General features: G+C 43.1%; 1 protein-coding gene and 1 long non-coding RNA gene across 5 annotated transcripts; both read right to left on the bottom strand.

Annotated features, from left to right (window-relative positions):
- Positions 1-61392: 61392 nt before the first annotated feature.
- LOC116960682 lies at positions 61393-103552 on the bottom strand. 2 transcript variants are annotated; one of them, XR_004406507.2, is made up of 9 exons: positions 100957-103552; positions 99378-99619; positions 96930-97037; positions 92667-92739; positions 77953-78075; positions 77749-77852; positions 65922-66054; positions 61732-61835; positions 61393-61450 (listed from the first exon to the last, which is right to left on the bottom strand). It is a non-coding gene; the product is annotated as an uncharacterized LOC116960682 (long non-coding RNA). The 2 variants fall into 2 exon arrangements; XR_004406508.2 differs by lacking the exons at positions 61393-61450; positions 61732-61835 and adding an exon at positions 65523-65610.
- A 2382-nt stretch (positions 103553-105934) lies between these two features.
- On the bottom strand, positions 105935-137987 carry XPNPEP1 (X-prolyl aminopeptidase 1). Of its 3 annotated transcripts, XM_042797879.1 has the most exons (21): positions 137919-137987; positions 136651-136746; positions 133796-133926; positions 128300-128363; positions 126451-126555; positions 126022-126114; positions 124943-125086; positions 124459-124554; positions 122173-122254; positions 121005-121215; positions 117376-117465; positions 115992-116042; positions 114786-114844; positions 114016-114093; positions 113418-113489; positions 111563-111623; positions 110671-110740; positions 109297-109470; positions 108357-108433; positions 107547-107645; positions 105935-106493 (listed from the first exon to the last, which is right to left on the bottom strand). In XM_042797879.1, the coding sequence occupies exons 3-21, from the start codon at positions 133910-133912 to the stop codon at positions 106365-106367; spliced, it is 1872 nt and encodes a 623-aa protein (XP_042653813.1). In that variant the 5' UTR covers positions 133913-133926; positions 136651-136746; positions 137919-137987; the 3' UTR covers positions 105935-106364. The 3 variants fall into 3 exon arrangements, with proteins under 3 accessions (XP_042653813.1, XP_042654318.1, XP_009963245.1); XM_042798384.1 differs by lacking the exon at positions 136651-136746 and having other exon boundaries at positions 137919-137978; XM_009964943.3 differs by lacking the exon at positions 137919-137987 and having other exon boundaries at positions 136651-136880.
- Between the last annotated feature and the right edge of the window lie 6192 nt (positions 137988-144179).

Genomic DNA, 144179 nt, shown 5'->3' with positions numbered 1-144179 from the left:
AGGCATCAAATGACAAATTGATGATATACAATGTGTTGGGAGGAGGGAGGGACAGATTTGATTTTTCCACAGAACTCTACATGCCAACTCCCCATTGTGCCTTACTTTATTCCCAGTAGTCACCAGATCTCCCTCACCAAGAGATCCCTTTCATCCTCTCCTGCTTCCAGGGCTTGCTGATAAGTCAGTGTGGCTCCCCATGGCATGTGATGTGTCCACACCATCTATTTTCTCCTGCTCCACACATTTTTACTTGTTTTAATTTGTAGATAGTTGGACATTCATCGATTCAAGGTCATTAATAGAACAGTGATCAAATAAAAAGACACCAGGCATAAACATGACAAGAGAAAAAAGGAAAAAAAGAAAAAAAAAAAAAAAAAAAGAAGAAAGAAAAAAGGCCGTACAGAAATTTTCTAAAATCATATTATTCCAGTGGTACTGTACAATTTTTGACCTTAAGCAAAGGGAAGTTGATGGCTTTAATGGTTTCCCCATAAAGCTTTGTCTTTCTCTTTACTCCTGAAAAAAAAATCCAATCCTGATAATATGTTTTTTCATTCTTTCTTTTTAAGCAAGACACTCTCTCCTAACCTATTAGAGCAATCAAACCTGTGATTCACAGGGCTGGTTTCAAGCTACTAGCCTGGACACTGAACAGCACTTAAAGGAAATGAATCTGAATTTTCCTTCATAGAAAGGGCATATTTTCACTTTATTTTTAAATTAAAGAAGGAAAAGTAGAAAGAAGGTGGAACAGAGAAGGGTGAAGAAGGGTGGGGCTCATTATGAAACTGCAGGGCAAAATTGGTTCACATTAGAAATGCTTCAGAGCTCAACATTAACTTTGTTCCTTCACAGTAAATAAGCTATTGAGCAATAAGAAATGTGTAAGTACTGCCAGGGGGGTTGTAGATTGGTAGACACAGGGGTTTGTTTAATGTCTCCCTCTATGTGCATATTGTAGTTGATATTAAAAATTTGATATTAGAGTTTGCCTTGGTCTATTCTATTTATTATTTTTGCTGTGATGGAAAATGAAATTCTGCATCCTGTGTTTTATAGATGGTTAAGCTAGATAATCTAATTATCCCTCCTGGCCCTACACCCTACACAGCTGGAGGTTGCAATAAGGATTGGAAGGTTCCATGTTATTAAATACCAGAGCAAACTCACCATTATTATTTCTTGCTTTGTAAGAATACATCAAGAGGAGGGCCCCATTGAGTAAGATGATCTACAAACATGAAGTCAAGGTATGGTGTCTGCTAAGAAGTGTTTACAGATTAGCGTGGGAGAAACAGTCCAGGGGGGAGGAAGGGGACAAATTAATATCCTTTCTGATGTTAGTCAGTATGATAAGCCTGGATCCTGGCTTCATAAAAGTCTTTTGTCTGAAGTTGTAGTCATTCACCAGGCACTTAAACTCTTCAATAGACCCAGGATGACTATCCTGAGCCACAAGGGCTACACCTGGACTTCCAAACACTGCCAGACTCTTAATTTGGGAATACCAGATGCTCATTCACAGTCTGTGTCCCTTATTCCATTTGGCACCTGTGATGGACCACTGAGAGCCATGATATCTGCCTCCTGTGCTGTAGCTTTACCTTCAGCCCTTCCCAGACTTTATTTCAGTTCTACTACCTAGGAAAATCACATCATTTGTTGTGCACTGTGCTATTCACATCTAAGTGGTGACCTTTCAGAGGAGTTAACAATTTTACTGAAGGAGAAAAAAAAAAAAAAAAAGAAAGGAAAAATGATTTCTTTAATCAGATTCTATCCTTTTTAAAAATTTCACAAATGGAGATCCTATGTGCCTTTTTATTAACACACAGGAAGATGGAGAGGGCTGATACTTGACCAGGTTTTTGCTCTTTTTTCTACAATGGCAATGAACCCAAATTTGAGATTTTCATGTGGCTAAAGGTCAACCAACTTGAGCAAAAAAACACGGGAATTGCCATATTGTCTGACGCCATCTAGTACACAAGCTCTTAGGGAAAAGTAAAATTGCGCAATTATATATGATGTTTCCCCTAAGCCTCCCATGGCCTGCCTGTTGAATAAGTCCAAAAAGCTCTCTTTTCCAAGTATTTCTCTAACCTTCCTTTGAAGTCTTACTTCCATGTAAGTCTGCATCCAGAATATCCCCAGGAAATCAATTACACAGGTCTACCACAAATTTTGTGAAGAACCAGCTTCTCTTGCTTATTTTAAATCTGACTCCCACTGCTCTGGGGAGCTTGCGCTCTCTGTCTCTGGCACCTTGCTCTTATTTCAAAGTAGATGGTGAACACTAGATCCCTCTCCACACTTTCTGGATATTTATACTCACTTCTGCTACTACTTTTTCTTAACATACGTCTTAGCATTTTAGTTTTGGAAACTTCTGCTCTGTCCTCTCCTCCTTAACTGCTTGCTAAGCTATGCTTTACAAGATTTCAGGCAGCTTTGATTCTGTCATTTCTCTCAGATATTGCCTCCCTCCCTTAAGGGTTGACTGTATGCTCATAACTTATTTTCTTTCCTTTTTTTTTTTTTTTTTTTAAATTGTAATTATATTTTCCATAGGACAGCTGTTGTGTTTTATATACGCAAAAACATCCTGAAAATTTAATGTCAGCATAACAACAGGGGATTCAGAATCTAAATGCAACCATGCATTCATTTCCCTTCCACTGTTCGTAAATTCTTACAATAATAAAAGCTTCCAGGTAAGTTGACTACCTTCAAGTCACCTTCTCTCAACTCTTCCTTTATTTTGCCATCAGTCAGGAATCATGTTCTAGATTTCAGGGAAGGGAAAAGTCTTTTGTGGAGGGGGAAGGAAAGGGGCTTCTGGCTAGATTTTCTCTTCTATTTTGTTTTAAATGTCCTTTATATTTGTGTGGCAGAAAGCAGGCCTGCTTTATACAACAGGCCAGGACAAACTATGCAGTGCTATTCCTTTCCCTTTTCTCATTTGTGCAAAACCAGGAGGGTGCTACATTATCTGAAAGGCAGAACAGACTTATCTGTCACTCACAGAGCTTGGCTAATATATGTTGCAGTTGTCCCAGGAATAGTGCCTTGGTGATATAAATGTTATAGAGGCAGTACAAATGCATGGCATTAAATCAAATGTCAACTCTGACCTTTAGAGGTCAAACAATCAAAAGCAGGGAATTGCAGGTGCCCTTTCTGAAGCTCCCTGGAGATTCTCTATACCACACCCAAGAAAAGCTCATGATACTTCAAGCATATTTACAGACTGCAGGGTGCTGAGGGCTTATCCTTGCTGGCTCTCAAGGGAGCTGCAGGATCCCACTCAACCCAGGGAAACAGCACCCCTCTCCCAAGAGACCCCCTTTGCTGACCCTTTGAGTAGTGAGAAGTTTGTATTTGCTGCAAAAGGGAGGAAGAAGGCTCTGGTTGCTGTGTTTTAGCGATAGAAGTCACACATCTTTTGCTGGACCCTGAGGAGCAAACTGGTGTTTTCAGAGCACACACTGGAAAAGGAACTAATTTAGAGACAGGGCGGGGGAATCTTCAATTTGAGCAAATCCCTGGAAGAAACAAGGATTGAAAGCCCTGAGCTTGCTTTAGCCACAGTATCAATCTGTCTCCTGAAACAACATACGATCCATGGACAGCAGCAAATCTTAAGTACACGAATATTGCCTCAGCAGATCTGAAACAATGAAGAGAAATGGAACAACACCATCCAGGAAAGATTCTCCAAACCAGAGGAGATCTTGGGACTAAGTTGAAGCTTAACTGAGGAAAGATCAGTCATCTCACCAGCACATCAAGACACACCCCTGCTCTGTCCTACAGTGCTACCAAATATCAATCTCAGGGGCCAAACAATGTATGTCATCTCCTGCCTGGAGAGAAATCAAGAGATCAGCAGAGGTGGACCCAGGGGTGACATGGCAGAGGATCAGCCTTGTCACTGCAGAGCCACCCCTGTGAGGACACAGCCATACCCAGATGTTGTATTTATTTCTTAGTTCCTCCACTACCAGTTTTCTGTCAGATCAAGAAGCTGAACTGGTGACACCCAGGACTGCTACAAGGGAAGCATGGAAAGATGTCACTGGAGACTGCTGATGACTGTTGGCATTGGCCCATATCATTATAATCAGCCATGAAACAGGCATGACAGATATATCAGAATAAACTGAAATGTGAGATTTCCCATGAAGTTTTCTCATCCAAGTGCAACATTAATTAAGTCTGACCCTTCTTAGCTTGCTGAAATAAGAGATTTTGCTCCTGGAGGTGTCACACTTTTAAGCTAAACAGATTAACAGACAAGTAAGTTATAAAATATTTCATGGCCCAGAAGAACTAATAGTCAGTTTGATGTTGACAGTGACTTTCCAAAGTAGGTTAAAGTAATAGTTTCGTTTTCTCCTTTTTATATACATTTGTTCAAAGAAAATTATTACTTTGAATATTTCCCTGTGTTTTCGTTGATTATGCAACTTATTACAACAAGGAACTAATTAGGAAATATATCTGGGTTTGGAAACAAACTGCATCAATGCATTTTCACAAAGGGTTTTCATCTTCTTGAGACAAAGATCGCTTTCAGCTATAATTAAGGCTGATAAACCTGGTAAAGAGAAAATTAACAAAAATTGCAGCATGCTCAGCATCTCAAAGGGCTTATGAAAATATAATTCTGAAAATTAAAAAAAATAATAATACACAAGTGAATACTCCTCATGACATTCTTAATTATACCAGAAAGTCACAGATATTTTATCAAATTGAGCATTCCCTCTTACTTTCTACAGTTTGATGTTTCATGTCATTTAATTGCTGCTGAGTAAGAGTGGAAGTTGCTTTTCCATACACATTAAGGGAAGCAGCAATCAGCAATAAAATCCTAGAAAATGGCTTTTACAAATTGTTTCCTTAATCAAGAGAACTCGGAAGCATTGCTTGATTTACTGTTCCTTTTTAAAATGCATGTTTGTCTTTTGGGAATATGTGTCAGCACCCCAGGGTCTGTCCCAGGTTCTGCCTTTGATTTATTCTCAAACTGTGGACTAATCACTTAACCTCTTTCAAACTCACTTTGTCTTCTTATAAAATGGACATATTAATTTCTTCATTTAAGTCCTGAGTTGACTCTGTCTATAGCAAATGTTCTCTGAGAATCTAGTACAAAAGGTGGGCTACCATACAAATGACAAATATTGAAATGTGAGGATGTTTCAAAAGCCAGCCAGGTTCCCATGGGAACCTCCCTGTTCAGTGCCCCTAAATAGTGAAGGATCTTGTGCCATATTTAGCAAACTGTCCAGAAAGTGGAATCACCTAATTTTAGCCTGTAAACCTACAAGGTAGTTTCTTATTGAAAAGTCTTTTAAAACTAGGAAAAAAAAAAAAAAAAAAAAAAAAAAAAGAGATTACAATACTATCAGACCAGATGTTATCAGCCTTAGACATGTCATATTCAGCATACCAACAAGAGGGATTCTGTTCCAGCTGATGACAAAGTGAGAACCCACCAGCTATTTTCAACTTTCAGGTGAGCACTTTCTAGAAGTCCATGAATCTTCCTTATAAGATCGTTAGCCTCCACTCTACAAGAACTTACATACTGAAATTAAAATGTTGCAGTCTTCATATTGACAATCCTTCCAGAGTACTGGATGTGACACATTGGGGTAAGCAAAGAGATCCTGTAAAGAAGCAAGCCTGATGGAATGCAGAATTAATGGAATGATGTCAAGGCCAATATGCTTAACAGGCGCCTCACCTACACTCCTACAGGGCCTCAGGGCCTCATTCCCCTAGCTCCACAAGCCTGGAGAATATACACATCTATCCCAAATTTGATAAAAAGGATAAATGCAAGGATCACCTTACTCATGATTGAGTTTGAAATTGATATTGGCCTGACCCAGGAAATGTTGCTGTCTGTCCAAAAAGATAAGAGCAGATGGCTTCTCTGCTGATGTTATAGAGAAGATGGATTCACTGCTATTTCCTTAAATAGTAACTGTTGTTGTTGAGAGGAAGATGTAGTCATGCTGCCCTGGGAGCAATATGTTGAAAATCAAAATAACATTGAGCTTCCCTGTTCCCCAGTTTGCTCTGTGGAAGCTGTACCTTTAGACGAACTGGTCAACCCAAGGGGCCATGAAACACTGTTAGCTTCTCAGGGGGAAGATATGATTGTGAAAAGTGCACCCTGCCAGGTCACCTAGAGACTGCTTCTGCCACTCAATACTAGGGCAGGGGTTAGTGGCTTTGTGCAGCATAGGTCAGAGACCAGAACTACACCCATTGTTGGTTGTGTCACAGCTTTCCAAGTCCACAAGAAATACTGTCTGGAAATATCAAGGGATTTAGGAGACAAAGAAATGACAGTGCTTTCCATCCTGAAAAGAACAGGCCAGAAAATAGTAGGGTTTTTGCTTTTCTAATAATGTGTATTAGTCGACAAGAAGGTTATTAACCACCCCATTGAAATTCTTTGTCTATATTTAAAAGCTATATGTGTTGATCAAAGGATGACATAATTAAATGTTCTTCAAATGTTCAAGACACATTATCTGAAAGCCGCATTTTGTTCTTGTTGTTTTTGCATTGTATTTCAAACAAATCATGAGCTGATTAATTATTTAGCAAGTACTAACCTCCCAACCATCCCCTATACACAAAGTGAATCTGATTCAAGCAAATGTCTTTTTGACAAATGTCTTCAGCCTGCTTGATTTATAGGCATAATGTAAAAGGGGTACTTTGACAATGTGGCATTGGTTACAGACTCCTCTTTGTGTTGATGGTGTTATATTCCTGCCTCCTCCCTGGAAGTGTTCAAGACCAGGTTGGATGAGGCTTTGAGCAACCTGGTCTAGTGGAAGGTGTCCCTGCCCATGTCAGAGGGGTTGGAACTAGATGAGCTTTAAGGTCTCTTCCAACCCAAACTGTTCTATGGTTCTGTGATAGCATGAAAGTATGTTAAATTCCACAAACAAATCCTTTCTTCTTCTTGTGCAAATGGAGAGAGGCGGTCCCACTGTAGGAAGTCACTTCCTACAGCAAGAACCTGTCCTTTTCACACTTGTTCCTGGGTTTTGCAATACTATCACCTCAGCTGAGACGAAGACCCTTTGTCCATGGGACATAGCTTTCTCTGCTGTGGGTGGGGTGTGGTATGTCAGACAGACAGCCACAAAGCTATTCTGACTCAAGCCTCAGGAAGGAGATCATGATTGTGTCCTCCTCACAAATCTTGGACTACAGCCAAGGCATATGGCATTACATCTGCGGCAAAAGCCAGAGCTTCCTTCCTGTCCTTCAGCCTCTCCAACATCACCAACACCAGCTAAAACCATTATACTCAGAGACTGGGAGCTTCCCAGTAAGAAAGAGACACCAGCCTTGTGGAAGACAAGGTCCCTGGCTATGGCAGTACAACTCCCTGTCACGAGATCTAATGGACTAGAATTACTCTACCTCTTGAGGTATCTCACACAAGGTGGTCTTGGAATGGGAGTGACAAGTCTTAGGGCGTATTCATCTACAAGTTCATGTCCATGTTGAACAAGGTAGGAAAATTGTACAGCACAGTTGTGACTGTTGTATCAACATCAACTTACTTGGCAAGAAGGACGTGAACCACCTGGAGCAGCCTTCAGACCACATTACTCCTTCCTTGCTGTGTCCTGTCGATCTTCCTTAGCAACTGAGGGGTGAATTTAGGATTATGTTGTCTGAACAAAAATAACAGGGCAAACCTTTGCAAACAGGAACAAAAAAGAACTTTTCTGTTCTGAAGAGGGGAGAGATGAGCAACCTGGGGCTACCAATCACTTAGGGTGAATAGTTGAACCATTGTGTGTTTAGTAACATGCTTTCTATACCTTCCAAATACCCCCTGTGTAGACAGGTGTCTGTTTTGCATACATAATGCAGAAAAAAAGATCAATCCGTGAGAAACTGAATAACCTGAATAGTTTATCTCATTCCAGTGGCCCCTGAGCATGTGGCAGTGGGAACTTTTTAACTGTCTCTAAATGAATCTGGTTTTAATTGAGTCTCAAATTCAATTCAAGTCAAGGGAAATTCTGTTTCTTCTTAATCAGCTCTATTTGCTCTGCTTTTTTTCTTCTTTCTGACTCACTGCTATCTTTGCACAGGTATCCACTAATTTCTTGAAAGAGAAACTTAAAAAGTATAACCATCAGTCAGCACTTACACAGCCTGTATCTCAGCCATTCCTTCTCTCCTATCTGGCTGTTAGTACAAGTTCAAACACAGGTTAAAGCAGAGCTCACCTTTTGCCCACTCCTCTTTCTCAGTTACTGCGAACCTCACTGTTGTGCTGCCCATAGCTCCAACCAAGGACTTGAGCGTTTTCTCACAAACCTTAGATTCCAGCAATGTCTAAATATTGCAAGTTGCTTCCTCATTCCTTCCTCAAAGCTTTTGCCTTTCTCAGACAAAACTGAGTAAAGTCCATCTTTCCCTGTTTACATCAGCATTTGCCCCCCAAAAATACAACCTTTTCCTGCATATTCAGAAGACTTCCAGAAGGAACTGCTCCAGCTGTGGCACGGAAAGCCAAGCACAGACCTTAGGAGGCTGGCTTGATACCTAAGTTCAACATGTTTTTAAGCAATTCCTTTTGCTGCCTAATGGAGAATGTCTGTCTTTATGCAACAAGAAGTGGGCCATGCTCCAACTCCATACCACATGTACATAACTGAAACACTCCAGGTTCTGCTCTTCACCAACTACACAAGGAGGCAGGTCCAAGCAGCCTTGTGAAGGAGGAACTCCTGACTGCAGGAACCATAGGAACAGCCACAGATGAAAGACTGAATATGTGTCCATTCTGATCTCAGCTGAGATTTCCTCCCTTGGTTTAGAGCCCTTTGCCTCTTGAGGGCAAGGAAATCTGATTTGGATGTGCCCTGTAGGAAAGCTGTTTATTTTGTTTTTACTGTAACCCAGTGTAGACCTCTTCTTCCAGCTGAACTAGCAGCTGCAATTAGAAAAATAAAATAAAAAGAATGTATTTGATTTCCCAGAAAAGAAAATATTTTAAAATTCTCTTACTTTGTCTTAAATATACAACCATGGGACTCTGAACTTCTATCCTCTCTGTTCCCATCTGGAGCATCAGATCATAGAATAAATGCAAAAGGAAAATAAAAGTCTCTCTTAACCTCTCAGAACCCTGAATTTTTTAAAAGTACAAAAGACTGGAAAGGGACTGGGCTTACTGTTTTCAAGGTACCAGTATTTTACAAGAATTATTGCTCATATTCATCCTGAGAACTGTGACTAAAAACACAGAATCTCATTCATACCCATAGGTGAAAAGATTTCAAGATTTAACAAGAAGCATCTCAGTAGCATGGAAACAAATTTGCTATCCTTTCACAAAGGATTTTATTTTTATCAGTTACAGTTGCCTCAGGATCTCACCATGCAAGGTACTTGACAATCAAGGAGCAGATTTCTGCTAGAAAAGATTATGTTAAAGCAGACTCTAAAAGGTAAAGTGTCAAAGGAAGGTAATAAGAGGGAAACTGAGGCACAGGGAAGGGTGATTAGATGTCCAAAAAGGAATCTTCAGCAAATAGTCTGCACCTTGACTCCAGAGTTCCTAGGAAGCACCTGAGGACCAACAACATGAAAACATCCTTCCTCTGTCAGTCAGACAGGGCAAGGGTGAGAAAGCCTGTACCAGATTTCCCTTCTCCACGAGACAGGTTTGGCCATTGTTCTGTTCGTCAGTTCAGAGCTAAAGACATGAAAGATCAGACGACTGGGAATGGCAGTCCAACCCATTGTGTGGAGGCTGGAGGGAGGCTGGGCAGCTTCTCCTGGGGGGACTGCCGGGGATAAATGTGAAAGCTTTTTCCCACGGACAGAAAGTTGTCAAATTATACCTCAACAAGGCACTTTACTGGACCAAGACTCTCTCCAGTTAGTGAAGATATGCTCATTTTCTGCCTCTGGCCTTGAGATCACCCGGGGATACCTACATTACTTGTTTAGGTAATTTGATGACTGCTGGTGAAAATTGTTCTATAAGATACAGGTAGCATTATTCTTGAAAACATGCTTTTAAAGTATCGAAAGGGGTTCATAAATGGAGGGTGATCTTGTTCAGGTGGACACACAAGGGATGAGGATTTTCTTAAATTCATCCAGTGGTACACTGGTAAAATAGGAATAAAGCACCATTTTCACTGCAACACATGAATTCAGCTGGTAAAGGCAGAAAAAGACACAGAGCTGTCAGTGCATTTGAATCACAGATTTTCATTCAGGCCTATCTTTATAAATAGGATGGGCTATTCTCTTCCTTAATGGTTTAAACTTATCCAATGCAGCATTTGGAGATGCAAACATCTTCTGGAGAGTAATTGCTCCATAAACAACCCCCCATTCCATATCATTTACATCTGAGAATCACATACTATTAGGTCAGAACAAAAAAAAACATAGAGAACAAGCTCAAAATGTACTGCTAGTTCTGAGATATATGCTCATGTTCTTCCTAATTATTCTTCTAGTTGCAAACATCATTAGTTGCAAATGTCTCTTTCCCTGGAATACAGATATGAGAAGAAAGTCTATTTTGAATAAAAACTACAAAACTCCCAACAGCTACTATATATGAGTGACTCTTTTTTTCTTGAATTCCATCTGCATGTATTGGCAGCGTTTCCATAAGCACTTTTTTTTTTTTTTTTTTTTAATTTCCCTAATTTTCCATTGGGAAAACAATACAACTGAATGGGCCTGAATGCATTAATGGGATTGAAGACAATTCTTCATATATTCCTGTCAGATAGAAATACCGAGGGAAAGATAAGCAAGTGCAGTTCTGTTCCACAGGTTGAGACAATAATAGCTTGATTGAATTTAAAATGCATTTCTTGTTTCTGTACAGGCTCAGCTCTAAAGATGTCATGTTTAGGGGCATAGGAACATCTAATCATCTCCAAATATAGACTCCAGCTGTTGACTTTTATTCTTGTTCTTATTTTCTACTGGTCACTGTCTTGTTAGAATGGCATACAAGATACTTTACCAAGAAGGCACCTGCAATTTGGGCTACTAATGACAATTCTGGAAGCTTCTATTTTAGAATCAAAAAGGTTAACCTACCAGAGAAAACATCTGTTCAACCTGGAGAGAGGTCACAACATGTTTTGAGGACTGCTTCTATTTCAGATAGACTGTGTACAGTGGTCTGAACCTTTATAATCTTTCCTTGAAATAATTTATGCTGTTAAAATCCTGATGTAAGACTTGAGGACTTCTGTCACTGTCTCTCTACTTACAGAATATGAAGGTGCTGTTCCTTGTTCTTTAAAGAAAAGCATCATTAAACTGTTCTAACATCTTGCAGACTGTACTGCAATTCTTTCACTCCTTGAATTAATGGCAAAATGAACAAGGGCAATTAACAAAAAAAAAGCTAGGATTATGCAGCACAAGATGCATTTTATTTCTTTGACAAGCATAGTTTATTTTTAATTATTCCTTTTGCTTTACAGTACATTAATAAATGCTCTGGAGTATATTTAGTGTAAGTAATGAAATCTTAGTAATACAAGGCTTCACTACAAGCTTCTGCTGCTTGCTGACAAAGAGGCAGGGACCTTGAGGGAGATTTTGTTCACAGAAGATACTTCCACGGAAATTAGCAGCCCATAAATTAATGAGGTTCTCCCAGAAGGGGGGATGCTGCTGAGCTAATATGAGCTCTCTGAATTTGGGAACCCTTTTAAGCTAGTATACAGACTTCTTTGAAATTCAGCAGAGAAAGAGACTGACTCATCCTCATCCCTTCCTGAAAGAGGAAGTAAGACTGCGGATGAAGCAGAAAATACCTCCAACCTGATTACAGACAGCCCCAGAGTGATGTCATGAGCTAAAACACCAGCCTCTAGAGTGCTAGCATTAGTGACAGTCAGTGCCCATCAAGGTCTGATTATAACGATAGCAGCAAAATCCCCACACCTTTCCTACAGGGATCCCAGCACAGCAAACATGCTGTTAGATGAGAAGAAGCTCCAGGGTCGCACAGTCCCGGGACCTGGAATATCACTACTCTAAGGTGACCTCTAGAAAAGAAGCCTCCAGGATTTCAGCAGGTTTCACTGCCATATCCCCTGTACCACATCATACACCTTCAGTCACTGTTGGCTGGACATGCCAAGTGCTGTAAAACCACTATGACTCGAAACAACCACCTTCTGTCCCCTGCAGCCTTCCTGGCCTCTACCCAGCAGAGGTGGAAGAAGGGGAGAGAGGACTGTCAAAAGCAGGGGGAACACACAGAGGTGAGTGTTGGCAGTAATTTGGAGAGCCCATCCATGCAATTGCATGTCAATTTGTTTTCCTTCAATAGCAATCATGGGATGCCCCAGGGTGGGATGAAGGGAGGGAGATTGAAGTAATAAAAGGAAAATGAAAAGGAGATGGAGAACAAGTGTGAGAACAACTCTGCAGTTGAATTTCTAGTCGCAAGGGACATAAATTACAGCCTTCTGCTTAATGCAGACAGCAAGGCACTGGAGTCAAAATGGATACTGAAGCTGGACAAAGACAGCAATAGGCATACCAACCTCCTTATCTTCCAGCTGACATGATTCGATTTTCACCGGTGTGATGGAGAACTTTGACTCATCTCTGTGGGGGATGGATGCACCTGCAGCTTAACAGCCATTTCTTCAACTGCATGACTCCCTCTGCATCAACCTGCTCTCAGCTCCACTTGCATGGGTTAGTTCTTGTGCTGAGGTGAATCAGACTTGTATTTCAGCGTGGAAGTGACCATCTGAAATCCTTTCAGGTTATATTTCACGATCCATGGGAATGTATTTAATTATAAACTTATCCACTGAAGGCTGGTGTTTGTACAGCACCTAGCATGTTAAGGTTGTCATCCATAAGTAGATATCCTAGAAATTACTATGTGCCAGGAGCAGCAGTAACAGTACAAGCTAGTAATTCTGGTATGAGTTTCTGAAGAGTTCAGAGTAAAAATGCAGTTGATGGAATAAACTTCTGTTAAAATACCTTCTACTGGCCTTCCTACAAGAAATGCAGAGGCTTTCTATCACCCTCCTTCATTCCCCTCTGACAAGTCTGTGAAGGGGATAGTACAGTCAAGTATCTAACTGAAGAGTATCCATCCTCCATCTCCCTTACCATCAAATTCAGACTGATTTCTTGAAATGTATAAGCATGATCCCTCACTAATTGCAGTTAAAATCATTCACAAAGGGAAGGCAATCACTCAAGACAAACTCGGGACAAAGACTTTCCCACATTTCTTATCTTTCAATGAAGGAAAAAAATCACTTAAAAAAAAATAAAAATAAAGAAGCCCTCTTAACTGCAGGATGTTTCAGAGCAATCACATTAGAAAATAATTTTTGACGTCTGGCAGCTGCCAGTTTTCTACCAGTCAAAAATTAGGAGATGCAGAATTAGTTCTATAATGCCTGCTGTTAAATTATTTCAATCCACTATTTCTCATACCAGCAAGAAGTCTCCTCTGCTCTCAGTTTATTTCACTGAGGCATGAACCTGACCTAACATCTCTAGCAAGTGTTGTGGCATTGAATAGACTAAAGTTTGGGGAGGGCTTTGGAGTGAGGTGATGGCAGGGAAAATAGATACTTTGCCCTCAGCTTTTGGAGAGAAAATGTGTGTGTGAAACAGCAAATTCTACATATCACTTTGTTGTGCAAAATTCCCTACCTAATTGCAACTTTTAACAAGATTTATTTGACCTGCAACACATTTATAGGAGACAAAACGCTTTTTCTTCTGATTTTGAGGTAATTATGTTTAAATAGGAAAGGTTTTTACTGTCTTTTTTTTTTTTTTTAAACTTATAGAAACAAACATATTGTATAACAAAAGAATCTTAAATAAAGATGAGAAAAAAAAAGTCAAACAAGCAGCAGACTAAGGGACATCTGCATGGAAGGTTATGATATCCAAGGGCCAGATTCACAAAATCTGAGGGACCAAAAGGGCCAAATTCTGCTCCTTTTGTGTCACTGTAGCAGCCCTAAGGGGTCTGCTAAATGCTGTTGAATATCAGGTATGGACTTCCCTCACATGGAAAACAACCAGAAAAGCTCCCAACCTCCTCTTCCCTACACTTACCCCTCTCTGAGGTGCAGCTGTGGAGGAGGAAGTGGCACTGCAACAGATGCAAGTCTGTGAGACATTGTGTACTAATTAAAATAGTCCTGAAGGACTATTTATTTAATATGTCTGACAACCACTCATGTCATTAATGCCTATCTCTTTTCCAAACAGCATCCTTCCCAACACAGCCTTTTCTGTCACCTACCTAGTATGAACAAGCTCCTCCAGCTTTTGTTTTCCCGTCCTCAGACCACAAACCATCTCCAAGGTCTGAGGTCAGACTGTGCAGAAACAAGTTTATGTGGGAGGAGTATTAAACACAAAGCATTGTTTTCCACATTAAAGTACATCTAGGCATACCCAGAAATGGACTCAGAGGAACCTGAAGCACCGTGACAGAGAAATACAGTGATGTTTGGTAACTCACAAACAGAGGATCAGATTAGCACAGGTTAGACACACAGGTTTCTGACACTGAAATTCAGAAAAAGTAAAGCCACTTTGCTTTAACTGGTGCTTGAATTCTGTGTCACATATCTATAACCCAGGAAGGCTTTGGAAACAGGCGATGATGCTGTGATAAGCATTTCCAAGTTCCAGGCACAGATAGTCACACTGCAATCCTATCTAACAGAGTCACCACTCCAAGTTTCCTACCACTTCATTCCTCAGATCTTGGCTTCTGGAGAGCTGTGAGAGACTTCTTCATGATGGCATGCAGTTAGCTCTAAAGTCCTGTCCCAGTTCTCTTTCTGCTGGAAAAAAAGATGAACCCAGGATGATACTGGTTGAATGATACTTGGTGACTCTCATATTCAGTGAAATTTAGCATCATGGTGAGAAATTTCATTGATTCCCACTGGACTAGCAATGTGTCCAATATAACCACAGTTTTAAACCCTGCTGTGACTTTCTGAATAATGATACATCAAATACTCTTTTTGTTTTTAAACAGTATTTAATCCATCCTCTATTTGGTTTTAAAAGCAAGCAAGAAGCTGACTAAAATGCAGAGGCTTTCAAATCCCTGATTTAAATTCAGTAAAGAAATGAAAGAGTAAAGATCATGTGTAGACCATACAGTTAGGCTTAAAAGCTTTGCATAAAAACAATAGCACAGTATCACATTGTTGTATTATATAGTAGTAGATAGGTACGGTCTTCCAGTCAGGAAAACTGAAGAATGTTCCTTGTCATAACTTGGTCTATTGTTGATACCTATATGATAAAAGAAATGGCATGCGTTGTGCATACACATGATTTGAAGGGAGCAATTAGTTCCCTTCTGGATCTGCTGGAAACAGGTTGTACCCACATCTGCATCAATCACAGTCTTACATTTGTATCTTGCAGCTGTTGTTCTTAGTCCTTATCTCAGATAGAAAAAAAAAAAAAAAAAACAGGTCTGAATAAATCCTCTCCAGTTCATAATTTAGAAATAAATTACATGTTTATCACACACTAAGTAAGAAGATTCCAGCATAGTCTGATTGCTCTTGCCATCATTTGAGAAACAGGTCAAGGATTAAGTATTCCAGATCTCAGACTTTTTACTTTCTAATTCTGCCACTGATTTATTTTACACCATAATCTCATTTCTCTGCTGCAAAGAGAGGTTGTCCCTGACTAAATTCTTCCTTCTAAAGCCTTTTTCAGTTCCCACATCCCAGACTGTAAAGCAGACATGAGCATGTGTGTGTGTCTACAATAATCCAAGTGTGTCATTCAAAGATAACATTTCATGGTAGATCTCTGGCCTTGCTAGCATCCTTGATTTAGCTCACTGTGCAAAAAATGGCCTGTGCTGTCTCTAGAGAAGATCTGTGTTTACAGTATTTTAAATCCAGCCACTGGATAACAATGAGCATGAAATTCGTATCAACCAAGATGTAACAATAAAAAACAGGGTGTCTTATGCAAGTGTGATTTTTCTGCCCAGCTTTCACAGAGATGTCTGATGGATTGGGGTTTTATTTCTTTTTTTCCTATACAAATACGTAGGCACAGATATCCAGGAGCAATTTGAATCCCTCAAGTTCCTGAGCACAGTCGGATACTTAAACATTTGAATGACCTCCAGTGGAGAAGTGATCAAATTTCCCAAAGGAAAGTATACCTTGTTATGCCAGGTAAAGAGACAATATGATTGGAAAGTTGACACCAAATTCCAAGCTCCTTGGTTGCCATGATACCTGACTGATAATGCTGTCGTTTTCCCTGTTTAAATCTAAGGCTTGTTGCTCACCTTCATCAGTACTGGTATAATTTTTGTTTTCTTCATTTCACTTAGGAAACAACTTCAGCATTTATCACATCTTTCATTGCACATGGTTGTAGACCTTGAAAATCCTTCTGCACACAGAGGATCTAAATGTGTTTTGAACAGCAACTCAGTGCCATTCAGCCTGAAAGGCAGGCGGAAATTATAGGCACCAGGAACATATGGAACACTAGCATTTTGCATGTGTATGGGCATCCTCATTCAAAGAATGATCATTGATTACCATAATCTTACTGCCCACCCTTCAACAACTGGGGGTGTAACATGGCCTTTTCAAAGAAAGAGAAACTAAACCACAGAAACTGATTTATGGCATATGAAAAATCTGAATCACTGCTGTGACTGAAATATAAATTTCTATGTTTTAGTCCATAGTTATATCTTTTTTAATCAAAAATTAAATAATATTGAGAAACTGAGATCACTAGTATGCAGTTTATAATGTCTTAATATAAAAACTGACAATGTTCAAGTGAAATATTTCCAGAAAGACCATTATCAAAAAACAGCATGGGAAAGAAGAAAGGAGGAAATGAGTGTTTTTTTTTTTCAAATGTGTATCATTTCCTAGTGTATTGGCAAGACAGAGATGCAAGAAGAATGTTTCACATCAGAGCTGAAAGAAGGAAGATGCTGATTGCAGAGCAAGGGGGCAGATAACCGAGTCACTGGGCAGCCTAAAGACTGTAAGACCATCCATTGGTCAGAAGCAAGAAACGGTGTCTGTGGTCTTTCCTGCAATGAGCCTGGGTAGATAATAAGATTATCTCAGGCAGCAGCTGCCAGTGTGAACCTTTGACAGCAGAGAAAAGACAGCAGTGGACAGAGTTGCATGTAAACTCAAACTACAACACCTTCCTTTGGGAGTCCCTAGACTTCTCTCCAATAGTCCTCAAAACTGTGACTAACAAGTGCCAATGCTCATTTTGCTGCCATGGCTTCTGAGTGATAGGAAGATTAAATGATTTGTGCAAGATGGAGTAGAGTATTTTAGCTCACCTCTGAAGACTTTTATTCATGTGATTGCAGCTCCAAGAGTTTCTGCTCCGACATTCTTGGCTCCTGGATCCCTCCTGCCCTATCCTTACTTCATGTGAGACTCTATCCTTCACTAAAGACCAAAGTCAGGAGGACACGAAGACCCTTGGAGAGGAGATCTGTAAGCAAGCCAATCATATTAGTTATCTTCAAACACAGAATCAATGAGCAGATCTCAGGAGTTCCTGCCAGACATTCACTCCATCAACTGCTCCCTCCCTCCATGTAGGCAGGGCTGGCAGCAACTGAGCTGTAACAAGATGAAATGTTACATGACTTCCATGTCTATGCACCAGCGGAGCGGTCATGCTGGACAATGAGGTCTCCTAGCTGAGTCAGGGGAAAGATTCATCTCCTACACAGGTGAAAATGAAGGAATATGAGCTGGAGCAAAAAATACCCTGCATGACTCCACATTTCAGAGCTCTTCAGAATCAAATACACTAGCCTCCCTACTCATTTCCCTCTTTCTCTTTTTTCTTACCCAATTAGCACCTCATTAACTATCTACCTACAGTGCCTCTAGTCTCAGCCATATTTAGCCCCTCATTACATGACACACAGCTTCCTAATCATCACTGCAGGGGGATCTGCAGATGTTCTGCAGAAAAATCCAGCTCCTCCAACCATGACCCTGAGCTCTCCTGGAGATGATCTCTTTGTTATGATTTTGTACACATGTAAACAGCCGTGGGCAACATAATCCATTTTTGGGTTGTATTTCCTTGACTACAGAAGTGCAGCTACTTCTGCTGCAGGAGGAAGGAGGATATGACTGGGGATACTGGAATACCTTTCCATTTCTCAGTACTCATGTTTCCCAATTCATCATTTTTCTACCTCATCTACTTAAACTGGTGCTAGCAGCACATATTTATGGTCCTTCCCTTAGTTTCTACCAGAGCAGCTAAGTGCTATCTTTTAGAAGCATAAAATCAAGCAGTTCTGCAGGTTGAAGACCGTGGTGATACAGGCCACATTCCATCATTGTACAGCACCTCAGGGTAGGAAACAGGACAAGTTCTGGAGAATTTTTTGGCCTAAAGTGTGTCAAAAGTGTTTGCCTTTTTTTTTTTTTTTTTAATAGAAACAAAATACAGGGTATAGTCCTTGAAATAAACATCCTGAAATCTGTCCCAGCTGTTTGCTCAGAGATCTTCTACAGATATTGGTCATCCATTCCAGCAATCATACAGGTAGAAAGAGAATATGAGAAAGCCTAAAGCCCACAGTTTAGCAAGAGCTGTAAACATTTTCAAGACCTTATGTCAGAATATGATCATTTATCACCACACATGTGAATCACATATATATCACTCTTAAAATGAAGCCTGCTTCATGGAGAGAGGAGAATGATGCTTCATGCATAAGTAGAAGGACACCTCAGTTTCCTAGGAAGACCCCAGTTTATGTGCATATAGCGTTGGCACTCACTATGAACTGCTACTCAGTGAGAGGTTTCCTGGAGAAACATTAGGCATAATTGCTCTCTGACATGTACACCTAAACAGACAGTAAAACACAGTGCGATACAAAGATGGCTCTTCACTCACTTCCAGGCTGAATCCGAAGACCTCGCCTCCTGCATACATAATAAGAAACCATCACACCTTCAGGGTTCATCCTTGCCCACCAAGTTACTGAACTCTGGACCTCCAGAGATTTGTCTCATGCAAACTTAGCCGTGTCCAGGGGGGAATACAAGATCTGTCTTTTTCTATTGCTGCTGTCTGTATGTAGCAGCTGTTTTCCAAGGCAATGTATCAAGGGGAAAAAGGAATACAAACCAAAAAAAAAAGGAAATAGCTATATAGGGAACAAAGGAAAAAGAAGATAATAGTTAATAGATCATTATTTAATCAACAGAAAGATGACTATGTTACAGCCATAGAGTTGTTGCATTGCACAATTGTTTTTTAGGGTTCTTAGAATCACAAAAAAAATAAAATATGATACCATAGCCACCTGAAAAAACATCATTAGGACAAATACTGGTGTAAATACATGTGAAATATCCAATTTACACTAGCTAATCTGCTTTACAATACTCAGAATCACAGGGGTAAGGAAAATCCTTGAGAATGTAAAACAGGGATTAGCCTCCAATAGCAAACATTTCTGTCCTGCCCTCACACACAGGGCAGCTAACTTGAGAGTCAATTGCCACAACTCCAGCAACTCATGAATAATGTATTATGGTATAAAATATTCAGCAGAATATGGGTTAATAATGCCAGTACAAACCAGGAAAGACAGCTCCTCATTCATCATTTGCTAATGTTCAGCCTTGAGCCAGACCAGAGTGGGAGACACAAGATAAATGACAAAGAGCCAGACAGGTTCGTAGTTAAAAACATCATAACTTACCACAGTCTTCCACCGGTGCTGAGCTGGAAAGGAGGGAAGATGATTTATTGACTTTATCTTGGTTTATTTTTGTTTAAAAGCTTGGCAATGGAGAGTGAAGTGATACTGAAAAAGACTGTGCACGGTCCTCGTAGGAGACTTGATATATCCTTCTAAAATAGAGTTAGCAAACGTCTCTGTACAGTCTTTCAAGCAAAAGAGTGAGCAAGTGGGGAAATGATCTTTAACTGAACAGTCTTTTACTGATGCTCTCACCTCTATGGAGTATGTAAAAGTGGAGGGAAGAGAAAACCAGTGAAGTGGGTTAGTGTGAGGGCACTCTAGAGTCAAACTTTTCTTCAGTGTACCAAGTTGGAGATGCTGTATCATGGCATCCATGATTTTTACAGTCCCCATCAACTGTTGTGGTGAAATCTGTGTCCCTCAGCATCCAGGCAGAGATTATATTTGACAGGCTATTGAAGGAAAACCAAAGGGAAATGAAGTCAGCTTGGCATCAGGCAGACCTATCCACTGGCAAAAAGTTTTAAAGTTCATTTTTGCTTCCCTGAGACTGAACTCCTGGTTTTCTTTAAAGCTAGTCCATATAAACTTTTAGACTCCAGACTTACCTTAGAACAAGCTCAAAAAAATGACACAGGTCCTAGGCATTATTTTGTAAAAGGAGGTGAACATACATGAGTGAAAATGACGTGAAATGGCTAAGCAAAAGGCCTTAGCCTCTGTCACAAAGGCAGAGTATGAGGAGATAGTCTGAGGTGGAAAAACCTCCTTTGACTCAATGCTTTCTTGGTAAGCCATTTGCCAGTGCCAGGTACTGGGGGCAAACACAGGTTAGGAAGGCAAGACAAAATCAGGAGACAAATTAGTGGGGAAGAAGATGTAATACATTATGTCCCAAGATGACTTGATATAGACTAACACAATAAAAAAAAGCTTTTTCTGAAGTTGAAGCCTTTTGGGTATTTTATTGTTATTATTTTTTAGAAAAGAAAAAAAAATATCTGAGTTAAACCCCCTCAATTTATCTTATTCTGTTCAAATACAGCAAAAGGTTTATGTAAATTTGTTATTTTGTCTAGAAGTGTCATCTGGCTTTGCTTTTTATTAAATATTCATACATTCCTCTAGGGAAAAACATTAAACTCCTTCCTTGGCAAATCCTCCGGAAGTAGAAAGTTAAACTGGAGGAATTATAGCTAGTATTGTCTTCTGGGGAATCTCATCAGGGCAGATCCTTTTCCTGGGCTAACTTTCATTACATAAAAGATTTTCTGTACTTTCCAAAGCCACGGCAGGGAACAGGCAAAACAGTAAAGTTAGTACAGACACTGACCATGGAATACAGCTAATCCTCTCTCTGCACTGAGAAAGGGGGAGGGAGTTCAAGCTGCAGTTTTTTAGTCACTTGCTCTGTCATTTTAGTTTGAGTGATAACCTGGAACTTTCTGCTTTGAAAAATGTGGAAATATCAGCTTACTCCCACTTTTTCTTTCCTTCTCCTCTCCATGACCAAATAGAAAATGTCCATGTCTCTGTGGACTCCTTTCCTTCACTGTCCCTTGATATCCCTTGGCACCATACTTGATGGACATTTGGAGGAGTAGATCCCTCCCCATGTATTGGCCAGTGGACCTTCAGGTTTTGCCCAGCTGCCCTCAACAACACTGGGGTTGGACCCCTCCATCTATGCATGGGGACACTCAACAGCACTCCCACATGCCAGGGCTCCTGCTTTCCTTCCCCAAGCCAGGCTCCACCTTGCTCCTGGACGTTGTTTCTCAACACCACGCTCACCTTCATGTACCATCCTCTAGGTCATCCTGCTCCTTCCTGGCCTTTGGCCAACACTAGGACAGAGGTCATGGCCAAAGAAACTTAATGGTCTCAATGAGCTGTCTTGTCACAATCCAGAACCAGAGCATTTGTGGAAAACCTTTGTTCTGTGTCACTTACAGCTGGTAACTGTATTGAGAAGAAAATCAGGATTTCCTCAAATATGAATTCAAATTTAATTTATTTTTTAAGTTCAAAACTGTGCATTTTCAAAGTATGCATCCAAGATTTGCTAATATCCTTTTGCAAAAAAAAAAAAAATAAAAAAAATAAAAATTCATAAGAAGTTGTAGATGAAGGCAATTTCATTCCTGCAATGACTCTTCAAGAACAAAAAAACAATTTCGCAGCCATTTTAAGCCTCTGACCCGGATCCCCCAGACCACAAACATACAGCTATTTGATTCTCCATAAGGACCATTCCTGTGTAACCCACAGAAACCCAGCCATCCCCATCCTATTCAGCTTTGTGGCTCCACACTCTCAGTGTCCCTTCAACTTAACCATTTTGCAAGCTTCTCCCATTTCAGCTCTTGTTTCTTTGCATGATTGGTTCTCTTTCCATTTTTGGCTAAGTTGTCTCACATTCTTTCCCCCAACATACATACACCTCTTTCCACAGCCAGCTGGCCATATTCTGGACCAACAATTAGTTCTGTGAGGTTTCCATACAGATGATCTCCCTCCTTTGTCTGTCACGTATCACTACAATAGTGTCTGCATTGTCAAAATAACCTCCACATCTCATGCCTGACCTTTCTCTTTGTTCTGATGAGAGGGGCAGAAAAAAATTAAAGGGCAATAAAAGATATATCTTCTTCTGCCTTTCTTGCACAGTGGATGCCTTCTTTTCTATTCCTGAATCCTTTCTGCATTAGAAAGTCTGTATTGTTGTGATCTACAATAAAAGATCCATTTTCAGCTCCTGTGATGTGACTCTATTTCAGTCTCTCTTCCTTTTCAGCTCACACGTTTTGTCCCCTTTCTTCTTGCCATTTTTGCAACAAAAGGAACTCTCTGTGTTATATCAAAGCAAGATCTTCCTAGGGAACCATTCAATTGACTTCCTTAAAGCCTCACGTTGTGAGTGCTGTATGTAGAGGCTATTCAAAATGTACTGACACTAATATTTTAAAAGAGTTCCCTCTCGTATTCTCTCCCACTAGTTCTGGTCAGAGAATCTGGACAGTGTAAGGACTTGGATATTTTCCCTCTTTTCTTTGTAAACAGTTAATAGGGAATAGAGCTCAGGTGTGCAAACCTGTAATAGGCACTGAACAGAAATGAGACACAAGTCGGGATCTAAATATCAGCAATATCTGTAGAAGACTGGATCAAAACCAAGTCTCAGTGAGAATTTTCTCTTGCTTTAATTGTCAGGAAATGCACATGCTGGCCCTGTTTACCAGTCAGGCAGTAAAGTATCAGTCTTTCTTCCATTTTGCTTCCTTAATGCAATAAAACTACTCTCCCACTTGGTTCTCTGACACTGGAGTAGAAATTAGATGGTTTACAAGGATGGTTCACAGGCTGAGAGAGTTGGGGTTGTTCAATCTGGAGAGAGAAAGCTCTGGGGAGACATTCTAGAAGCCTTCCAGTGCTTAAAGGGGACTATAGGAAAGATGGGGAGGGACTCTTCATCAGGGGTGTGGGGTTAGGGTGGGTAAGGCCTTTAAACTGAAAGAGAGTATATTTAGATTAGATGTAAGGAAGGAATCCTTCACTATGAGGGTGGTGAGACACTGGCACAGGTTGCCCAGAGAAGTTGTGGCTGCCCCCTCCCTGGAAGTGTTCAAGGCCAGGTTGGACGGGGCTTTGAGCAACCTGGTCTGGTGGAAGCTGTCCCTGCCCCTGGAAGGGGGATTGGAACTAGATGATCTTTAAGGTCCCTTCCAACCCAAAACATTATATGATTCTATGATTCTGTGACTAGGAGAAACAGGACTTTGGGCTAAACTCAGATTGCCATTTTTATAAGTCTTGATGTAACTAATGATTCCCTCACACTGGCACATATTCAGCAGTGTGAATATGCCCTATCTGCTGAAGGTCTCATTTTCAAAAGTTGATTCTTTTGGATGGGTGGATGAATGCACTCTCCTGAGCTCTGGCTGACAAGACAACAGTCATGGCCTTCACCCATACAGGAGACCCTGAGGCAGACAAGGTAACCCTCCCTTCTCTTTCTGAGGTTACCAGTGCACGAGGTCACTTCTGGCTGTAGTCAGCAAGTAGCAAAATAAGACTTCCTCTTACTCTAAAGAGAGAGAAGATGCCATATACAGAAGTGTGTGTGTATGTGTGTTTTAATATCAAAAGAAATTAAAATAACAATGCAAAATGAATATGAAAATTAACAACAGAACAATTTGATTGTTCTGGGAAAACACATCTCCCATTTTTAATCATGGTAATTAATTTCAAAGATTAAGAGGATTCATAGATTAATATAAAGCATTAAGATTAGAAGAAGGGTATGCATTTTACTGGGCATTTAGGTATTCATAGGATTTTTTCATATTAATTTCAAAAGCATAGATGAAGATATAAATGCTTATTATTTATATATTGTAGTGCTTTTCATCCTCAAAACATTTTGCAATCGTTACCTCAGGTGCAGAAGACTTGAGAAGAAATGGATTTCGCTTTATAAAAGGAAATGATTCAGTTGCCTCCATATTAAACTGCAGAAAAGACATCTTTGCCATTCATATCAAGTTATTGGTAAGTATTAAACTAGAAACAGATGTACATCAAGGAAAGTTACTATTGAAAAAGAAATATCTAAGTAACAAACTGTGAAAATGAAGTCTTAAGGAAAGGGAGATAAGTATTCACACATCTTCATGGGTCAGACAAGGTGAAATTAATTCCCATGCACAAAGGTTTGAGTGGGATGTAATTGGTGCATAGATCCTATCTGGCCTTCTGACGAATTTCACCTGCAGTCTCCAAATAAATGGATGCACATTAGCTACTGCACAGTTCATTGCAAACCAACCCATATTTCTCCTTGGCTCATCTCAGGCCAGCCATGAAAGTGCACAACATAAACCATTCTTCCCTATTGTCCCTCCTAAAAAGGGCATGAAGACCACTTCATGAACAACTGAGTTTCTGCTCAGCGCATCCTAACTGGCTGTCCTGGTTGGGGCTGGACTAGAGTTCCTGTTTGTTTTAGTAGCAGGAGCAGTGCTGCAGCACCCTGAGACCCCAGGGGCTGCCCAGGTCCCAGTGCCCTCACCTGTGTGCGGGGGCGGGGGGAGCACAGCTGGAGGGCTGGGCCCCGATTGGCTGATAGTCCGTGTCACGTGACATTGTGCTCACTATATAAAGGCAGGAGAGGCTGCCACTTCTGGGAGTGTGGCTGTGGGGCCTTTGTGTTTGGGATCATCAGCTGGGAGCAGGTGGGTGTCGGTCAGTGGGTGGGTGGTGAGCAGCTGTATTGTACATTACCTGCTGATACTGCTGTCAGTGTGTTATTCTGTTACTATTATTAAACTGTTTTTATCTCAACCCGCGAGTCTCCCTTTGCCCCTCCGATTCCCTCCCTGTTCCCAAGTGGGGGGAGGGTAGGTGAGCAACTGCGTGGCATTTAACTGCTGAGTAGGCTCAAACCACAACACTGGCACAATTTGGTAACCTACATTCAAGATCATCTCCAAATATTTTCATTCCTGGCTGTGACTTGTTGTAAAGATCAGTGTCAAACTGCTGTTTGTGCCGTTCACAAAGCAAACTGTAGACATGTTCCTGCCATACCTCAGCAACACTGGGCTCCCCTTCCTGTTTTGTTGTCATGATGTAACATCGCTGATTATCGGAATTTTGTGAATAGAGCAATGGAGCCAAGATGTTGCCCTCAAAGTGACCCTTTCACTTTCTATGAGTCCCTTGATACCTAAACTTCCTCATAACCAGTGCTGACTATGGTATCATTTTACTCATCATCTTTGACCTGAAAGTACCACATTCTTTAACCCAGACTTAAACTCATCCCTGAGTTCTCCACTGAAGCAGCTCCTGTTGGTCTCTCTAGAATGCCCTTGCTCAGTTTGAGAATAGCACTCCAGTACATTGAAATAATCTATTTGCTCCCTCCAAACACAAATTGCACGTCAAACAACCTGTGATAACTACAAATCACTTGGGGTGCTCTGCCTGGGCAGTTCCCGAGCCATGACCTTGGTCAACCACTGTGGTCCATCAGAACAGCACAGCTCACAGCCCTTCATGCTGTGCAGCCACAGGCTCTTGCAGCACCACCTGATTCACAACCACAAATCCTGGAGAACTGTGAAAATAGCATCTTGCAAAATTTACAAGCATGTAGTTTAAAAAAAAACAAACAAAAAAAAAGAAAGACAAAAAAATGTACCCAAACCTTCTAATTACTTCAGTCTCTAAAGCACAAGGAAGAAAAAGGGAGAAAGAAACAGCATTCTGAAATGCTTGCTTACAGATATGGATACATTTAACTTATTGCGTACACTAGTCTCTGCTTTCTAAAATCTCTCCTTATTAAGAACTCAAGCAAATTACCACTGAAGAGCTCTTATCTACACTGTATTATAAGAAGTCAGCAAAAGACTGATTCAGCCCTGATGGAGAAGTGCCTTCCAGCTCTGCCTGAGTGTGTGAGTGGAAGACATGTTCAAACAGCCTGGAATAATTATGAGTTGTTTGCAGTTCTGCTTGGCTGGGAGGTGTTTGTTGTGCTTTTTTAATTGCTAAGTCCTTCTGTAGTACAATTTACTTTCGTATGATCATTACAGTCACCAATGACATTTAGAAAGAAAGAGTTTTTGTGAGATATGGTGACTACTGGAACAGTTATTATCTACTGAGCAGAATAATATGCTGTGAAAAAAGGAAAATTCTAAAGGGGTTGCATCTATGAGAAGCAAATATCAAACCTCATTGTAACAGTTAAAGACAAACCCCTCAAGCACCTGAAAGTTAGCTAGTGACACAATGCAGTAACTCTAATTTGATCACACTTACCATATGCAGAGGAAATACACAACCCAAACCAAGACTCCACCTACCTGCTGCTTTAAAAGGTAGTGTAATAAATTGCTCTGCACTGAAATGGTTATGTGCCAAATGAGCTAGAAGTGAGTATCTAAATTGGGGGTCAGTGGAAAATGGAGATTTGGAATCATTTAAGAACATTTCATGATAAAACCTAAAAGCCACACTCCTACTATCAGAAAGTTTACGGACTAAAAACAACAACATCATAACTGAAAAGTGAGATCAGCTAAAGGGTATGCGAGCATGCATGCGCATAAATCACCTATACATATCCACTCAAAGGTAGTGTGCATACATGGATATGTATTATAGATATATTGCATATACATACACATTTACTAGACCAGAAAAAAGGTGGTAATGATAAACACATAGATCAGACTTATTTAAGAAAACTGCTAAGAGAAGGAAAATAAAAAACTGTACCAGCAGTTTATGATGTTTCCTGCTCTTTTCTGTGATGCAGAGTTTTTGAGGATTTTAGTCTAATGTTTTTTAAAGGTCTTAAGCTTGTCGTGGGATGCTGACAAGCATTTTCTGGACTGTGTTAGACTGGAGACACAGGATGTTTGCTCTTGTGGGTGGTTCTGACTTCAGTCTTTGCTCCATGGTTTCCTGAGATTGAGGGGAACTGGGATGAATTATCAGATTACCCTCTCTAGTTTGTCTAGTCCAGCAAAAAGAATTCTAACCACAGTTTTAATTCATTATTGCAGAACAATACTGTCACAAATGATCCTGGAAGAGCAGAATTGTTTGATACATTTTTTTTTTCAACGTTCAGGGCAATAAGTCAGGGACATCTTTCTAGTCTAATATTAATGTTCTGGGACATTAAACAACAGTGATTTAAAGTTTAGCCTTTTCAAATCAATAACAAAAGATCACTTTCACTCAAGAGTTTTCACTCCAAATAAGAAATGTACCCTAGAATGAGACAACAGACACAGAGCATCAAGACACAAGAGCGGAGCCAGGAGTGGTGATTCAGCCTTGTCCACAGCACAGCGCCCAAATTCTGACTCCCTGGAGAGGGGCCACAAATACCATCAGGGTCAGGGCAAATCCCCTGTTTGGTGAAAGGCACAGGGGAGCAATGTTTCCTCCTTCAGAAAGAAATCTCAGGCCTGACTTGATTTTTGTTGACAAGGACAGGATTCCTCTCTCTGCATGTTATCTGTCTAATATTTACATACCTCAGCCCAGCTGATCCCAGGGGGTCTCCAAACAGCAGAGAGGGAGAGGCCAGTTCATGCGACCTGGGGCTGTGGTTGAAGGCAGGCATCCTCAGGTGTGAGACCCTCACTGCTCCCAGCCAGCCCCAGGGAGGACCCGAGGTGCCTGCTAGGGGACAGGGGTCTCACAACACTCGGGTTGCCTTTCTCCTGCATAGATCCTTCAGCAGTTACCATGGGTGAGCTCTGCAGACCCTGCTCCTCTGCTCAGCTACCTGCCTCCCTGGAAAACGTGAAAGCTTGATATCCTTATCCCCCCCTGAAATCTGGCTGAGATAAACCTAAATAAATAGTACAGATCTTTTTTTGGAAATGTGACAGTAGTGGGGTAGGAACTATAGATAACTGAAACAGAAGATAAACTTATTTAAAGAGGAATTTTTTTTTAATGACATTTTTATTCCAGAACAACAGAAAGGGATATCCTAGATCTTCCATTTCCATAATTAACTTTGCTGTACAGCCTGCATTGAGTCAGAATGACATCTGATGTCTCGCTAAATGGGCTACAAACCAAGCCTTGCTTTCCTTATACAGGTTCCCTATATAAGGAAAAGAGGGAAAGAATTATTTTTTTTATTAGATATACTGATTAAGATGAAAAACACCAAACATGCCTTGGTGGGTGAGGGGTTAAAAGCTTCTCTGTTTCTCCAGTCATATCAGTTAACTTACCAGAAGTTAAGGCCTGCCCTTGTAATCCTTGTCATGATCATAGTAGCTCCAAAAGTTTATGAATGCTGATATCAATATCCACTGCAAACCTAACAGTTTGAAAGGGAGGGAAGTCACAAGACTAAGGTGGGCTTAAAGCAAAAAATATACCCACATCTGTTTCAAAGTGTGAATGATGAGTTCACATGCATCCCAACTGGAAAGAAAAGCTTGGCAGCACAGTGACCACATTATTTCACTTCTTGTACAAACACAAAATAAATAGGTATGTGAAATCGCATTGAAAACTGAATAACTGGAGAGCAAAGATATAAGAACCCTCAATGTTAATCACAAGTCCTGTTGAAGTTTTTACCTCAGAAAACTCATTCCTATCTTAGTCTAAATTTTCTGGAGAAAAATAATTTTGAAATAATTTCATATAAAGAAAAGGAAAATGTTTAATTGGACCAAGTCAACTTAAAACTCTGGATCTGTCTGAGTGATCAGAGTAAGCCCCATTACTTTTTCCTCATTCGTTACAGCTTATTAGCCCTCATTGAACTACAAGCCCCATGAGGCACTGACAACCAGCTCCACATAACTGGAGTATGGACTCACACCCTAAAATGTTATGGTGCCAACACAGGCACAGAGATTACTAGTAACCAAATTCTAAAGTGTCAATGCAGTCAAACAAATTCCATCAGTTAGAGACAGTCAAAACATCTTAGAATAAAACATGCTGAAACAAAGCAACTTGACATTTATAGATCAATATGTGTTTGAAGTTTGTTTTCCAAGAGTTTTGATCTTCTAATTTTTCATCCCAATTTGTAATGAAAACAAGTATCTAAATATCAGAATTCCTCAAGGGAAACTCCATTTTTCAGTCTTTTCTAAAAATAAGTCAAAAATTTTCTTCTTGAACCACAGAAAGCTGTAGATATGTAGATGGGATCCAAATTTATTTCCTATTGCTTATCTAGAAAGCTGATTCTAGATCACAGAAGACTCACAGATTTACAACCATTCCCAGATTTGTCCTACCCAACAAAGCTTGAACCCAGTCCAGGTTAAAACTGGGTCTCAGATGCAGGAGTAGCAGAATTTTCCAAACACTTGGCTTCTTGCCTCTTACAAATCCAAACACTGCTGCAGAAAGAGTTGTTGTCTGTAGGCACGGCTCAGGTGCCAAGGTCTCCAGAATCATCTGGGTGTTGCACCACAACCAAATCCATCTTGCTCTCTCTACCTTCAACTGGACTAAGGGCTGGTTTCCTCAGCAATCTCCATGTGTTAGAGGAAAGCCTTCCACTTTCAAACTAGATTAGTTCTGCTTTACTGAACATCCAAAGCTTATGATATTTAATATGCTGAAACTTTATTGCCTTTAACCATCATATTATAAGCTTGTGAAGTTTCAGCAAAATTAAGGGAAAACTGTTTATTCTAAGAAATGCTTGGGTTGGCAATCCAATAAACTCTCTAATAAGTTGCAAATTTAAGTCATCGTTGGACAATGACCAACAAGATAATTAGCCTAGTGTACACCTTAGCTCTTAATCATTGCACAAAGACCCTGTGAAGCATAGCTGAGTCTAACCGTTCAAAGGACAGGACTTCAAGGCAAGTGAAAAAAATTAAAGTTTTGAGCCTTCAGTGCTGTAGTCCTAAATTTTTATCATTCTCCATTTCTGCCCTGCATTATTATTGTTGTTCATTGAAGTTCATATATTGTAGCAAAAATCCCAGCAGAGATGACCCCATTAATGCCCCATGCAGACACACAGCCATGAACAGCTCCTGTTCCCAAAAAGCAAGAGCAAACAAAAAAAGGATGAGAGGGGAAAGAAAAGCAATGAGAGAAGTTATGACTTAACCATCCTGACTTGGTGGATCACTGACTTTCACCTTGACATTGGTGTTTTCTCAGGTTTGCAGGCAAACTATTCCCTCACAAAGACAGAGCAGATTCACTAATTCATTTCACTATACTCTTCACAGTTAGGGAACAGAATGCTTGAAGTGTCATGACTTGTGTCATACATATTCACCATCATCACTTGTTAAGGGCAAGGTGCTGTGACATTCCAAAGTCTTTGTTCTCTGGCCAATTTGTAATTACTTCTAGTATTCCTGGGCAGTTGGCGTTTCCTATTCAAGCCCGCTGTGTGATGAGTGCGACCCACTTACTCCACGTAGCGTCAGTTGCATGATGTGTTGAGGGGACCTTCCCTTTGAACATCCAGCCCAGTACCGGCAGTCGGGGTGCCAAGAGGAGCTGTGCTTCTGTACCAATCACTTCTGAAGCAGCTCAGACCCCTTCATATGCTGCCAGTATCTCTTTTTCAGTTGGAGTATAATGGGCTTCAGATCTTCTATATCCTCGACTCCAGAATCCCAGGGGTCGACCCCGGGTCTCCCCTGGTGCCCTCTGCCAAAGACTCCAGGTAGGGCCATTCTCCCCGGCCGCAGTGTAGAGCACATTTTTAACATCATGTCCTGCCCAAACTGGCCCAAGGGCTACAGCATGAACGATTTCTTGTTTAATTTGTTCAAAAGCTTGCTTTTGTTCAGGGCCCCATAAAAAGTCATTTTTCTTTCGGGTCACTTGATAAAGAGGGCTTACGATCTGACTATAATTTGGAATATGCATTCTCCAGAAGCCTATCACACCTAAGAAAGCTTGTACTTCCTTTCTGCTGGTTGGTGGAGACATAGCCGTTATTTTATTAATCACATCCATTAGAATCTGACGACATCCATCTTGCCATTTGATTCCTAAAAACTGAATCTCCTGTGCAGGGCCCTTGACTTTACCCTGTTTTATGGCAAAGCCAGCTCTCAAAAGAATTTTAACTATTTTCTCTTCCTTCTCAAAAACCTCTTCTGCTGTATTCCCCCATATAATGATGTCATCAATGTATTGTAAATGTTCTGGAGCTTCACCCTGTTCCAGCGCAGTATGGATCAGTCCATGGCAAATAGAGGGACTGTGTTTCCACCCCTGGGGCAGTCTGTTCCAGGTGTATTGGACACCCCTCCAGGTGAAAGCAAACTGTGGCCTGCATTCTGCTGCCAGAGGGATGGAGAAAAAGGCATTGGTGATATCAGTGGTGGCATACCACTTGGCTGCCTTTGACTCCAATTCATACTGAAGCTGCAGCATGTCTGGCACAGCAGCACTTAACAGTAGTGTGACTTCATTCAGGCCCAGATAATCCACTGTCAGTCTCCACTCTCCATTAGACTTCCGCACTGGCCATATAGGGCTGTTGAAGGGTGAGCGAGTCTTGCTGATCCCCCCTTGGCTCTCTAGTTGACAAATCAGTTGGTGGATGGGAACTACAGAGTCTCTGTTGGTGCGATATTGCCATCAGTGCACAGTCGTGGTAGCGATCAGCACCTGTTGCTCTTCAACCTTCAGTAGTCCCAAGCAGAAGGATCCTCTGAGAGCCCTGGCAGAGTGGACAGCTGTTTAATTTCTTCTGTCTCCAAAGCAGCTATGCCAAAAGCCCACCGGTACCCTTTTGGGTCCTTAAAATACCCTCTCCGGAGATAATCTATTCCAAGAATACAGGGAGCTTCCGGGCCAGTTACAACAGGGTGCTTTTGCCACTCATTTCCAGTTAGGATCACCTCAGCCTCCACCACAGTCAGCTGTTGAGAACCTCCTGTCACTCCTGAGATACAGATAGCCTCTGTTCCTTGGAAATTCGATGGCATCAGGGTGCACTGGGCACCAGTGTCCACCAAAGCCTTATACTCCTGGGGATACTATGTGCCAGGCCATCGAATCCACACAGTCCAGTAAACACGATTGTCCCTCTCCTCCACCTGGCTGGAGGCAGGGCCTCTCTAATGCTGCTCATAGTATCCATTGTTGATGAAGGGGTTAGTGCGGTCTGTGCGAACCTCGGTCTCATCCTGGTTACTCACTTCTTGTAAGTACGACTCAGAAGTTCTCCTCATAGGATCAGGAGCAAAGTCAATTCTTCTACACTGTTTGGGTAACTGATTAGCTGAGACTGGAGCAGCACTTATCCTGGAAGAACCTTGATTTGTAGCCATTCTTCCTTCCAACTCTCGGACCCGCTCTCTTAGAACGTAGGGGGGTTTCCCGTCCCATTTCCTCATATCTTCTCCATGGTCACGCAGGTAATACCATAGGTACCCCCGTGGTGTATACCCTCTCGCTTGAGTAGGGAGTCATTTGCTCCTGATAGCTGAGACCTTAGTCTGTGGAGGTGGAGAGTAGGACATGTCCTCTTTGAGTTGTCAGACTTCTTGTGACAGTTTCTCCACAGCCACGACGATGGAAGAAGAGACTTTCTTCGTAGTGCTAGAGTCGGCAAGCCAAGTCATCCATAGTTGGTCCCTCTTAGTCTCTCCAGTCAAATACTGCTAGTGCATTCAAATGTGATGATGGAGCACTCCGTATAAACTTCCGCCACATGGGTCGGCTGCATTGGACTTCATCTGGGTCTGTGGGTAGCCGCGCATTGTCTGGATCATAATAAACCATCTCCCACACAGCCAGTTCCCTCAGGTATTGGATACCTCTCTCCATGGCAGTCCACTTACTTAGATGACATGTAAGATCTTACTTGCAGGGATATCTGTCCCTCACGCCTGACAGTAGTCATCTCCAAAGGCTGAGCGTGTGTCTTTCTTCCAATAATCTTGTCAATGTCTGCGTCCCTGGACAGGGATCCCAGTTGCCTGGCTTCTCTACCTTCTAATTCCACACTGTTGGCCCCACTATCCCAGCATCGGAGCAGCCAGGTAAGGAGGAGTTCACCTGGATGGCAGCTGAAATCCTTTCTCATGTCTCGTAGTTCACTCAGGGATAGAGATCGGGTGATTACCACTGGCTCTGCCTCCTCCTCCTGTTCTTGTGAGGGCCCTGGTTCACCATCATCTTTTACAATGCAAGGGGATTTTTTAGTGTATTTCTTCTTCTGTATGGGAGCAACTGATACTGTTGTGGATTGATGCTCCAGTTCACCCACAGTACTTATCGTAGGGGTCGGATTGGCTGCAGCGTCGGTCACCTGAGTTGGAGTGGCTGCAGTGCCTGGTGGGGGTGTCAGAGTGGTTGCAGTGCCGGTTGTTTTGCTCACAGATGCCGAGACATCTTCCTTTTGAGGATACTGCATAGTGGCAAGCAGGGTTCGGTAGGCATGGGCCAGGCCCCAGGATGTTACAATGATCTGCATCTCTCTTGAGGTGTCAGGATGACAGCACACCTTTTCTAAATATTTTACTAATTTCTCAGGATCCCGCACTTGTTCAGGGGTGAAATTCCAAAACATTGGAGGTCCCCACTGTCCTAGGTACTTGCCCATGCTACCCCCACACTCCCAAACACTCATAACTCTGCAACCCTGGGGTAGACCTCTGGGTGGTATTCAGAAACAATTGCTTAACCCGAAACAGAACCTGAACCACATTCAGGAACACTACAGCTTCCAGAAACAAGACAACAATGTTAATATGAACATTCCATGGATATTCAGAGTTCTCAGCATTCTCAAGTATACTTGCAAGTAGCTTGGAGAAGGGGAAGATGGAAAAAGGTATCTCCCCCTTGGGTGGGCTTTCCGAGGAGAAAAGGTGGAGGGTATAGTTACTAACCCACTCCAGTAGGTTCCCTATAACTCCCAGGACCAAAGATTTTATCATGCCATAAATTAGAGTTACATAATACAGCAAGGCAAAAATCTTAATCCAATTCCCACAGGTAATAAGCAACAACATGGGGACTACATATGGTAGGTAAGGTGATGTATAACACAACTGCAGCAACAAAACTCACAAATTTAGGAGCCAAGCAAATGACATTATAACAGGATGGGCAGTCAGCATTGTAACAAACTTGATAGTACCCACAGATCAAATCTGTTATTATCTCAACCCTTCATGCCCCATGTTGGGCGCCAAAAAGGACTGTTGTGGTTTGAGCCTACTCAGCTGCTAAATGCCACGCAGCCGCTCACCCACCCTCCCCCCACTTAGGAATGGGGAGGGAATTGGAAGGACAAAGGGAGACTCGCGGGTTGAGATAAAAACAGTTCAATAACAGTAACAGAACAACACACTGACAGCAGCATCAACGGGTAACGTACAGTACAGCTGCTCACCACCCACCCACCCACCGACCGACCGACCAACACCCACCTGCTCCCAGCTGATGATCCCAAACACCAAGGCCCCACAGCCACACTCCCAGAAGTGGCAGCCTCTCCAGGCCCTCTCCTGCCTTTATATAGTGAGCACAATGTCACGTGACACGGACTATCGGCCAATCCGGGCCCAGCCCTCCAGCTGTGCTCCCCCCGCCCCCGCGCACAGGTGAGGGCACTGGGACCTGGGCAGCCCCTGGGGTCTCAGGGTGCTGCAGCACTCCTCCAACTACTAAAACAAACAGGAACTCTAGTCCAGCCCCAACCAGGACAAGAAGGTATCTTGTCACTTTTCTCCATCTCATGTTAACAGGTTGAAAAGTTTTAGGAGTGGTACAGTGTCCTATTGTTTTCTTCTCAACCCTCTCTTAAAGCAAGAACCTCAGCTTCTTGTTGGAAAAAAAAAAAAAAAAGCCCTAGTCCATATGGTATCAGAAAATTATGTAGTTGCACTGCATATACCATGCAGTGTATGGTAAGAGATGAGAACAAAACCCGCCACGAACTCCAAATATTTCTATATACAAAACGAACTCGAGTGTTAGCTGGAAACAATTATTAGCTGTAGACTGCAAAGGTATCTGGATGATTTGTCTTTTTGTGTTTAACACCTTCCAGGCCTGCACTCAGACATTCTTTATACCATGTGTACAGTGAACATAAAAGAACTCCCTTGTCTTCTACCAGCTTTAAACTAGATAAAATCTGTTGGCTTTAATGAAGATGCACCTTTTTTCATATCTGTGTAAGTAAAAAGAGAACCAGATCCTCTCAGTGAAAATGTCAGATTGCTAATGGTGTTCATTTTTAGTGTAGAAATAATGAGGAGGAATACCTGCCACAGAGTTTCCCTGGCATAAGGAATAATACATAAAGATGATATTTGTCTCAGACAATTCTACCCATTCAAAAGACATGTCCCAGCACCTTACATAGTAGATACAGAGAGGGATGTCCATGAAGGATCCAACCTCTTTTAGGTATTTGTTTTGGGATGAGATAAATCTTCCCTGGAAATGTTTCTCCCTCCCTCCATTAACTGTAAAGGAAATCTATATTAGTAGCTGAGGCTAGAAAACTAAATTGACATGAATCTTGCTGCTGATCTCTATGTTTGTTAAGGACCTGCAAGGCTGCAAATATTCAACTTCACTATGAGACAGTGCTTCAGCCATTCAACATCCACGGTGAACCCAACTCAGGGAGCCTGCACCAATACACCAGCTAAGGAGATGAGGGAGAGTCCCTGTCTTTCAGAAACACCCTCTAAAGACCCAGCACCCACAGCTTTGTGAGCAAATGTTTTTAATGATAACCATACTGAAAAATCAAATCACAATATTCCTTTGGTTGATCGTAGTTGTTGTTTTGTTTCACAAGGTCTCTGGTGAAGTACAATATTTTGTTTACCCAGAAAATGAATAATTTGTTTCATGTTATTTGCTTTACTTTTATTTTTTATTTAAGCAAGGGTTGTTCCTATCAAATTGAAAATTTGATGCCTTCTGTGCATAATAAAACAAATATTTTTGTTCTTTTCTCCAAAAAAAAATCCTCAGCCAAATAGGAGTAATTCAGTTAACATGAAGTTTCAGTTTTCAACAAGGAAATTATTCATCCAAAGAGACTTGAAACATTAGGATCGTTAACTAATTACAGCTTGTGGTACCCCCAGTGCAGTGGTAAGAAGACATTTTCCATGTTATTAAATTCCAGCCAGGCTGGAATCAATGTATTTGCAAAGACTGATGAAGCATCAGATCTTTTGAACATGACTCTGTGCAACATATTCCAAGGCAGCAATTTAATGAAAAGAGCAGGTGCTTTCTTTTTACCTTTATTACAACCACTGTGTGTTGGCTGCTGCATGTATTTAATCATGGTACATGCAGTGACATTTGGTCACACAAAAGCTCTGAGGTCATGGAAATTGTGCTGCTTCATGTCACTGAGAGAAGCTACCCATTTATCCATCAAACATCCTATGATGTTCTTGAAGGCATCTGGCATGGTCCTGTCTGTGTTTGACATGCAGCATCCAACTTCATGTAGCTTAAAGCGTCATTATGCAAACTGCTTCCCAATATGCTCTATAGAGATAAATACAATCGCAGGTTAAAACAGAAATCTATCAGGTGACAGACAAAGTGATTTGGGAGAGGAGAAAAGATACTTTCAGCTTGAAAATCAGTGTGAGTGGCATTCTTCACATCAGAGGGAGCTCATGGAAAGGTTCTTTCACCATTAAGAGGAAAGTGCTTATCAGAAGAAAAGGGATTATGTAGTGCCACCATACATCACATCAATTTACAATAGTGTGAAGCCTCACAGGGAGCCTTTTTGCTGGTGAGGGTTAGGGCAACACACAAGCCTCTTTTCCAGACAGATATAAACCATAAATCACAAACAGGTATCAACCCTGTGGTCCCTTAGGGATCAGTATGGTCTCCTTCACCCTGAGCAGTTTCTCACATGTTTTTAAATTCTGATCAAGTATTAACAGTCTTTGAGTTTGATCCCCAAACCTCTGTCTGCTCATCTGTCTTCGAAATCTGCCAGTTCTTACTGCTCACTAGAGAGTTTTCTTCTAGAATAAGGAAATCAAGACCTTAAATCAAATTTCTCTGAGCTTTGTTTTTGCACGTTCTGTTATATGCTTGAATAATTCTGAGCAAAACATTTAGTGCTGAGGTCTGCACCATATAACTTGACTGTTGAAGTAGTGATGCAGAAGACAGAGAAAAAGATATACTGGGTTAATGAACCATACCCACATCTATGCTTTCTGCAAAAGACCTTCCAAGTGGAAATTATTGAGGTTTCCTTTGTGTCACTCTATTTATCAGAAGACCTTAATCCTTCCAAATGTTACACCACTGGGGTTTAATGTTATAATGATATCACAGGAAAGGGTTTGGAGTGTGAGATTTCAAGAGGTTCTGAACATTGTAAGATGATGTTCTGTTTTCCCTCAAAAATCTCTTCTGTGCTGAAGAACAGCTCTTCTGACTTCTGTGCTGAATAAGCACTCAGCATTTGAAAAAAAAAAAGCCTAAGAAATATCATATGCAGAGACAGTTCTATCCAACCTGTCATGATCTTCACATTTTAAATTTATCTTAAAACTTTTTTTTTTCTAATTGAGTAATTTGTACTTTAACAGTTTATAAAATTGATATGTAAAAACATATTAGTTTATATTTCACATTAGTCAACTCTTTGTATTCCTGATAATGATTATTTTCTGTTTGTTTTACTCCGTTAACATGATCAAAGGCTACCAGACAGATAGCTCAGATGGTAGAATAGGTGTATGTTCACAGATATTTTTAGCTATAGCAGAAACATATGACATGATATTGAATGTTTTCCATTTATTTGACGAGAAATCAGAAGGCATTACCAGCTAGCTGCTTTCCATTATAATCTGTATTGTAAACACTTGAAGTTGCCAGCCTGAGAATTAGGTCCTGCTACTCTAAGAATCCTACTAAGAAGCACAATAGTTTGCCCTGACCTGATGAACTGAAAGTAAAAATATATGTTTTGTCAGAAAGAAGTACACTGCAGTAATAAAACTGAAGGACATAAATACTTCTGTGAAGTGTTTTACTGAATATAAGGCAGGCTTGGTTTGGATGGGAGGCTCAAAGGAGGGCTAAATAGTAGGAAGGCATGTGTCATTGGTACCCCAAAATCATTGCTGTATGGGAGGAAGGAAGCAACCCTGGCTGTACCTGCATCTCATTTCATTGCCCAATTTGGACAATCAGAAAAAAAAAAAAAACTTATGATAGTTTTTCAATGTATCAGGTGTTTCAGTTATTTGGGTGCAAACTAGTCTCCATATGAGACTATCCACTCCATGGCTGCTCCACTACTCCTGCCAGCAAGAATGACAACAGAGTTGGTGGGTTTGCAATATGTCCATGCTAGTGCCTGGACAATAATCTCAGACTCACTTATCTGCCAGCAGCTAATGGGTTTTTCAGTCATCACCATCCACATAGGCCAGTCAGACAACACTGAACCAGATGCTCAATGCTTTTTTATTGCATTGCCACTCTCTAAACCATCTACACTTGATTTTTTGCCAATTTTTCTTTCAATAAAAAATCTCTTTCTTCCTGTTTGTAGAGAAATCCGTCACGGAAAACAATATTATTTACAGTATACTCTGGCTACTGGCTATACCCAAAAATAGTGCTTAACAACAGGAGGTAAAGATCTGCCACTAGTACCTCTGCAGAAAGTGCTACATCTAATGCCAGCCATATAATTACTGCTCTTTCCACCTCCAGTAAAATTTATAGGCAGTACTGTCATTTAGGGTTTCATGAGGATGGACTTTCATGCTTTATAGTGAGTACATTAATAGCTTCTAACTACTGAAGTTTCTAATAATCCATATTGAAAAAAGAAATTTATTACCACCCTATTAGAGCCATTTTAATGTTCTACAAGCATATTATTTGCACATTTGAGTATAAGTCATCAATAAGTTCTTTCTAAGGAGATTACTTTAATGTACCTAAATAACATAATGATTCTGCAGACTATGTATAAATGTCAACCCCCTGCTAACAACCAGAAGAAGTTCTGGAGGAGGGAGACTCAGGTGGTGTTTTTGTGGTGGATGCTGTCTTGGTTAACTCGGCAAAGATTGAGTTGGTGATATCTGGAACAGAATCACCAAGAAGCTACAAATTAAGCCAATGATTAAGGCAATGAAGGAAGATTATAACCTCTATAGAATGAAAACCAAAAGTCTGCATGTGGAGCCTGTCCTGGTCTCTCCAGAAAAAATGTATAGAATTTCTTCACAAAGGAAATGCAGAGGAGGGAAAAGGGTCTTTGCTTCACCTGAGCTGTGACAGTTTAGGAGCTTAATATTGTTCTCCATGATGGTGGTAGAGCTTTGAGGTCTCCAGTCCAAAATTCCATAGAGGACAGGGCCAGCTCAGAGCTGGTTGCTTAGGGCTGTGTCTAGTCAAGGTTTGAATATCTCTCAGGATGGAGACTTCACAATCTCCTTGGGCTCTTGTTCCCATGTTTCACTGGCAAAAAAAAATATCTGAGTATCTCCCTTTCTGTAGCTTGTATCCACAGCCTCTCTCGTTGTGTAGTTCTGAGAAGAGTCTAGTTCCACCTTCTCTACATCCTCCATCAAGCAGCTCAAGCCAGCAGTGAAGTCTTCCTTGAAAGTGAGTTTCTTCGCTGGAAACACTGTTTCCCCAGAGCTTCCAGGAAGCACACAGGAGTCCACCGGAGACTCCAGAAGGACCATTTCTTTGGGCTGTCACCCCAACTACTCTTCCCACACCATGCAGGAAAAACAGGTGGCAGTTGCCATGGCCTCCTTACTTCAGGTGTGTGAACAACAGCAGGTGAAAAACTTAAAGATCCTTACTGCTATTGTCCCATCATTTCCCTCAAGTAAATGCAGCCTGTCTGTAAAGTTGTGATAACATGCTGAACATCAGTGATAAGAGATTTCCAGGTGAGACATCTGCTTCAACAGCTGTGCAGCACCTCAATGCTGCTGGCATCTAATTATATATCTGGGGACTTTCATCTGATACCCATGCATGGCGCAGCTGGAGGCATCTCTGTGACCTCGCACAGCTTTAGGTGTTTCTGTGATGTACTCAGAAAATGCTGCCTTAGTCCCTGTGGCAGGACCAGGGCCCCACGGTATGAGCAGAAGAGCACGGAGAAGGGCAAGCACCCAGCAGTGGTGGATCCCTGCACATCCCCTCCCCTCCCCTTCACTCCGCTGGGCTCTGTAGTCAGACGCTGTGGCTGGATGGGAGCAGAGATGTTGATGGATGCTGCCAAAGCCAACATCCCCCAAGAACTGTCCCTCCTCCCCACTGACATTTTCTGATCTCACGTGCCTTCAACCGCAGTGGAGGCATGTTGTACTGAGCCACTGCTCAAACCAACCGGTCTCCTTGTATTTGAATATCTCTTTGAGTTCCCTTCTGATTATCTGTCTGAAAACAAAACTCTGTAGCTAAGCACTACTTCTTTTTTATGTTGCTGCTGCTACTGCTGTGTCAGGGCAGTGGTATTAATTTTGGACACTTCCTCAAAAAAATCTCCTTTTGCATTTCCTTCTTGCAGTCTCAAGTCAAGCAAAACAAACAATGAAACTATTGGGACTGAGGAAAGGAACAAGGTATTAGGCTTTTTATTAGTTACAAAATTTATTTCACTGCTGTTTCAGCGTCCTCCCATCCTTGCCACAAGGCAAACGTCTGGATATGTTTTATGGAAGAAAATTCTGGGGATGCTGTTGCCACATCGCAGTGCTGTGCAGCAAGGGGCCTTAAAAGTCTGCAGCACTTTTGCATGCATTTCAAAAGTACAAATAAGGAACAGAAGGATTTGTACATGGTACAACATGGTTCATGTACAACACCATCGCTTCTATAAATACACTCATTCATGCATGTGGAGCTCAGTACACCTGGTGAATTTTTCAAAATTGCAAATGATGTCAGGAAAAGGCCATTTGCAGTCCAACTCTGATTCAGTGATATTTGTGATAATTTCACAGCCCCAATTTTGCTGTGAGGGTTTTTTTCTTCCACTTGGAAGGCGTTAAAAAACTGTTCCTTTATAAATGTAACTACTTGTGGGGGGCAGAAATCTAAAAGAAAAAATTGTTGAAAAATGAAATTTTCCAATTGCCTTGAAGCAATAATTGATTTTAGCAGTTCACTAAAATGCTCAAGACTTTACCTCTTTATCCGAAATTACTCTGAGAAATTGTTTCAATCTCAAAAATTAGTCTGGGATGGGAAAACCAGGCTGTCTGCAATCTCAAGCACATCTCATGTTCCCCTTCCCTGTTATTTGAAGGAAGATCTGAGTCAACACTTGTTATCTCCTAATGGAGTTACTCCATGTAGACACTGTTTTATTTGAATAGCTACTTGCACTAGCAGAGGACTGGGATTTAGACCTGGACTAACTCCCAGTGAGGGAATTGTCATGCAAAAAAACATGTGTGCATACATATTTTTTTCACATGTTAAATGTATACTGTGGGGTTTAAAAGCATGAAAAGTATAAGGTTCAAAAATCTTACATTGCTTCTGCATGTGGGCAGAGTGGATTTTTATTATCTAGGAACCTGCAATAAGGGAAATGAAATAAACAGAAAAGAACTCTTTAAAGGAAAGATATACATGGAAGATACAAGAAAAAAAATTCATCTTTATTCAGAAGCTCTATGTACACCTACCCACTTCCACACAGTCAACTTGCTTTTAAGCCAGTAACATATAGAAAAATATATACATATTTCTGAAAGTTTGAAGGCTATGTTTCATTGTGCTGGCTGCAGTCAAACTAGTCCGATTGTGCTGATCTTTAGAAAAGACTCACATCAACATCAAATAGAAACTTTTTTGTGTTGTTCAGAATGTTTAAGGATAATCCATTTCCCCTAGCCAAACATATTGATTACTTCTTTCTGAGCAAACAAGTGCCCTGTGTTTTTACAAAATACACATTGACCTTTCTCTTCCATGTGTGTATGAACATAAATAGAAGCATAAAGACAAATTTTATGTTCATATATGCGTATATGTGCCCATGTATGTGTAAACGTATGTATATGTATATGTGTACATATATGAAATACCTGTTTAGATTAGTAAAATTACATGCCACCAAAAGAAGATGACTGATCCTTTGAGAAATGGTAACTATTTTATCTGCAGTGCAAACTGCGGTGACACTCAGAGCCAGGGGAGGAAGGAGGAACCTTGTGAGCAGAAGTTGCTCGCAATCATCTTTGCTGGTCCACCCCTCACAAGTAACTGTCTTCTATTCAGACCATTTGCCTTCTCCAGAAAGATGGTCAGGAGAGGGGTCGGTCCCTGTCCTTATGTGACAAAGGGGCACAAGCCAGGGGTTGCTTACAGCTTCCAGGAAATTCTGTCTGGAGGGGGAGCTGCTATGGCAAACCAGCAACTGCCACCAGCGCCGCTTTTCCTGTCAGCGGCTCCACCAGCGTGATCAGAAATGGGTTTGCATCAGCATTTCACATCGTTGTGCCAGGATGGCTCGGCCACAGGATCCTGATTGACATTTACAGATAGTAGAATGAAATTAAACCCACCCCATGCAAACCACCATTGCTGCTCTCTGTCTGCTTTTTAAGTCCAAGGTTGCTAATTAACATCTCCTTATTAACAGAGCTGGGCAGGAAGCCCACAACAAAAGGTAATTTGAAGAATTGGGGGAAAGGGAGAAGGAATAAAGTTTTATTTTGTTGAAAATTCTAGTTTAGAGAGATTAAAGGTTGGAAAATGTCAAGAGCTCAAAATGAAGTGTTTGAAACTGTCCTTTTATGTATTTATTTACAGCTCATTGGTTTGATGGGGAAAAAAACACATCAAGATTTTGATTTTTTCATTCCATCTTAGAGCAGGGAAAAAATTTTTCTAATCTCAGAAATTCTTCAAGGATGAAAAAACATTTTTTTCTGATCTTTGGCTGAACAGGGTCAGTAATTGCTGAATTTCCATGCTACTTTCCATGGATTCTTTCCATTAATATATCTCACATCCATCCGCTGCTATGGATGGCATAGCAAGCTCTTGAAAGTACAGGTCATCTTAGTGTTTTACGTTAATAGCGTTAATGTATCCAGTCAGCACAGAGTAAGCTTTTGTAAATCAAGATCTGTTATTGACACCTTAGTACAAGGAATTTTATTCTACAGCAGCTTTACAAGCTTTGATCTCACTTTCATTAGATGATCAAAGCTGGACACCAGTTCCACCTCTGGTACCCAGACCAAATCGTTGTAATAGGACTAGAGTGTGGCAAGTGTCCACCTAAGTCCTGAAGTCCCCATAAAGAGCCAGATGTTTTGTCACAATGTGTGGCACCATGTAGCCCTCCCTCCCCCTCCTGATCTCCCCCTCTCCTGCACACTCTAACAAGCTTAAAGTTCTTCATCAGAAAAACTGGAAGCTGTAAATGATATTGTGTCATACAAATACAACAGGATAAGTCAAGGACATTTTTAATGTCCAACGGATTCTTGTAGTGATACAGTAGGGATTTTTTCAGTCACCCAGTTCTTAGAAGTGCACAGAACAAATAATTTTTCCAGTACTATTAATATCCTCTTTATAAGCATAAAATTTTCAGAAGTTGGTGCCTCAAAAGCTGCTCTCTATCACATATTCAGATATCTTCTCAGGTGCAACAAAACTACCTCTTTTCCAGGGACACCCCCTCACAGTACCGAAAAGATTCTGTATAGTTGTAAAATTAGTCAAGAGCAAACAGTGAGAGCATCGGTGGTTGATGATACAGGGAGATACAGTCCTCTTATCTCAGAGTTTGCAAACCTTTCCCAGCTATCAACAAAGTATTTACCAGTCTCAATGATAAAGAAAAAAAACAGCTTTGGAATGTGTCTCACAAATATTGTTACAGGAATCCTGGAAGGCTCTGGTAGTATTCTGGGCTGAATCTACCAGATGTACATACTATTTAACTCTCTAAGCTAATGCAATGAAAAGCTCTGTTACATCTCTGGCCTCCAGAAAGCAGCTACCCAGTAAGACAGCTGATGGTAAAAAAATAATTTGTCACTTACCATTACACTGATCGATAATCTATCAACTCTACAGTGGGCTGTACTACAATTTATGGTCAATCATTTGAACTTTCATTCCTCCAGAGTTAAAGCCATGATTAAAAAAATAGGTAGATTATCAGTGGACAGAAATTAAACATTTAACCTTTACACAGAGGCTTAATATTAAACTTCATCCAACACATTTATGTTTTCTCTTCCATGTCACAGCCTGATGGCATTCGTTGCTTGAGTTTTAAAAATTATTGACTCATTTTTCATTTTGTTCAGTATTGAGTAGGGGGGATGGCAGGAAATGACAAAGAAACAAGAGGTCATTGGTACAAACAACTCCTAGGAAACAACTCCTACTTTCTGTTGTAAAAGCCATTCATCCTTAAGGTCCATTCCTGCCATGCTTAGGCGTTGTCTGAACAATAAGAAAGCCAAAGTATCTTATGCTGCATCCAAGAAGGGCAATGTCAAGTCACTAAGAAGTATCTTATACCATTACAGTTTAATATCATGTTATTATTTGAAAATAGGAGCTGCATTGCAATAAGCCTCCTCTGTCCTGGAGTAGTACCTCCACGCTGAGAGGAGGCTTGCTAACTATATTGAATAGCAGGATGTGGACTGGTGCTTTGTGTTGGCCAGGTTGTTGTCCTGCTGAGTACCTTCCTGTGGGATTCATTATATCATTGTACAGTGGATAACAGGGGTAGTGATGTTAGTCTTGGACTTTTCATGGACTCTTGAAAACACAGTCCACAGTCCATCCTTTGCTTTGCTTTCACTACAAGAAACAAGTTGCTTGCCCCCAGTCTACACCACAGGCAGGTCATTTCCTGATCTGTTCCCTTTAGTGACTATCTATTAGGCCTGCAACTTTCAGGGACAGTGAAAATCCTGCTATCTGACCTGTCTGTTGGCAGGTGCAAAAAGAATTACTCTAGTGTGCCAAAAGCTGAACTGCAGCAAGTGTCATCAAGATTAATGACTGTATCATGGCAAGCTGGACAAATCAATCAGAGTCCTTGATGGCCGTGAGAAAGACCAGTCCCCATTACCCATCCAACCTATTTGTCACCATGAGCTCCAGACACTGCTCAGCACTTGCTGGGCAGGATGCACCCCCACACCTCACTGCTGCCCTCGGCTCCTGAGACACCCTGCAAAGGCTACTGTCCCTGCACACATTACTTCCTGCACCAGGTACTCTGCACAGCTCATGGGGGACATTCCAGTCAGCTCTGCAGAGTCATCCCATCAGTGCTGAGGAAGAGCTGGGCAACAGTGCTTGTCATAATCATGGTCATGTGAACTGCCCCTACTGCAATTAAACTTTTTAGGAAGCTTCTACTCAGATTTAGATAGTTCTCAACTCATCCCATCTACTTTCCTTCACCTGGAAATCAGCCAGAGAGGCATGGTTTTGCAAGCACTTAAAGGGTGCAATACCTTCTGTTAGCAAAGTGGAAAGGAAAGATAAAACAGGGAAAAAAGAAAAAAAGAAGACAAGCACTGGTAAAACTTTTTAATGCAAAATTAGACAGGGTTTATCTGACCCACCAGAGAAACTAAGAAGGAGGGAGTCTATAAAGAAAGTCAATGCATCCTCTCTTCCCTATTCCTCTGATATTCTGTCTATGATGATGCTTGATTCTCCAGGCAAGGAAGGAACACCCTCACCTCTACTGGTCATCGTGTCCTTGAAAGAAAGGAGTGTGCGCAGGTGTATGACTCATTCCTTCGGTTAGGCATAGACTGAAGAACACTTTTGCTCTCCAAAGCAGCCCACTCCACAGAGAGACATCTGGTGAATCCTGAGTGAATTAACCTCACGCCACAATCTCTCAAACACACACAAATGAAACCAGCTTCCTCCTGCTGGCAGCTTCTCTACATGGGAGGGAATGACAAGCCTTGTCCTTGAAAGGTGATTACTCTGTGGGACGTGGAATAGAGCTCCCTGTAGGACAGGGACTTGTCCCCATGTAGAGTGGTGCTGCAGTGACTGCGAATGAGCCTTTTAATGATGGACAAACAAAATCTGACCTGGTGTATTTGTACCTGATGGAAATCACAGAGCTCTGGGCCAAAGCAAGAAAGCTTGCTGGAGGTTAAGGTGATCCAGAAAGATACTGTTCTTCTGCTCCACCATCTTCCAGAGACCTATGGAGGACCCACTCTGCTTTGGAGATGTTGGAGCTCCCCATCACCCACCTTGCCCACTCTCAGCTGCTCTCTGAAAGAGTGACTCCCTCAGGGTATACACAACCATAGGTGCCCAGCCTGAGTGCTGCTAATACTCTTAACAGCCCTGTGTCTCACGTCCTTAAAGAAAAATGAAAAGAAGATCACAGCACTTCCTGAGTTCAATATCAACAGATCTGGGCTTGTCATTGCAGGAGGGACAGTAGACCCTTAAAGACATTTAAGTTTTTACCCTTTAGATGCCAACTTCTGGCATTACCTATTAAAATGTCCTTGAGGATCTAAGCTTTCTCTGGAAACTTCTTGCTTGTGATTTAATGGGATCCACAGCTGGTCCTATGGGATGTGCCCAGAGCAAATTCCCAGGGATTCAACATTTTAACAGATCAATTAGTTTAAGACATTTTTCTACCATTCACATCTCAAACTTGTCACACTTTGCTAGTAGGATGCTGAAAGTCAGACATGCAGAAGGTTTGGGAATTGCACTCTAATACAGACCATCATTTATACACACACTGCTTTTTCCACAGAGAGAGAAGTGTCTGAACTGAACCACTTCTTGCAGCCCAGCAAGAAAGAGAACTAGGTCTTGTGAGTTGCCTCCATACAGGTCAGGGTTAAACTGATGGCATTGATGAAATGTAAATAGAATATATTACGTAAAAATAATTGCATAATGTTCCCAGATGTTTTCAATTTTCTGAGTACTGCTAAAAATAAAATGAACTTTTAATACTTAATCAACAGAGTTATTCATTCTCTTTTACCCAAGATGAAATTTCCCATGAATTTTTTATGGATATATGTTAGTTATTATTGCCTTTGGCCTTCCAGTTCACACACAGTTCTGCCCTCTGTTCCACTGATGGTACAAATTACCCCCCACTGCCTAGGCTGGGTACATTCTTAGGTCCATAAGAAAGCTCTTCAATTGATTTTATAAGTCTGTTCAGGTTTGGCTAGACTTTTACTTCAGAAGAGGAAGATTTGCAAGGATTGCAGTAGCTACCCAATGGTGACAGAGTTCATGCTTTAGTACCACCTGGTCACAGACCCATGTAACCTCCTTACTTGAGAGTGTCATCCATTTCATGCAGAGCCTGGAGCAGCCTTGGCAGCATGGTCAGGGTGTGATGTGGCTTATCATGGGAGCCCATCCAGTATTTATTTCCTTTCATATCATCCTGCACTCAAGGATGCTGGTGGTAGAGATGCTTTGAGCATGGCAAAACAAAGACTTAATCGGATGGTGCCAGGCTGGATTTTTCTTTGCATTTATTGCGAATAAGAAAATTCACTGCAGGGAGTGGAGGCCTTTAGATCGATTAAATCAGTGGGAATTCTTTTTATTTTGAACTTAAACGACTCTGTGATTTTTATTCCTATGTTTATTGCATAGCATTCAACAACACAAGTCCTTAAAGACAAGAATGTGTTTTCCTGATATATCAGAGATTAAACCCCAGCCTATTTGTGCCTAAAGTTCTTGTGCAAATGCATTGGATGCATCTTGGTGAATAAATGATTCAAAAGGAAAAGGAGCACAGAGAAAGCATGAGTGACCACCGAGTGGCCAATTTGATTGTCTGAACAAATAAGAATGTTTGCATGATGATGTCCTAAAAGCAAAATGCTGCAAACAGCCAGGGAAAATGACCAGGGCGATACTGAACTGTCAGCCAGAGACAACAGAGAGGACACTCAAGTGGCATGTCAGCTCCATGTAAAAATAAAAGCTTGCATCTTCCAAATGTTTTTGTGAATGCTTTAGCTTGTCATGCCATCTCACACCTCTAAGGAAATTATAAACCATCAGCAGGGAGGACTTCACATCAGGGACAGGTGAAAGGCAGGAAAATGCAGGATTGGTATCAATCCAAGCACAGCTACTGCTTGGCTTAATATCAGCACCAGCCTCTGCTCAGCATGTCCCACTCATAAAGCAGGAGATTTCCCAACACCACTGTGTAGCCACAATTACAAAGCTGAAAGGCAATAGCCCATTATGTTGTTTTCAGCACCATTGGTATACACTCATATGGCATTTAGCAAAGGCATGTTTAGTGCTTTGTACATCTTTTTCTGCCAACGTTGGGAATCCATTTAGAACAAGCCATTGAGCTTTATTTTTATTTTACGTAATTTTTTTCCAAATGCACTAAGATAAATACGTATATTAACAGCCACTAGGGCAAACAGAAAATATTCATTTGCGTTTATCGCAGACAGTTAGAATCCTACCACACTTTACCTCTCATAGAGGAAATTTCTCCTGTGATGAATTAATCTTTATGAGCTAGTTCTCATTTCCTTCTTTTCTTCACAGCTACCATTTTTTTTTTTAAGAAAATGAGAGTTAATTTTCTTTTGTTATGTGAATTACATTTTCTGCTAACCGCTATTTATAAAAGGGGTGCCTGATCCTCAGCTAAAGTACTCCAACTCAGAAATCTAAAGAGACCAGAATACTTACCTCTGTCATGTACTCAGCCCTAAATATTTCCACTGAGTTTCCAGAAGCCCTTGAAGGGTAAACATCTTCATAATGACCCAGTGCAGTCACCTGGAGCTATTACATTCTGAAATTAGCAACATGCTTTCTCCAGATTGCTCCATTTTTTATTAGTTCATGGAAACCACCAAATGAGTTGATCTGATCTGCCATCATGTTCATTATAAAGCATCGTGGGAAGAACAGGAGAGCAAACACAAGCTCCAAGAGGTTTTCGTGGGGTGTGCAGCCTCTGTGCTGCAAGAACTGCAGTCACCAAACAGCCTTTCCAAACATGCACTGAACCCCACTGCCTCCCTCTTTTCTCTTATCCTCTCTCAATTATCACATAGAGAGACTTTTCATTTCCAACCCTTATACATCTTCAGTTTTCTGGATTTTAGGGAGGGTCCCCTCTCTCCATGTCACCATTATGCTGGTGCCAAAGCCACAAGGATAAGCTGCAGGGACCACTGAGGACAGCACAAGGCATTAGAGATCAGCCCTGGATATCTCTTAGGACCACCACCAGGACAATGCGGGTTGACCCTTGGCAGGGGGCAATGAGTCAGTAGTGGAGAGCCATGACTTCCATTCCTCTTCTGCCTATCAGTTGAAAAACTCATGGTCTGAAAAGCCAACAAATTGACATTATTAAAGACTGCTTTTCAAGAGAGTCCTTTGTTGGAAGAACTGAATCTCAACTCTGTGCTAAATTATGCACAGGAGTTAAGGGAGGTGAGAGCAAGAAATCCACTGGGTAATCATAATCACTGTGCAATTAGGTTTGATATCATAATAGAAGGTTACTCTCCTAGGGATAATGCAGGGAGGGTGAACTTTAAAAGGCCAGATTTTAAAACCATGAGAAAAATGATTAACAGAAGGCTCAAGGGCATAGTGAAACTCTTTAACAACTTATAGCAAATTTGTTCCTAGAGTAAGCCCCAGGAGTTGTACCAAGGGTGAGTTTGGTTAATGTAATCAGTCCGGAGGCTATTTAAGAACCTGTGCTAGAGAAGCAGATGGTGGTTGGACCTTTGAGCTGAAAATAAGAACAGAAAGGATAAAATCTGCATGGCTGAACAGAGTTGTCATGGTTTAACCCCAGTCAGCAACTGAGCCAAACGCATTCACTCACTCACTACCCCCCTGTGGGATGGGGGACAGAATCAGAAGAGTAAAAGTGAGAAAACTCATGGGGTGAGATAAAGACAGTTTAACAAGTAAAGCAAAAGCCATGCACTCAAGCAAAGCAAAACAAGGAGATCATTCACCACTTCCCACGGGCAGGCAGGTGCTCAGCCATCTACAGGACAGAGGGGCTCCATCACACATAATGGTCACTTGGGAAGACAAACACCATCACTCTAAAATCCCACCTCTTCCTTCTTCTCCCCCCAGCTTTATACACTGAGCATGACGCCACATGGCATGGGATATCCCTTAGGTCAGTTGGGGTCAGTTGTCCCGGCTGTGTCCTCTCCCAGCTCCTTGTGCACCCCCGGCCTCCTCACTGGTGGGGTGGGGTGAGGAGCAGAAAAGGCCTGGACTCTGTGTAAGCTCTGCTCAACAATAATGAAAACACACCTGCGTTATCAACACTATTTTCAACACAAATCCAAACATAGCCCCATGTGAGATACTATGAAGAAAATGATCTCTATTCCAGTCAAAACCAGAACAAGAGTTTATTGAAAATAAACATCCTTTTAAAAATTAAAAGGGATGTCTGACTAAAGGGCAGAACAGAGGCTAGAGTAAACGCAGACAAGCTAGAAAGGAAACAGACATAGATACATAGGACTATTAAAAAAATTTAAAAATGCTACTTCTGATACAGTAGAGAAGAAAAAAATTAAACCCCCAAACAGGCATGTAAGAAGTGAAACCTAGAAAGTGCTGTCGTTATGTGACAGTTTTATTGCACCTAATTAACTCAAATATATGTATCTGCTGGAAGACACCACTCTTTGTAGTTAATTGATATCAGATGTACAAAAGCAGGCTTTTCTTTTGCAGAACCCTGTATCTTTGTGGGGAGAGGAGCAGGCTGAAAATCAGAGGGTGCAGAAGCAAGGAAAAAAAAAAAAACCTTGGCCTGAGTTATTTGTACGGATGTAACTAAAGAGATTCCTTGTCTGTGCTGCTTTCTGTGGGAAATTAGAGACTGACTTCAGCAGTGATTTACTTTAACTGTAGAAGGTGAACAGGACCTGAGGAAGGAGTTATGTGGCCTCCAGTTCGCCAGGGCAGTAAATCACCGGGACTAGCTAGTACCTAGCCCAGGCTGTAGAGAAAACAAACTATACAATAGTGAACCTGTCAAACCAGCTGCCCTGCTCACCTTACAGAGTGAAATGCCCCCTTGAAAATGAAGGAAGGGATTCAGTGCTGACTCCTCTTGCTCAGCAGCATCAAAGGAAAACTCACTGTGAGGTAATGCAGGAGCGGTACGCTGCAATTCCTACTGAAATACTGTCCATCCAGGCAGCAACGCAGGCAGTGCACCAACCACAGCCAGAACCAGCACTGTGGGGAAGGGCACGGGGTCTCTGGGGGTGGCTCACAACCCAAAAATGGTAGACACCCTGGCTGGGGGATGATCTCCCATCCCTGGGAGCAACCACTGTGTAGCTGGTGCCATGAGGACATGAGGGCATGGATCTCAGCACGGATGAAACCAGCAAGTTTATTTAAATTTTAAGTTTTCCAAAATGTCACCAGTATCTCCTTTCACGTTTGTGCAGCCTTAGCCACAACGGGGCCTCAACCTTTGTTGTAGCCCATAATGTCACCACAATGGAGGCAAATAAATTACAACAGGGAATAAACCCACTTCAGTATCCATAAGGCAATATCATTCTTTCAAAGCAATTCCTCATCCGAAAAGTTAATAAAATAGTATATAAAGGTGACCTGGAGGATATAATTTACCTGGGTTTTCAAAATGCTTTTGATAAGGTCCCTCATAAAAGAATATTAATGATAATGAGAATGATCTTACATTTACAGTGGTGCCTCTCATTCAGATGAATCCCAAAGTGCTTTACAAAGTTTTTACTAACTGATTGTACAAATCATGTCATATATATCCCCAAAGTGCTGCTAGGTCTGGGAGAAGGCCTGACAGCTATTTAATTGCCTAGCATGCTGCTGTTCAATATTTTAGGGCAGGGTGTAAAAGCAAAAGCTACAACCATGTGCAATTAGAGTGAATTTAGGCAGATAAAAGCTACTTTCCAAAGCTGTAATTTGGCTGACAACCAAGCCCATCTTCTCCCCCTGACCTCACCCAAATGTTGAGGGATGCCTTAGGCTGAATAGACGAATGGCTCAGCTGGAAAAAAGGCATCTTTTGGGGATTGCTCCCAAACATGCAGTGGACAGTTTATGGGCACCTATACTTGGCCATCTAATTCCAGAGAACCACTGTCATTTAAATTTTCTTCTCCAAATTTTCCATAGGATTTAACCTATGTCCTTCAGCTTCATAAGCAGCTTCCAGTGCTGACAGCCACCAGCAGAACATCTTCAGCTCTCATTAGTGTTTGTGAAGCAATTTCTGCCTCTGTTCTGCAGTCAGTTTTGCTTTGAGGTGCACATCTGAAGCACAACTAATCTGGACTATTATAATCTTGAAGACAGCTCCAACCACAAGCGTATTCTGTTCAGAGTGTATCAGAACACTTAATTTAAAGGCAGAAAATGTCTTGTTTAATTGCCTGAAATCAAAGGTTTCATTTTTTAATTAAGCTTTTAAGAGGACTTATTTCAATGCTCTTATTTTTTTAAGTTTTTTTCCTCCCAAAAATGAAGGTCATTAGAGAATAACTTTACTGAATAAGCAATAGTAACAACAATTTCACCAAATGTCTTGCACAGTGAGGATACTATCCCAGACCTGAGCTTCACATGTTATCAATGATCAGAAGATGAACATCACTCACTTACTATGCCTGGGTCAGTGCAAAGAACAGCCTGAACTTACATGTCCTATATTTCTTGTTATTTTCAAAGAAAGAAGATGCCAAGAAAGCTGAATCATAGCTTCTCCCTACATAGAAATTCCTCCATGGTTAGGCTGGCTTTGCAGCTTTTCTACTATCTCTTAAATGAGCAGCCTAAAACCAGACACCTGACCTGTGTAAAATCAAAGCAAGAAGCTTACAGATGGGGCTGAAAAGGACCTTGGAGGTACCAAGGTGTCCTAGTTGTGTAGTGAGAAAGGTTTCAGCTCAGCTGTAATACCCTTGGGCACACCTTTGAAATGCTCCATCTAGCCTCCTGCCCAAGGCAGCATACATCTCGTGTTTATCATCATCCCGCCCAAGTGTGCTGCATATTTTTCCAGAGCTGAACAAAGGACAGGGTCCCTTCCTCCACTGTGTCAACTTGTCAGACTTTGCAGTACAATCCATATTTCATATCAAAAGAGTCCCCCTCAAATTCAAGTTATATAAATTATATATTGCTAGGTAAATATGACCTTCCTCTGCCAATTCTTTCAGGACAGAACTAGAAGTGAAAACAACAAAAATCTTGTGAGAACAGGTATCTAGGGCCAAGCTGTCAAAAATCTCCAACAAGGAGCTGATCCATCAACAGAAGTCATCATTTCACAGGGAGCTTGATTCCTGCTTCAGTGCTCTTCTGGCCAAATTGCTGACAGATTTTTTCTGAGTGATACCATGCCCTCACATTATAGCCTTTTATTTCCCACGTAACCCTCATAGAGTAAGAAGGTCTCATTTTTAGCACAGTCCTTTGGGAACAAGAGGGAAGAGCAATGCTTATGTGAAAACATGGCCCCACAGCCTGCCCCACAGTGCAGCAGGAGCATCCCCAGCCTCCTGACAATAAATTCACATTCCCTTGGAGAAGCTTTGTCTCACCCTGTACTTCCCACAGGCTCTGGAAAGCAAAACTCTTACTGTTAGGCGGTTTAATTTCGGCTATGAATAAGCATTCATGCACTTGTGGCCTATTCAAGGAGGCTCTTTAGGCAAAATAATGGTCTTAAACTTCCTTCTGCTGCCAGGGTGACATAAAGAGGCCTGAGCATGCTGCAAGGCTGTTGTATATGTAACATATTAGTTTAAACTTTTGTCTCCAGTAAGCACTTTTTTTATGTGGTGTACACCTGGATGCCCTAACCTGATCAACATTTATTGCTTTGTTTCTTTACAATGGGTTTTAGTCCCCTCAGTAAAGTCATTCTTAATGCAATGAGCCTGCAAGAGGCCCTCAAAACCCATAGAAATAAGGAATGGGAAGTTTGCCAAAAACACATTAAGCTAGCCACTTTCCCACACCCTCTGGGTGCACACATGCCAGGGAGACACAGGTGCAGGCTGGTAGAAATGGGAAAATAAGAAGGGGAGAGAAGGCAGATTGGTCCCCAATCCCCCCTACACTGATAGAAGGCACACTTACACATCAGGTTTCAAGGTATAGATCTCATCTCAGACATCCTCTTGCTTTTGGAAGCCAGTGACACCACAGGCAACAGGGGAACATTTTTCCTGGGTACACAGTTGCTTGAAATACCGCCAGCCAGGCATTGATTGCTACTGGCATTTGTCTTTCAGCAGCTGTCACAGCAGGTTTCTTGGGAGGTGTGGGAAATGTCTTGCAATTATGTGCTTTATGACGCACCCCAGAGACACATTTGGCCATATGTATTTGCACAAGGATGCACATACCCCGTGCTCAAGAGGGTCCATGCTGGGTGCTATCAACGTAACATAATTACTCTCTTCTTCACCTCTGTGCCTGCTTCTGATGCACCTGACCACTCCCTGAAAAAGATGAAGGGTGTGGAAATGCTAGTCTTAAGCAAGAAGGTCTTTAAGTCTGTCTGATTTTGCCTTGCTTTGCATCTTGATACATCCTGCCTTGTGTCATTCTTACAGACAGCTGAATCTCCCTTTTCCTAGGGGCTGTATATCAGCTCTTCTCAGGCTTTTGCAGCGGCTGAGAACTGGGCTCCCTGCCCATGTCCTGTACCTGTGACTGACTTTTAGACACTGAGTGCAAGTGTGTTAGATGCAGTGTTAAATCACTGGCTGTCCTGGAAGCTCACTGAGGTCTGGAGTCTGTGGGACAGTCCTCAGGGAAGACTTTATTTGTCTTTGTCACTCTGTCCCCTTTTTAAGAGCATCATCAAAAGGGACATGGGGATAAGTTTCCAGCATTCCTTGATGAAAGTATTTGTAGTTTAAAAATTATTTTTGATCCCTAATATTTTTTTTTTTTTAATTGAGGTGGACTAGTATCCCAAAAGGCTTTTAAATCTTTTTCAAATTTTGCCCTTGATGATGGATTCTGGACATATGGAAACCCAGTTCTGAGCTATTACCAAAACTTCCCACATCAGGGTTGACAGAAAGCCCAACAGGGCAAGGGCTAATACCATCACCTCTCCACAAATGCTTGTACCATTTCTGCTTAACCATTTGACTCTTTCTTTCACAAGCCTATTTGTTTGAGTAAAACCCACTTTATAACACTAAGAGTTACCCAACTGTGCTCACTGTAAGTTGGTACAAAAGCAGGCTGAGCAAGCCAACCAGAATTGCTTAGTCTTGATCCCCTAAATGTGTCATTTTACAATAAAACTTTATTTTTTTCTTTTTAACATCCCAGAGGAAAGCAAAGGAATGTCTGAATGTGTCACAAGAACTTTTAAATACCTGGACTCATCAAACAAGCACAACTCTCTTGCTGGACCAGTGATATAACCTGCAATAGTCCTGCAGGAAATCCTGATGGGTAGACAGGGAGAATCGATAGAGTTCAGGCATCTCATGAAAGCTGAACAAATTACTCCCCCACCTGCAGTACACTGTGGTATTTTCTCTACATTAATCCAAGTTAATTTAATTTCTTTTTTTCAGGTGTGTTTTTTTCCTTTTGCTCCCTTTGAAGCACCTCCCGTGGCTTTCACAAAACAGCTCAGAGGGTCACAGTATGGGACCTGGGTGGTTTCTACGAATCCCCCAATTAAAATGGCAAGCAGCTTCACAGTGTTGTTACAAAGTTAGACAAATCTGCCTGGCATGTACAAAACTTCTAGTTTTGGGAACCAAATGGACAGAAGTTTAAGCTTTATAACCTTCTCAGCTTTCCACCCACCCTCCCAACCGGCTGGTGTTGAGTGGTATATATTTTGTTTTACAAGAAAAATAGAGAAGTTGTTTCACTTCAAAAGTCTTTCAGACTTACTTAGGGAACCATTGTTACTCATTTTAGAGGAGTTTTATAGCAGCCCAAGTCCTGGAGAATAACAATGTTTAACTGATCTTAGCAATACATTACTGGTACCACTAATTCCACAGCCACTGGGTTTTTTTTTTCTCAGGACAAGGAAGGTAATTTTCCTAAAATTAGGTTGTTTTCTAAAATAGCTCTATTCAATGCTATACATCTACCTTCTGGCAGCATAGTTTAATTTGCATTTAAATAATTTCCTGATATCATTGCAAAAGTAATTATACATAACACTAAACAATTTTCAAGCCTCAGTTTTTAATTGGTCCACAACCAAATCCCTCTCCTAAGTTCTAAAACAACCTCCCTAAAATGTAAAATTCTCAAATACCAGAACCTGTCTCCTTTTCTTAAGGTCCCTCCATTTGATCATTCATCACATGCAGTGAATTCAAATCAGTAGAAAATCATGTTGGTATTCTATCCTTGGCATCTCTTTAGGGTTGTACCACTTTTTGCTGTCTTTTTTCTAGTAGAAAGGTTCAGTTCTGTCTGCTATCTGAGCAGAAGGTCTTACAAAGATCGCATGCTCATGACACTAAAAGCACCACAATGCACCAACCTTTTATAGTAGTTACGAGTGTTGAATCATGGCCTGATTCTGAGATTTTTATCACAGATGAGGCAGGGAATTGATGTAGTTTGAGCCAAGGCAATAGCAGGACATCCATTTTTGATCAGGAGTGTCCTGGACCTTAGGTTTTTGTTTGGTTCTAAAGGTCATTTGTCACACTTAGATCCAGATACACCTGTTCCTGAATTTTCTAGGCTTTTGATTCAGGTTAATTATACAACCAAAAAACCAGTCCACTGGAGATGCAGATCACTCTTAACGAGACTCTGTATCATATTAAGAGAGACTAAAAGCTGTTTTACATGACACAGTCCTTTTCCTTCAGAAAGATAATACCTATAGAAGATGAGCTGTATTTTTCAGTGCTCTGATTATCTGCTCATGAGCCATGTGAAGAGAAATACAATCCCCTATACTAAAAGTGCCAACTCAAAAGTGTTAAGCCATTAACTGTAGAATAAGTCCGATGCGAAAGAGAGAATGACGAATCATAGGGGCCATCATATGGCCCATAAAGTCAATATTGAAGCCATGAAATTCAGATGTGAGGGCAGTTTTCCCCAAGGTTTAGGATCAGCCTTGACCTAACTTGTTAGCCAAGACCCCTCTCTACCATTAAAAGTGATTCAACCATTGAGATAATTCAAGACTGAAATTGCTAATGACATGCTGTGGATCTGCCTTATAATCAACTCTTATCTGGTGCTTGAAGAATCTTCTGTGCAGGTAAGGAGTCCTAAGGATTTTACTGCAGGAAATGTCTGTCTAAAAGAGGCAGCATACTGTACAATTAATAATAGCAAATCAGATGTTTTGCAAGGCTGTACACTGAGACTAGAATGATATTGAAAAGGATCGCTTGGCACCAACCCTTTAGTATCATACACTGGATTTCATCAGTGAGGTGATACTGAGACAACAGGAGAATTTTCAGATTAAACTTCCACAGGTTGTCAGACTTGAAGGTGAGTGACAGTGATGACCTCTGCTATTTTCACTTCCCAATGTGTTTTTAATTTGTTCTCAGGCTTGCAACCATTTCACAGATGCCTGCAGCAGATCACTCTGGGATGATTCCTCATCTGGATGATGGTGGGAAGTGAAAGGTCTCCACTGTCAGAACACAGAAACACTAGAGAATCAATTTTCACTAAGATCTGAACTAGAACGTGGAAACAAATGAAGAGATCAGTGTGTCAGCCCAGTTCAAGTGTACAAAAAATTTGTCAGCCTGGGAAGATTGTCAATAAAATAACTCCGGACCACTATTTGAAGGCAATGGCTCTGGACTGGGATGAGAGCTGGGAAGCATCAGATCCACAGCCCAAAAAAGCAAATAAGTTAAACCACATTCTGAACTCATGAAAGGCATTGTTGCAACAGTGTCTTGGTATGATGTCCCCCTGTGGCTTTTTCTGTCCTACTGATTTTGATTTGGATCATGAAGAAAAATTTCCTGAGAAGAAAAGTGTTTCAACGTGACTCACACCTGGCTCTGTAGCAATAGATCTTTTGCCTCTCTCCCCACCCAAACCAGCACACTCATAATAACATTAGTCATTCCAAACTGACTTTAAAGTTTCTTAGTGTCTTTTTTTTTTTTTTTTTTTTTGCCGTTTGCTAAATTAAAAAATAAAAACAGTGGAAAACAACAACATGAACAATGATATGAGAAAAAAGGCACAGCCTGGTACTAGAGATAGGCCTATTTCTAAGAATAGGCGCATCACAACAGATGTCAGCTCTGTAACGGCACTGCACAAAGCGTCTAAGCGGCGGCCAGAGAATGATGATAATGAAAAAAGAGGAAGGGAGTTGTTTTGAGATAGGAATTGCTGTAAAATGGAGGATATTTTTTAATTGTGATTTAATTTAATATATTTGTGAGCATATATATATAAATAAAATCTTTTTCACTTTCTGTGCAATATAAAGATTTAACAGTAACTCAAACTCTTAGTGAGCTGATCAGTGTATAAATTCAATCAAATTTCTCACTTTCGATTATTCCAACAATTTATCTTCATTGTGTCTATCCCTGTCCTCCCAGTACTCTCCAGTTAAGGAGCTGATAGCTGTCTCTGCTTGAGCATGTCTTCCCTCCAGAGAAAGAGGTGACCAATCTTCTAAAATAGCAGACAATTCTGAAAACTTGGAGATAAATCATGGGCATCCTACAGACACTCTGTCTACCTTCTAATACATCACTGTCCTACTCATGTCTCCCAATTTGAAAAAATGTGAGAGAAATCTCTCTTTTTTCTATCCAAATAGTAGAGGATTTTTAGGACAGGACTCATGCTTTATTATATTTTTGCCCACCATTTAAATTTCTGATACTCCCACTTCCTGCTCCTGCTTCCTCTGCCTACTTCCATACTACAAAATATTGCTATTGATAGCTTTGTGCTATCGTTGCTTTCATGCTAGTTATGTTTTTGTCCTGTAAGGTACCTTAATTAATAAAGGTAATTAATTTATTCCTTTTTCTTGTTCTAACAGAGCTCCAAAGTTGAGCACCTATTTAGTGTTTTACTATAGGAAGGGCTGGGCTCCAGACCTCCTTTGGACTTTCCACCAGCTGCAGAAGAATTATACTGGCTTGAACCTGACCTGATGTTTTATAGAGTTTTAATTTTTTAACTATACCCTCTGTAAAAGCAGTGAACACACACATACTTCCAAACAGCTCTGGCCCTCACTGGATTGATGGAAAGGAGGTTAATAACAAATCTGGATAAAACAAATAGCTCAATGGATAGCACACATTGATTAATATCTGCTGCAGTGCCAGCAAAGCTGGGGGAACTACACATCGTAATTCTGTTATAACTGAAGATGTGTTGCCAATGGAAGGAGAAAGGAGATTATCACACTGCTTTGTTTTCTAGCTGCATCTGGCAGCTCAGTGTAATGCACAGATATAGGGTTAATGTCTACCCTCTGCTCCTGATTTCAGGGACTGCGAAAGATCTGGACCACAAAGTTGAAGAGAACTTGAAGCTCAAGACATTTACTACATTTAACTGTGCATTGCAAGTAAATCCCTTCTAGGATGTGCCTGAAGAGGGGAGGGGGGCAGATTAAAGGCCAGACAACACATTTGAAAAATATGAAGCCGATGTCTTGCATACAAGCAGGAGGATCCCTGCATTGCAGGGCACTGGCAGCTCACACAGAACCCTCCATGGTGCTCAGCCCTGGGCTGGCGAACGTGGACCAGAAGGAGGGGGAGATGCTGTACATGAGAGGCTGAATTTCCTCACCTCCACTCACACCACCAAGGTGTCACTGCTAGCGCACACTCGCTTTTTTGTCTGGCAGTAAGTAATTCATGTCTCTGATGTAGGAGGGATACATTTCAGGCAGAAAGGGAGGATGCCAATGAGCAGCTCTTTAAATATACATCGCCTCCTGTTTGCAGGCACAGTGTGTGGGAGCAACTGTAAACTGAAATGGTCTTGTGTTTGCTGGCACCTCCAAATACAAAATTACCACTGTGGCTATTTATGGGGTGGAGGGGGAGGGAGGCTTCAAAAAAAAAAAAAAAATCAGGCTTTTTAAATCTGATACCTTTTTTTAAACTGAAACACTTGGCATTTCTGTGGTGGCATTTTATCCCCAGTGGGGGAAAGAGTTACAGGTATTTTAATTATATATTAGTACAACATTAAGCTAGTTTTATTTGCTGAACATTCTGTCAATTACTGTTGTTACTTGAGAAGCATGACTGCTCCCAGGTTGATCATGTATTTAACTAGCCAGTCAATGCTATTAATCACCAAGTATTTTCAGCCAAGGATATTAACATTGAAACCTATCCAGGAGGGCTTATAAATAGGTACTGGCATTATTCAGTGGGAAACGCTGTTTTCCAATGCAAGGGAGGCTCTCCCAAGACTTTTTTTTTTTTTTTTTTCTTTTTTTAAATTGCAATCTAAATCCAAAAGGGAAATGAATAATTGCCCTTAATGAAATAACTGCCATCCCAGAAAATTAGTAAATATGTGATCATCTCATTACCATATGAACAGAGGGCAGGAGGTCTGTTTCTGCATTGCAGCTGCTGTAAAAACCAGTGAAGTATAAGAAAGTAGACATGAAAAAGAAACAGGGACATCCTCCTTTCTGGGGATTGGAGCAGGGAGAGAAAGAATCCAGGTAAGGTTGAAAAATGGTTAGTGTTTAGGGATTGGAAATTGAACTCTGCAGTCTTACTCTTCATGATGATACCCTAGTCTTTTGGGCAGAAAAGACATGGGCCTTTCCCAGCCTCCTGCCCATAGAAGCAGGGGACAAGAAGATGACCTGAAGCCAGAGGCTTTGATACAACACACACCACTTGGAATGAAATGCTCCAGATAACATGCTTTGCATTCTGCATTGCACTTAGCTGACACACAGAATATATTTATTTCCACATTGTGAATAATCAACTGAAAACTCACTTTCATTAGCTTCATCTCCCCATTGTTGGCTCACATCCTGAAGTTTTCATACAACATCTGCAAAAGTAATAAACTAATTATAGAAGCCATCTGGAACAAGAACAGTGTGGAATAATTATTTTCTTTTTTTTTTTTAAAAAAAAAAAGCCCTCGCTAAATAAATGGTGCCATAATAGATGGGATGTCAGAAGAACAATGATCGTAACAAACTCAGTATCATTAAGGAGGCATGCAAGGAGATTTACATCAAGAAACTCATGATTGCTCATTAGTAGAGGCACAGCAGAGAGGCATTGTGATCCATCGATGACAGTCTCCATACTGGAGGGAAGTCTTACCAGAGACCAGAGGCTACTTCATGGATAGCCCAGCTGGCAAAGGAGAGCAGGAGCAATTGTTGCTTCATCCTTGTGTTCCCCTTTCAGGACCAGGAGACAGACTCCTGAGGAGGGAAAGGTGAATCAGTCATGGACAGTCACTTCTCTGTCATCCTCCTCTGATGCTGATACTGCTGTTTAATGGTATTGCACAACAGTGGTGTGTGGAGCCGATAGGCTACTAGAGTGAGTGAGCAGTGACACTTAGAAGAAAACACATAACATCTTGTCACATATACCGCTGTGAGGTAGTCCTCTCTTTTTTCAGGACATGTCCCTTGCTATTAGGCCTTTCCTGATGAACTGTGAAGATCTGTCTGCCAGGGAAGGTACCTTTTCATTGCCTTTGGGCTGCTCTTGGTCCCCTGAAATCATTCTCTTTCAGAAAACTCACGGTGACTGCTGAAGCAAATCATTTCAGCACTGACTGCTTTTGAACCATGAACCTCTTCTTCATCCTTTCCAGCACTGATCAACCCAGCAAGTACCATCCTTGCAAAATGACCCATATCCACCAGATCCTAGTCTCTGTCATTGAGAGGGGCTCCCAGTGCGGGAGGCAGCAAGCCCCTGAGCAAAGGGGTGACTGCAGCCACCAGCACAGGGACCTGGTACATACACCACAGAAATGGAGAATAGAGCACTGCCTAGACAGAGCCCTGCAGCAAGCCATTAGCAATAGGATTCCTAGATCAGCCACAGGTACTGGCCTGTGGGCCCCCACTAACAACCAGCTATCCAAAGGGAGTAAGAACCAAGAGTCCTTCTGACCTCACTAATGTCCCCAGGAGTCACCAGCTTGGGAAGACACCTCACAGGAGCAGTTTTTCTAGAAGACGTGAAGATGGAGCTGCACTCTTTTTTGTATGAGGACAGAGGAGATGGTAGACCATTCTTCCCAAATAGAGATGAAATGTACATTTTCACAAAATACTGGAGATTTTAGAACAAGGAAAAAGCTTCTTTTATCTCCCTAGCCTTGTATTAAGTGATGAGCTGTAGGTCAGCTTGTGGTAAAATAGGGATTTGTATTTATTACTACCATTTTTGCTGATTAGAGGTGATTGCTTTGACATAGAAGATCCTGACTGTTATCTGTTTAGTGCATGATTGTTAGCAGCACTTTCAGAGCAACCTGTATTTTAGTGTTTTAAGAGGATGGTGACAGTGGTAACATGCCTAAACATTTCGTGCTTGATATATGCACACAAATTCAGAAAAATGGCACATATATTAGGATCTTCCAATGGCCCTAACAGCAAATAATGTATTCACATGTCCATTCTAACACTCAAATAAAAGATAGATAGATAGATTAGAGAGATAGGCAGGCATACAAATAGATAAATGTTTCCCCTCAAAGGAAAATGCAGCATTAAAGAATTTCCTTATCTATATTCTAACTAATTATCTTTGCCCTGAACTTACTTAGAGAAAGGTTTGAGATTCTGTTAGATACTCAGCTGCTGAATCAACGGCATCCTGCTATAACATATTTCAACACACATCATTAATTCTGATTAAAAAGTATCACCCAGTTGTGATTCTTATTAGAACTCTATTAGTGTCTCTGCTAATAGATGCCATCTCCGTTATTATCATAATTATTGTTATTTATCACTTACGTTACTGCAGCAGTGCCTTGAGGGCTCATTTATAAGCCATGCCCTTATTGGATCATTTGCAAACACAGAATCAAAAAATGTTCCTTTAAGAGAACAATAGAAGATAGAGGAATTTAAGGAGACAAAAGCACCACCTGGGTCAGCACGGAGACATTGCTTTCAACACATCTGGAGCCTAAGTACTACTGTTCTTCCACCAAACAAAACCAAAGAATGGTGCCCAGAGTTCAGTGATTGCATCCTGATTTTGGTATTGTCTGTGTCTTCAGATGCTGAGGGTGCCACTGCCAGTGGCTCCTGGAGAGGAGACACATTTCCAGCAGACATGAGCATAAGAATTCAGAAGACATGAACCACATAACATCGCTGCCACCCACCAGCTGAGTGTGTGTGTCCAAGTAAACTGTAGCTCCTACATATCTGGGGCTCACAGGATACATTCAAGCAATGCCTAAGACTGTAAAACCCATTTATAGCAGTGTTAATATAAGCAACATGTTTCTATTTTTGGTCTTATAAATAAGCAATCTGTTTTTTAAAGTGCCACATCCTGAAGTCCCAACACCCTGAGGAGCAGACTTTATATTTGATGTCCCAGCTGTGGGCAGCCATGCAGGGGCCGTAGTCCCAGAATACCCTCTGGAAAGTCAACTGAATAGCTGGCCAGAAAGTCCCACATGTGGAAAGGATAAAGAACAGGTTAAGACAAAATAAGGCAGCAGGCATATTTTCAAGTAATAATAGAGCAGGGAGTGCAAGAAAAGTGAGTTTGATGAAGACCAGACTCTACTCTTTCCAGCTCCTCTGATCCTCCCGACCATCTGGAAACAATCATTTGTTTCTATGCAGCCTTGTAACATTAAGAAGAACATGAGCACTGGTTTGAGGCTTGTGAGATGCTTTGTAATCCCAGAACAACAGGTATCAAAGAACTGCAACATACTCATTGTTAAAAATGTTTTCATTCTGGATTATGGTGCTGTTACAGAGATCTTGCATGCCTGCATCCCTGTAGCCCTGAGCTATGTTCTTTTCACAAATTCTTTTGCAACTTAGCTTGGAAGATTAATATTTTAAAAGCAGCTAACACTGCTAATTTAACAGGGAAACAGATATGTTAGCTTTTCTTTTCCACAGGACTCACTTCAGAAGCATGAATGATAAATGCACTCCAGGATACATTATCATAATCATCACTCCAAATAAATTTTTCAGACCATGGAGTTCATGACCATTAACTTTCTGTGAGATGCAGAAAACACACTCAGTGCTAAGATACTTCCTAAACATATGAATATGTATTTTGTCCTGTTGTAACGAACTGACACCATTTAGACGAGAAGAACCACAACCAGGTAAAGGCAACACGGAGGAAGCTCAGAGCAAGGAAAGAAACTGAAGTAGCAATCACATTTATCCTGTGCACTTACTGTGGAGCTCCACATTCAATGTCTCAATAAGACCACACTGCCAATGTTTCTTGCAACAGCTTTTGGCAGTGAAGCAGGAGTGGCCCTGTTATCAAAGAATGGCAGATATTCATTGATGTGGGATGGAGAATTTTAATTCACAGTATAAAATGATCCACTGGACCTGAGAAGAGCTGCAAGAAAATAGCTGGCTTTGTTGTGTCATTAGACACTCACGATATAAGGTGACATCTTTTCAAATATATTCCTCCTCAGCTCTACAATTAAATTAGTATTTTGGGAGGTGTTTCTCCGGGTTGTGTTTTACCAGAAAGAAGTGGTATTCTGAGCCAAATGTCACATCCCCACCACACATGTATGAGGATATCTGACATGGGACTGGCAGGTTGTTAACTGTGAAGCAGAGATCCAAATCCTGTCCTGAACTCCCAGAAATCCCAGGCTGTCTGGGGTTTCATTATGGAGTTGGGTCCCCTCTTCTTTCATGCTAGAGATCCTTGACCCAACCTGTGAAAATTAATTGCTCTGGAAAATATGCTTCCTGCTTCACTGTCCCTGATGTTTTGTCTATAAATAAATAAATAAATGATTTTTTTAAAAAAAAGCATTTTTCATGAATAGAAGAAAAACAGAAAACACACTTATTTTCCCTGATTTTTAATGAAGGATATTTTCTTCAGAAATGACTTGTTGGCAGCTTTAATATCAATCCTACTCAAAGGGTCTCTGCATTGGGAGGCACATAGCTGCTTTCCCAATTACACTGCATTTCTTTGTAGATTCAGCTGAAGGAAAACATGTTAAATAAATGATTTGTTCCCAATTACTCATTCAGCTCTAAAAACAAATATACACACATGTCTTTACATACACACATAGCAGGCACACCAAAATATTTGCTATTTTATGAGCTTGTTGGGAATAAAACAGACAAATGTATCTTCTGATCATTAGCAGGTACATCATCACTCCCTGTGCAAAAGAGAGGGATGAGGGCTTTTCTTGTAACACAGGTAACTGAAATAAAATTGCAAACCTATAAATATTACTCCATAAATGATTTATTTATTTTGAAGATAAAAATGAAGGCACACACCTGTCATACTATATCTTTGCCTTCAGAACTGTGATCTATCACAGTGAAGAGATTCTGATGGTGACTTCCAACAGCTGTGTGATCCTCCTTCCTGACGAGATTTTGTATCATCATCTAAGTAGCAGAGATGAGACTATGAGAAAAATGAGCATACAAGAGAACATTCATTAATCTTGGAAGATATGCACAAACATATTTGTTGTTTCATTATGTTTCAAAGCTGTTTCACTGTGTTTTGGAAAACAAGTCCTGTTGTCTCTTTTTCTTATCTTAGTAACACTTCTTTTTGCATACTTACCTGTCTTACTTTTTTTTGTTGTTGTTAGTACCAGAAGCTAGGTGAAAAGCAGCATTGTCAGGATGCTGATGTTAAGGAGTCAGCTGAACCTGTAGACATTCCCTATGTGCTGTCTGAAGTGGCCCTTTCCTGCTTTATCATTAATCCAGTGAATACCTCATTGGCTACATCTGCTGACCTGAAAACAAGTAGCATGGTTTACAGCCCCCTCCTGGGACTGGTCAACCCAGGCAAAGCTGTGGAGGTTGAGTCATTCCTAGGAACCACAGCAGCAGGTAGAGCATTTCACCTGTAAATTGTCCTGGACAATGATGTACTGATCCATTCGCTCACAGTCAAATGAGCATATTGCTTCCCAGGAAAAAGGGAAAAAGAATAGGCTTATTGCACTGGATACAACCTTATGCTAACAACTAACAGAGCCCCATGATTGCCAGCCCCACTGCTCTGTATTTGCTTGTAACTGCAGACCTCAGAACATCCCTGTCTGTTTTTCCTCTTTGTTGAGGAAAGGAATAGAAGAGGCTTTCAGGGGTCTTGGATTTGCATTATGTGGAATAATAATGCAATAATGCAGGGGCTTAAGACATCTCTGAACTATTCATATTTCCTCAGTCTGCAGAATTGTACTGGAAATTGAACACCATTGAGCCTGTCGTTAGCTCTATGATGTCCTTGAAAGACTTTTTGCAAATCCTGACTGTGAGTTTCTCTCTTTTTGTTCACATACTTTGCTTCAAAAGGCAAGATTTTACTTCAGAAAATCGATGTTAAGCCTCTGAAGTGTGAAAAATAAAAACCAAAAGGTACTGAAATTTCCTGTTCTTTTTCATTTCAAGAAATAGTCTGATTGATACAAGCTAGACTAAGCAATAAATGAACTTTAATAATATTGTCTACTTGGTATCTTTACAGTCATCTTTGCTCCAGAGAGAGAGAGAGAGCTTGTGAAATCCTAGAGTTTATGTTATTTAACAAGTCCCTTAAGCTTATCATGCCTAAACTCATGCTTAAGCATTTTTGTTACGTGTTAATGAATGCAGATTCAGCAAATTATCTAAGTATTCTCTTAACGCTGGTTTTAGCTTTGCAGATTTCCCAACAGGCTGCTGGCCTTCTCCAACTAATTGACCTGGCTTCTGCTTCATAAAAAAACAAAGAGCAATAAACAGGGAAGCATTCATTTCCTACAGCAGAAAAGGCCACCATCATCTAACAATCCTTACTGACTTGACTGAGCAAGAACTGGTAACTGCCCTAGCAAGAAAATCCTTGGGAGTCTTTACCATGAGAGAGCACAACCCTGTCTCTGGTAAGACCTCTCGGACTCTCACATACCTACATAGATGCGTGTTTTTTCTTGGTCTTTCAGCCCAAAGAGAGGAGATGGAAGTCCTAGGCAGCAATTATTATGCAAGTGATTTCTGACACTGCAGGACAAGGAAGTTTATTTCACCGATCAGGCTCAAATCCTAACACCTTCCCACTGGGTGTCCTGTCCTAACTTCAGTCAACTCAGAAATGGTGCAAAATTATTTCATAAAAACTGGTATAGGCACTGTCAGAGGACATCAGCAGCACTTCAAATTTATTCTTACTTGGGTCAAGCTCAGAGAAGCTCAAAAGAAGACAATCCACATCTTACAGCCCTGCTTGAAAAGATCCAGCTGCTCTGAGTCCCAGAAAGGTTCTACCTGAGGCTTTCCCATCCTCTGGCTTGTTAGTGAACGAAGCTCTCATTTTACTCCCCAGGTTGCTGAAGGAGACATGACAAAAGGAGCAAAGATGAGAGGAGAGCCTCTCTTGGCTTTTACCATATCCAGTAATGGTCATTTCAGAGGTGAAGAGGGTAATTACAGGATAACCTGTCTAAGAGGTCTCTTCTGACCCATGTTTCATTGATAACATTTCAGCACAAGCACAACATCTTGGCTTAAAGCAGGGGTAAGTACTTTTCTATTGACAAGTACAGGTACTTTTGCACAGGGAAAATGACTAGAGCAATAATAACTTGGAGACCTGCAGCAAGACAGACTGGAGCTTACAAGCCCTGGTGACAGGGGCTGTGCAGCACTCAGGCCAGGGTTTCCCACCTGCACGGCATCAGGCATGTCCAGCAGATGAAGCCTCACCAATTTATAAGGACCCAACACTGATGCCTTTTTAATCCTTATAATGGAGAAGCAAACCCTGAAGAGTCGGGGGATTTCTTTCCTTTTCCTGTATAAGAAATTCAGGGAGGATGACATAAAAAAATCCTACGCTGAGATTCCTCTTCCCATGAGATTCCTCTTCCCATCCAAGCTACCTTCTCCCTATACAAGGGAAGCCCATGAGTATAAATATTTCCCTTTATGGAGTGACAAGGACAAATTTGTGTTGAGTTGTCTAAATGTACTAGCAAAAGTTTCTTACTTCTGTGGACAAATCAGATCAGAAAAGATGATCTTGTGATTAAAATTCCAGCCTGAGACTCTGGATATCTCGGTTTACTCCTTGCTCATTATTCACTTTCTGCATGATATTGGAAAGGCCACTTAAACTTGTTGTAAATTCACCATCTGTAAAAGATGCATAACCATAATTCCTTTTCTCTATTTTACTTATTAGAAAGTAAATTGTTTGGGTCATCCCCCAGTACTAATGAGTATTTAGTCATTGTTGCAATATAAATACATAAGAGCAATAAAATATTACTCTGAAAGATTAAAAAAATCTCTGCTAGAAATCCATAATCTCTCTCATTTCCTGACATCAATATGGCTCTAAGTCCACCAAGAATGAACTGTTTGATGGCTCCTGGCCTTCCCGGGAGCTCCCAGGGCTGACCTGACCAGAGGAGTTCAGGAGGGCCACCTGCTATGAAAGGAAAACACTGCTCGTTTATCAGGCTCCACACAATGCTCACACATTTTGCAAGACAGCTCTGGTGAACTGTCTGCACATGAGCAGATAAATGGAGTATTCATTATGTCTATAAAGAACATAAGTTTTAAAATTACATAGAGTAAGACCATGTATCAATCAGGTAATGAGGTATCAGTGCCAGATATCTGAGGGACTGGCATTTCCAACTTATCCTGGCATTTTTCCAGTCAGTCTGAAACACTACATATGTAGAAAATTTATATGAGTGTGTGTGCATATATACATATGTGTGTGTGTGTGTCTATACACACTAAAATTTCCTCTTCTGCAAATAAATAGTATCTAAAATAAGGTCTTGGAAAAAATGAATGAACTCTTAAAATCAAAAAACCACAGGAAATTATTGATGTCAGTTGAGTTGGACACAAGGTTAGGAAGAGATCCAAAACCTCTGTGAATTCAACAGGACTGTACTGGCAACGTCTTCACCCATATACTGCAGAACTCTCCCAGAATGACCCTGCTCAAGAAGACACAGGGCAAATCAGCACCAATGATACATAAGAAAGAAGAATCATCAACATAAAATTAGTGAAATAAGAAATAATTCTTAAGTATTAGACATTGAGAAGAGTATTGAGACCTGGTCACATTTAGGAGAACAATTCAGGTTTTACTCTACAGATGACCAAAAATTTCTCTGAACAGAGAAATTAAACCAAGGATGAAATGTTTGACAGCTGGGGGCAAAACCTTTTCGGCTAATAAGATATGGCTTGAAAACCATCTTCCAGGGAAGATTAATTTAGACAACAGTGCTACCACCTTTAGGAAATATTGCCAGGTTACAGTTTGAGCTCTGTAATAGAGTAACAGTATAGTAATAACAGAGGCTTGGCAAAAATATGATCAATTCTATGAAAATCTCTGGCTTTTTCACTACTGTTTTGAAAATTCATCCTATATAAAAATATATTGTTATGTAAATCCATATTAGCCTAGCCCCATATACATGCTTAGGGCTAGGGACACACAAACTCTCTTCATCTCCCAGCTGATCCATGGTAAATTGCTGAAGTACAATAAATTAATTATATGCATGAACCCTTTTTGACAAATGACCTCTCATAATTATTCCTTTTCCTAGGGAGACTTCAAGGCTAGAAATTTAATCATAAGAAAACAAAATCCAGCAAACAATTCCTCCTAGCCCCAGACATAAAATTTTGGATCTATATTATATGCAGAAAATGCCATATTACATGAATTAGTGGAAACTTTTGTGGTTGATTCACTCCCTTGGCAGCCTACATGTATGGTGCCACAGGTGTAGGACTCATGAGGTGCTGTATTAAAGCATACTCTGTGAATAACTACTGCTGTCATTCAGCAGTGCCTTTTACCCACGCGACAGGAATGTGACCGGATCCAAGCCCCTGCCAGTGGAGGTCAGCCCTTTCAAAGGTAACCTCGGCCAACGAGGCACTCGCTCCTTCCTGCAGCAGTAAGGAGCTTGCTTGCTTTTAAATCCAATCTGGAGCAATTTCCCTTGACCACCAGTGGAGCAATCATTTCAGCAAGAGCAGTGTATAGCTTGACCCCATTTAGTGTCTGCAGACCCAGACCCTTGGGCTCATGCCCCCACCGACACAGGGTCAAGCCGCAGCCAAGAGAATTTCTTGCTGTAGGTGGTCTCATCACCCCCCACACCATGGGACTGCCCCTACATCAGCAACAACCTGCTGGCCAAGCCTCCCTGTGCAGGGAGAGCTGGGAGGGAGAGATAAAGTAGTTCTCCAGCTGAAGCTGAAAGCAAGAGGAAGCTTTTTCTCACCCAAGGCATAAGAAAGCTGTAAAACAGCACGATATGTGTGGGAAAGAAATGGAGCCTGACGGGTTCATATCATGAAAGCAACAAACATAACCCATTAAAAGATTTTGCTATTACTTAGCACAGTTGTAGCACAGAGATACTGCAGGGTAGGAATCCTAGGTCTGACCACGCCGCCGTAGTGCAGGAGAGTGAGCCAGACCTGCTGCTCTGTGTGAGTGTGTCTCTGTATGTGATATATGTCAGGGCTCTTTCAGAAAATATGCACTGTTTGCTCAGCGTTCCTCTCCTCCTCTCAGAAAAGGGGAAAAAAAATGAGAAAGGGAAATTTATTTGTCCGTGAGGCCTTTTTAAACAGACAAGGTAATTACCTGAGTACATCTATTATATGCAGAGCTGCTCCAATCATCACAAAGCACGATTGGCAAACTATAATTAACTGAAAAAAAAAAAAAAAAAAAAAAAACAAAACCAAAACAAACACCCAACCCTGTTTAACTAACTTTAATGCAGGGGCACGGACCAAAAATTTCTATTGTCAATCCCATCATGCAATGTCAGTGAGGGGGCTGGAGGCCAAGAGCAAGGCTTCACCCTGAAATCCGTATCCTTGGCTTTTCAGCTCCCTGTATCAAAAATACTTAACACTGTGTTTTTAGAACTAGTCTACTATGGAGAGTTACTAAACATACATCAGCAGCCCAACAGAGCACTAACAGGAGTATGCTGCAATCAACTAAATGGACCAAGCGTAAGCCAGGAGGAAGATAGTGTGGGAGAATTATAAGTGAATTGGTGTGTTCATAAAAAATGACAAATGACCCAAAAGACTCAAGGTCCCTGTTCATTCAGGAAAGACAGAGAAGTGGTACAGGCTCCAGCATGTAGAGTTAATTGTGCTGGTGCTGCAGAGCTTGTGGAGGTACCAGGGCACAAACCCAGATTTTCCTCTCCATTTCTGTGCAGGTGTTGGGCTAAGCACAGGAATTTCTCAAGACCAAGCACTGTGGCCTGTTTCTCTCCCTTCACAACTGCCTCCAGGAGAAGAAGATGCATCAGTAGGAGCTAGACACTTCCCCCAGGTCAGCAGTACCAACAGTGGTGTTGCTGCCATGGGAGTCCCAGCCCTTTCCCTTCCCATGGTTGTTTGGGGTCCCTCCTGGCAACGGAGTAAGTATCTGGGCTGTGATCCTCTACCCTTATTTCTTCCCTGGGCCCCAAATACCTCCAAGACGAACCCTGGAAATACAGTGTTCAACACCTGCTGAGAGGGCAGCTCAGTCCCAGCAGTCCCTCAATAGATCACCACAACATCCAGCATCATGTAGCGTAAGAATAACAGAGCAGGCTTTTGTCCTTTTATTCCTCCCTTTCAGGTCTAACTAGTTCAGTTTTTACAGCTCCAGGTGGGCTTTAGTTTTGTTTCTTGTGCCTCTGCCATCTGTGCCCAGGAAAGACAGGAATTCAACAGGTTGCATCCCTACTGTCCATAGAGAGAGGGTTCAGCTGAAGCCCAGTCTGACTCAGTTCCTCCTCACTTCTCCTCCTTCTCCTTTGAGGAACTGGTGCAAAATCAAAGCCAGCACCTAAATGGGGTGGATAACGTGGGAGTCTGACCCTCAGTGTGCTCAAATCCCAACTTGATGCTACAGTACAGACACAGTGTCATTCACAAGCCTAGAGCTGAGGACCTCCAAGTCTGCAGAGAGTGTCTCAGAGGAGAGATGGGTTGCCTGAAAAAATTTTCCTCCTGGTCTGCCCTTCTCATACGGCATCACATCCCCCCCAGACAGCAGAGGCTGTTCCAGGGAAGGGTCACACCAAAGCAGTGTACACCATTGGAGAATGGCAACATGGGCAGATGTCTGCAACCATGACCCCCACCACTCCTCACACAGCACCAGGAACTGTTCCACAGCCTGCCACCAAGGAACCTCTGGGGTCTGGGAAATGCAGCTGCCTAGAGAGGAAAGATGCCCACACAGCATTGGGTGGGGATATATAGTTAATGAAGCACCATGAGAGAAGCGCTCACACATCCATAGGCTCAATACTGTCACCGTTCAGAGGCATTGGACTGAACAGGTTCTTACTGCTGTCCTTACTCCAACAGCACTGTGTTAGGCACTTTTCAGACCCACTGGGATAGATGATCATGGCCACCATTTAGTTCTGTTTAGGAATACACATACCTACAATAGAATAAATCAGTGGTTATATGAAGATCTTACTGTTGGATAGCAGCCAACATACTGTACTCACAGAATAGCCATGCTGTCTGCCTCTTCCTCAAAATAGCCATGCTGTCTTGTCTTTGCAGACAGGAGAGCAGTAGCAGCAAAACCAGGTCACTATGGCTTGTTCCCTAACCCCTACCCAAGAACCCAGTGACTGGAGAGAATTACAGAAGACCAGAGCAGGCAGAAAAAGAAACATTTCGTTTCCCCAGTCCCACCCCCAATGAGCACACAGACCTCAAAATCAATTTGTCCTGATTTCCACAAGCATGCAAGAAGAATCAGGAGTCACATATCTATTTATTATAGTGCTAAAAGGGAAGAAATCAAGCAAATTATAAAGTAATAGCTTTTTTTTTTTTTCTTTCTCCAGCCCTAAAATTATTGGGACATGCGTTCAAGGAAGCCTCCAGAGACACCCCAGTCCTGCAGTTGACTTCCCTCATTGAGCAGATTGCTTAGCTGCATTTACACTACCTGACCCATTTTCATCTCACTGTTTGAAGAGAAAACAAAATCATACAGAAAACCAAGCACAGCCCAGATGCACTTAGAGAGGCTTTGGACTGTGAATCACATTAAAATGAAATGAGGAAAGGAGAGACCTCATTTTACCCAGTGTACAAAAGGGACCGGTAACATATTTACTTTCATAGTGACTTAACCTCCTCCCTGCCTTCCTCCTTGCACCAGATTTCACCCTCACTAACTAGGTTATAACCACACATGCCTCTTCTAAAGCTACTGTAACTTTATGCTTGTAGGTCAAGGCAAGCTGTGTGTAAGCAAATTATCGTATACACTTACTTCTAGCAGGGAAGGATGCTTAAACTTGAGATGTTTGTCTGCAAAAACCCCAAAGCCTTTTGCCACAATGAGGAACTTCTCAAAAGTTAAGGTCACTGACTTCAGCATTGAAGACCTGGATATCCCACCACTTCACACATCTCACAACTTTTTCTGTGGCTGAAGATCCAGTCCCCAGGCCTTCAGCTCACAGATAAGTGCACATACATTCATTTTGAGGTGGGCAGAGAGAGACCAGATTTCCCATCAATTCATGCAATCCCTAGCAACCTCCACAAAACTAAACTAAATTTAATCCCAAGTCCTTCCCCACATCATGTCTTGTGACTGGTCTGACCGCAGCCTGAGGGACTGTTCCCAAAGTTCTCCTAATTAAAGTCATAATATGGTCTCACAAGTAATTTTTCATCTAAGTGAGAATGAATAGACTTGGGCTTCAATTGAGAAATAACTTCCAGTTCTCTCAGGAGGAAAATCTCCACTTCATATATCTGCGTGCACACATCTATACATGTACTCACATATGCGATAGACAAAATTTTGCCTATTTGCAACCAAAACGGACAAATTTCAGGCAGTTTCCCCAAAGTTTCTCCTTCTACCTTGTGTGTGTTAACAAAACTCATCATAGTGTCCTACTTTCTCTTGCATTTTTAAAAGTGAGAGCACTACAGTAATTTAATGTCCCCATTTACCACACTTTTTATTGAATACAGAAATCAATAACAAACTGCTGGTCAATAAAGAGCTGCTTATGGAAGGGAAAAGCTTCTTGCAGGTGCTAAAAAAGAAAAAATATAGGAATAATTAATACATGTTTGACAGTGGCCACCAGGCTGTAACTAATAAAGGGAATGTATCATCTGTTAGGAGAAAGTTTTCATTTCACAGCTGCCTTGAAGACCTGGGGACATTTCTCCAGCTGACTGCAAGAGCCAGGCATAGGTAGTTAGCATCTCAGACGGACATTTTAGGCAACCAAGGAAAACCTTTTTGCATCTCTTTGAAAGTAGTTATTGCTTGCACAGAATTGTTTCCTCCCATCCACAGCAAGTCAAAAACTTCTTTTACATTCCTGTGAAGTAGGATGGAAATCCTAATGCCCTTATCATCATGTGGCTGTTACCTGCTGTTTCATCAGGGTTTATAGATCCCGCTCCCTCACTGACACAGATCTTCTAATCTTTACTTCGTGACTAAAAAGCAGATGCTAACTGCAGCCTATCACCCATGGTTCAGTGATCTTGGTATCATCCAGCAGAACAGGCTGACATAAGCTATGCCCAATTCATTAACAAAGTTATTTTATTCTGCCCTCATTGAACTGGAGAGGACCCTGGTCACCCCTGACAGGCTGGCTTCAGCTCATGGGAATAAAGCAAAAGGGAGAGGAAGAAAAACCTTATGGTGAGTATTCTGTAAAATAAAACTGTCCATAAAAACTGAACCACCAAACTGATGGAGGAATAAACGCATCAACTAAAATTCACAAATGAGTTATTATACTTTTAGAAACTTCATCTATTCTCTCTGGTTCCCAAATCCTGCAGCAAAGTGCTCCAGATAGTGAGGGTGCAACAATCACCTCTGTTCAACCTCGCTTTAGCAACCCAGAGATCCAACTGGTGCTGAATTCACACAGACCCAGGTGCTGTGCACAATCTTTATTTAGACAGAATATAACTTTCCAGATGAAGACAGAAAGATGAAAGAAGGGGATTGTAGCAGGAAATAGTGAGTCTACAAGGCAGATTTCAAATTCTTTGCCTTGACAGCCAGGCTCTATTGGTAAGGTTTTGTGGAAGTATTCCTGCTGTGTTATATCATTATCCAAACAATTCAAATGCACCTTCTGCCTTCTTTTGCTCCATAAGCTTTTATTTTCTCCTTCTGTGCTATCATATTTTAGTTAGAAGTGATCACTCTACATTATCGCACAGTTCTGACCCCTCGAGTGCCTCAGCTATTAGATTATACCGCCCCATCCGTGAAGACAAGGATATTGATATCATCTATACATCCATCCTGATGAAATGCTAAGCACTACAAGATCATCTTGAGGGAGGAGGCATTTAAAATGCCCAAGAAATGAAATTTAGAGGGGAAAACAGACAAAGCCAAATAGAAATTAGGTGTTTGCCTGCATGGGGTACAAGTCATGGAATAACAGCCTTCAGCAAAGATTACCTCCTTCCGACAAGGAGAAGCTGCTGCTGCTGTTGTTTTTATGGAAGAGAGTATGAACAAAGGACTGAGCTGTTCAGGTAGGAGAAATAATTGAGCCTGTAATCAGTTATATGTCTCCAGATGGAGGCTCATTAGCTTTTCAGGCAACATGTATTAAAATTCTGACAAGTTCATGCCAAAGTCCAAACAACTGAAACCTCCTCAGCATGTCTGTGGCCTATAAGGATCTCTTTTAACCCTCACCACTGTAGTGTTTTAGTTAGAGGCAGTGAGGAGAATGTTCCAGCTCTGAACCCAATCCATACACAGCAGCAATGCGAAGGTATCATGATGTAAACAGACTGACATTTGGTATATTTAGGGTTTAATCTATATGTAAATTTCCTGAACATACTTCAATAAAAAAATAATTCACAAAAATTTATGTTTACAACTTTGGGCGTGATTCTTTATGTCTTTAACTAATGGTCTCAGATCTGTACTGTTGTATTTTATAACACAGCTGATAGATTGTTTGAACAGGAGCAGAACTGAACATTTCCTTTTGTAAAAACAAAAAAGACCTGAGAGATTTTGCTATATGAGTAACAAACAGCAGTAAGGCCCACAAGACCTCTAACAAGTTTAAGTCTCTTATAAGGTAGGCATCTGTGAACCGATGCAGGAAAAGTGTAAGAATAGCATGGACATCCAGCTTAGCATTTAAATCATGTGGCCTACTGAACCCTTCCAGTTTACCTACTTCATCTCCAGCTGTTTAATAATATGAGGTGGACAATACACTGCTTCACTTATGTTACATGTGAAGTGTTGGTCATAATTCCAAGTACTGAGACTGACTCCCAAGAAGCTGCTGAGCTATAAATTCAAACCACTAGACATTTCCCACCTTCTGCTAAACATTATTCGAACTATACATATTAGAGTTGGAATTTTAATACCACATGACGTAGATGAAATCAGTTGTGACCTGTAGAAACATTAAATCTTTGTCCATACAAGCAGTGGTAAAATGTGAACCATCAAAAATAACTCCCAGTGTGGCTATAAGAAATACCAGCACAGTTCAGACCACAGTTTGGTCTTCCTCAGTTTCTGGTCTCTACCAGTGACCAGCAGCAGATGCTCATGGAAAGAATAAGAATCAGAGCAAGATCAGTGATCATTCTTGAGATTGGACTCTCACTTCTTGTAAGCAGTGGCTGAGTAAATCCTCTCTCAGAAGGCATGGGTTTGCTTGGGGTTTGTTGGACTACTTCATCCTTTAGTCTTAGTCAAAGCATGGGTGCTTCATTTAAAAAAGGTGGAATTGGGTGTCTGGCTGCCTGAGACCACCCCAGTAAATGAGATGTTGATGCACGCTTTTGTAGAGGGACCAGCTAACTACACAGTAAACATTTATCAGCGCTCCCAGGGTTCCTCCAGCACCCAGCTGACAGTCTGGGGTTTCCACCCTGCCCCAGTGGAAGGGTGTGGGCAGAAGATCCTCTCTCACCTACATCCCTGAGTAAGTTTCCACACCTATGAGTGGTAGGAGCTTCCCCGAGGACTAAGTTGCTTCCAGATTCAGGTGCATCTATATGTGGGGAAGGGACATACCTGTGTAGCATGTGCCACCTGCAGCATCCCAGACCTGGGATCCACTCCCCGTACACATGCAGCTGCCCCATCATCCTGACTCCTGTGGAGAAGAGGTGCCACCACTGAATGGTAACATATTTAAGTCAAGATTGTGACTATCCTGGCCACTCATGAGAGATTCTCAGCCTACACCCCAGCTCAGTGTCAGGACACACCACGTACCTCTCCCTGTCCCTCAATCCAGTTGTCTTTTGAATAGGCACACGGATCAGCAAGGATGTTCCAGCTGGGTCCCCAGTTTGGAAAATCAGAGACAAGGACTTTGGAGACCTCTGTGTAGATCACCTGCACCACAGTCCAAACACAGACTACAGTTACTTGAAGATTTACAGAAAGTGAGAAACCAAAATATCATGGAGCTCCATAGCATTGCCCCAAGAGAACTCTAACTGAACCAGTGTCAGGTCAAGAGCATTCCCAAAAACACATTCAGTACTGTCAGCAGGAGCTGAGAGCTCCAGAAGATCTGGCTAGACTGAGCATATAAAAAAATCAATTTGCATCAGAGACATCATATTGAGGCCAGAAAAGGGCCTTAAAAAAGGGCATAGGTCACTATCTTCTTTAGTTTTTCCTACAATGAGAACAATAACTCTCCAAGACAGCCAGATTTGATTGAAAGTCTTCAAGCAGTGGAGATTCATCATTCCATTAACTCTCACAATTTCTCATCTCCATGTCAGTGAAACAGTAACTTTCATGCAAGCTGAGAAGCAGGCTTGTTGCAAGGAAATGCTCAAACATATAGAAGGAATGAATTGTGAATGCTCATACTTAATATCCATTTAAATCTCTCACACTAACATGCAGGTTATAAAGAAGAGACCTAACAATTTTCAGATCTTTACCTAGATGCAAAAATGTTATTTTTAATATTAAATTCCGTATAATGTATGAAATGCTAAAACATATCTTTTTGCATATGACCAAGCTGTTCATATTCAGATGGTTTAATTGTCTAGTTCAATAGGAGCTGCATTAGTTAGCTTCATGTAATTTTCAGAGTATTTTATTCATATAATGTTTGTAGAAAGACTAAAAAAAATATTATATGAACTTTCATGGCTTTGTTTTAAAAAGTAGGAATATTTACATGCCATACTTGATTAAAAATTTACCGGTTAGTTATATTGAATTAGGAAAATTTAAACAGAATTTCAAGGCAAAATACATGAAGAATACATGTAGGTAAGTTAAGAGCAAACCTGTTGCAAGCAAAATCAATAAAAATATTCATTAAAAACCTTGGCTGTTCAGAGTCAATGGTTCTCTTAGAAGGCTCTCAAACACCTTAAGGGGAAGACAATGCACAATGAAGACATTTAATTAACCTTAACTCTGACCCTCATAGAAATAGCATTCACGTATCTTGCAATCATTATTTCTTTCCTACCTGCTACGTAACTCTGAGAGCACACTTTCTCATCACCTTCTCATCACACCGATCTTACATGCTTTTTTAAATTTGTCCAAGATAAGCATAAGGGACACTTAATGAAATCTCATAAGGAAGCATAGGCAATGGAATGAGATTAAAGATAAACATAGATGGAGATCATGTCTTCTGTTGGGATGGGAAAATCTTCAGGTTATGAGAAAATGATCTGTAGTAATGCAAATGCAGCTGTTCTCCTCCCCTGGCTGTAACACAACAGGAGATTGATGACTACAAGGGAAGTTGTAGGGAGAGAAAATTTTTTCTTTTACACGCAAGAGAAATAACATGATTCTGGAAATGGGGAATGCTCCAGACAATCCTCTTGCCTTGATTCCTTGTTTGTAAGAAATAATAACCAGGATTTTCCCATGGACACCAAAGTAGCAAGCCCTATGGAGGTAAGATGAAGGATGGGAGGAAGAGACTGGTTCATGATCCTTCTCAGAACGCTTCCCAGGTTTCTGTTAACACTCTGTAATCTCCCCTCCACTGACGCTGTAACCATGTTGAGAACCTCAGACTGGGAGTTATTAGAGATTTACTCACTAAAAGCTTTTCAACCTTCCAAATGCACAGCTAATTCACACATGAGTGTCAAGAACTCCTGAAAAATACCATTTGGAAAAAGAAAAAGACTGAGTATTTTTAAGAGGTGAATAAGTGTCTGATTTATATACAGAATTTCTCAGTGTTTGCAGGGGTCTATGAGGACACAATGGCAAGGAAAAGGAACCCCACACTTCAGAGAAATTCCTGCTATGGGAGGTGATGTAAGAAAAGTGTAATTTCCTTGCCCCACAAAGAATATTCACAAAGGAAGGCAGACAGGTCTTAAAAAACCAGATCCGTTAAAGGCCCACATGCATTAAGCCTTCGACTGCACTGAAGAAAAAGCAAAAAATACAACTGAAAGGTGTATTTGGAAGTCGTCTGGAGAAGAAGAGAACTATCTTTTCTGTACCATAACAAAATAGACTTCCTAAGACAGCTTAGTTATGGGAAATAGTGCCATAAAAGGAACGCAGACCATTTAGGAGAGTAAAATTTTGTGTAACGTGGGTTATTTTTCCTTGACTTGCAAAGGCGGTATACTTTTACTGTACCAGATGGTAACTGAGAAACTAACCCAAAAATCCTCTTCAGTCAGTGAAGAGGCGGCCATTGACTTTATCCGACTATAAATCCAGTCACAGAGAAAAGTGCAATGTGCGTGCTTTCTGTCATTGATAAATGATGGAACCAAGGAAAGCTATTTTCTAGCCATAACCAGTTCCTTTGATTTCATCCAAGTACAGCCCATGGCTGAACTCCATGTCCTCTGAAACATAGCCTCTGCCAGGGCAGCACATGGATCTTTTAAACAGCATGGTACAACAGCATAACCTGCTCTAGAGACAAGAGCAGCTCAAGCACTCACACATTGGTAAAGATCAGGTACCATGCTCTAGTGGATCTGGTTGACCCCCTATCCCATGATTGAGAAAAGATGTATGGATATGTTTTAACATCTGGAAATCTCAGAACAAAAATAAGTGCTTGCATAGCCTCTCTCAGACTTCCCAGGATGTGGAGTTCAGTCTCAGCAGAGATTATACGGTTCCTTCAATCACCAGACCCACTCCCTTGGAAGATGCTAAGGTGAAGCCAGCTCAATCTTGTATCATTTATGAGATTTGATGTGAGGATAGGCCAAGGCCTTACAACGTGAGGGCAATGGCCTCTTGCATTCATATATGAAGCAAAATATCTGAACTCATTACTTGCTGGAGCAGACAGCATCTGGTATATCATGTCATCATGCAGACTGTCAAACTAAATGACTTGGAAAGATCAATACTGGTGTTGATACCAGGGAGAGAAAGACAGATAGTTTAGATGGGAAAAGCCAAGCTCTTCATCAAGGCTCTGATTTGTGCTCATAGTGCCTTGGTTGTTTCCTTAGGTCTGACTTTTTAAAGACTCTCAGGGTTACCTGCATAGACAGACCTGACTGCAGGTGACCTTAGAAAGCATGAAGAGATAGCCCAGACCCTGTCTGTGAGAGCTATAGTATCACTGCTCTTGTTTCACTGGTAGAAACAAAGCCCTACGTTTAGTTCCAACACCCAGGCTTTGATTCTGCTTGCTAAGAGTGAGTCTAGTGGCACACCACGGCAGTAAATTTTGTCCCTTTCTTTGAATCAGACATGGAAGAGCCAGGCTACACCCCAGGTCTGAATTTGCTGCTCTTGAACACCCATCCATGTATCCTGGGTGCTAAACCAAAACCCAGTGAAGCCCAGGACTTTTTGATTACACTGCAGAAGAATCTATCTGGCAGTGGATATGAATGACTTTCTGATAAATACTCCCTCCCTGCCCTTTGAAACCCATGTGCTGCTAGTAACCTAGATATTGAGTCATATTGGAAAAAAGTGGAGAAGTTTTGGTCTGCCCACTCTTGCTTTGAGCCTAAATGCTAGTTCAATGCTGCCATGAACTTTTGCCTTCTTGCATGCAATATTTTGCTATCCAAAGCAGGAAAAGCATGAGGAAAAAAAAAAAAAAAAAAGAAAAAAACAACAACAACAAAAAAGAAAAAAAAAACACAAAAAAACAAACAAACAAACAAACAAACAAAACAAAGCAAAAAAAAACCCAACCAAAATTACCAACTCATCCTAGTAGAATATTAGCATCCAGCAGCCTAATAACCCATTCCCTGCATCACATGCAGAGTGGTGTAATTAAAGCCATAATATATTTAGAATTGATTTCTGCACTTGGAAAAATACACTTGCAACATAAGTAATGATGGCTGCTGCTGTGTGCCTGGGAGAGGAATTCTCCCCTCCAAAATGCTGTTCTCCATAGGAAGCCTGGTGGTCCCATCCTGCCTTTCCCAGGGGAGACAAAGGCCAGATAACCCAGGCAGCAGATGCATTCGGTTCCTGCTTAGCCCCAGCTCAAGCAATCACAGCTCAATGCTTCAAAATTTGAGCTGGGCTGCTCTCCTGCAAAAACTTCCCCAAGCACATTTATGCTGTCACACAAATACATACCCAAGTGTCGTGGTTTGGGCCTGGTTGGCAGCCAACCACAATGCAGCACCTCTCTCTCCCTTCCCCTCCGGCAATGAGAAGGGACAGAGAGCCAGGCTTGGGGTTCAAGATAGGACTGGGATGGGGAAAAAAAATTCCCCTTTATGATCATGAGCAAAAGGCAGACTCGTTAGGGGAAGAAAAAAAAGAACATACATTTATTACAGACACTAACAACACATAACAGAGTAGGACAGTGAGAAGCATTGCCACATCTTGAGAACACCTTCCCCCCACCCCTCCCTTCTTCCCGGGCTCAGCTCTGCTCCCGATATCTCTACCTCCTCCCCCAGTGCCGCAGGGGCAGGGAACGGGGGGTGCAGCCAGCGCTGCCACTTCCTTCATGTTCGGTGAGGGGAGTGTCCAAAACTTGTTCCTCGTGCTCCATCGTGGTCCCCCTCTCACAGGAGACAGTCCTCCACAAACTTTCTCTGACATGAATTCCTCCCATGGGCCGCAGCGTTCCCCACACTGCTCCGTCATGGGTCACTAACTTCCTCTGACTGGATTCCCTCCCACGGCTGCAGCCCTTCCCGAGCTGCTCTGGCGTGGGACTCCCCCTCATGCTGCAATCCTCCCAGCACTGAATTACAGCAGCGGGGCTACCTTTTCCCATGAGACCCCGGCCTTCTTCGGGCACAGCACCTTGATTATGCGAGCAGGAGCCACAGGCCACAAATCAGTGTCTGCTCCACCGTAGATCTTCATGGGTGGCAGGGGGGGGCCGCCCTGCCGTCTCACCACAGGATACAGGGGGTCTCTGCTCCGGCACACCTCCCCCCTCCTTTCTTCCTCCATTCCTCCACTGACCTTGGTGTTCATGCAGCTGCAGCAACTCCTCCTCACAAGTCCCACTGCCCGTCACCACGTCCCTTCTTAAATACGTTATCGCAGAGGCGCAGCCGATTGGCTCAATTTCCCAAACAGAAGTGGAGCTGACGTGGAGCTGGAGAAGCTTCGAGAAGCTTCTCACAGGGGGCTTCCCTGATAGCCCCCTCCCCTGCCACCAAAAAACTCCACCACTCACTCAACCCAGGACACCAAGCCCAGCAGCATGTCCTGCATCAGTACTGTGCTGACACACAGCAGTAACCAGCCCCTGCTCACTCACTCGGCAGCGACTGAACTCGTCAGCAAAGCAAGGGGCACCCAGACACTGGCAGATTAATAAGATGAGCCCACAGATTTGCAGCACTTGTGGAATTGGTCCCTGTTCCCAAGAGGCTGATGATTTACCAATGCACCATGTGGCACAGTGAAGTTTGCAAGTCTCCCCCCATCCTGCCAGTACCAGCACTGCTTTAAACCTCCCATCTACGATTTCCCATAGACAAAAACTGCCCTGACCAAAGATTTTGTTTTGATGGTCTTGGTTTTGTTCGATAAGTGTGAAAGTCTCCTCAAATCTGTCATGTTCCCTTGAAAAGCAGAACAAATTCTCTAATTTGGAAAGTTTTAAAAGAAGCATGAGAAGCCAAGATGAAAAAACTTTTAAGCAGAGTTCATTGGCAATAGTGTTTTAAGCTGTAAACAGAAAGCATCTGATCTACTTTAAGAAGAGATATTTAAACTCTGTATTATATTTTTGCTCCTCTGCTTTCTACCCCTATTCCAGTCACTGCAGTGACAGGTTTACCAGGTCTCAGCCATCACGAAGCAGAGCAGGGTTATGAAAGCACTGTTCTTGCAAAGCCAAAGCAGATACTTTCTTATGTGTACTGGCCTGCTTAATAAAAGAGGGGAGGTAGTTGCTGCAGCCAGCAATACTACAGTCACAAAAGAAATAGGATCTGTCTTGAAACATTTATTAGGAGATCTCCAGGCTGATGCCTCCTGCCAAGTCTACATCCACCTCAGCACAAGAAAGAAGATGAGGAGCCCTATAGCCAGGACCATCTCTGTTGCACTAGACCTGCTGCAGAGCAGAAGTTATCCCAAACTTTTACATGGAACAAAGTCCCTTTCCAAAACTCTGGACATCAGACTTAGCAACTGCAAGAGTTTACTTTCAAACCCAGTAGTTTCTCCCACTGTATTTTACTATGAGAACCAGAAATTCTTCTGCCATGTATAGCTAAGAGAGCAAATGCATCCTGAGGTCCACTCTTCAGCCAGCTCTGAGCTAGAACAAACCTATTCCCACAATTCAGCTACAATTTGCTTCTTGTCCTTTCAAAAAACCCCCAAAACTGTCTTGTAGAGAACATTGGATGATTCCCCTTGATTTACAGCTGCCATCTTTAGGAGATGTAAGAAATAACAATGACCTGCTTCTGAAATGTCTTGCTTCTAAAAGCCAAACCCAATCTGAATAAAAAAATTGTAGATCAATATTCTCCCGCCATTTTTTGCCAATTAAGCCTGTAAATCAGTGTACCTTAAAAAATACACCAAAGCAAAGACTACATGGGCTCAGCCTTGACTGTTCACCTGTGAAAAAATAAAATATGCTTAATTTTTGTGTGGTAATAATTATGTAACTTATTTGTGGAAGTAAATAATTCAGCAAGGATGAAATTCACAACACAGAAGAATGGCCTGTGCCCGTGTTTTGCTTACTGATAAGGGATAGTTTTGCTGTCCCTTTGAATGCCTGCCGCACCAGCATTAACCTCTGCAAGCATCTTGAGAGAGAAATAAAAAAGAGCCCTCCCAGCAAAGTTAAATTCCACTGCCAGCTGACATTTGTTTCTTTTTATCTATACATTTGTCTAATTAAGAAGATATAGTGCCATTTTAATTTTCATATAAACTCTTAACTTCAATGGAGATGCATTCTGCAAACCAAACAAGGATTTATTAAGATAATAAAGCAAGCACTTCATAAAAATTTAAATGCTTGTTACAATCATCTTTTTCATGGAACTAAGAGGCTAAGAAAACCTCTTCAACTGGGGGAGGGATCTGCAGTAATAAACAGCTTCAGCAAGCCCATGCTCAAGCACATGTGTGAAGTCCGCGTGTGCAGGGGTGGCTTCCCATAGCTGAGGGCACTTGCTCCCCACAGCACTGCAACTTCAGCAGGTTTTTAGCTGTGTGACAGCTTTGCACCTTTTTGAGCACAGGAGTGCACTGGTTCAAATTAATTGATTCATTTACAAGGACCCCAGCTAGGGGAGAAAGCATATTAGTTTCCCTTGCTTGTGCTGCATTGTCTGTTTATAATAACATAGTTAATCAAAGGGAGGGGAGATGAAGATTTTTTTTTTTTTTTGCCAGTGTGGCAGGAAGACCGTGAAGCTTTAATTGACCCCTCGAGAGACAAAGTGAAAAGCTTGTGGATTGAGTTGAATTTTTAACACAAGAGCATGTTTTCATTTCAGTTCTGTTCTGGAGACTAAAAGAAAGGGTCATGGTCCCAGCTCCCAGCCATCCTGGGTGTTGCTGCTGTACCACCTCCTTACCTGAACCGTTTCAGAAGCAATGCAGATATTAATACCTCAGGGTAATGACTCACAATAATCCCTTAAACCCCATAATTGAAAAAAATGGCCACTGCTGACTAATGATTTTGGAGACTGAAGCATAATGAATTGAGTTCTGCATAAGATGCCTGAGGATTTTAAAGTGATCGGTAGATCTGCCTCACTTGTCTGGGCTATGCAAGGCGTTCCCAAAGGCAACATGTCCTGGGTCAGCCAGGCAAAATGGTATCCAGGTCCTCCAAGACGAGGACTGCGAGGGATCAAGGGTGCTGTCCCATATGTCACGTCATCCATTCCCTCCCAATATATGGTGACACCAAGGTGGATTTAGCAGTCACAGCACTGCAGCAGGCTCCCAGCAGGGTGGGCGAGGAGGGACAATGGTTCTTGTGACCAAAGGAAAATTTTGCGAAACAAAAGCAGTTGAGAGAAGGGACAATACCACACAACTTTGCTTGTTTGTTTGTATTGTAGCGGGGTTAAAATTCCAAACTCAGCATTTAGAAGGGGGAGGAGGAAAGGATTCTCAGAAATACTGAAAATGTGGTGAGAAGTTCCTGCAGGGAATTGAAGTGCTCCTACTCTCTCTTATATCCCATAAGCTTTTACCTGACAAACAGTTCCAGTTATCTCTATCAAATCAGATTATTCACCCTCCCCTTTAGTTCTGGGGAAGAGAGAGACAAGGAGACTAAAAATATATGTTATAGCACAGGTCAGAAAAAGGACAAGTTTCCTACTCACTCCTCCTTCCCTGGCCATGACCTACAGCAAGATTGCACAAAACTGAGGACAAGCAGAGAACAGCTGGCTGGTCAGATGAGGAAAGATGTGCTCAGGGGTAGTTTGTGATACGAAAGCTTGATAATGTTTGCCCTGCATAAAATATGCTGTCTGGAAAGATGGAAAACAGGTTCCAGCGGCAAAGGTTGCAGAGGATTGCTACAGTTTGTTCCCAACATTGCATGTGAGATCTGCATCTCCTTTCTTTCCTCTCTTCTGTTAAACCTGAAGCACGGAGGCAGCAGTTTCCTTAGTGGACCTGGTAATCAATAGGTTGCCACAAGTCCTGGCTGATAATCAGTGATTTAACACATGAAATTTCCTGGAGGAGATAAACCTATGGCTCTCAAACGCTTTAGTGAACAATTCCTCTAGCCAAAAATGCAGATGATCTGCTTGCAACTTGCAAGATCACTCCCAAGATGTGGACACCTGTGTGGCAACAATGAAACAATGTTTTTTAGATAGCAACAATAACTTTTGTTATGACTAAAAGCTGTTACTTCTCCTTACAAAGATAATTTTGTCCTTCTCCTTATACCACTGCAGCTCTGACAATGCTATCATAAAAAAATAACATACTCAACCACGTGGCAAGAAAATCTAAACAACACCGTAGCTGCTACTCACTTAAAATATTCTAGTCAGATTTCTTCTCTGCTGTAACAAACATTGTGTTTTCCCTCTTCTTCTCAAACAACTGTGACACTCGCAACCACATTGCAAGAAAGTTCCCTGCAAAACCCCAGCGCTATGCAGCCTCATTAGTAGCTTTGATTATTTATTCGGCACATCTCCAGCTTCCCCGAGTGGCTGTATGACAGTCAGTCCTGTGCCCTGATTCATATTGCTAGTGGTTAGTACAGTTGAAGTGCCAAAGGCAAGCCAAAGGGCACAGCCAAGAATAAGTAGTAGCTGGGAAAAGTAACCAATTCACGTCAGCAACCCCATAATGACCCTGTTGAGCTGGTATTTAATAGAAGGCACTGAAAATGAAGACTTCATACCTAAGGACATATTGAAAACTTCACGGAAATAAACCACCACTGTTCTTCTGCGACTTGTCTTTCTAATAATTGCTAATCTTATTTAAGACAAGTAAAATTACAGTTTACTTGAATGTTCTGGGTCTACAGGGAGGTTTCATTTCATTCTTCCTTTCCTTTCTCTGAAGCACCAGATGCTAGACAGTATTAGACAGAATTTTGAACTAGAATGCAAAAAAATGCAGACTTACGAAACATTTGCATTGCCTTAAAAATGCTCCTGGAACCAGACATCCAGATCCTGGTCCTCATTTGAACCAGCTTTTTTTTCCTTTACTGCAGCAATCTTAAGGATGTTGGCTGAAAGTCAGCAAAATTGTCTTGCATATAATGTCCCTGGGACAACTGACCTGTTGACCATCTTGAGTTTTTAGTGAGCAGGGCAAGAATATACCTTCACCCTTGTCTGGAAATGCCCAGTTTTGACCTCTTTATCTTATACTGGAGGAAAATGCCAGCTCACTCTTCTCTTCATTTTGTGGGAATGAACTTTTTTTGAGGAGTTTCCTCTGACTTTCCAAATCAAATTGTCACCTAGAAATTCTTCATCGCTATACCAAAGTGCAAGTGATGAGTATTATTGCCAAAGGAAGGAACAGAAAAAAATAGCTTTATTTTTAACTTATCTCTTAAAAGGCATAATGACCCCAGAGCTGTCCCACAGGAGTTATCCTTTATCACTACTGGATGAATAGAGATTTTTCTGGTTTGCAAAGCCCAAATCATCCATATTCATGCCAAACTCATAGAGTTCCTGTCAAAAAGGCTTTAATCAGACACAAGGCAGAATGTAAGTTACTCTTGCTCCAATAGCTCCTGATATGGTGATCTACAAAGCATCATAGCAACCACTCCTGCAATGGACTGAGTTTTCCCTGAGTTATGCCAACAACTCAGACCATGTCCTGGGATGCAGGCCAGAGCGAGTAACCTGCCCCAGGGACTGACAGCACCCTCCTCTTCAAGCTGCCAAGTTCCTGGGTTGATTTATAGGAGGAAAAAAAGACATGGAAGTGAAAAATCAGGAAGAATTTGGATGGACAATGTTCTTTCCACTAGAGTTAAGCAGTACATGAAAGCTTTATGTTCAAGAGCCGACGACTGAGAAGGCAGGTGCCCCACTCCATGTGGGTTGCTGGAATGGGATCTGGCTCCAGAGATGACATACTTTCTAGCTGTCAGTCTTGCTACATTCCTCCAGCCCACCGAAGCTCATGAGTGACCAGCACTCAAGAACTCTGCACCCTGGAGGATCATGACCTGGACATTTCAGGAGTACTAGAAGTGGTTGTGTTGCTTGTAATCTATACAGCACAGTGTGGCCACGACATGGCCTCAGACATGTAAGAACATATGTTCTCCCAACACAAAGCATCCCACCACAAGTGGTTATAGCTCCCACCATGTCTTCAGAGAGCACTCTGGGACTCCACTGCCCTACAGCAGGCAGCTCCAACAGCCAGGCAAAGTGGCTTTTCCCACTCTTCACATGCACATCGTGCTTCTTGTACTCTGCTGAGGACAAGGAGTAAAGGGGAAGGGGTCATATCCCACTTCAAGAAATGTTGGTTGGATTATTTCAGTATGCTCCCTTGAAAATGTACCATTATGGACGAACAAGTAGCACACCCAGAGGTGACAATCCCCAGATAAACGAATACTTATGGATTAGTGATGCAGCTGTACTGAAGGCATATGGCTGGCTTTGCAGGAAGGATTACTGTAGCAAAGATGAATACAGATGACTGAAGCAGCTGGGACAGGAACTCGTCCTTCCTCTTCAGCTGGGTATAAAGCTTCTGGCTGGAGGTCTGTCTACCCATATTTGGCATCCCCCAGACGCTCCCACAGCACTGCATTTGATGATTATGAAAGGAATGAAATCCTCTGCAAAAATAAAGCAGTGATGGACACAAAAAAGTGTTTGATTTCTCTCAAAAAAATCTTGATCCATGCACTAAAAAGTCATCACCCTCCAGCTGGCAGTTTCTGAAGGACAGCAGAAAGACAAGAACTTCCTGAAGCATTTTCAATTGCAGAATTCATAGGGAAACCCAGGGAGCTCTTGGCGCAGGCTGAGCACAGAGCCATCATGCTGCACTGCACGCGCAGACGCTCAGAAAACTCCTCTCCAAAAGACCATTCCCTTCAAGCGAGCAGAGGCTGGGGAGTTTGTGTCCTCCTTCAAACCCAGGACCTGCGCTTGCTTTGAGGAAAACTGCTCTCAGCAAGGCCCTAATCCAAATTTTAGCTCTGATAATGGTGAGAAAAAATGCTACAGCTGACTTCACTAAGCTTTTAAATCAACCCCATTGTCTGTTACATTAATAACTGCAGCTTTCAGCATACTGGAGCCCAACAGTTTCTTAGGATGTAGCAGATGCCCTGTGATTGCTCTGCTTTTTTCCTATTGCTAATTTATCGCCATCATGACTGTCAAGAAAAATCCATGGGGCATTTCTTTCTTTTTGGAAGGGGAGGGTGGAGAGTGGGGTATAACACTTACTCTCTAATGCTGAGCCACCAGCATATGGAGAGGCATATTATCTCCCCCAAGAAAAGAGACCAAACTTCTGCTCTCACCTAAAAACACACATTATCACCCCCTGTTTGTGTCTAGCTGCCTACAAAATCATGAACAAGATAATTACAGAATAAGTTTGTTAGCAACAGGCCTTAATTTTACCCAGGCTCCTCTACCTTCATAATTTCAAATACTTGTCAGCAGCAAAAAAAGTGCCAAGCAAACCACAGGTGACTGGAAAGATGTGATTATTCTCTTCCTTTTTCCCTCACTTTTTTTTTCCTTCAGCTGTAGCTCTTTTGCACACTAACTCTCCGCAGGAGAGAGCAGGTGATTTATGCTGGGTCCCTGTAAAGCTCTTGGGCACATTGCATCGCTGCATAATTATCAGTACATTTTTCCTAATGAATGCACACCGGTGCAGGGCCGGAGGAAGAGCTGGATCCAGCTTGTTTGACATCTCTGTGCCAAGCCTCCTGTTTTCTATTTGCTCGTGTCACCCTCTTTTTTTTTTATCATTATTATTATTATTATTATTCAGCCCGAGCTTCCAGGGGGTTTGGGGAAGCACGGACCAGCCTGGCTGCGGGGCTGGCAGCCCCGGCGTCCAGCAGAGCTCTCCCCCCGCTCGTCACCGGTTCCCCAGCAGCCCAGCCGTGCTGGGGGACTCCACGGCCGGTCCGAGGGGTCCCTCTGGTGATGGGAAGAGGCGGCGGCCGGGAGCAGAGCAGGGGCTGCTCCTGCTCTTTCCTTCCCTGCTCCCCAGCCGGGAGCACATCCCCCCCGGGATGCCCGTACCCCCCCGGGGCAGCCCAGCAAGCCGGGCTTTGCGCCTTGGGCAGCCCTGTGGGATCTGGTGCCATGGTGGGACGCAGGATTACTGACCCTACAGCGGTGCAGGGTGGGGTGCAGGGCCGCAGCATCCTTCCCTCTCCGCCACCTCGGAGCAGGGAGGGGGTCATCAACTCACATCCCAAAGGCAAAGCGAGGCACTGCCCGCGCTTGGGTTTTTCAGGCTGCCAGATAACCTACCTTTTAATGGAGTCAGAACTTTCATGAACAAGAATATGAAACATGAACTCCTCCCTGGGTTTAAGGAAATGAATCGATAGTCCCTCTTAACATGGAAAGCAGGTACACAGTCACATAGCCCAGACTCCCACGTATGGAGCATTTTGGGGAGAAAAGGCAGGACAGGGAAAGGATGGATGATCTCAGAGCAGTGGGCAGAGGATGAACCAAAAGTGGTTTTCCAATCACTGCAGTTCAGCATCTCATACACAATGAATTGGCTTCAGATACGTTTCTCAGAAATCACCTACAGCACACTCCCACTGATGTAGTCCAAAATAATGAAATCTTCTTTAGAAATTGAAAATCAGCCACTATTTACATTCCAAGTGCCCCAAATAATTACATTGGGGATATGACTGATTCACCATCTCTAATGACCTGTCAAACCTGGGGGAAGGAGGTCAGATCCAAGAAGGTTTTTCTAGGTCCCCCTGGGCTCAGGGGAGACTGGAGAAGCTCTGCTAAAAGGAAAATAATGTGATGCTGGTCCCAGTCCTCCTTTCAGACTCATTTAGCCAGGTGTGATACTGTCAGTAGCGGTGGCAATGCATTACTTTACACAGGTGTAATTTAGCAGAGGTTCATGTCTGCTTTTTTCCCTAAAGAGTCTTTAAAAAAAGCAATCTGTCAGACCTTCCTATTCAGGTCATTCCCAAGTAATGTTCTGCAATACAGTCATAGAGACAAATGTAGAGTGTTTTCACTTTAAAGTGTGATGATAAAAGAATATCTGGTAGCCAGAGGGAAATTTCAAGGGGTGAGAGCAGTCCTTCCAACTCCTCTGGGGGTCTGACATTACATACTCCCCAGGCAAGTAAGTTATTAACTTGCTTCATTCATGCCTTTTAGCAGGAAGCAGAACTAAGTGCAAATCCAAGTCCTGACTACTGCAGATTTCATGATTAGTTTGGTGTCTTAGTTTTTTCCAGCTCACATAAGTAGGTGTTTATCATCTGAGAAGCTCAGCTTTAATGGAAGAAGAAAAGCCTGCCTCTTAGTCCTGTTTGCAGCATACAGGTGTTCACAGCTGCATCCTTTCAGAGGGCAGCATGCTAGCTTTCTGCCAGTGCTATGAGGCAGCAGCAAGTTGTTTTATAAACCAGTGAGGATGGTTTCTCAGCAAACTCTCTTGAAGCATCTCTTATACAGACCACACGAATGGAGCTGCTTGTGTTTCAGCACTGACACTCCAGAAAGGTCCTGAGTACCTTGGATGGTGGCAATGCTCCCCCTTTCTCACTGACACCTGGACCCTTTAGGAGCTCAGTCTTGTCACCTTGTGTGGGACTGGATACTTTTGCTCCATGATAACTCATTTCAGTATGTTCATAGCTAATGGGCAGAGGTGGCCTCGTGAACAAGTGTCAGTCTGCTGCAGAACACAGACATCTCTGCACACAAGCAGTTTTCTTTGCAAAGGCACTCACACACTCCATATGCCATTTTTAGCCTAACAGTAAGGAGTTACAGGTGCTATCCAGCAAATGCTTTGCTCTTATTACTTACCAGCAGAAGGTATTACTGCAGTCTTAGAGCTCTGTTGCCCATTGAGTGCACTCATGCTTAGTGCTTCCCCTGCCTGGAAAAAAAAAAAAAAAAAAAAAAAAAAAAAAAAAAAAGAAGCACTAAGAAGAAATTTTATGCTGCAATTTATTACAATTTTACTTTCCTCACATTAAAACTGCATCCAGCCCTGCTTATAATGACAATCTTACTCCTCAGCAAGGCAATCCTCATACCCTCAGAGATGCCCTTCCCTCCACAATTCTCACAGTTAGTAATGAAACTGTCCACTTTCCCGGTACCCTTAACCACCAAACACTTTGGAGAAGACAGATGGTGCCCCACTGAAGTAAACATACAGACAGACAGACTGCCTTTGATTCTGATGGGCACAAATTAGGATCCAGGGTCAGCCCCAAATTGTGTAGCTCCATCTGTGATGGACCCAGGTTCCCTGCCTGATTTGCAGAGCGCAAAAGCATTCCAACAGCTTCTAGCAAGAAGATTTGAAAATCTAAGTGTGAAATCAATATTATGGTTGATACCATAATGGTATGGCTGATACCAGGTTTTACACAACAATGTTTTAATTGTTTGTTTTCCCTTTTCCCAACCCAAGCTGGGAAAGAAGAACTGAAGTTTGTTTCACAATCACTGCCATGCCAATGATGAAGCAGCAAGGACCTATCATTTCAGAAGCTGTCTGGAAGCTTTGGTGCTACCAAGAAACTTTGAGGGACTTCAACATGTTCTCCAAGTTGAGCACATCACAACATGTTGCATAAGAAGACAAAAGCTCTTTTCTACATCTGACTCTGGGACAGGCAAAGCATTTGATTCATAGCTCTTTAAGATCCACCAAAACTCTTCCATTAGCTTGGCTGAGGTTTGAGTTGGACCCAGAGACAATTTCCTAAAGAGTCGTCTAGCTTTTTCCAAGGTCCAACACATAAGGAGGTGAGGTATTTGTTTCTGCCTTGAGGATTTAAGAAGTTCCTCTTGTAAAAATAACAGGGACATCCACCCCTGTCATTTCTAACTGCTGGGAGTGGGAGGAGGTGGCCAGAAGGGAGAGGAATGGTGGCTGGATGAGTCTCTCCACCCAAACAGCAGACAGATCTCGTCATCCCCTGGCCCTGCCAGCCAACTAGTGAAGAAGCTCCTTTGTGGCACCAATGTAAAGGTCAAGCTTTTCAAAATCGTACCCTATTATAGCTCTTGAAGGACAAGATTCTTACACACAAAGGAAAAGAATATGCTCAAAACAAAATTAGGATATAAATATATGAAGTGTGAAGCTGAAGACTTATGACACCTTTATGGTGCTTCAAACTCCATTAAAAAGTTGGTTTGTTTTCCAGAAATGTTCAATCCTGTTTCATACTTAGGGAAAGGAAGGGTTGGGGGGGTCATATAGCGCTTAACTTCAGGCTACCTTGAGAAATCCTCTCTCATCCCCCATGGGAAGCAAAGGCAGGCAAGAACCCCCACCTCTCCAGCACAGACGGATGAACTGGTGCACAGGTGCACCGAGATGGTATTTACACAGTTTTGTAGGTTTGAGACTCAAAAGGGTATAATTTGACCCTGCCAAATTTTTGATAGAGTGGTGGGGGATACTCATCCTGTCCCAAAAAACAGAGCCACAAGCACATCAGGGCATCCCAGAATAAGCACACCCATGACTGACAAAATTAGTGGGTGGTGTACAATATTAATTCAGCTCCTTATCCATGTACACCAGGATGCTGCCTTTAATTAAATTAGCATAAGCTATCTCTTTGACATTCTGATTTAATATTATAGACTCGAGGTTTTATCCCAGTAAATGCATAATATGTGAATGCATCTCAGAGTCATTTTTTCATGTTTCTCTGTACACTCACTGTTTCTATTGTCTTAATGATCTAGTTTGTCTTTGCCAGCTGGGATGTGTGTACTACAGACTAAGTCAATGTTTGGTTCTCAAAAGAGGAGAGCAACTCACTACAGTGGCTTTTTTATTGCAGGGCTGTGGGAGCTCCCCAGTGAGATGAAGGAGCCTTAGGGCTGTCATCTTCCCAAAAGTCATCCTGAGCCTGGGGACAGGTGTTAACTGAGGTCAATCTGTGCTGGGCTTGAATCTGATCCTGTCCCATTCACCAGGTCAGAGCTCGTGTAGGTCCCCTGACCGTTCTGCAGCAAACAAGGAGGGCTGTGGAAAGGCTCTTTTCCCTGGGCTATCTCCTCTCTTTTGAAAGCACTTTTCACTCTGTCAAGTGGTGTGAAAGTGTCATGGATAGCTGAGAGTCTTATTCAATGTGGAATATACAGAGCAGGGACAGGTCACGCTGCCTTCCTTGTACAAGGAGCTCCTCTGCACTCTCTCTGGGTAGGATTTGCTTCAGGACTCTGTGCGTGAAGTCTCCGGACCACCCTGACCTGCCTGGCCATGGTCTCATGTCCCACTCACTGCCCACCACCACCTGTAGGTTTCCCTCCTTGCTGGGCTTCTGCCAACCAGGTAGCTGAACGGCAGCCCCAAACCCATCCTGGATCCTTCATTAGTACCAGCACTTTTTGCTTGAGGCTGTGTTCTCTCTCCCTGCACACAGAGGGCTTGCTATGAGGGGGTGACCCCAGGGAAACCAAGTAACCAAACTCCGGTTCTGCAACATGCAGTTTATGCATTTCCATACAGTCTTTGCCTTTGTGTGTTCCTGATCCGGTCACTTTAAATTAATGCTTGCTGGTTCTCTCATGTCAATAAATGCACTGAATGCAAAACAGTATCATCCTTACAGTAACTGTTTCCAACTCTACAACAGATTAAAACTAAATTTGCTGATGTTTCAAAACTGGCAAAATCATGCATCTGCAGTACAATTTTTAATGGTAGGCAGACTGTTATTAATGGTGGGATAGCTTATATTAAAAATTCTATGTTTATGAAATGCACTTTTAAGTGCTTGACTGTAGGAGCACAAAGGTCACTTGCTTTGTTCTTTAAAGGTAATGGGAACCTGCTCTACTGCAAGGTCATTACCAGGTTAGCTGTGATTCTGCAGCTTTTCTGGTGCCATTGTATATCTTCTCTTGATTCAGCAGCTGGATCTTTTCTGGATTTTTACAATTCTTCCACCCTTCACTGGGAACTCACCCTCTTCTCCTGCTGTTGGTCTAACTATGTTCCAGATATTTCAACCTACAAAGACTAACTGACCTGTGACCAAGTGCACAATGTCCCTCTGTACACAGAGAACTGAATAAATGGAGCCAGAATGCCTTCTTCCAGAGGGCCTCCTTCATGCTCTTATTAGTACTCTTCTGCCCTTGCAGAAAAGCCTCCCACTTTTTCAGGAGCTTTACTATTTATCCAGATGATACACAACAACCTGTGATCACACACGTTGCAAGGTAACTTCGTATCTTCAGGCTCAAGAAAAGATAGGTGTCCCAGCTCTTCTTAAGAGAGCTCACACCACTCATGAGGAAGACTACAGATGGGTGATCCCTGCCCTGGAGCCCGTCTTCCACCCCAGGACATCAGTGGTAGGACCATATTGATAAAAGTGGAGTTGCTCCTGGACAAGGCTGTTCCCCAGGGACTGCCCACACTCTGACAGTGCCAGCACTCCTTGCTAGAGTGTTGGATTCACAAAATCTCCATCTTTCAGCCCACATCACGTTTAATGAGCCAGACAGGCATTATGCTCTCCGCTTCGAGACAGAAGCAGTGTGCAGTGTGCTCAGTAAATGATTAAAGCAAGATCCGTGTAATTTTACAGCTAGGCCTGGTAGGATTCAAGGTTTATTTTTACTGAGAGTTGATAGTTAAAAGCAACATTAATTTCTGGTTGTCAGCTTTTACTGCCAGTTACGATTTCAGCTCCCCACCCCTGTGTCGGGGCCCGCGGTGCCCCCTCTTTAATGCCGGCACCTCCCTGGAGCTCAGCTGGGGTCGCTCGCAGAATCGAGTTGATAAGAAATTATAACCAGTGCTGCAGGAGCGAGAGGCAGCAGGCAAAAAAGCTGTCTCTATCAATATTTTACAATTAAAAGTTGAGTCCTACTGAGCCTCCTTGTAGCTATGCTGAGCCTTTAATATAAAATGGGTTTGCAGCTTTTGGTGGAAAGACTGTGAGGAAGGGGAGGGAGCTGGGTATCTATCCGGCTGCTCACACTACCACAACTAACAGTGCTTTCAGGGGACCTTTTTGCAGGAGATGTTACATTTCATCCTGGCTTCCCAAGGGGTTGGTTACTCCAAAATAGCAGGAGTCTTACCTGTTGCTTGCTGCCCAAGAAGGAGCTTGTGTTGCTGACTTGCTGCTTGCTGTGGGGCAAACGCATGATGTTTACCTTACAGTGTTATGGAAACAGCCAACTTAGCTCCTGTGGTAATAATAGAAAACATCTTTAAACAGTGCAGTTGTGAAGAGGGGTTATCTTTTAAGCAATGGCCTAGGCACCTGCCTCCTGTCACCTCTGCTCTGCAGTAGAAGCGGGGCAATGCCATCTGACAAGCAAGCAGTGGGGAGCACTTAACTCCACAAGACATCTCTATCAGATCCCATGCGTTGAAAGGCGTGCAGGTGCCACCCTCCCACAGCCTTCAGCAAAGAAAATGCAAAAACATCAATGCCCAGGGTTATTTGTTTTGCCAAGTGGAAACACTGTTCTCATTCCCCTGTGGGTAACCCAAAGATGGTAACAGGGCCTGACATCCCTGCCCTGGATGGCAAGCCCTTTTAAACTGCCTTGCCACAATCTAAACAAGAAGTTGGAAGAAATACGTGTTATCATAGCTAGGCTGTGGGTAGCAGAGGTGGGATGCAGTTTGCTCACTAGTCTGTACTGGTATACAGTGTTGCCTGCCCACAGACGCCACAGCAGGTCTCAGCATCAACAACGATGGCTCACCAGCCACTGGCCACAAGCGTGGTCCGTCAAGCTTCTCACTTGGCTCAGCATCTCTCTGATCGATTCAGAGCTGCTCAGTGTCACTGGTTTGGATCTGAAACATTTTTTAAATCTCAATAGTTGAGAACTTTGTAAATGGTGCAAGCACTTCAGAAGTGATAACACAGCATTGCGCCCAGAAGGGCGCTGGTGAAGGTCCTAAGTGGGAAGCGTTGCCTGAAGCAAACAGAGGTTTGCATGTCACTCCTGAGTCTTTGTCACTTGAACACAGGTTTATTTATTCCACCTAGCTATATCCACATGCCTGAGATGGCTGAGACAGGAGCCTTGTCTGCTTGTCAAGTCAATGGAGAAGCCCATAACCCCAAAAGGATGCTTCAACTCACAAGCATTCAACATCATTTCTGGGGTTACCTATCTCTCTCCACTGACTACAGAAAGCAAACGCGAGGTATTCGTTCTGTTTGATAGTATGATCACATACTTCAATGCATCTTAGCTGTTACTCCTGTTTCTCAGGAGTAGTGCCATCACTGCAGCAGGAATTTTTCAGCAAAATATTTGACTTCAAGGTGTTTTTTGAGGTTTTGTGTTTCCTATCTGAAAAATTCAAGTTCTTCAAAATTCAATCTGCACAGGAGGTTAGGGACAGGTTTTGTCAGGTTTATGTCAAAAAATATTTTAATAAAGCTTCAGAAATTGTCTCACTATCTTGTTCCGACAAGTTCTAAATGGAAAACTCCCAGCTTCTACTTTCTTTTTTTTTTTTTTCTCTAAAAATTAATCCAATCTTTTAAGTTTAATTAGTATTTCCAGTATTTATAAAACAACTTATAAAACAATGAAAACTAAATGGTTTCATGGATGTCACTCTTTGGCTTAGTAATTTTTCCAGGTTTTCAGTTAGCAAAACTTTTCATGGTCTTATCATGACCTTATCATCTCACCCCAGAACAGAATAACCTTACAAAATATTTTCAAAAAGCAGAAAAAAGATTTCCTGTTGTCCCTTGTTTTGACCAGCTCTGAATTTGCAGTGACTGCTGCGGTGTTGAGCTCCCACAGGCATTCAGGATCCTGAAGGGAGAAATGGAATACTAATTCCATGGTTGGCTTTACTTGATTAAATAAAAAGAATATTTGGGCAAATAAAATAGAATTCTTCCCAGACCCTGCCCTGATCAAGCTGTGCTCAGAAACATTCAATCTGATTATTCTCATTTTAGCAAACTGACTTTGCGACCCAGCAGGACGATGGACTATTAACAAGTTGGGTATTTATAGCACAGATGTCAATAATTTGGAGTATTTAATCACAGCATATTTCAATTTGTCCACATCTCACACAAATGAGCTGGCTGTGCCAAGGGTCACGTATGCATATGGAGGTGGTCTGAGTCTATCTAATATCATTAGATAACTCTCAGCTCTTGTACTAAAAAAGAAAGAGTGGACCCAACCTCTAACCAAGTCATGCGGGATTAGCCCATCTCCAGCCAAGGCCAGATCCTGTATATCTACTAAGGCTCAGCTCTGTGTGGTCTTAAAGAAGCTCTGGGTGGCAATGGGGAAGATTTGCTTTTTTTCACTAATGGTATGGCATATATTTTGCTTGCAAAACGCCTCTCAGATATGAAATTTCACAACTAATATGAAAAGGTCTTTTCTTAGGGCCCAGAGAAGGTGCACAAGCTAATCCTGTAGCACTGAGATGATAAAAGCACACCCTAAAGGAATGAATGATTGAAGCCCATCCCTAAATATTAATAGGATACAAGGGGAAGTGGACACTTTCCTCAACTTTGCACTTACCGAGCTGCCTGTTTGGATTTGAACAGAGATATTCTCACAACCACTCCAAGCTTCTTAAATCCCCTCCTAGAAGGTGGTAGCACTCCAAACAAATGCTACCTTCATCTGAAATTCCCCAGGTCATTTTGTATTCAAACCTCAAGAGGAACATGGTGGTGTTTATCAGAAGATGTGCTCCAAATGCAAATGGAAACAAAGGATGCTTGCCGAGTCCCCTGTCACTGCAGAGGAGAGAGCAGCATCTGCACAGGAGAGAGAATGCACAGAGGGATGGGATGTAGTGAGCAGGGTCTTACTCCAGCTCTGGAGATGCCCAGCCAGGGCTGCTTGACACCATGCTGGGCTGATGGAGGGGATATTGAAGGTTCACGGTAGAACCTCTCCAGTTGGTTAATGCCCTGTTTTGAAAGATGTTTACAACATACTGGCCCCAGACTGGTTTTTAAGGAGGATCAGTCCAATACAGCTCTGTGCATGGCAGTCGCAGGGACCAGGGTCTGTGTTCACCTGCTTGTTGGCCCATACAAACTGCCCCAGAGAGTGCTGCAAGGAAGGGCTCACAGCTGAGCACACGCACAGGAGACCACCCACCTTCAGGCTCTGTGGGAAAAAGGCTCCTGTGGTGCCTGGAGCCAGAGTAAGCCACTGGCAGGTACATGAAAAATTAATGGGATTGGATTTTTTTTCTTCAAATGCCATCTGAACGTGGAAATTGCTCTGTAGATGGTGCATCACAGAGCAGGGCAACAATCATGCACCAGGAGCCCGTGCTCCCAGGAGAGCTGGTGATGGGCAGCCCCCAAGGGACCAAACTCCCCTGCAGCCTTCACCAGCCCTTAGGACAGTAAAATATAAGCAATTTAAATTAAACAAAAAAAAAAAAGGGGGGGGAGAGGTTTCTCTGTCTGTTGATGCGACTTAGGCTGCTCTCTGCTGGCTCTGTGTGCTCCCTGTGTGCTTGTGGTCAGGATCACTGTCAGCATTACATGCAATAACATTCACTGCTGGAACAAGCCCTGGACTGGGAGTGGGGAGGCATGGAGTCCCCTCTTCATCAGGATGGTGGCTTGTTAGAGGAGTTCAGACCTCTGTCTTCACATTTTTCTGACCCCATTTTCTAAATCTTGCTATTGCCTCACCTATACCCTGCAATCAGCTTTTGCCTGAGCAGCTGGCAGAAGAGGGATGATGCTTGTCCATCAGCAGGGTTGTTCAGCATTAGTCTCTTTCAGACCTTTCTACCAGTGTTCTTGTCCCCCCTGGCTAAGCCCACAGCAAAGGGCTGTGGCTGGAAAGCTGTTTCCCATGCAAAGTGCCAGGGTGCCTGCAGAGGACCTGACACCCTGGCATCTTGCTGAGGGCTGCAGTGATCCACCTGCCCTTCCCCTCCTCCTGGCCAAGCTCCTGAGCTGTTTCCCTCTGCAGCTTCTCTCCTCTCTATGAGAAACACTGGAGAGCCACTTCTCCACCAGACATTGAGGTTTCATCTACCATTTCTGCTCAGTCTTTTCTTTGTCTGAGCTTGACTTGTCCAAATTCAAGATACATTACATGTATCTGAGAACATAATGTGACATACCAACCCTGGGGTTAAATTTCTTCCTCTTCTTCCAAAAATCCAGCTGTCAAGGAATGTGATGAATAAATCCCTTATGATTTTGCTAGTAAGTCCTCTCATGAGGCCCTTCTGGAGCAAGAAGGATGAATAGGGTCTTGGGCACAGCAATGGCACAAGGTCAGCTTGTTCAGGATGGTCAAAGGCAGGAGGTACAACCTCCCCTCAGCAGCATGTTTGGGAGGGTAAACAAATGGGGAGAAAGATCCTTTTGAGCAAATGGCACTAAAATGGCCTTAAGTACCTTCTGGCTGCAAATCAGATTCCTAGTCATCAGAGCATCCATGTTCTCTGACCACCTTTCACGAGGCACACCTGGAGGGGGACCCCGTGTCCCTGCAGCTTACAATGGAGCCAGGCAAGCTCCTGAAGGGTGGAGTGACACAGTGACAGCACAGACAGCAGACAAGCAGGGTAGCTCAGCACATCCCTTCCAAGCATGCGCTGTGAGCCCACACCAGCTGTCCAGGCTGTATGTGCCAAACCAATGCACCCCACTGCTGGTGTGCAGCTGCCCCACGGCCACCAACCCCCTGCTCATGCAGCAACACGGAGAAACTGCGCAAAACAGGAGGGGTTTGATGGGGTCAGACAGCGTTATGGTCCCATTTCTTTCCCATGATAATTTTAATCAGACAGACGTCACTCCACTGCCTCGCGGAAGCAAATACATCCGTGGGCATCTGCCACATCCCAAATTTAGAACAATTTTTAACAAACTGGAAGGAGCAAAATAAACAGCACTTGATCTGCAAGCTCCTCGTTCTTGATAGCGTCCCCAGAGGTGGTGGAAAGCCAAGGAGATAGCTCCCTGCTTTAATTGGTACATTAAAATTCTTCCAGGCCACTACAGAACTGTTAATAGGCAACTTAATTAAGCACTAACCCAGTTCATATTTCTACCCTCCAGAGGCTCTTGTTTCCTTTTTTTTCCTTATTACGTCCAAAGCTATGGGGACTTTTGTCCTAATCATGTAAAACAAGCTGAGGGCAGTGACACAAGGCAACTTATTTAACTCCTGATTTCCAGACACCTTTGCCAGATGCCCAGGTCTGCCACTTCTTCCCCAAAAAGAAGATGAAGGACTCTGGGTATGAGGTGTGAATTGCTACAAGCCAGCAAAAATAAACGGCAATAATCCTTAGCATCAGCAGCCAACTCACACCCGCTGAGTGCAAAAAGGAGGCAGTGTTGTGCAGACAGGCTCTCTCCAGGCATCAGGTGCCAGCACACAGGCAAGTTTTAGGCAGTCTCCTGAATTACCGAGGAGCCTTATTCAGCCTTTCACGAGCATCTTCCAAAATGCGGGTGTCCTCCATCCTGTCCTCAGCCACACACCACCCAGAGGAGACACCTCAGAGTGCCACGTGACAGAGAAGTAGCAGAAGAAGACATCATCTGATCCCCAGGAGAGCTTTAATATCTGGCTGCTCCACCCACTTGCTCTCACTGTCACTATCTGCTGAAGGAACTACAGGAATAAGCATCTGTGCCCCACAGCACACCCCAGCCCCTTGTCATTAATGAGCAACTAATTCACTGTGTGCAGCCTCAACGTCAGGCTGGTTTGATGGGTTTCCTGAGGAGGTCCTCAGCAACAATGTTCTCAGAAGTTTTCTTTTTCTTTCTAAGGCTGGGCTGGGATAAATTAAAACTTGCTCCAGTTGCTGTTGTGGAAAGTGATGGGTTTAGTGGTCATGTGAACAACAGTAGGGTTTCCATTACAGGTGAGTTATGAGACATTTAAGTTAAAAAGCAACTGGATTTTACTGCTGCCAGGCACACTTAAGGTAGTACCCTCAGAGTGAGTAAGGAGGGGTGACTGTGGAGAAGCCAGGCAGTCACCAGGCTTATGGGGGGAAGGAGCATTTCTTGCTGGTGATGAATGAATATGAATCCTGCTCAAGGAGAAATGGTCTATTTTGCCTCACATTTGCCTTGTACACCAACAGGCACATTGCCAATGCAAATATCATGATTCATGATTGAATAGTAAAGCCAATGCGGATTTTCCTCACTGAAAAATAGGGTCTGTCATCTTCTGTAACATTTTTATTCCAAGGGAAACAAAGAGTTTCAGAGCCCCCAAACACAGTAATAGCATAGCTGGAGATGTCTAGCACAAACGTTGACAAACAGCTGGGCAGGGGACAGTGAGGGAAGTGCTCTGGTGACATAAATCAGGGTGGCCAGATGGACCTTGAGTATGGTTTGCATTTGCTGAAGTCCTGTCCCATGGGTAGTAACAGGATCAGGTGGTAGTGGCGATGAGGTACAACTATCCTCCAAGTTCCTGGGTTGGATGATGTGATAGGACCAGACGGGCTTACCCCAACAAGCACCCCTGTAACAGAGGCTGTATAAGGAGGAGAAATGTGGTTTGCAGCATGATCTAAAACTAAGAGATGTCCACTGGGTTAAAAATACTGCAAAACTAATGGCTTGAAAACAGACCATTAAGCATGTTGTTACTGAAAATGCCCCTTCCTTCCCACAACAACAAAAAAGCCTCTATGGAAAAATACTTTTTAAAAAATCAAATAAAATTACAGTTTTCATTTGAACAGCATAATTTTATGGTCATTTCTGTAGATGGCACTCATACAAAAATAAAACCCAAACCTGACAGGAACTTGGTTTCCATTAATTCTTTTCCTTGCTTCTCTTGTCCTTAACTTTTTCCTTCCATCAGGAGAGGGGAAGGGAAAGACCACGCAGGGAAAGCAGGCATTGATGGAATAAATCAAAACCTGTAAGAAGTTAAAAAAAGAAGCCAAGTTTACTTCCCATTGGAATCCTGAAGTTCAGACAGAAAAGGATATAAAGAATAGCTGTGTTTTCAAGGAGTGAACAGGGAGAGAGACAAATGCCTTAAGAGTTAGGAATGCTAGCCCCACCCTGCGAAACACCCCATCTCCCTCTGCTGAGTTGCTAGATCCGAGAAAGGGGTAAAGATCTCCAAGCTGTAACCAAGAGGTGGTGACAGACTCCCTGCAACAAAAGCCCAGAGTCGAGGTGGCGTGGAGGGATGAGCTGGGGAGCAAAGGGCAGGAGGTATCTGCTGAGGCTCGCTGGGCTGGTGCCTAGAGGAAAAGATTAGTCTGGATTTCTCCACCTCTGGCCCTGTGCACTGGAGGGGACTTTGGGTTGGGAAAGACACATAAATTTCTGGATCTGAATGGGAATGGCCCCAGGTTGGCATCTGACTGTAAATAGGGAATCAAGGTGGGGAAAAGGTCTAATAAGGCCACTCAAACCTAGCAAATTGCTTTCAGTGCTGTGTCCCCCCTTCCCACTGAGGTGCATGAGCCAAACACGGTGGCTTTGGGTCAAGAGGACAAAAGGTTGCCGGGCCGTGGTTTCACCATTTGATAGAAATCCTCCTGCCTTCCTGTGGGAAACACTTACCCTTGAGTTTGAGGAGAGACCTACCCAGGCTGGGCCTTTGCCAGGACATCCAGGATGCCGGTTTTGGGAACATCTGCGGTCAGCAGTGCAGCCCCTGTGGGCCTACACCAACCAGCAGAGTCATCTGCTTGAACTTCCACCATCACCCTGGAGAGCAGCTGCCTTCCAGCCTCAGAGGTGTCCCACCCGGACGGGGAGGCTGCAGCGTTCGGCTGACAACTCCCTGACCATTCAGCCTCGTTGCACACCCACCGATTTTACTGGGAAAGTCCCGCTTTGTCACAGCACAACCTGTTCAGAGACGCTCGGCTTGTCCTTTGATCCTGTGGCACAGTCACTACCTACAGAGGCAACGGGCACCTCTGGAATCAATGTTTTTCACCATCTGCTTTACTCACTAGCACATACTCATGATGTGTGAGCCGGGTTTCCCATAGACACAGCTGAGATGAAAGCTAACACTTCCAGGCAGTGGTGGGAAACCACTTGGATATTTAAATACATACACCTATCTGCAGAGGGCAGGGTGTGAAAATGACCTTTTAAAGCACTTGTTGCACTTTTATCACCATCATGGATAACACAGCTAGGAGGCCAGGCAACTTTGTTTCTCTTCCCAGTCCTTTACTCTTTGACTACATGATATGGCTTCCAACTTCCACAATTTCTGAGGGAAATACTAATTTCAAGCCATTAGACAGAGATTCATATTTCCCTCTCAGAATTTCTTGGGGGGAGATAGAGAATAAAATTATGTATACAAACATTTCCATTTGCACAGAACATTTCTTTAAAATATCAGGAATTTGAGTTGCTGTTACCTGATGGCTCTTTTCTTTTTAGATCTAACATTGAACTTCAGGTCGATCAAAACACTTCCAGTGTACATGTTAAGAATGACTACTTTCAGTGAAAATATCCTTACCCCATCAGATAACATTACAGACACTGCACCTGCAGAGTGCATTTCAGAAGGCCGCAGAGCAGAGCCACCCAGGTTTAACTTGCAGTTTAACTCGCTTAACCACCAGATGTCTTCGTGCACTGCCCGGCAGCCCAGAGCCCAGCTCCTGGTGGCCAAGGTCATGCTGATTTTGAACCAAAGTTGCAGAGACCTTCTTTTGTTCATTGTATTCTTTTTTTTTAAAAAAAAAACTTAATAACTGCTTTGTGTCCAGGAAGAGCTGTAATTCCATGATACTGCCCACACACCCTGCACTGCTAAGGGTTATACAAGTACTCAGTAAGTTGTAACAATAGACAGAAGTACTGGCCTGGGTCTCTCACACGTAAACCTCTGCTGAGCGTCACCACATCCCTGCCACGATCTGTCACAAAGCACAGGCAGAACTGACTGCTCCTGTCAAGCCTCTCCATAACATCTGCCCAGTGCCTAGCACAGGGCAGCCCTATGCATATTTCTTCACTGTCTAAGCTCGATGCACACATAAAGGTGGATTATCTGGTTCCTGCCATTCAAGCTGTCAAACCCAACACAACACTGACTGCAAGAGAAGGCAGACGGAGCAAACAGCGGGTTGGAATCTTTTATTCAGTAATCAGTCCTGCTGTGTGGGTAGCATCTTAGCAACTGGAACCAAAGTATGCAAAAATACTGAGTTTTCACATGAAAAATCAGACAGTATAAAATATTCCAGTATTGCCTCTTAGAACCATTATTTCAATAAGACCCCTGTTATAAAGGCAACATGCTTATTTATTTTGTTTGCTTTCTATTCTCAACCCCTCCCCCGCAAAAAAAAAAATTGTTCAGACAAAAACCCTCCTTACCCCCACATTACCCACACGTGTTGCGGGGAGAGAAACACTACACGAAAACCCCTCCTGAGTCCCAAAGGTTTACTGAAGAACGTTCTCCCAGTGGTGTCAAGGACCAAGAAGACGCGGATTATTGTGACACCGAGCGGACCTGATGTTTTACACGCCGCAGACAACCGTGGTGCTACTGAACTCTGAGGAGAGGCTCCGTCTCCTGGACGAGCCACCGAAGAGCTTCATGCCGGCCTTGCCTCTCCAGTTCTGCTCCAATTACTTCCCTGCACTTCTGATGGTAGTCGTTCACCCAGTTACACTAGAGAAAGGGAGGGGGTATGACATTCAGTATGAACGCAGAAGAGTTAGTGCCCTCACAAGCTGTGTACAGCCAAAGACATTTGTAGGCCCCTGAAGTCTTTGGGATTGAGCTGTTCAGCTGGGACGGAATCCTGTCCCAAAGAAACAGACCTCTCATATCTGGAAGTGATTTGTAAATTTGATGAGGGTAGGAACTGAAGCAATTCATCCCTGGTTTTCAGAGGAGCCAAGGTTCAGTTCAGCTGACAAGTATTTAAAGTCTCTGCAAATCACTGTCTCCAGCAAGCCAGAAGAGCTACCTTGGCACAGTCTAGTAAATAGCTTTGCAAATTTGTAACTGAACAATGCAGCCCTGAGACACAAGTTGCCCTACTGATCTGAACAGGTAATCTTACAGCAGATCTTGGTACTCCTCACAGTCACCTTCAGAAAAAGGAAATGTAAATAGGACTATCACTCAGAAAAAGAGGATGGGTTGAGGCAAAATAAAAAGTATGGTAGAAAAACAGGATGATACACATCATAGTGAAGGTAGTGGGAGACCTAAACAGAAAGTTTAGAATATGAAGCTATTCAGGAAATAAATGCTGCTGACCAGGTATCATTGATGTCTGCTCAGAGTCCATATGTACTGCAGAATGTGGTGTGGCTGAACATCACGAGTAGATACAGCCAACAACATGGGACAGTCACTGGTGTAAGTCTCTGGGGAGACAGCATGATAGTCTGACAGAAGCAAATTAAGGCAGGAGTAGGGAAAGAGAAGAGATGATAGCGGCAAATATAGTATCAATGGAACTACCAAAACAACATCATCAGAAGGGTCCTCGCTGCCTTCATCACAGAATAAATTATATCAGAAGGACCTCTTGAGACCCTGTCTAGTCCACCCTCCCACTCGAAGCTGGATCAAGTTTAAAATTAAGTCAGACTGCTCAGAATTGCTCTCTGGATCTATAAAATGGAACAGAGGCCAGTGGTGCTCGTAAACAAAACAGAACAAGCTGGTCCTAGTGCAAAGGTAGCAATGCAAACCTAACATTGCACTTACCTCTTTTTGGGTCAGCAGATTAACATCAATCATTTTTGTCTGGATTGGAACCAGGGTTAAGGGTTCAAAGGTCAGGCTTCCTCTGTTTTTGAAATTGTACTGCAGCAGAAAGACGAAGAGGGTTGTAAATTTTTAGAAACAGCTCTAGCCAGATCACACTTACTCCTTGGTTCATGTCAACACTACAGCACAACCCATGTAACATTCAAATGAGAGCGTAGCAACTTACAGTAACATTTTTCTTATAGCTCAAGCAAAGAATCTCAATATAAACCTTAGTTATTTCTTTCAATGGTCACTTTTTAAAGGCCATGTCACAGGTCACAACTGTACAGGACTCAGCGTGATGACTATATGGTCATTTTCAGTATGTCAGTTCTAGAAGCATAACCCAGCCAGACTGGCAATTAAAATGTCAAAATCTGTCTGTAGTTTTGTTTCTACTGCCACTGAGGACTCTATCAGAGAACAAAATCCTGACTTGAGAAGATCAACCAACTCTACAGCAATGACTCCAAGGGGCTGAATAAAGATGCTTCTGGTCTTTGACATGCAGACAGAAAACATTTTAAAACAACTCTCACATACACATTTCAACCTATGGAAACTTTGCTGAAGCAGAACTGTCTTCTGTGCCCCCATTAGCAAGAGAGACTTAGAATCAGTCTTCACCGAATTGGGGTTTTGGAGACCAGAAGTCTTAAGTAGGATTCAACTGTCTGCAGCATGGTCCCACCTCAAGTTCCAGTACTTATAAGTTTTACAACCAGTGAGTCATGGAGAAAGGTGTGTCTTGAGCAGGTCATTCACCTTGGTTTCAGCAGGGATCACAAGGACGACATTTTCTATTCGGATCCCAAAGGACCCATCTTCATAGTACCCAGGTTCTGCAGAAACAGACAGTAATTAACTAAGCCACATAGCACTGTGCAAATACTTATTCCCTATGGCTAAACGTCCCCTCTCCATGGCTTTAATCCACTGAAGTCACTAAGCAATCCTGACATCAGGCATCCACAAAGGCAAACAAATTTCTGACTCTACTTAATCTGCACAGAAGCCCTGAGCAAGGTGACAGCAAAAGTTCTCAGAGAGGAGAAACAAGGCCAACAACACTTGAGCTCAGAGTCTCCCTGCAAGTCAAGAGAGAGCACAGAGTACATGTGTTCCAAATACCAGAAACTCTGAAAATATTAATGTCTTTATGAAAGGCAGGTGGGTAACCCCTTCCTCAACACACTTATTTTAGAGAATATTCCCCTGACTCTGAGAGGACTTTGCAGCCCTGAAGGAACATAAGTCTCTCAGCAAACCCCAGCAGGCTGTTAATTTGCTACCAGAAGAATAAAGCATGTAAAGATTTAACAGCTGCCTCAAATAGCCCATAGCAAAGACAGGGTTAGCTCCTGAAAGCTTGGTGTCCACCTTGTACTGTAGTCAGATCTTCCACTGCAGAATGGGAGGCAGCATGTCAGAGCTGGGCTGGTCAGCAGCACAGCTCTGCTGAGCTTTGCATGGTAGAGAGCAGGAAGCAGACCTGCAGCACCCGACTGCAAAGATGATTTATGGAAAGCGAAAGCTAAAATAAGGGTCTTTACCTAGAGAGCTTAAATGACAACAAACTGAGGAGGCAGGACCAGAGCTTATGATCCCTCCTTTCCTTTACACCATCATCAGATTTATTGCCTCTACCTCTTCAAGAGCTTAGTCCCTCCCTCCATAACCAGAGAGAATCATCAATACTAAATACCATCAGAGACGATCATGCCAGCCTCCAAGGGCTCGTCTGCAAAGGTTTTGTAGCTAATGCCACAAGGACCCTCATGTACATTTAGGAAAGAGCCAACTCCATGTCCTGTCCCATGCAGGTAATCCAAACCACAGTCCCACAAGGCAGAGCGGGCAAAGGAATCTAGAAGGTGACCTGCAGACCAAGGAGAAAAGACAAACATGGAGAGAGAATCTGATCAAATCAGGCTCCCTCAGAGATGCCGATAATCACACTGAAGGTTCAAACCTGGAAAACGTGCAAAAAACACTCAAACACACCAACCAAAAAAAAAAAAAACACCACCACCACCCCCTCAAAAAAAACCACCACCAACCAAAGAAAGCAAGTCACTGGATTGTTAGAAGTTACGGGCAGATTTGGCAAATCTGACATTCAAGACATTCCTCAGCTACAGAGCCCCTCTCTCTCTCCTGTTATACGGCTCTTCAGAAGATGGTCTGTAACAGAAACATTGCACTGCTGTCTGCTCCACTGGGGTTTTCAGGAAAGAATCTAGTGGTTAAATGCCCCATAGAAAATTCAGAACCCTTCTTAAAGGTAGCTGCACTAAGTGAACTCAATGTAGAAGACCTGCCAATTGTATTTGGTGAACTATTCAGCCAGACTTCTTGCCTGGATGGCCAGTCATTTCAGCTTCAACCAGAATGCAGAGAATTTCTGTTGCCTGCATGTGAATACCAATATGTTCAAGTTCAGACACTCTCCAATTTCAGTTGGAGTTTCTCATACCACTACACAGCTGCTTTTTCCTCACCTACCCAAGAATGCAAACTGGAGAAAACTCTACAAAGAGGCATCTTTGTGTAAGGTGTCTGATCAGTGAGAAAATAGCTCTGCAACAAATTCACCAGGGGTCACAGCTTCTCTGGCACAAAATCAAAACAGCTCCTTTGTGTGTCATTTTCTTATGCTGCTCACTGGTAAAAGAGATTCCACATTAACTGGAAGAGAATCAGCCAGTCCTTTTGAAGCTGGAAAGTGACTCTCACTTTGACAGGGCCATAAGTAAAGCATAAAGACAATCCCCAAGCACAGAAAGGCCACAGATGTGTTAGGGTGCCATTGACTGATGAGTTACTATCGCCCTAGAATCAGAGCACTCTGAACACCCTTCAGACTTCTCCCCTCAGAATTTTCAACACTGGTTGATGCCAAGAGAGGAGGCATCAGTAATGCAGAATCAAAAATGCTGTGATGGAAACAGACACAGACAGTTACATCAACACCTGCCTAATGCATCTAGACCTGTCAACCGTAACTTTGTCCTCAGACCACTTAATGGCTCTTCAGAGGTCACCGCTGTGGTCAAAACACTCCAACTCACCAACCTACCTTTGGTTCCATTTGGGAAGATGGCTGCACTCACAGCTATATGTCCCTTCAGGACATAGGTGAAGCATTCCTGTCAAAGAAATATGTGTCGTAAGTAAGCAGGGAGAGGCAAAACTTTGTCTTCCTAAAGGAAGACTGCATCACGTAGCAAATTGCAGAGGATCTGGAAAGACTTGCTCATGCTTTCCTATGGCTGGCAATGCCAAAGCAAACCACGAGCAGAAAGAGTTTAAATTACTCCGAAGATCTTTCTCCACTAATTATGGAGAGTGTGTCACAAACTCAGATTGGAGATATAGCAGCAGGATTCATGTGACCTACATGACTGATTTTCTTTGTGGCTGTAGCTTTACTTTCTTAGCATACTCTACAGCATATTTTCATCACCAAGTAAACTATAATGATGAAATTAGTTTTAATTAAAGAAGCAATTTAAAATAAACAAAATTACATTGCCAAATTACCAACATGGACCTTCTCAGATAAGTCTGAAACCGGTTTTTGATATGGTACCCTAGATACAAACCACTGCTGCAGTCTTGCATTAGACACTGAGCTTTGCACTAAATTAAACCCCCTAACTCCCATGTTGGACAAGCCAGTAATGTTTATACTCAGCCCACTGATTTTACTATTTCTTAGAGGAGACATGTTTGAGAGGTGCACATTTTAAGCTAGAAAGGTGTCATGATCTAAATCATGTAGTTTATATTTTGGAATTATGAAGTCCGACTGCCTCCTCTTCTGTCTTTATCAAAATGCTGTCACATATTAAATAAATGATACTTGATAGAACACTTTGACTACATAGTAGTAAGGCACATTACTAATTTGTTTAAGTATCTCTAATAACAAGGGTCAGATCACAAATCACACCGAGATGCCAACTTACTTTTTCATAAGCTGATGGTGTGCCAAAGTGCATTGTCCTGGTCACATCTGTTGTACCATCTCTTCAGAGGCAAAAAAGATGCAGGAAACACAGGGATGGGGGAGAAACAAAGATAGAAGTCAGAATGGGCAGAATACCCAGTCATACTGCAGCAGACTAACCAAACGCATAACTGGGTTAAGTCATCTGCTCTGTGCTACACAAGACTGATGAAGTAATAGCTCCTAATCTCACAAATTCCTGAACATACATGTCCTAGATGTAGCAATAATGATTTACAATTCAAAATGTTATCTTTCATCCATAAGCATCCCAAAGCTCTTCACAAATTAGAATTTAAACAGCTCACAAAAATTATGCTAATTTGAGGTTTAGTAACTGGTACTTGCCCATTGAGACCAGAACAAAGAAGGCCAAGTTTAGTCTATTTGTACAGAAGATGATTCATTAGCATCTTAAAAATATGTATTTATCCACAAATGACAGTTACAAGATCAGGAAAGGGAAGTGTAAGGGGGTATAGTGTTCCTTTCGTCCTCAGGATGTCGTCCTAAGATTTCTAGAAGTTATCCAGCATTTGGATAGGGGTTAGTCTGAGACATGAAAAACTAGTTCAAAGTTCCTTCTACAAATATAATTTTGAGCCTGCTGTCAAAAACACAGAGGGTCGTGAAATAATGAGTTCCCTTTGAAACACTCACTCATATGCCCACGCTTCTCCCCAGCACACACAGGCTACGGTCACAAAGAACTCACGGTTTAACTTCTCAGCAGGGACAAGCAGAGCATCCCTATCACAATGCTGTGGTAAGTGCCACTGAGGTCCAGCTTATATTGTATTCAAAGGGCTGCTTTTCATAGTGGCACTAAGGAAATCATTAATTAGGCCATTGGAGTGGAGGAAAAAAGATCTCCTTGTAAAAACCTTATCAAAGGATGCCTGTATGGTTCTTTTTCAATGCTCTTCCTGACTAACATAACAAAAAGGCATAGCTCTAAAGACAAAGCTCATCTCAAAGGAGCAGGCAGGCCTGTCCTGCATCTTTCTGAACAAGCCACTTCTCATCTATTTACACTGGCTAGAACCACCACTTCTTTCATTTTCCATGGAGTCAGAATTCCACAGTAAACAGCTGCAGAGACTGAGGCCACTGAATGGCACTGTCAAAACAGCACTGATTGAGTCAACAGACATGACACCTTCCCAAAAACCCACCTGAGACCCAAGCAGCCACTGGGATATGACACACTCTGAGTCTGAGTTTCTCTCTGTAAAAGCAGAGAACACCACAGGGCACTGCTGTCCTGCTCCTTTGCCCCACCTTGTTCTGACCTCAACATAAGTCAAATCCGCCCACAGGGCAGATCCTGGCAGGGTAGGTGCCTCACAGAGCTGTGCAGGTTGCTGTGTAGGCATCCCAAGGCTAAACCAGGGCAGCCATGCCTGCTCCCTGTTCCCTGCAGCTAATACCAATGTGCCAGGTGAGCAGAGCTGCAAGACAGAAACATGAACCACCAGCTAGAGCACAGCTACCACCACACTGGTAATGGGACTCAGATGGGAACCGTACTCTTAGATCTCAACCTCTACCCCAGTCAAGGCTTGTCAGCAGCCCCAGTCTGCTGTCCCAAGCCTAGCTCTGGGCCTTCTGTCACAGATCAGTCATGCACTGACTGATTCACTTGGCTATATTCAGAATCCCACGAACTCTCTCCAGAGGGGATACAATGAGAAGGTTCTCTGCAAAATGGCACCACGCTCGAAACTACACATTGCCATGCTTGCCACAGCAGCTGTGCCCTGGCCCCACACGTGGTCAAAATGTAGCGGTTCAGCACCATTCATCCCACTCACTTGTACTGTGCTCCTGAGTCCAGGAGGTAGATCTCGTTCACAGACAGTGTTCGGTTGGTCTCAGGAACTGGCCTGTTCAGTTAAACACAAAGTTTTTTGTTCCACAGTGGTAAGGTCTCCAGTCCATGTCTGCAGTCCAGAAACCAAATTAAGTGCAAGCTTGCATGTATTCTTGTGGCAGTGATGGAAATCCCACACATGCTGAGCCAGGGACCATACTGAGGAGTGTATTTGTCTACAGTAAATAGCACTACAGTATAGAGAATAGCTTTACTGCTTCCAGCAAAACCCTCAACGTCTGTTCCTGGACACATTTCAGAACAGTTTGCACTTCATACTCATCCCTCTCAGACTTCTACCCTCAAAATAACCCTTCTCTATGGCCCCTGAGCAGATCAGAATCACAACACATCCATGCTGCCAGCAGGGAGAGATCTTTATTTAGTAAGTGTGGAAGCTCTGGTGGAATAAAGCAAGATGGCAATCAACAGTGACTACATCTCCCTGGAGTACTCTGTTGTGACTCGACAAAGAAGCTAGACAGCTCATTCCAACTATGTTTGCTGAAGGATGAAAGGAGAAGCCGTGTTTCTCTTACTTGTAGTGAATGATGGCTCCATTTGGACCCGTGCTTGATATGGTAGCAAAACTCAATTCAACAAAGTCTTTCTGTTGACTGAAAGAGAAGATTGTGATCACTACAGTACAAGCAAGAGGAGCACACCAGGCACCTAGGGCACCTGGAGTGCCCCATCCTCAATTTCACATCACCTCAGCCTTCCCCTTAGCCTTAAAAACCATCTGTGCAGGCACACTCGGGTAGGATAACTGTACAAATCAAAGCACTATCCTCCCAACCATGTGGAAATCTGCTTTCCATCTCTACCCTTTCCTTACGAGCAGAAAATTCACCACCCAGATCACCTAGGGAAGAGATGTCCTAAACAATTTTTAATTTCTTACTTATTTACTCAAAGGCATTTTTAGAGGTCCTGTTGATGTACACATAGGAGTATCTCTCAATACAAACAGTGCTCATACTCCATCAGAAGAGGAGGAAATCTCACACTTACATCAGCTCCTCTGTGGTAAGAAAGTAACTGTCTCGTATTTAAGTGTCCTAACCTGCAGCACTCCTCACTGCTATCTCAAAAGGAAATGAGATAGGATCCAGTGGGCTGGGACTTGTATCTCCCAAGAGACCCAATTTTTCCCCAACTCTTTCAAGTGCTCAAAGAAATCTTGTAGTAATAGTTTGTCCTCAGGTAAAATATATCTGTGAGTGAGATGGATTTCTAAAGAATAAAATAAAAACAAAGGATAAAAACACCACCCAGAAAACATCCTCACAGGGGATTTACTTTTTACCTGCGAAACTCCTCTGCTTTGTCTGCAGCAATTATTTCTGTTACTGTTCCCTTTGGAACCTAGCGGACAAATATGTAGGTTGAATTAATACCAACAAGCAAAGAAAATGCTATTTGCTTAAGCACTGGGCCTCGTCTGTGCATTATGAAACCCAGTCTTGAAGTAGCCTCTTTCCAGGTTTTCTGTCCTCATTCTTCAGTAATGACAAACACAAACCTAGCAATATTGTGCAGGGTATGTGAGAAGCAGGAAGCAGAGACGGTCACAGCAGGATTGCTGAACCCTGACTAGGGAGCAGTTAGTGCTCTATTAACTTCAATAAGATATGTACAGAGGTAACATCTCACAAGGCAACATCTTTTCACAGACAGGTTATACTAAGCCTAAACAGTTCTCTCGAACAGCCCAAGTATTAGCAGAAATTTTACGCTTTTAAATCCAAAATGGAAGCAGTTGCAGGAAGACAAAAAGGACATAAAATTTTACTTTAGGCATTTGATAAATTGTGACACGACTTCCCCAGGACTGGACAACAGGCAAAGGAGAGGAAGAGCTAGGTTTCATAACCCCTGAGGCAGACTTCTTGAGGTACTCAGACATGTAAAAAGGCACCTTCTGGAAGTCATCAAGCCATCTCCATAGGTAAAAGTCAATGGTTTCAGACGTGCAGTACCACAGAAGAAACACAGCTTAGTAAGTTTCTGTGTAACACCTGGCACTCTGCACCTTCACCATGTACTTCTAACTCAGAGAAAACACAAGTAATTTGTCTTTATCCCATTTTCACTGCACATGGGCATGACTGTACCTCTCCATAAATGCCAAATCTGTCCATACTGCCAGACAACACTGATTATCATGAGAATAATTCCAAAGTATGGCACAAAACTGGGTATTATTTCATGATTTATGCTACCAAACCAGCACAAGGCAGTATTGACATTATATTAAGTCTGTTCTCACCTGTGCTGGCTTTGGTTTGTATAAAATGAATGGGAGTATGTTTAAAAAAAAAAAAAAAATCATTCAGCCTTGGATAAAAGCATGACTGAAATCCACCCCCCCCCCCCCCCCAAAAACAGACAAAACCCCAACTGTTTCCTCACTTTTAGCAAAGGCTCTATAGAGACTATCAAAAAGTTTATGCTAATGAAGAATTTTACATAGCAATAAAATCTCCCAAGTTAAAAAAACTTAATACACTACCTCTTTCTCCAGCCAGTTAAAGAGCTCACACAGGGCAACAGCATCTTTAATCTATGTTAAAATAGGCACAAGAAAAGAGAATTGAGAAGAAAAAAGACTTATCAAGCCTCAGTATAAACAGTTTTTAATGCAAATGAGTTTGACCTGCAAGTTTCAGAAACAAACTAAGAGATGATCTAAGACGTCTTTCCAGGTTCTGCATCCTGTAATTAATACAAGCACTGGAAACGTATCTGGACAATTAAATAAATGTTAATAAAGATTTACTGCTGGGAATTATCTTACTGTGAAGAATTACCAAGTACTCTGCACAACACTGGCTTCATCCCCTACATGACTTGCAAGTCTCTTTTGCTTCAACACACAAGATTTTGCATTTCAGATCATGGAAGTTAACCACATGACACATCTGGTGATTCAAGAGGGGAACATGCCCTTCGAGCACACCAGCACCACAGAGTCTCTCTCATGCAGCTTCTGGCTTCTCTCTTGTCTGATGGTTCCCATCTTTCCTCCTTTTTTCTACATGCTTGAAGCATGCATGGGCAAGAAGCAGGAGACAAGTGTACAAAACCAAGGCACAATTTTGTGCTCAGGTGGCAAGTGACAAAGTGTCTCTGCTCAGCACAAGTATTTTTACTTTCCCTTAACTAGCAGAGAAAGAAAAGCATTGAAATAGAAAGTGGCAGTTCCCAAGAAGCTAGCAGAAAATATGGGACAAGTCCAGAATCGCCAGCCCTGCTTTAACTGGCACATTTCTCCTGTTTTGAAAACTGCTGCTTGAAAATTAACAGGAAATAAACAAGAGAAAACTTCAGCTCCACTATGGACCTGTTTCACAGGCAGCTTCTTTGCTTGAAAATATGATGCTTCCTGGGAAATCAGTCTCATTTCCAGAGTGACATGATGATGAGACAAAAACAGAGTGCTTTGAGGACACTGGCTGTTTCTGAGTATCTTGGCGTGTGTTTTGCACCATGTGTCAAAGAATTTCTCTGTGTTCTGCAGGCTGTGTTTATTCAAGTGATACCAATTTGAAGACTCCACTGAGAAAGACAACAGAACTAGCAAAGGGGAAAGAACATCCCTTTGAGGGCCTATACTCTTAACACCACTTTTCAAGTCTGCACCGTCTTCCGGCAGAGCAAGGTTGGTTCCTCACACTATTACAAATGTTGTTCTTCACTCCAAGGGAATATTAAACAAGCAAAAAAAAAATGCTTCAACAGCAGTAGAAGTCTGACAGAAAAACACTTTTTATCCTGCCACCCAAATTCTTATTTGCTTTTAATCCAAATTACTAAAACTCAAAGAAAAAAGTAGTTTCTTTCCCATAAACCAAATCTCCTGCCATGTGCAAGGAGGCTCTCAAGGCTTCACTTACATGTGCTCTTCTCATGCCTTCTGTTTCCGATGTGTTCTTCACAGCTTTTGCAATGCAGATGGGGGTATATGGGGTGAGGTATCGGTAAGCCTGCAGCAGAAGGACAGGGATTACTTGTGGATTAGTCAAACTACATAATCCTACAGGTTTAATAACTCAGCCTGGCCACAAATTGTACTTTGGCAGTCTCTCTCAACCTTCAGCACTGTGAGATACTGCTTGCCAGCAGTCAGTTAAGTGCACTGGGGAAAAAAAGCAGAGAAGCAGTCCCTGACTGAAGGAAGAACAGCCACAGGGAAATCCAAGGAACTAAAGAGTCAACAGCTTGTCAAGAAGCAGGGTTAAAATTTAGATATCCTAAATACCATACATATCAATGTCCGAGCCATGGGTTTCCTGTTGCTGATGTACACTAAAGGCCCAGAGACTGCCAATGAGAAACACCAATCCCAGCAACTAAGGTGGAACTTAGACTGTGCAAACAGACCTAAAAAGTCACCTTGACTTGTTACCTGACTCTCACCCTCAAGCAGCAGGAAGCACAGGGTACTCAGCCCAGGTACCAAGCACTGGAGTTGAACCTGACAGGCCCCTCAAAGCTCTGGCTCCTCCAGCACTGAGCACCACCACTTCTAAGGGTCAGCAGCTCTGACAAACACATCAAGGCCCCAAGAAACATGAAAGGTCTTTGCAAAGCTGAGTTTAACTGTCCACTTCTGAAAGGAGCTTATATCAGTGGTTTGAGACATAGTTTTCCTGTGCCTGGACAGGGTGGCCCTGCATTAAAAACTAGTAACAGATCCCTTAGCAGTGTGCACTTCCCCAAACATCATCTGTCCTTAGATCAGCAGGAATGCTTAGATGGTTCTAAGCACATCTTCAGAAATTCACCAACTGAGATGACTTGCCCAAGCCTCGTCACACTTGTCATCAGAAGGAATAAAAATGAAGTCTTTGGCCCCACAGTTCTCTGCTCCACCCATTATATATCAGAAAATGGGATGAGCATCTACACAAGCACAGCCCAAGCAACGTGCTATCTTCCTGTTCTCAGTGCACCAGCATACAAATAAACACCACTCAAATTTATGAGAAAAGCCTGGTAGACCCTCGGCAAAGACCAATTTCACAAAAATCCTATAAGCTTACAGTTTCCAAATTCTTAAAAATAGCAAGTACACTACATTATGCAGAAACTAAAGTACTGAAGAAGCCACAAGAAAGTCGGGAAGGTTTATCAAAGTCAGAACAAAACGTCTCAACAGTAAGATTCTTAGATTGGCTTGCCTTTTACAGATACTGGTAGGTTCTATTAATCTTTTGTGAAAAGTACATTTACATGCAGCTGTAGGCAAATCTATATCAGGTTTTCAGATCTGCATTTAATAATGGACTGGATTTTTGCCAGTGTCAATGTTTGACTTTGATGGAGACAGTCAGTAGATGGACTTCCAGCATTGAGGTTCTTCAAAGCACCCCAAGCCAGATGCTCAGCTGGTGTAAAGTGGTGTAGAGAAAAACGCCCACCATGAGGAACTGGGAAACCTCTGGCTCTTTCAGTGACTCTCTAAGTGGTTTTTAATCAAGACATTTCAGTCCTTCCTCTCCTGCTTTCTATTGCACAGAGCTCCTTGAGGCAGGGACTCTCCCATTGCATACAAAGGGCATGTAGCACCGTAATGACTCTGTATCAGCCAAAACTTCCAGTGCTAATGGGATAAATAATGTCAGTACAATTCATTAAATTCCGTAATCTAGGCTGGACCTGCTGTACTTCTCCATATGGATGCTTTGCGTAAATCATCTACAGCAACTCACCCAAACTGGGGTTAGTCCATTGACTCCAACTATAGCAAGGGGTATTCTACTCTGAAGTCAAAAGAACAACTTATCCTGAACGCTCCATAGACTGTGTTTTCTACTACCACAAACAAGACAGTGGTCAAGTCAATACTCTGTATTAAAAGCCCATTTGCACCTAGAAATGGATTGACAGTGTCAGAAGACTTAACTCTGAGCAGCAGCAAAAATCTGTCTATCTTGCTCATGTACATGTCTTGTTGGTTTTTAAAACACAAAAAACCCACACAAGGCAAATTGCACGTTTCCCCCAAGTCAGTGCAAAGACACCGAGAGCTACATTCCATATTAAAGGGATACACTGAAAGCAACAAAACCTTCCAGATCTGTTTGGTTTTACTATCTGTCCTGATGCACCAAGCACAATGAAGCTATTAAGGTCCATAAAGAAACGTCATCACTGGAGAAGAATAATACATGGTTCCTGTTATTTTGGCCATGAGAGCTGAAGAGTTTAAGCATAGATTTATGCCGGTATCAAACCCTGGCAGACTGGGGATACACAAACAGATCCTGCTCTTGGGATTTTGTCTTTTGGAAGACACAAAGCTCAGAGCACTCTTAAAATTCTTGTATACAGAAAAAGTCTTCAGGCCCCATGATTTAGCTCTGTTGTCACAGGTGTGGCTGTATCATACACATACCTGCAGCACAACCATGCAGTACAGGGAACAGGCAGGAGATATCTGCCTGCCTGGCGGAGGGTGAATGCAGACTTGCAGCCAAACACTCTTTACAACTTAGTTCTTCCCTCAGCAAGCTGTTCACCTGAGCCCTGCAATTCTCAGGCAGGAAGCCTGGAATGTTTAGTAACCCAGCAAAAGCACAGATTCTGTTCAGTGGGTCTGGTCTACCAAGACAACATTGGGAAAATACCCCCTGGTACCTACCTACAGCCATATTTACTCACAGTATTTGTTCAATACTAGATAACTCTGTAAACTGGATGACATTCCAGAGAACATGATCTCTAAAAAGCAAGAGATGTACACAAGTTGCATGGAAACCAGCTTATTTATCCGTAGTTGCTGCTGTGTCCTTCCCCAAGTATCTCCCTTCACTACTATAGGAATATTAGGTGGACTGAAGGACTCTCAGACAGCCAAGTTCAAGTACAAGGGTAATATATAGCAAGTACAGCTGTACAGAAATTATTCTGATGCTACAACTGTCCCTCAACAGATACACTAACTGTATGGACAATGAATGTCTGCAGGTTATCCATGTCCTCACAAGGTTCCTTGCTGCAACAACTGTCACCCTGTCCCTCCTGTCTTCCATACATGACATCACATATTGTCTGATATCCTCAAGCCACTGAAATAAATAAGGGGAATCATCTTCAGATACTCAGATCAAGCCAAATGCCCCCTCTCAACAGTCCTGCTCAACTTCCCTGCTTCAGTTTCTTCACGTTTCCAGGTCTCACTGCTGGTCCATATAAGGCTGATTCTTCAGTCATGGGCAGCATGATCCAAGTTCACCCTCCTCACTCTCTCCCTCCCCTCTCTTACTGCACTTGTCTTATCTTAAGCTGACGATTCTTTGGGTAAATCGGCTTAGCGAGCTGGAAGGGCAGCTCCAGCAAGAGCAACCCCTGGATTAACAACCCTTCAATACCTCAGCATGGCTGGATCACTTCTGCACAAGCTCCAGCCTGCATCACACTTTGCAGAGGGGAAGCTGAGGCCAGCTGCCCTCATTAACACCATTCCTGACCAAACTGAGCAGTGAGGACAAAAGCGTTTTCCCTTGAAAGGGCCACTAACCTTGGGAATGGCCTCAGTCAGAGCATAGCTGGCTTTGTCACTGAGCCACACTTTCTCCTTGGGCGAGAGGCTTGCACCAACAGCCTGCAACTCTGACAGGATAGATCCATAGGGCATCACCTGGATTTTAAACTCAGGCTCCAGGGTGGAGTTGAGCTGTAAGTGTTCCCTCACAGCTGGGTCCGCCATCCGGTCACCATCGATGAAAAGCCTGAGAAATAAATTGGACAGAGCAGATAGGTGAGACCATATCTCACAGTGGTTGGAGTAAAGGAGCGAAGGATAAACCATTCTAGTGACATGTCAGGTAGAAAGGAGCTCGTTAATCATGTGCTATACTTTGTCCAATATTCTTTTAAGTACTGGCCTTCACACAGCTTAAATCCCGCTTTGATATTAAGATGTACCACCCTGCTGAGAGGATAGGAGCTGACAGCATTTTTGTTTGTATGACACATTCAAAATGGCTGCGTCCCATCACTGCTCTTTGAGCAGGAGAGAGTAACAGAAGCAAATTATGGCCACTGTCTAATTTTTAAGGACAACATCTGGAAAGGGAATGGCTACTGTTGTTCTAAGAACCACATTGTTCTCGCTTTCACTGAATTGGAAAGTTCAGCTCAACCCTCACATACAACCTGTACTCACCCAGCCAGGTTTCACCTCAAATGCATCTAGCTAACAGCTTGGAGATATCTCTAAAAGACTTGTGCTTGCTGAGGCTCATTATACAGGGCAGTCACAGGAAAGAAGCCTCCTGTCATAAGCCAGCCCTGAAACTCTTCTATACAGTCCCTGCAGTTTTAAAGTGACTCATCAATGACATTAAATTTTTCCAACATCCAGGCCAGCATTGGCTCTTACCCACATTTTACCCAGGGCTCCAAGGGCCCTCCACGTTATCTCAGAGTGACAGACAGAGGGGTCAGCCATCATGCCCAAGGTCACCCAGCAAGCCAGCCGAGGTGCTGGGGAGAGCAGCAAAGCTCTTGGCTGCCTCTCTAGCTCTGATCAAGGGAGGAGAGTAATTAATGTTGAAAACAGAAGTGCTCAGAAAGGACATTAAGGCGCCCAAGCGTAGGCATTTTGAAAAAACAAATGCTTTGCTAGAACAGTTCTCTCACAGAAAAATGCATCTTTGGGGGACAGCAGAGAGGAATACAAGCACCTGATTGTGTTCATTCCTATGACGGCATATGCAAAAAACACAGGATTGTACTCAACATCAGAGCCTCGGAGGTTGAAAAGCCCTGGAAAATAAGAACGCCAAGAATCACAATCCTGGTTCATCCTTTTCAATATTAGAGAAAGCCAAAAATAATCTCAGCAAAACAGTCAACCAGTGAGTTGTCACGGGTGCAGGCTGTGGGTCCAGCTCCCACCCAGCTGTCCCACTTCCTGCTGCTCTGCTGGCAATCCTAAATTTTGCCAGGAGATGGCACCAGAACTGCAGTTTAAACACCCATCGAGGAAGGAAATTGGGGTTTAACTCCTAAAGGAGGGCTGGCTTGGAAGAAAGCAGGTACAGGCAAAAAAGAAAAGGACACGTAAAATGAAGTAGTGTTTGCCTTTTCTGGGCTGTGCAATGAAATAAAAGCTCACTTCTCAATAGCCAGAAGACTTCAAAGTTACAAGTTATTTCATTCCAATCCTTCTTTTGATACTTGAGTGAAGAGGGAGACACAATAGGCAAGACGAAAATACTCCAAAAAGGCCTCTCATTTGGGTGCTTCCAACATCTCAGATTCAGACTGCTTAGTCTTAGGTTTTTTCCACAAAGACTTCATCCCGCACAACTCCAGGCAAAGTCAAGTGGGGAAATAGATGTTCAGCATCTCCAAACTCCTGATTTTAGGGTCAAATAAAAACCCCAGGGTATCCAATTAGCTGAAATGAGTTACTCAAGGCAATAAGGCCAGCCAGCGGGACAGCTGGGAAAAGAACCAAAATGTCCTAAATCACAACCCAGCACTGAATTCATCGAACCATGCAAATTCTGCCACAAAAGTAAAAATAGAGCTTGATTCTCCCCAGGGAAGGAGCAGGTCACTTCAAAGCAGGGAAAAGCCACAAAGAATTCTTTACTGCATGGGTACGAACTTCTTTGCTCAGCCAACTCTCAGAGCAGTAAGGAGGCAACAGCCTCCTCTGTGTCCTTCTGTCCCCAGAAACTTGTCTGGAGTTTAATAGAGTGAATTGAATTAGATAAAATTAAAGACAACTCTCCTTTCCCCCTTTAGGATAGGAAATCAACCAGGCACCCAGCAATAAGCTTCTCTCATGACCTCCTCTGGTCCATCTTAAAACCCTTGATTCATAACCAAGCTTGGCTTTGCTGGAGACATTTAATCTGAAACCACCTCAGGGCACCAATCTATCATTAATTTAACTGGAGATGAGCCTGAAAAGGTGAGACACAAAATCTCCGCTCACGCAGACCTCCCCAGGGAGGAGTCATATTCACCACTCTCAGAAGTACTTCTTTCACGAAACAAGCCCTTTGCTCAGTGTCCCAGATCCAGGACAACCAACAGACCTCAGCAAGCTGGCTTCACCCACCACCAGAGACATGGAGCTAGGAACACACCACCTTCATTTCTAACTTTTCAGATCAGACATAGGGCACTGGCATTAGCAGCACTCACACCCTGCCAGTGCTATGTTCCCACTGCACCAGTCTGCACACTGGTGATTTCTGCACACAGGATACACAGCACTGGTAACAACAGTCCCAGGGAAAACACTGCTGTTTCTGGCCACTTTCCCTTCCTACACACTGGGCTGGGAGCCAGGGTGTGGAGACCTAGTCATCCTGGGGCCCCAAACACAGAGGGGACTCTAGTGGGACCCTGGTTCGAAATGATCTGGAAATACAAGTCGAGCCCTGAATTACTTGTTTTAACCAAAGCATTTGCCAAACACTGGTGAGGTAGAGACTGACTTAAAAAGTCGTGACAATTAGGAAGATTACTGTGAATGCTGTGTACCCCACCCTTGCCTTATGTATACAAAGCCACATGTTGCATTGCTTTGTTTATAGCCCAGCCTCCACAGCAGAAAAAAGTCTCCATCTTCCCACTGGGTGAGGCAGAATCAGGATATTTTACAGCCAGAAAATCTCACAGGTCTTTTTTTTCCCTTCAAACTGCCTCAGGCTTTATATATAACTTTCCTTTCCCTTTGCTTGGGCTGTTTTTCAAAGGTGATGATTTGCTGTGTTTCCTGGGCCAAAATGTAGTAAGGAGCTGCACTGGTGTAATAATGCACCCTGTAGAAATACAGGCTCACTGTTTGTGACCTGTTACTGCCATTGCACTTGATACAAGTTAACTGACCTCTAACAAACACATTGGCTGTAGTAAGTGCCTCTCACTCTGGCAAGATTCTTCCTTTCCAAGGCAGGAAGTACATTTATTTTGTAGGAAGAACTGAGAAAGGAGATGCAAAGACTTACATGCTACTTCATCCAAGGCTGTTATCACAAACCACAGGACTTTCCTCTCAGCCATTTTTGAACGGAGGGCTACAATTTTGTCTCTCCAGCTGACCCCTGCAAAACACAGTATGAAAAGCTACTGTCACCAACTTTACTGGTAAAGATGACAAACACAGACCAACACACCGGATTTTGGAGGTACCCAGAACACACTGTGCTTGTGTTCCACACTTCTTTCTAATAAATGATATGGATTATCTCAAACAAGCTGCCCTCCAGACATCCATGGATCTGTTTTGAAGTTATATAGCCTCTAGCAAATGGTTATTTGAAGTTTTGAGGACAAAGGGGTCATTAGCTGATGTACAATCACCTTCTTGACCTATTTATAGTAGATCATATTGCGCTGCAGTCGTGTTTTTCTCACTACTTTGTAAGATGAAAGCAAAGGGGAATAGGACAGTAGAAACAGTCCCTGTCTATTGGGAGTCAAAATTATCACCTGTATAACTCAGGTCGAGCGTGATGAGAGGCTTGCAGGGGCGCTGAGGACAATCTGTCCAGATTGCATCAATCAGGTTTTCTTTGATAGGCACAAGGTCGTGGCCAGCACTTCTCAAGGCTTTGGACATCCTCTTCCACTGGTCTGCAAAAGGAAAAAAAGAGTCAAGAGTGATGGCTTTAAAGAACACACACTGGTTCAACAACAGCCTCGTTCACAGGGGTCAAAATCAAGAATCTGAGTCTCCTCCTTTCTTTCCAGGCTCTCCTCCTTCCCATTCCCTTAACAAACAAAGCAAAAGCTATTGCAATTACAGTTCCACAAACTCAGTTGCTACACTCAGCAGCAGGTACAGAACCTTGCAGCCCTGGAGCCTCATGCTTGAGCTGAAGAACTGCTCCATGGGGGAGACAGAAGTCACTGGAATAAGCCACCCCGGTAAGGGGGTCACTGCCGTAAAAGTGTCCTCTACCCCAGTGCAGAACCATGCTAAATCTAAGCTAGATGAGAGATGAAATGGGCTTCCACACAGCCAGGAGACTAACGCTTAGCCCATCTGAATCACACAAATGTCTCCCCTTGCCTCCAGTGACCTTTGGATTGGGCCCCATGTTCTGCAGCATGAGTAGATGGATACTCACTCATCCGATATATCTGGCACCTCTCCAGGAATGTGCTTCCTAGAGATGCCAAGACCACCAAGCAGTAGCAGCAACATGAGTTTTGCCTGGGTGTTCTGGCTCACATGCTGGCCAAGGCATTCAGCAACTTTGCACTGAAGTGCCTGTGACAAGCCAAAACACAGACAGAAGAGGGTGGATCCGGACTCTGCTTTTCAGGTAAGGTCACCCAGAGAGCAGTTCTCATCCCTTGTGCTTTGGAGCCAATGCACTGCTGTGGAGCTCTCATGATACATGACTAAAACCGACATCCAACCTGTTTTGCATAACAGTTTAACCAACCACCCTATCAGGGCTGAAACATGGTTGGCTACATACCATCACACAACAGTTTAACCAGAGATGCAAGGATGCAAAATCTAGTTGCCCAACCCAGTTATAAAATCAAGTAAAACCAACCAGCTGGAATAATGAAAGGGTCCACTCCCACCTTCGAGCCTTCTGGGAGGACACTCACTAGCCAATCCTCCTGAGTTGGTGTATCTTTCAGACCTCCACGGATTTGGAAAAAAAAAAAGAAAAAAAGAAAAAAAAAAAAAAAGAAAAAAGAAAAAAAGAGATTCAAAGAAACAGTCATATTGAAGGGTTCCCACACCACCCAACAAGTCCAAGCTAACACATCAGATACATCTACTAATGAATGTGTAGACCCATGGGCACTAAGAGTCACAGGACCTAAAGCAGGAGCAGCACTTGGGTCCAAGATGTCCCTGAGCCCCTGAATGATGGGGTATCCCTACAGTCCAAGTCGTAACATGTATGAAATGACCCAATAGCCTGTGATTGTTCTCTGTTATCAGTGGAGCTGTATCCCAACTTCCTGCGTACCCATTTTCATGAGTGTCCAGTTGTTATCCATTTGATGTGCAGCTTGCAAGAAGTAGCGTCCATCTGTCCACATGGCTGCATGCTGCTCAGTTACTATAGCAGTACCTAGGCAGGAAGGCAGAAAGATTCAGTGATTTAGAGGTGGCAGCTACCATGCAGAGACACAGACAGCAGAAGGAGTGCTTGAATTGCACCCCAATTCCCCAAAAGGCAGTTCTGCTCAGTGTTCAAAAGTTAGTCCAGTTTCAGTGGAAATGTTCACCATTTCCCCTACAACCTTCCAAATCCTATCCAGAGACAGTACGCACAAGGATGCAGCTTAATGAATTGTCTCAGATGAACTGCACTTAAGCATATCTTAGCCAGTCAGTGGAACTGGGTAAATGGGGCTTTCCAAACCTTCTGAAGCAGAGACTGTGGTCTCCACTCGGCTGTTGTCACAGTAACATACACTGTACATCCCCAGATTCCATCCCATCTTCTTACAGGGAGGAAGCCTGGGCTCTGGCCATCCACAAGAAACCGCTGTTACTAGGACAGCAGACATGGGTATCACTCCAAGTTGTCAGCTGCACCCCATTCCCAAATGTTACAGCTCTAGCAGAGATAGCTGAACAAGAAATATGAACACAAACTTCTGCTGGTTTCAGTGTCTGTCCCATTCCACTGACTCCAGATGGAGGGATGGGAGGGATGCAAGCAGACAGACAAGGGGCAATGACATCTCAGCAAGGCACTCAAGCTGCCTTGCCCTTGATGAATCAAAAAAAAAAAAAAAAAAAACAAAAAAAAAACAACCACCAACAAAACACACGATTGCACAAACAGAAACTGAATCCAAATCTTTCAAGTCTCTGCACCTTCATCATACTCTCTGTCATCAGAAACTGAAGCCCAGATTAGCAGAGCGGAGTTTCCAAATATGAATACATTGTCTTCTACCAAACTCACCCAACACAAATGCCATTTTAAGCTGCTTCAGCATGAAAGAAACACAAGGTGAGCCCCTGTATGAAACTTCGCTGATTCACTGAGTGCTAGGCTGGGAACACAGACCTTCCTCTCTATTTTGGGCCCTTGTTATGAACAGGCCACACAGAAGGTGTGAAGTTAATACAGGATTCATGTTATCCATTAACAGCAGCCCGCAGCCCTGGATTGATCAGCTTCCACATGAGGTCCCAAAGTGGTTCATAGAAACTGATGAATGAACTCTCCAAACACACAGGTAGCAGTATTTATTAAACAGATCTACAACTGGAGGGAAAAAGACCTCAACAGACAAAAGTGACTTTCCAACAATCACACACTAGAATAAGTTGCAGAGCTTATGGCACAGCTAGGGTAAAAACTAGGTCTTCTGAAACACAGACCTATCCTACAGCCAAGAAAACATCCTGTCTCGGCCAGATAAGCAAACTTTTCTACAGCATTCAGTTTCCAAATGCAGTGTTTCTGGCCCCAGCTCTGTTAAAACAGAAAGGCTAGCTAAAGTCCATCTACTATTGCCCGTTTGGACTGAGTGAATGTAAAAATCTGTTCATACTGGCTGCACATCAAAAGAAATGACCGTAGGTTACAAGCACCACATTAAAGAGTTAACAGGATTTTACTTTACGAGAGGTTCATTCAGGGGTCAAACATTTTCTGAAAACTTGTTATTGCACTGATATTACATAATTCCAGCGGGTAGCCAAGACATAACTCTGCAGATGCTGAAATAGGAAGAAAACAGTCCAAACAAGCTGGATAGGTTTCCTTTTCCATCCTGACTTTATACCATGAATGAGACTATTTCTTTACAGGGGAATTATGTGCATTAGCAAGAACCCAAGTTCTGGAATGGTACCTGCAGAGCCATCAAATCCAGAGATGAACGCCCGTCTGCAGTCACAGGGTGCAATGTACTCACTCTAGAAAACAAGAGAGGCAGAAATTATTTATAGCAGCAGGGGAAAAAAAAAAAAAAAAAAAAAAAAATCAGCTGATGATAAATACTTTGATAAGCTTTTTCTCCTAAAGGACGCCACAGAGAGAACAAAATGAGTTAAAAAATACTGGGCTCTACTCCACTGGAACATTTAATCATCTGTGATTATACTGTACTTATATCCAACTGGGTTGTGTTTTTTTTTTAAAGCTGCAGCACTTTTCTCCCACAAACTCTGTAAACACTGAAGTGCTTCAGAGTTTGCAGATGTTTATTTCACACTCAGCTTCCCCTTTGGGCAACAAACAAATGCTGCCTTTGAAGCTGCAATGTGAAAGGAAGAGAAACCAGAAGCATCCCTTGATCTTGGAGACCGGAGTAATCAGCGCATAAAATCTGTAAAATTCACTATCTTCCCTTCACTGGAACTTATAAGAATCCCTTTAAGATTTTCTTTTCCACAATAATGACACTGAAAGAAAATCAAGGTGGTAAAACTGTAAAAACTTTAACCCTTAGGACCTTTCATAAATTAGATGCTTTTTCCTGGCCTACTCAAAATTCAACTACACCAGAAACCACCAGACCATGGTTTGGTGAGCGAGAGGGAATCAAAGACTAATAGTCCATCCTCATCCCAAACCCATCACAACCTGTGTTGGTGGACACATTCGTTGGCAGAATTACAGAGAAGCCTGAGAATGCACAGATACCCAACAGGAGCTGCCAAAATTAAAAGAACAACTGTACCTTGAAATGGCCCACACACCATTTTTATGGGATCCCATTCTGGCAAATTCAGAGGTCAGAACTGCTGAGTAGGCCTGTTAATTAGGCTCAGCAAGTCAGCTTAATCCAGGCTGACAGCACTGATGTTTGAGCTGCAAAACCCCTGGATTTGTACCTTACAAATGGTTTGAAACCAAAGTCAGTTCCTCTGTCCATAAAGTTTCTCTGCACCCAGCTGCACTGTGGCAAAAGAACATTTTAGGGACTGAGCTAAGAAATCAGACTGATTCTCTGCTGGTTTTAGTTCCTACTGTGATAGATACTGCATTTCTCCGTCTCTGGCCAGGGCTATTTTTAAATCACCTGATTGTCAGAAAATACTCCCTTCAAATCTGTTACTCTTCACTGTTCTAAAGAAGGCAGGGGGTTCAAAGCACAGGGGTGAGAAGTCTCTTCCCTCGTGGGAGATGCCCTAGGCAGCAGCTACCAAGCACTCACCACTAACGTTTTGAAACTGAGCCTTGGGACAGCAAAACCCATGGCTCAAAAGAGGATATGGCTAAGCTTTTGCTCCTGATTGCCAGGGAAGATTCCTGGGATATGCTCCTAAGAAATCCTCTATTTTATCCAACTGCTAATGAAAGTTGGCAGAAACAGGGCAGGTACTGAGACCATGGGTGCCCTCATCTCTGAGCCAGTCCAGATCCCTGTGCCTCTTCCTGTCCAGCCCCACAGAACCCACAGACCTGTGACACATGTTCAGCAGTTGTGAGGAGGAAAGTGGTCAGGATACCCACCTCGGGAAGAGCTGACCGCCCTCTACACACCTCTAGCTGTCTGGGTGGATCCACCTCAGCTCACCACAACACCTCCCATCACCACTAAACCCCTTTAAAATAGCGACAGAGGAACCAGCAGGTAGAGAGGACAGAATCAAGCGTCCATTTCCCCAGCTGCCTGTCTCACAGCAGCAGGACAGAATATGAAGACAGAGCGATGCCAGACCTGAGCAGGATTCCCCATTTCAGTATTTCCTAACAACTACTCAGCCTGTTGACTGCTACGACTGCCTCTCTCCTACAGTTCTCAGCTCAAAGCTGGGACACCATCTCCCAGGGTCTGATTCCGAAAGGGAACGGTGGAAATTTCCCACTGTGGATCATATCACTAAGTACATCCCAAATCAGACCAGTGACTTCTCTTGTCTTTCTTTTGACCAGCACAGCAGAGATTACAAGCTAGTTTGTGCAGGCAAGCAATCTCACATTCATAGGAAGGGTTAACAGTGAGCTAGCCGCACTAACAGCACAGAACAGTAAAATGGATTAAAACAATTTAAAAAAAAAATGAAAGGAAAAAAAGTCTATCAGTTTTAGATGTAGTTTAGCTGACCTAAACTAACAAAGACCTTAACTGTGTGTGAAATACCTCATGTTGTCCCATTCACAGACAAATGCAGGGAATGCTGTAAGAGTTTACAATGAGGCAGACAGGCTTTAAAAAGAAGTATGAGGGATCTGGAGGGGAAGATGGTTCATTCATCTGTCAGCCTGAATTCTTGCACACCCACCTGTTCTGTTCCATGCAGCAACCCCCACCGCACAAAGATGAGCCCGTGTTTTGCACAAGCTAAAATTACAAGGGGAACACCTGCGTACGCCACACAAAGTACAGGCTGCAGCACAGTCAGAACAAGGTATTTCCCTGGGGCTTCTCTTGCAGTTCTGATGGCCTTCAACCTGGCCCTCGCCAGGCCTTTCACGTCTGCTTTCCACCACACCTGTCAGTCCTTGACATGCAAACAATACTAGGGGCTGCATCATAGAAACCCTCACCTAAGCCAGTAAGAACTCAAAAAAATCAGTGGTGCTTATCACCAGAGTCTGCACGGTTGGGCCATTAAGACGTTAAGGCTTATTCTATCCTAATGTCAACCAAGATCAGGAATAAGGAGTGCAGCTTGCCGCCCTTAGAGCTATGACACTGATGCCATTAAAGAACAAACACTGCTGTGTACTTGGAGGGAGGTTAGTATTCACTGCCAAAAACCTAACTATACTGGTAAGATCTGGAACAGGTCAGTGCAACCTGTGCACAAGCCGTCTCTTGCTTTATAACTCTGCTGATTCCTCAGCTCAGAACAAGTGTGTGTCAGAGGAGCCAGCCCTGAGCAGAAGACAGCATCTCTGCCAACCCAAACAGGGGGCCCTGAGCTGGGCAGGTGTTTCCTTGATGTGGAAGACCAGCCAGATATGACCAAATTTGTTTTCACTGAGTCAAGGCCTGGGGTAGAAGCCAGACCCAGTTAAGCTGTGACTGGCTCCAAACCCAAGCTTTAATCCAAACATCATTCCCTCCCATTAAGAAGAAAGCTCCACCAACCTCTGAAAATTCCCATATGGAATTCCCAGATTCAATGTAAACTGGGTGACTCAACATAAAATGGATCCTGCATTTATCACTGCAACAACCCAAAAGCTCAGACAGGCATTTTTAACCACACCACAGAGGACTTAGGTGCCTCATTCCCAAAATTCTCACCCAGGTTCCCAAGGAAATAGTCTGTTTCTTCTGACTTCTTATCACCAGCATCATAAGTTTCAAAAATCAAAGCAGCCAACATTCAGGGCTCGCTGCAAGAGCCACAAATCCAAGGTATTAGCAGCCTTGGTTAAGCCAGAGTCAGAGCCAGCTGTGTTTGAGAAGCTCTGCAAGTCTTTCAGCTCCTTACACAACTAAGCACGGAAAGCAAAGGATACAACTGGTGGCAAGCCTCCTGGCAGTATTATAACCTAAGCCTTCTAGCCTTGGCAGGAAAACCAGTATTAGAAGCATCACAGAGCTCAGAGCTCAAACATTCCCAATGTTACTAAGAGAAATTAAGTCAGCAAGTTGCAGCATCGGGGTGTATCAGCATCAGTCCAATACAGAGGTTCTTCTGCAACCTAGAAGGGAATAAAGTTACTCCCAATCTCAACCCTGTGTCAACACTACAAGAGGGAAAGCCCTCTTTGTTGACAAGTTCTCCGATATGGATCCCCAGACAGCCTCAGGAACAGCTGAGAGCTAAGGACAGCAATAAGTAGCTTGGGCTGTGGGGAGGAAATAGCTCAAGCCACCAAAAGCTTGGGTATCATTAAACTGCAGTCTTCTGAGTCATGGAGGGAGCTGCCTAAGAGCAAAACCTGACTGCAGGGCTGTCAAGTTCTTATTTGCGTACAGGAAACAAACCCTTGCTTAGAACGTGGGGAAGCTGCAAATCGCAGCTCATCACAATTTACCTGGCATCAGTAAGCCTGTTCTGGGATCAACAGGTTTCTGCCAATGCTTAAAATTGCACCAATTCCCAAACCCCACAGACAAAACCCTCCACTAGCTAGTCAGGAGGCGCCAGAATCAGCAGCTTTTAGTAATCATTTCCATTCAGATAGATTTGCTCTGCAGAGAAACCTGACCAACTTGCCCAGCAGGAAATAGCAACATGGGGTTCTCTGCTTAACTGCACTCTGTCAAGGAAAAGAAAGCAATAGAAAAATCCAGAAGTCCTGAGGGTCACATTCTTCAACTCACATGACAGCATTTAATGTCTAGTGAAATGAAACCAGAGTTATATATGGACAGAGGCAGCTTGAGGCAGGAATGCAGCAGACAATAGCAGCTGCAGAAAACGCCTTCCCTCTACCTGCCTAAGTTTGGATCTCCCTAAGAGGAAACATGATGCTGCACATACAGTCCCAGGATACAGGCAAGTCTGGACCCAGCTCACCCCAGTGCCAAATCAAGGGCAAAGGTTCCGATTCAGTTGCATTTTGCTCTCACGCACCCTGGGGTAAAAGGCAGCTTTGGGTGTAAGCCAGAAAAGCCTCAGGTCTTTTGTTTCCTGAAAATGGCTGAGGAGGGGAAAACCCTTGGCAGTTCTTGGGTCTCCTAGCAGAGTGAACAGAAGAGTGAAACTAGCATATAAGCAGGCAGGGGAGGTAAAAGGCAGTTCAGTGATTTAAAATTAATGTCACGGACTACAAAAATCCTAATGGTGGAAGGAGCACACAACACAGTTACTGCCATGGGTTACCACCCTGGGCTCAGACTCCTCTCCTGTCTTTAGTGCACAGCACAAGCTGATGCAGAACAGCATTGAAAGGGAAGTGTCGTTGTGGCCTGTTCCCTCTCTGCCTCTCCAAAGGCCCCTCTGAGTGGGATCTCAAGGGCTTTACCATAAGGCAGCAAATTCAAGAGAGAACTGGATCTAGCAAAGGGAAAGCTCTGCAACTAATCCTTCACCACCTCACATAAGAGTATGTGTTAATCGGGAGGTGCTAATGGGGAAACCAAAGCCCACATAATGCCTTTTCCTCCCCCAGTAAATCCATTTTTCCCAACAGCCAGGATGGGAACAGCAAGTGCTCTGGCAAGTTCCTTTTTTTTCAGCGTGAGCTCTCTGGAGTCAATCTGATGAGAAGCTGCTGGTAGAACATCCATGCTGATTTGTTACAAGAACAGAAAAACCTCAGCCTCCTGAATAGACTCCAGAAACTTTTTCCAACAGCATGTTTCTCAGGATACCCAGGCTTTTATGCTAGAAATATTAAAGCAAGTGAACAAAGGGTGATTTTAGTTATCCCTAGCTTTTATATATTTTTTTATGAAAGGAAAGTGCAATCATTCCCGTAATCCATCCATCCATACCTGGTGGGCATCTCCAGAGGGCACTACATAGGCTTGGACAGGCTCCTGGACATACTTGGGACTCTTCATCACCTGCCGCAGTTGCTTCAGCAGCTCTGTTGTAATTTTTGGACTCATCTTCCTACCTGCAACTAAAACAAAGCACAAAACATCAGAGCTTCTCCAGCTGTCCTGAGCCACTCACATGCACAGGCTGGAAGACTTCACCACCGGAAACTCCCCTTGAGGGTAACTGTGCCAGCATCATCCCTCCCAGAATTTCTACTGTCTTATCACTTCACTCACATTCCTTGAGAATGAAGGATCAGGTTGAGGCCAGAGAGTCAAAGCTGGTCTATCCTGTAAAGGACCTTTCCCACCTGGCGAAGGGCTGTCATGCCCAATGGTGACCCACACATTGTGTGGTGAACACACCTGACAACCCTTCTTGCACGTGGGCAGCACCAGGAACCAGAGCACCCCAGACATACCCTGTGACAGCCAGGAAAGGTCTTGGCATGTGATCTTGACAGTTCCAAGTACCCTCATACCAGAAGTTGTCTGACTCATCATGTGCACAGAGAGAAAATTTCACTCTGTGGGCAGAAATACTGTGGCTAATATGTCACAGTGGCACAGGCTGCTGGGAGAGCAAGCCATGCACATCAGGAACTCAGAAGTGGACCAATTAAGAATGTGATTTTTAGAAGTTTAACTGGAGCCCAGGGTTTCATAGTGGATCAGTGACCACTTTTTTATCTGCGATTAACTCAGATAAAATAAATCTGCTCCCAAGTACAGGAGCACAGGGATATGTTCACTGGCCATATTCACCTCTGAGCTGCATGTTAGTTCACCTAGCAAGAACACAATCAAAACAGGAAGAACACCCGTTGAACTCTCACAAGTGACTGCCACGGAACAACAAGGGAGGCTTAAGCGAGCCTTCTCTGAAGACCTTTGGCATATGCTCTGCAGATCTCAGCTGGTGTCAGGCAGGCAGGGGTGGGGCACAGACTGGATGGAAGATAGCAGAGCAGAGGGGAAAAGAAGGGCACTGGTCAGTCACCCTCCCTTGCTGTGGTTTTGCACTGGATGTGTCTTTGGCATTGCAGTGAACACCAGCCTTTCAGTCTGCCACCCAGAAAGCATCAAAAGCTGGGCCTGCTGCAAGCACTGCGCATAGTCATGCATCAGGCCGTGCTGCTGTGCTGGCGCCAGTGAAGGCTGCAGTGGAAGGTACCAGCTGGCAGCAGAGGATATTCATGCTGTGGGGGAGGCCTGGCCTGAAAGCCTATGAAAATCAAGTAACCTGAATCTCTTCAGAGGTTCTCTCCACCTCTTCTTCACTCACATCTACAAAAGGGTGCCCAAAGTGGGATAATCCCCTTCCGTTCGCATTTTGAAGAACATTCTGGGATCTTACAACCTTAATGCTGCCACTTTTCAGGACAAGGTGCATAGGCTCTGTGCTGCTTGAATGCCATGCTATGCAGTATTTTATTCTGACCATCTCATTTCACAGTTCATTTCACAGCCATGTCCACAAACAAATCACAAATAGGAGACGCGAATAGCATGCAAGTCTCAAACATTTTTTGCTTATCCAAGCACTTATTCTATATACACCTCCCTAACTACCAGGAGCCCCCAGTGACATTACAGTGTTATGTCAAAACACAGAAAGGCACAGTCCCTGCCCTGTGATGTTTGCCATCTAAATAGGAAGGCAGAAAAGCTGTTTCCATTTCACAAGCCATTGAAAGACGATTTGACCAAGGTCACACAGCACCACTGTAACCAAGTCAGAAACTGAACCAAGATCTGATGCATTCAGGTGTAAAAGTCTCAACCCAAGACCACCATTCACACATCTCATCACAGGATGTTGAAAGCACACCAGACTTTTGTGTGACTGACTGTCTGCTCTGTATACAATGTTTTAAAACCCTGACCACAAGAAGCAAATCAAGCTCAAAAGGCACCATACAGTAAATCCTCAAATTGGTATCTTGATGCCAGTGCCTTCACTGGGATTAGATTACACCTCAGATTTATTTCCAGGACAAATTTCATAGTCTTATACAGTGTTTGCAGGCTACACTGAACTTTATTATACTGTGATTGTTTCTGTCTGTCCTCTGTAACGAGCTGCTGTAACATTCTATAACATTGCTGCTGATTTATGTTTAGACAAAGGAAAAACACAAAGGAGAGAGTAACAACATAGTGACTAGGCAGCAGAAAAGAATCTCTTTCTACAAACTCATAAGGACACAGCTTCCTTCCTTGACCTGTGCTTTGTTCCCAGGAGCCTGAAAGTCTCATTTAAATAGGCAAGGAATGACAAGGCTTTGCCTTTTAATAAAGCTCCTTGCTGACAAGCCACGGCTTACTTAGCAAGCAAGAGATTCTTTCAAGGACAAAAAAAAAAATAATTTAAAAGGTACTCTTACAGTTGAAAGATCTGCTTTTAGTACTTAAAAACACAACTAAGCTAGATTAGCAACAAAACCCATATTAAGGAGGACATATATTTTAGATAACCCCTACAGTATCAGAAATCACTTTAAAAAAATTCCCCACAAACTTTCCAATAGAATTGTCTTCAATTTCCGGAGAAAGAAAAGCTATTTTCTCCCAGATCTTTAGTAGTCATTTACCCTGGTCCCCCTATAATTTTTAACAGGTGACATTTCCTTTCTTGGCCATAATTATAAGCCTCTACAAACTTAAAACAGCTTCTCTATCATTATTTAATCACTCCAGTGATTAAAACCAAACACAGCTGAAATGAAGGTAGTGGATTTAGCAGTGCAAGAAACAGTCCCATTCCCTGCCCTAACTTTTTAAAAGATATCAGACTGCCATGTTACCTGCCTCTGTAGTTCCCCACGTCTGGATGCCTCTTGCCTCTGCTCACACAAAATACCATTCAGCTCTTGGCTTGGCCTTCATAAGCTCCACGGTGCCTGAGAAAGCAAAGGGCAAACTGAAACAGCTAGCAAACTTTGCCCCCCATAAAACAGTCTCAGCCCCCAGAAAAGAGCTGAAAATGCATTAGCATTATGTTCCACTGGCAAGATTAGAGGTGCACAGAGGGTGAACCATAGGGGAGCAGGGCATATCGAGGGCCAGGCATTTGCTTGTCAAGACTTACGATTAAATCTTGCAAGCGTGTGCTGGTTTATGCCAATTTGTTTGTGCAATCATTCTGTCAGAGGCCAATCCCCATTTCACAGATGGGGAAACTAAGGGCAGAGCAGAAGTAACATGCACAGTATCACTGCAGCTTGATGGCAGTCAGAGTTGGATCTCAAAATCTGTCACTGTCTAGACATACGTTATCTACACCTCACTCCACAGGAGTCAGCCCTCCAAGAGCCCAGGCCAGATCCTGCCTGGACAGCATCTCCATCAGACACACAGGGCAAAGAGCAACCACGAAAATGCTGCTGGAGGAACCAGGCACCTCCCCCGGCCTCCCACATGCAGACAGAGCGATGGGCTGCTGCAACCCCAGGCGCCAGCGATGGCGAGGGCTGGGGACACCAGGCCGGCGGTGTCAGTGTGCGTCAGTGCCACGGCGGGGAAGAGAGGCCAGGAGGTCAGGCTGCATCTGGGCCTGCTGCTGCGTTAGACCACCCTGCCTGGTTATGTCCTGTTCGCTTCACATACACTTGTCCTTCCGATAATTTCTCCTTCGCTTTCTCTTTTACATATATACTCGTTCAAAATAAGAAACGTGAGCTCGCATTGTCAAGAACCACCGACACCACCTCAAGAACAGGCCTCTCCGGCCGGGGCTGGCCGCAGGCAGGGCAGCCCGAGCGCTCACAGCCACGCGCTGAGGCACCAACCCCGCCACTTGTACCCCAAATTCACCGAAACCCCCAGCCTTGAGCCAAAAACCACCCACTCCCCAGCCCTACGCAAGGCTGACAGGGCCACTCGGGGCCTGGACACCCCGACCGGGCCTGGATGCGCGGGCAGGGCCCGGCGGGCCGGGCTGGCGGCGGGGGCGGGGCCGGGCCGGGCCCGGTTCTCCCCCCCCCCCCCGTCTCACGCCCGTGGAACGTTCACGCCGCTAACCCCGCTGCGCCCACCCGGGCCTGCCCCCGCCCCCGCCCCCGCCGCGCCTCACCTGCCGCCGTCCCGCCCGCCGCCCGCCGCCGCCGCGACGTCAGCGCCCACGTGGGCCGCCGCGGACTACCCGCCGCTGACGTCGCGGTAGACGTCACGAGGTGGGGAGGGGGCTGCTCCCGCCGGGCCGGGAGCAGGGCGGGCAGCCGGTGCGGAACGCGGGGCTGGCGTCACAGTCGGCGGGAAGCGACGGGGGTCGGAGAAAACCGGAGCGCTCGCCCCTAACCGCGCTCTGCGCTCGCCTCTTCCAGCTGCTTCGCGCTTAAACTTCCCGAACCCCCCGTCCCGGGTCGGGGTGGGGGGACGTGGGGCCGGCCGCGCGCTCCCCCTCCTCTCCCCGCGCGGCGTGGCCGGGCAGGGCCGGAGGCGCTGGGGGTCACACCCGCGCCCCCCCGCGCCGAGCTGACGGGCTTTGGGGACCCCGCAGCATGCGCTCTGATGCTGAACGCTGCTCCGGGAAAATGCCGGCATCCCCCTGCTCTGCCTAAAGCCTCCGCAGAAAGATAAACCACTGTCAGGTGTCCGCCTGGAAGGGAGGAGGGGTCATATTCGTAACAGGGCGCAGTTGTAAAATCTGGCCATTTGCCTTGTGTGCTCCCTAACGAAAATACCTCCCACCGCTCTCCTCTGCCTCTGGCAGTTTTTCACAGGTGGGCTATAAGTTAACTCCACTGACAAAAACAGCAGGCTGTTGCAGAAATGGAGAAATTAGAAGATCACCATCAAGAAAGGCTACAACAAAGGCCAAAGAATTGCTTTGTAACTGCATCCAGGCTGGGGGGGGTTTGCTTGCAGCAGTCGGTACCCTGGGGACCCTCCGGCCCCCATGCCGTGACAGTGCTGCAGCCACCCGTCGTCCACAGAGTTCATCACCGTGACTCTGCAGAGGGTGAAGAGAGGAGGAAAATGTGCTCAGTGGGACCCATCTTAGTTCAGGGCCTCCCGCACATCCTGGGGATTCAGTAGGAGAGGCGATGCTTGGCTGGCTGCGTGGTGCTCAGCACCGGGCTCTTAAAAGTGCTGTGTGCAGCACCTGGCACCCCACTGCTAAGGGAGAACTGTGTGGGTACGTGCCCAGCTCATGAAACCAGTCCCTGGGCCTCAGTCTGTATGCATTTTTCCAAAAGAGAAAAAGTGCAGCCAGCAGCTACTCAGCCCTTCCTCTCCCTCAGTTCGCACCAATGCTGTAGCCCACAGACCTTTACCCACAAACTGCCAAACATTTGCTGCTGTTTCTAGCAAGCCAACACAAGCCAGGCTTTTACTAAACCACCTGGGTCTCCCTGACTATTCATGTATTTCCAGGGGAAGCACAAAGCAAAAATAGGATGAGAGAAATGCAGAATGATTCGGGGGGGAAGAGGCTTTTGGAGGTCTCTAGTCCAACTCCCTGCTAAAAGCAATAAAAGCAAGGCCCCTTTCAAAGCTCGAGCAGGTTGCCTAGGGACTGTCCTGCTGAGTTTTGAGTATCTCCAAGAAAGAAGCACAGCCTCCCTGGGCAGCCCAGGCTAGTGCTGACCACTCTGGAGTGAAAAAGTTTATTCCTGATACGCAAGCAGAATTTCCTCATTGAAGCTTGCCCCTTGCCCTTTCGCTGTGCACATCTGGAAAAGGTCTGGCTCCCTCTTCCTTCTGACCTATCTCCAGGCTGAGCAATCCCAGCTGCCCTGCAGTCCCAAATCCTGCAGCCAGCCCCGGCCAGCAACTGCTGCCCTCTGCGGCTCTCTCCGCGTTGCAGAGCTCTATCTCACAGATCTCTGGAGTAAAATCTAGGGCATAACACAGTGCAGCAAAACTTGTAATCGGACTGAGGAGAGTAAAAGGCCTGTCCTGACACCAGCATCCCAGCTTTGGGAAGGTCACTGGATATGGCTGGGGCTGCAGGCTGTCCCTGAAGAGGGACGGGAGAGAGGGGAGGGAGAAGCTTGTGACCATGACTGTTATAGCAGGAAGAATTTTCTTTCCTCCTTAATCTCCTTGGGTGAAGCTAACTGCTGTCTGCTGATTATTCTCACCCCATCTTCCAGTCTTGGCCTCAAGGGACTTACACAATCCCAGCAGTCTGGGCCGGAAAGTCCTATTTAGATCATCACATCATCGTCCCCCTCAGGGTAAACTCCAGCCATATTTTGCATTTGTGTTACAGACCATGTTATGCTCACCCTGCAGAATATTTGCTGAGAAGAATAATTTCTTGGAAACCAGCCAGAATCCAGCGATGCTCATACTAACACACATTTCAGGACATTTTAAAAGCACTGCAACATTGGCACGATGATCACGGAGATCATTTGCTGATGGCGAACTCTGCAGCTGAATCCAATCAGGGTTGTGAAATGGTCCTTTCAGCCTCCTCTGACTCACAATAATAATTCAGGGTTAGATTTTGCATTTGGCTGTGGCTCTTAATAGAGGGTTGTGGAGAACTGCACCTGCTGGAGCTCTGTGTGGGCCCAGGGAAGGGGGACGGATCAGTCCGAAACATTCCAAATGTTTGTCACGTGCCTTTCCAGCTCACCAAGTAGTGCTGCAGCACAGGGATGCCTTTTCCTCCCCTGTGCTTCCCAGCTCATGTATGTCGTACCCAAGGGAACAAAAGACTCTGACCCCACCTTGGCATGATCCACATGCTCCACGCTCGCCTCCCTGGGGCAGAGCTAAGGGTGTCTGGCCTCTTCCCTTCTTGTTCTGCAGAGCTTTCAGTTTGGCTGAATTTAGGACAGTGGCTAAACGCAAGGTAATCTTAATGCCTGTGCCAGTGAAATTGTTTGTATGATTATTTTTTGCCAGTGAATCATTAGTAATTCAGTTGGGATAGTTAACGGACCATGGGAGCTGTTGCAATCAAATACAGGGAGGAAAGAAAATATACCTCCTGTGTGGGAGTGTGACTTGGGGAGTGTCCACAGCATGAAATAGCCAGGCTGCTCACAGAGCCCAGTGTACAAAGAGAGTGACAGGGCAGATGAAAGCTCAGCATCTCCATTGAACTGGAGATGCTGTCCTGCCTGTCTGCAGCCAGCCCGAGGAGAACAGCTATAGCGTGAGAGCGGATCTGTCCTGCCTTCTCTAGCTACCTTACAGCCCCAGAGTGAGAGGGGAGCAAACCAGGAGGATTGAATTTGATTAACTTTCTCTACTTTGATCCCAGCTCAGGGCAGAAATAACAAGCACCACTGTGGACATACTATCAGTGTGATATTGATGTCTCTTTGTAATTTAAAATTAAATAAATTAAGCCACCACTGAAAACACTTTACTGCGTTGTTTGGTGACCAAAATATGTCCCCATTCTGTCTTCCTGATCAAGAACTTGATTGAATAAAGGTTAAAAAAAAAGTCTGCATTCCCATCTCCTAAAAATGTGCTAATGGAAGCAGAAAACAGAAGGGAAAATATTGATGTCTGCAAGTTGCTATTGAGCGCCTGGCGCCTGGTATTGCAGAGACGTGTTGTGAAGGCTTCTGTACCCAGAGGTGACTTCTAACTGCTTCTGACTCATTGAGCACTAAAATTTAGACTAATTTCCTTTCCTTCCTGGTAGAATTAATAACTACAAAGTGATGGGTATTCTGCACAGAAACCTCAGTCTGGAAGAGGAATGGTCTTGTAAGAAAAGATGTATTCAGGCCAGAAAGCATTTTGCAGACATCTCCTGATTATGCTCATGACAAGTCCTCTGCAGTAAACAGGCACTTTACAGGTGGAGGCATGACTGTGCCATGTGGGCTGGTGTCCTGCCTGTCTGCAGAGACCTAGGTCGAAACACCATGAGCATCCCAGTACCACCAGTGGCCTGACCCAGCAGGACCAGTGTTAAGCCCATAAATGAGCCCAGGGTGGGTCGGGGGTGCATGTGGTACCGGTGCTGAGATATGGCCCACGTGGAGGCTGGTGGACGCCCAGGCTGAGCAAGCCAGTGGATTGATGTTAAGGGCTTTGCCCGGATGAGCACAGGAGGCAGCACTATTTATTTCGTTTGAATAATACATGACTAATAATTTAAATAAGAGAAAGCAGAATGAGCTTTCCGGTTAAGCCAAAATGTTTGATGCTTGTTTTCTGGGCATTCTGGGTCTCTGGGAAGCTTTGAAGTGGCCCTAATGAACTTGCCAAAGTAGATAATGTAAAATACTTCAATAATTAATCTAACAGGCAGTGCTGTCTATGATATATAATCTGAAATGTTTAAAGAGATGAAACTGTCCTGTCTAAGCAGCTGTTTGATCTCGACTAAAATGGTGCAAATTCTGTTGCAAAGGTGTTTCATGAAAGCACTTCAATCTACCTTGCTTTTAATTAAATTGTTCTAATTGGGCTATCTTTTATGTTCTTACAACTCTGTATTTGTATCAGTTTACAAAAGAGGGATGAGGGAGAAAGACCTGACAAGTAGCAACCAAAATTGCCTGAGATCAACCTCCCTAAGTGACAGAGCTATTAACTCTGTTGTAATCTTGATCTGTATCAAGTGATCAAGGCCAGGAAATAAACCATAAAAGAACTCCCTTTATCTTATCAACCCTCCTGTACACATGATAGCTTTATTATGGTTGTAACTTTCATTTCATTCACGTACTCCTGTTGGGCATCTGTGAAATTTAGACTCCTGTTTTGCAATCTAATCTCCCAGGATGACCCCTGCCCACCTCAAGAAAGCCCACAGACTTTTCATGGTGGGATCTGTTTGGCATGTTGGTGAGACCGTGGTGTTGGAGGCCGACCCAGTGACCAGTCTGCAACTGGGACACATCTCTTTCTCCCTGAAAGCACTGGCTATGGTGCAGGATGCTGTGGGAGACAGTGATAGGAAACAGCGATTTGTAGCAGGGGACTGAGCATCTGCACAGCTCTCACCAAGGACAGAGGATGCTACAGCTCAGCTCATGCTGAGCCTGGCTTTTGGACCGCGGTGTCCTGCCAGTGGCTTGGGACATCTCCTGGAGACCAGACAGGTGAAAGGATGCTCTCAGCCTCGCTTTCCCACCGCAGGGGCTGGGGCCATCAGCACCACTGGGATCTCCCATTGCCACATTGCCATGGTCCCACAGTGCCGCAGCCTCAGCACCATTTCCAAGCCAGCAAACATCTTAGGAGACCCACAGTGGGTTGGAGGTGGGGAGGGAGATCACTTTCCCTCCCACCAACATGGGGCCAAAACACACTTTTATGAGGTTGCACAGATGGCCTCCCATTCGCGTGACAGCGCTGGGATTGCTGGAACAACGACCGACCCACTTGTATTTGTGTTTCGCAGGGGCTGTCCTGCAAACCTGCAAGTTGTTTTACTCACAAAAGCACCACAGTGAATTTGGTCGCATTCATGCCTCTGCACTGGCTTGGCAATGTCACATCCTCCCAGGCCGGGGCACACCTGTGTCCATGTGGGAGTGAGCAAGTACATTAAGTCCGTTTTTCCTCCTATTGCCACCCTAGAAAATTACCTAACAGCAATTAAAGCCAGTGTTTTGGAGTATCAAACAGCAGTGCTGTAACGTGCCAAGGCAAGGAAGGGCCTGAGAACGGTTCAGCAGAAAATTGCTTGTATTTTAAGCTCTCAGCTCTGAGTTAAATGAAGGTTTCAAACATGTGGCACGAGTCCTTTTGGATCACATTTAAAATAAATTTTGTATGTTTGGAAACAGTGAAACTAGAAACTGCAACAACAAATGGTGTGTTTGGGGAAAAAGATAGCAGGGAGAGAAGAAACAAGCCTATCTAGAGATCTTATCTTAGTTTTTCTTGGGAGGACAATATATCCAGCCAGCACTGGAAGTTGATCATGGTTGGGTGGTTCCCAGCAGCTGCATTTGGAAAGGAAAGGGAGGCAGCAGCAGGCCAGGTAGATATCCGAGCACTTCCACGTCTGCTCTTTTCAGTTAAATACCAGATGTTAGGGCTTCACTTGCAAACCTTTAACAACAAGCATGAAAATGAAATGTTTGCTGAGTTCTCTGCCTGGCTCTGTTTCAAAACCAAACAGTGCACACATATCCCTGATCACCTGTGCTCGCCTTTGCAAGTGAAATGTGAGCCTTGTGGCCATTTCCAGGACTTCATAGGTTTTCCTTGTCTGTTTTAGCGGGGCAAAAGGTGGGAAAAGCTGGATCTAATGCATGCAAAAGAGACGACGGTTGTCACTGGTGCCCTGTTAAGTGCTCTGGGAGATCATTTGTTCAGCTTGCATAAAATCATATATATTGCACAACAGAGACTTTTTTTTCTGTTCATATGATACCATTCTTCCTCGAAGTCCTCACTA

The sequence above is a fragment of the Tyto alba genome, unplaced genomic scaffold (assembly GCF_018691265.1).
Source record: "Tyto alba isolate M040663 unplaced genomic scaffold, T.alba_DEE_v4.0 Super-Scaffold_1, whole genome shotgun sequence".
In the NCBI taxonomy this organism is placed as follows: domain Eukaryota; kingdom Metazoa; phylum Chordata; class Aves; order Strigiformes; family Tytonidae; genus Tyto; species Tyto alba.
This window is presented reverse-complemented; position numbering and strand designations above follow the sequence as displayed.

What these genes read in the sequence shown, in the direction of transcription:
- XPNPEP1 (XM_042797879.1), bottom strand. Translation starts at nt 133,912, where the DNA reads ATGAGTCCAAAAATTACAACAGAGCTGCTGAAGCAACTGCGGCAGGTG. An exon ending in AGCCTTGGATGAAGTAGCAT is followed by an intron (nt 122,255 to 124,458) that starts GTAAGTCTTTGC and finishes CTTATTTTCCAG; the next exon opens with GGCTTTTCAACCTCCGAGGC. An exon ending in GGAGCCATCATTCACTACAA is followed by an intron (nt 113,490 to 114,015) that starts GTAAGAGAAACA and finishes TTAACTGAACAG; the next exon opens with GCCAGTTCCTGAGACCAACC.